The sequence below is a fragment of the Perissodus microlepis genome, chromosome 3, assembly GCF_051167445.1.
Source record: "Perissodus microlepis isolate ML-2025 ecotype Zambia chromosome 3, ASM5116744v1, whole genome shotgun sequence".
Lineage (NCBI taxonomy): Eukaryota > Metazoa > Chordata > Actinopteri > Cichliformes > Cichlidae > Perissodus > Perissodus microlepis.
The window spans coordinates 26674293-26817806 of NC_140463.1; the positions used below are offsets into that span (position 1 = coordinate 26674293).

At 41.3% G+C, this 143514-nt stretch overlaps 3 protein-coding genes and 1 long non-coding RNA gene across 6 annotated transcripts; 1 reads left to right on the forward strand and 3 right to left on the reverse strand.

The window, feature by feature from the left end:
* Positions 1–14224: 14224 nt before the first annotated feature.
* Positions 14225–69618, forward strand: LOC146390770 (uncharacterized). Of its 3 annotated transcripts, none has more exons than XR_014799858.1 (6): positions 14225–14852; positions 44766–44857; positions 57679–57848; positions 68481–68602; positions 68850–68987; positions 69530–69618. It is a non-coding gene; the product is annotated as an uncharacterized LOC146390770 (long non-coding RNA). The 3 variants fall into 3 exon arrangements; XR_014799857.1 differs by having other exon boundaries at positions 14225–14499; XR_014799859.1 differs by lacking the exon at positions 57679–57848 and having other exon boundaries at positions 14225–14499.
* znf219 (zinc finger protein 219) lies at positions 18497–40834 on the reverse strand. The gene is made up of 5 exons (XM_084923761.1): positions 40575–40834; positions 30686–30770; positions 28130–30452; positions 27821–27967; positions 18497–24892 (listed from the first exon to the last, which is right to left on the reverse strand). Exons 2-5 carry the CDS (start codon positions 30689–30691, stop codon positions 23718–23720), a joined length of 3651 nt encoding a protein of 1216 aa, XP_084779887.1. The 5' UTR covers positions 30692–30770; positions 40575–40834; the 3' UTR covers positions 18497–23717.
* On the reverse strand, positions 51928–99685 carry arhgef40 (Rho guanine nucleotide exchange factor (GEF) 40). Its single transcript, XM_084923760.1, has 27 exons — positions 99435–99685; positions 87894–87983; positions 85525–85632; positions 82364–82649; positions 80927–82067; positions 80480–80718; positions 80214–80387; positions 78753–78867; positions 78026–78119; positions 77823–77909; positions 76673–76789; positions 74965–75063; positions 74683–74834; positions 73192–73330; positions 72926–73045; positions 70640–70831; positions 69985–70512; positions 69474–69859; positions 68820–69069; positions 68499–68588; positions 66061–66267; positions 62885–63064; positions 62229–62409; positions 60171–60281; positions 57249–57358; positions 54112–54155; positions 51928–53914 (listed from the first exon to the last, which is right to left on the reverse strand). The coding sequence occupies exons 1-26, from the start codon at positions 99435–99437 to the stop codon at positions 54129–54131; spliced, it is 5226 nt and encodes a 1741-aa protein (XP_084779886.1). The 5' UTR covers positions 99438–99685; the 3' UTR covers positions 51928–53914; positions 54112–54128.
* Positions 99686–128854: 29169 nt separating this feature from the next.
* Positions 128855–139892, reverse strand: LOC146390773 (uncharacterized). The gene is made up of 11 exons (XM_084922250.1): positions 139862–139892; positions 139069–139360; positions 138830–138966; positions 136705–136999; positions 136350–136498; positions 136113–136262; positions 132398–132554; positions 132102–132247; positions 131571–131826; positions 129026–129204; positions 128855–128946 (listed from the first exon to the last, which is right to left on the reverse strand). Exons 1-11 carry the CDS (start codon positions 139890–139892, stop codon positions 128855–128857), a joined length of 1884 nt encoding a protein of 627 aa, XP_084778376.1.
* Positions 139893–143514: the final 3622 nt, after the last annotated feature.

Below are 143514 nucleotides of genomic sequence, written 5' to 3' on the forward strand. Positions count from 1 at the left end.
GAGGTTGTGGTGTTTAAGGGATGATAATTTGGTGCTAAGGAGCTCAAAGTGTGGCAACAAGATATCCGCCACACCACTACAACAAGAGTAGCAAAGTGAAAGATTGATACAATTCAGGATGGCTCTATGCTTTCATGTTCTTTTTACGCCAAATTCTGAGCCTCCATCTAAATATTGCAGCAGAAATTGAGACTTTTCAGACCAGGCAACATTTTTCCAGTCCTCTGTTCTGAGCCCATGCAAATTCTAGCCATAGGTTCCTGTTCATAGCTGACAGCAGTGGCAGCTGGTGTGGTCTTCTGCTTCAAGGTTGTCTCTTCAGAAATGCTCTTCTGCATACCTGGATTGTAATTAGTGTTTACTTAAATGACTGTTGCCTTCCTATTAGCTTGAAGCAGTGTAATCACTCACCTCCAACTTCCAGAATCAACCAGACATTCTCACCCATAGATCTGCTGCTTATTAGATATTTTCTTTGTTGCACCAAAAACCATGCCACTTAAATAATGTTTTTTTTCCCAATTTTGATGCTTGGCTTGAACTTTGGAAGCTTTTTTTTGACTATGTCTGAGCTTCTGAGCTTCATTTAGCTGCTCCCTTTTTTGCAAGGGCTTGCCACAGCAGATAAACTGACATGTTTGGCACAGATTTTGATGCTGGATGACCTTCCTGATGCAGCCAGGGCTCTTTGGCCACTCCACTGTAGAGCCCCCTCATCTTTAACATGCCTACGTGTCACTGCACTGTTGCTTCAGTGTGACTGACTGATTAGATATTTGGATTAATGAGCAGTCGAACAAGTGTACCTTATAAAATAGGCATGAGTGCTAGTATGTTTTCCATTAAGAGTTTCCCTTGCAAAGATGCTGGATCAAGCCTGCAGACCAGGACCACCCGACACAGGAACAGTTTCTTTCCCCTCGCCATCTCCCTTCTTAACAGTTGACCTGTCACACTGCTCCCACTGCCAGACTGCAGCTGCACCTTATGTACATTTTGTAGTATTCATTCCACCTCATTCATTTCTGTATTTTATGTATATAAGTTTAGATTCGTTATTTATAGTTGGTTTACAGAGCTTTGTGTATGTATGTGTAATGTGTATATATAGACACGTGTGTGTGTGTGTGTGTGTGTGTGTGTGTGTGTGTGTGTGTGTGTGTGTGTGTGTGTGTGTGTGTGTGTGTGTGATTTACATTGCTGTGCTTGAGAGCCACCATCTACCGGAACCAAATTCCCTGTATGTGTCTGCACATATACTTGGCCAATAAACACGATTCTGATTCTGATTCTGATTCTGATTTCTTGGAAATAAAAGTTGAAAAGCGTTGAATAAGAAGCTTGCTGAAAATCTTGGGGGAGTTCTAGTAGTTAATGTGAGGGAAAAGGTAGAGAAAGGGTAACTACAGGGAAAGTTGTTAATTCGTGTCACATACTTGCTGGGAAATCCCTGCTGAAAATGGCATGTGAGAAACACTTTCCCCCTGCACTTCCTCTATTAGTTTTGAAGGGCACTTAACTCCCTTTTGCTCCAGTGAAGCTTCTCTGTGACAACAGATTAGTGTTACTGAGCTGAGCAGCTTCCTGTAGGAAAGTAAGTGAATTAATATGAAGAAAAGCAACCTTTTTTTTTTTTTTTCATTTTTTGGCTTCTGTTTCAGCACTTTCCTCTACACCATCAAGCTTATGTTCCCAAGAGTGTCACAAATGAACTTTCTGAATGGGCTGAAACCAAATTAAAAGCAACCTTCCGACCTCGATACCCTCAGATAGTAACTCTCATGTCATCTGCTCGTCCCTTTATCCCACCCTTCTCCTCCTTCTTCTTCTCTTGTCCTTGTCTCCTACTCTCTCTAAATCACAAAAGAGTCGCCGGCTTTAATTCCCCCTTGAGATATGTCCTTATCACCCCCTCCACTTTCTGCTTTTAGTCAGGGATTTCCCTCTTTTACATGTAGTAGTTAGCATTGTGATTCATGAGCGCCGAGCCTCGGAGAACAGCCTGAGAGACAGAGAGGAAGGGAAAAGAGGGAGGGAGGGTAAGGATGGAAGACAGAGACAGATTGCAGCATTTAACAGGCTGCCCTGGGGAGCCACTGAAGGTGATAGAGAGAGAGAAAGACACATATGGAAGGAGAGGGACGCAAGAGAAAGGGAGAACGAGACACGCACTGTAGCAGGAGGGAGGCTAGAAAAAAACTTGAAAAAAAACGGGCTCCATGACAACAATTGGAACATACAGTGTCTATTCAGAAAGGATTCGGCCGGCCTAAACAGTGCAGATGGATGCACAGACTCATACTGTACACACATATACAGAAGCAAGACACACACACATTCACATACCCTCCTCTCCCAGATCTCTTCCTCTCACACAGTGCGATGCACTTCATTTACGGCACAGTTTTCCTTTGGGGAATACACCTCTCCAAGCTGTTTTCCTCACACTCCTGTCACATTTCTTTATCCGTTCCCAGCTGGTCCTTCTCTACCCTCTCCTGTTCTCAAAGACTAGTCTTCGTGGAATAAACACGATAAATATTAAATTACTTATATAAGGTCCTCGAGAGCTGCCTGCAATTGTCAGAGATGATTATAATCAAAAGCAGCCCACTGTTCCCATCTTCGTTCCAAGTGTTGTTTAATTTTGGGGGGGGGGGGGGGGGGGGGGGGGGGGGATTTGGGGCTTTGTGATTGCCTGTGTGTGTACATAGGATTTAGGGTTGTATCTAACAGTTACTTTTGATTGTTCACCCAATTAGCTGATTAATCATTTGTTCCATACAGGACTAGGTATCCAAGTCGGCAATGGTTTAGCTTGTTTTGGCCAGTGAAGAGTCCTGTATTCAAAGCTGTTCTGCTGCTTTCATTAGAAGAAAAAAAATAAGAGAAGCTGGAGCCAATTAATTCTGGACATTCTGAGAAATTTATTATCAAATGATGTGTTGGTTCATTTTGTGTTGATAGATTAATAAACTAAAACCTTTGTAGACCAAATGTTTTTTTGTTGGCAGCACTGAACAAAAAAAAAATCCATGATGAGATTTCATTGCCGCCTTCAAAGTGATCCGAGGAGGAAGTCAGCTCCTGCAATGAGACCTTACTCCCAGGGAAAAATCCTGGGAGAGTTGGGTCTGAGTCATGAGTGAAGTCAGGATTATTTATTTTTAGCCCATATAAACAACAACTATATGCCTGTGCTTGTACGGTGAGAGGGATGCTTATGTCAAGTTCTGGCAATTTTGTTTTTTTCCCCCTTTGTTCTCATAGACTGTATGGCAAAGATGGACAGAGCTTTCGTGTCTAAAAAGTCAAGGCCATTAGTGCCTTAGACCTGTGTTCTTTCTAATGGCCAGCAGGGGGAGACTTCTGTGGTTACAGATTTAAGGGGAAACAGGCCTAGTTTTATATTTTGTACATGGCTGAGGGTTTGCTTGGGTTCCAGTGAAATACATTTTATCATCGGACAGTGACTGCGAGGATCTGTGCGTACATCCACGTGCCTGACTGTGTTTTGTGACTGCGCTGACTCATCCGCAGAGAATTTACATTACAATGCACCAACTATCCATGTGCCCAGGGAGCGGACTTTGAAGAAGCATAACAGGAATAACCACTCGGCCGTCTAGTCTCCAGCTGGATCCGCAGTATAATCCAGGCTTTTTTCTCGGACCTCATTAAACACATTCCTGTTGAGAATATGATCTCAAGTATTAGTTTTAAGTAATGCTTAATACAACACAATATTTTGCAAATTATTTTTCATGTAAATAAAAAAAAGTGTCATTTCCTAGCAAACAATAATGAAACAAGCCCAGGCATGTTTGGATGTTTGAGAGTAGCTGTCTGCTGTTCTTGCTGTGATGAGCTCCTTCAATTGCCTCCAACAAAGCACAGTACTTTGTAAAATATGCAGGAAACTGAAGGTGGAAACAAACTTGTTTCACCACTTGACATAAAGTAGAACCAGGCTACGATGGAAGAGATGCCAGCAAAAACAAATAAAGGACTCAACCGAGTATTTCCGGAACATTCGATAGTTGCACTCCACATGACAGAAGAGCAAAATGATGGATGGAAATTACTGATGTTAAATGGTGGTTAAGAAGCTCGATCTAAGATACAAAGTATTATTATTTCAAATTTCCTTTAAATATCATGATAGAATTTTGGGGGTATATCAGTCACCACTGCTTCCCAGTTGATCAGCTCTTTAACAAATCACAACTGTGTTCACTGCCTTCATACTCGGGCTTCCTCCCACAGCCTAAAGACTTGCTTGTTATGCTATCTGGCGATTCCAGATCATCCATATACATGCATGTTATCATCACTATCACTGTTTTTGCTGTCTTGCTCTTAGACCGGTGGCCTGTCTGGAGTTCACCCTACCTCTCACCCTATGACACCTGGGATAGTCTCACTCCCACAGCCCTGAACTGGGTAAGTGGTAAGAGGATGGATGGATACATTGTATGTTTATTATGTAGTTTGTATTTTATTTTGCTTATCACCTAAGATGAAAAACTACAGCTGAAATGAGCTTACCTTATTAGCTTAAAATGTAGTCTTTTGAACTGTCCACAGGATCTGCTGATCAATTTGCAGACTGTAGAAAACCTTTACCTGTAGAAATAACTGCAAATCTTAAACTTCTTGATATCCTTAAAATTTGACATTACAATTTTGCAGCTGTAGCCTGTATAAAGATATGGAATAATATCTGAGTCTTCGTGTCATAGTTCTGGGGTATTTAATTTTAGAATAAAAAGTCAAGGGACTTGGGTGACAGTGGGTACTTAAAGCAAGTGAAGCGACTACCATAGAGAGAGAAGGATACCAATGATTGACATATGACAGGGCAGTGAATACAATAGAGGGTAACCAAGGCAACCAAAGCCTGGAATCGCTCCATGTAATCAACAGCAACAAAGCAATGCCCGATGAGCGACTCACCCCTGCGTTCAAGTTTGGCTTCCTGTTTGTATTTTCTTATTCTAGCGGTTGAAGTTTTGGATTCCTGATTTTATTGCTTTATTATTCTTTTAGTGAGGTGGATTTCTTTTGATATTGTTGAGATTTGTATTTCATTTTTCACCCCGTGGCTTTCTTAGTTACTGTTTTGCTAACCTTTGTGTTGTTTCATACTTCAGTTTTTGACTGTTTTATTTTGTTTCTATGGATAAGATAAGTTTTGCGTTTTATAGTATTTTAGTTCACAACTTGTCTACTATGTATAGTAGTGTCTGTAGTAATTGCCTTGCCTGTGTTTCTGCCTGTGCTTGCATTCAGGCCATATTATTTCAGAAATTAAGCAGTATATCAGCTTCTTAGGCTCTTCTGTTCAATTGAGTCAGAAATTTGGGTGTCAGTTCAATGTTGCTTGAGCATCACTCCAAACAACTACTTGAACTGTTTTTATCATCTAAGGCAGGAGTGGGGAACTCCAGGCCTCATGGGCCGGTGTCCTGGAGGTTTTAAATGCGTCCTTGATCCAACACAGCTGACTTAAATGGCTACATTACCTTCTCAACATATCTTGAAGTTCTCCAGAGGCCTGGTAATGAACTAGTCATTTGATTTAGGTGTGTTGACCCCAGGTGACATCTAACACCTACAGGACACTACCCCTTGAGGCCTGGAGTTCCACACCCCTGATCTAAGGAATATTTCTAAACTCAGATTATTGGTGACAAAGGCTAAACTTCCTGTTTGGATCACTGTAACAGTCTATTTACTTGTTTCAACAAATCAGCTTTGGATCGCGTTCAGACTAAACAGAATTCTTGAGCAACACTTTTACCTGGCACTAACAGGAGATCGCACATTACTTGAGTTTTGGCTTTTCTTCATTGTTGCCAGTAAATGTTCGGTTTCACATTCAAAATTTACTTTTTACTTTTAGGGGCCTACATGGTCAAGCTCCCCAGTTTATCTCTGACCTGCTGAAACTACATGCTTCCTTTGGTCTTCAGGTCAAGGGTCACTGCTGGCCCCATGTACTGTTTAGGACGTGGTACCAAGGCCGCTGTCTTTAAGTCGTATGTTGATTTTTAAAAAGCAGCTGAGGGCAGTTTTATACAGAGAAGCATTTAATTAATTTGCTGTTTTATATATGTTATTTTATTGTTTTACATTGTTATGGTATGTTATATTTTTATTTTTTATTTTATTGTGTTTTATTTACTTACATCTAGAGAGCTAGATTTCTGTTGTGTCTATTTTTGCTTGTCTGTTCTACTACCTCCTTTGTGTTCCTGTGACTCACCTTTGCTTATTCAGCCCGTTCTTTGACTTATGTACTTCATTTCCTTTGAACTCAGTTTGTCCAAGTGAAATATTTGCCGTCATGCCCAAGATTTGTGTACTCTCCTCGCCACTACCCAAGGCTGTTTAGCTAAAACTCTATATATTGTTGAGCTTGACATTAGCACTCGGCAAAGAATCACAACTACCAATCTAGGCATACCAACATCCAACCAATGTTATTGAATCCAATAAATCCAAAAGATTAATCCAGTAAACAAACACGGCTCCCGCCAATACCAACCAACAGCACTGAGCAGAATTATCATCACACATAAAATGATGAGAAAATCAGATTCAACTCTGACTTTAAGTCGACTCAAGACGGCCATTTGATTAAACGATCCAATATTTCTTTAGACAGTAGCGAGGATTTTAATTGCTGGGAGGAATACCTTCATGATGAACAAAAGGCTCCACTCTTGCTCTAACGAAACACCAGCAGGACAATAAAGAGGTTATGAAGTGGCTCAGCCTCGTGCTGGAGAACATATTGGTTCTATGTCGACATAATCAGAAAATTAAAACATTGTTGGAAAACCAACTGAAAAGATAAATGAGCCCCATAAAAGTGGTAACTAGTCCAGGAGGGATGCAATAATTATGCATCAAAATACTGGATTCATTACTACTCGGTCCAGAGGGAGGGTGCATCATCGGTAAGAGGCGACATTGTTAGTGACTTTTATTTCTTAATTGTGCCAAGGGAAAAAAAATAAAAGCAAAGCTGCATTTAAGCTGGGGCTTTCTTTGTCCAACTATCCATCTTTCGCTTTCCTGCCTCTTTTTTTTTTCTTTCCCTCTCCTCTTACATAACACATGCCATTTGGTGGGCTGTTTTTATCCATCTTATAGTTCTCCCATATGCTTACTTTAGCCTGGGTGAACTCATGCTCTCGCCTCCCTCTTTTTATCTCCTCTTCTGTCCTCTCCTGCACTCTACCCTTCAATTTTTACGCCCACCCGTTTGTTGTCTCCATCTCCTCTACCCTGTTGCCCCCTCAGTGTACTCCTCCTCCTCGTCCTCTCTCCATCCCTTCGCTGAGAACATTCGTCTAATGACCCGTGTTTTGGCCGGGTGGCCAGATGTGCGTTGGTGCTGAGTGTGTGATACTGTGCGAGCTCAACATCTGCTCAAAGCTGCTCTTACTGTACATTAAGTGGACGAAGCTGCTCATATCCCCAGATGCTTCAGCCTGTTCAAACCACTGCTTATAATTGCTGATCTTAATGGACTCTGATGGGCTTCAGGTTCTAATGAACTTTAGGCTCTAATACAATTACAGCTGGAGCTGAGCTTGGAGCTGTAACTGACTCTGACTCACAAACAGAACAGAGGTTTAATGGGTGCAACGATCACAAGATTATGTTCTTATTGTGGATGTACTGTTTATTAAATGTACAGGCCAGACATCATCAAGCTTAAGAGCTTAACCTGTCTGGAGTACACGTGCTTATAGTATGTATATGTAATCCGTCTGACCTGAGAGTAAACACTGTGCATCCAAGTAAACATAAACACGATTGTCAGGCTAATAAATAGTAATGCAACGTAAGCAATAAGAACATTTTAGACTTTTGGTGCATAAAACCGCTTAAATGTATTCAACCCTTTCTGTTGACTCTGTGACCACTTTTATTTTTAAAACCAGAGCCCAATCCTCCATCCATTAAATACTGCTGCTCAGCCACCCTCGGCCTCTGTTCTCGAGTCATAACAATCTCGTGCTTTAACACATTGTACCTGCCCACTAAAAATAGCAAAATGCCAGTTAATGGCTTTATATAAGTCAGTGGGTGGGGGTCTGTGCGGTGAGCGAGAGATTCAGAAATAGTTTGGATTCCTGGAGGTAGATGGGGTTAGTAAGTGTGTGAGAGGACATACTTGTATCCTCTCACATCCTGGTAACAATGAACCAGAGAAAAACAACAGAAGAAGATTAAGGTATGCATCTTTTACTGATACATAGTTTTATCTGGCTTTTTAAAATGAGTTGAAATATTGAATAATGAACATTTTTTGTGCTTATAACTAAAGCTACTAATATTAATGAAAAAAGCAAATATGTTTAACAATCTGACAAAAGGTATGGAGACTATCTGTAGAGTGACTTCTACAAGAGAATAACCAATAATCCTGGATTGTTGGACAATATAAAATCTTGTATAGTAAAAGATTTATAGCATTAGCTGTCAGTATATTTCTAGAGGGAAAGTCGTTAGGGCTTATCCCCTGAGAACCATGAGTGTATGTACAAAACTGCACAGCAATCAATCCTCAAGTTGTCGACATATTTCAGTCTGCACTAAGGAGATGAACTTATAAACCTTTAACCATTAAGTTTGTTTCAAATCCTTTAAATAACAAACAGAGCAGCGAAATCAGAACCATTACCATTACGGGCCTATCATGGCGACACCACAGGGAAACAGTGATGTCACCACAGTGCAGTAACCATTTACACCAGCACTGAGGGCGCAGGTACCCGCTGCAGTATTCTCATAAATAATAGGTGTCGTCACTCAGGCAAAACCTCTGCATCCGCAGTGCTGGTACATACAGGAGGAGGAGAAGTTGAACCTCCTCCAGACAGCTCATCTTCCGAAATGGTTGCAGTTCTCCCTTTGTATTATTTGAGAATCTCTGAACATCTGCACTGCTGCAAAACTGAAGTGGCAGTATAAACTGACACTATTTGGCAGACATGTCTTCAACCCAACCCGTGGCCCCCCCGTGAGAGGTTACAGAAAGTGACAGGTGTGGTGCGCACCCGGCCAAAATGACAGCAAAGCAAAACTCGAGCCAGCAGCTGTGACATCAGTGTTGGTGCACGCTGCTGTTTGCAGGACAACCACTTAAATGTCCACCCTTACAGGTGGACATTTAAGTGCTCCATAACATTACAGTACAGTAAAATGCAATCAAAAAACACCGGATCATCCGGATTTGTTTAACAGATCATCACTGTGCTAGCAACTGATTTAGATGTTACTAGTCGAGTACATATCACCAACAGGAGATCTCTAAGCATGTGGTTCTGGCTGGTACAATGGGCTCATTTCAGTTAGTGATAAATAAGACTAGCATTCATATCAACAGAGATGCACTAAACTACCAACCCTGACCAGTGACCAGCCAGTCAGCCTCACAAAGCATATTTCATGCATGCGCAGCATGTACACAACTGCAGGCACTCACAGCCACATGCTAACATGTTTTTAGCATGGCGCTCCTCAGAGTGATTGTAGACAAAAAATCTACCGAAGTAAATTGCGCGGAGAAATTGCGTTTTGTAACAATAAACCTAATAAGACACTTAAATCATCCTCACCCAGCTGAACACGAACATTTTAAAGAAGCTAGCTAAGGCAAAGAGGCTAAAGCTAGCAAGAGTGCAGAGCCAACCACAAGCTAGCAGCCTCGGTTTGAGCAAATAATAAAAGCAGTTAGAAGGAAAACTACGGAAATTGTTTATCTCTACATATAAAGTAGAGAGTGCATACACTCTAAAAGAGTGCGTTGTAGCCCCACTGAGTACTGTTAGTTTCTACACCTAACACTACGCAAACACTCAAACTCATGTCACAGCTGAGAAGCAGAATAGGTTAAGCTTTAATTTGAATTTGATTTCTCCACCCCCTCCAGCCTCCAAATATGGATTTTTATTGTTTATTGTTGCTTTTCATTTGGAAACATATGGCTTGTTGCTTCTATTTTACCATAAAGGCTTTCCACGAGGCTGGTAGCACTCAAAATGGGTGGTAGTGGAACCTTTCTAGGATCTCTGTGCACAGTAACTCTGCACTGTACCTCCGCCCTGATGGTGACAGTTTATATTCCCAAAGAGAGGCCGTGGTATATCACTGAAGAATGTCGACTCTTTCACCGCCACTCAAGTTTCAAATACAGCAGTGGCATATCATAATCGTAGTAAACTCCAAATCACGCCAGACATACTGACAGTCTTACTGCTTTTTTTTTTTTTTTCCAAACTACAAACATTAGAACAATACCTTAAACACATCTGCGTGGCTAAAAACACCTTTGGCTTCCCAGTTTTTTAAAAAGTGTGGGAGTTTACTGCTTTTCTCTTGCAAGACACATCCTTCACCTCTGTAGACAAGGGCTCAAGACACAGTTCACGAAAGGTAGATATTCCACACTATTCAACTATCCACGCATTCAAAGTAATTTGCCATTGAGCGTACGTATTTGCATTTCATCATTTGAGCCCGAGTCCCAGGAGAAATGGAGAAAGATGATTGGACAAGAAGAAGAAGAAAAAAAGATGGCTAAAAAGAAGGTACAACAGCCCAGAGACAGATGGCACATTTTTAGGTTTCCTTTAATAGAAGGACACATCTCTTACTGGTCCCTTCTCTCAGCCTGCGCTTGTCTCTGCTCAACTCTCAACAGTGTCTCCTTTGAAAAAAAAAAAAAAAACATAGAGTACATTTCTTAAGCCATACACACTGATGGGGCTTAGTGCTGCACTCCCTGTCAGAGAGGAGGGAAGGAAAAGGAGGCAGTGGAAAGCCTTTAAAAGCTCAGCAGAAATGTATTTATAGACAAAAATAAAAGGATTATACCTCCATGAAGGAGTAGGGGAAAGCCAGTGATTTCCAAACATGCCAGATGCAGCACAATCTGAGTTGAGGCGGGAGGGGGTGGTGGTTGGGGGGGGGGGGGGGGGGGGGCAGGAAGGAGTGGAAGTGAGGAAAAGGGACTGACAGATGGAGAGAGACACACTGACAAAGAGAAACAAAGATTGGCGCTTTCTCAGATTTACTTGACTAGCTTGAGATTGGCCTTGGAGCCGCATCAGACCCCGATAATTATCCCCTGCCAGCTTGCTAGGAAGAGGGTGGCTTTTAGGGAGGGGAGGCGAGGGAGGGTGAGTGGTTGTGCTGTGTGCTCAAGTGTTAATTATCAGCATAATGAGAAAGCTATACCTTCCTCTTGCGAGCGTGCGTGCATGCTCTGCTGAGCCCCTTTGGATTACGGGATTTCGTTTTCAAAGTATTAAAAAATAAAAATCTTGTTTTCTCCTCTTAATGCCGACCTGGTTTCGAGAGGGAGCGGGGATAAAAGGGAAAAGCCAGCAAACAGCTGTCAAAACTGGAAACGGAGCCAAACACGAATTGCGTAACATCCCCGAACTCGTTCCAATGGTCGCGTTTCCCATTCATATTCCCGCAAAATTTAAAACTGTCTGCCCCCCCACCCCCACCCCCATTTCCCGCCTCTCTCCCCCGCCGATTCTTCTCATTCTGACTCCTTCAGCGCCTCCTGCTGTGCAGATGTTGGCTCCCGGATGTGTGCGCGCAAGTGTTAATACCCTGCCTGAGTCCTCTTGCTGTTGCTAAGGAGAATACGGCGAAGCCTTTAACGAGGGGAGGAAAAGGCGAAGAGAGAGGGGGAGATGAATAGAAGCTCATAAAAAAAGAGACAGAGAGAGAGGGAAAGAGGAGGAAATGAGGCAGCGGGCGACAGGATTTCAGCTGCAGGAGACAGTTTGTCAAAGCAGTGAGAAGGTGCGCTACGATAGCTCATCAGCATTACTTCAGTGAGGCTGAGCGTAGCTCACACGCGCAGGCTGAACTCGCTGTAGAGTTAGCACACACGCCCTCATCTTCTTCCGCTACATTTAAAAAAAGGGGAAGTGCACATTAAGATAACGTATGTTCTTGTAGTCATTAACCAGTTGTTAAATGTGTGTTATGCAAGGCCCGCATATGTGCCTTACTCACACTTTTTTGTTATCAAGCTCAGTGTTTTGACGCTCAAACGTCAGAGAGGAAGTTTAAAGCTGAAATTTAAAAAAATTCAATTTAAAAACAGAAAAGAGAGAGAGCAAGAGAGAGAGAAATGCTTTTTACACCCTACTTAGCGCCTCATCCTCTGGGATTGCGCCATGACTGCAGCCTAATGCACAGGATCACGGGTTCAACTTGTATCAGTCCAAATGGGGTTAGAGGTGGGACGGCCGCCAGAGGTTATAGGCCAGTTACAAATAACACTGTGTTGGCTCTTTTCAGGCAGCTGCATTCATGTGGTGTGAGAAATGTAACATTTAAGGCCAAACGTGCTTCTGAGATGTCAGTTTGAACTTGAAGGACTAGAATATAAGCAGGAAAGTGAGCAGGTATCGGCTGTAGTCGAGCATCAGCCTCTTAAATTAAAAACAAAAAGAGGAAGTGCTAAAAACTCAATCGCCACAGAACCCTGTGTTCAAGGAATCAAGGATCAAGGAAATCACGAAAATCAAGGAAAGCAGAGGCTTTGCCCATTGTGGAGTTCACCAGGAATGGGAGAAGCAAGACAAGTGATCAAAGCTCAAAAGTATGCACAGTACAAACAGTGGCTGCAGTGGACACTTGCCACTGTTTCAGTTCAGCTCTTTGTATGTTAGAACTTTGCTCGTCACTGCGGCTTGGCTAGCTGACGGACTGCCTCCATCTGATGCTCTCTGCAGGTAGACGGACAGTCCGTACCTCCCTACAGTCTGCCAACGAAAAACATGGAGAACCTTAAGCTGAGTCCACACTGGAAGCAATTCGCTTATCGCACATCGCTTTAATTAGTCTCTGGGTGGCTAAATAACTCCAGTGTATTTACTATCAGCAGTGTCCTGCACTCTTATTGGTAATCACTTCAGTGGCTCATCTGGAAGTTAAGTTCAAATTCAAATTCAAAATTCAAATTTTATTTGTCACACACACACAACCATACACAGTATGACATGGGGGTGAAATGCTTGTAACTGTGCAATGCCCGACCATTAAATGACAGAAAAAAAGTTTTACAGTATTTACAATTTACAGGTTACTACAAAATTTACAAATTAACTTAGGAATTTACAGTAAAGAATGTGCAAATAGCAGAAAGAGATTATAAAGATTATAAAGATTGTAAATTATAGGAATTATAGGATTATAGGAAATGTGTGGTGGTGCGTGTGGTGATGTGATGTGTGTGGGAGAGTCCAGTCCTACACCTGGTTCAGGGCCCGAATAGCCTGGGGGAAGAAGCTCCTCCTCATTCTCTCTGTTTTGGCCTTAAGTTCTCACCCACTGCAGTTACTTCACCTTGAGTCACTGAAGCTCGCTGACTTTCTCTCTGGTTTCCACATCACTGTGAACTGCTTCCAGTGTGGACACTTTACACTCACTAATTCCAGTTACTAAAACTGGAACCTTCACCTGCTTCTGTAGCAATGTTGGCTTTGGGAGTATTTTAATATGTTTTATGGAAAACAATGTGGCTTGTGGTGCTATGAATATATTAGTACCATCTTTTGGGATGGTATTAGCGGACCATCCAACAAATAGCAGCAGGTATGTGGGTCTGTTATGAATGCATCTTGTTAATTAGCTAGTTAGCGTTAGCTGATAGCTTAGCATTCAACCTTTTTGTCAAAACATGTTCACTTGTTGTTAAAGACAACAACAAATATAATAATTTCAATTCTTTAAAATAGGAAGTCTTTATACCCAGTCTGACGTCAAGCACCATTTTATTTCCATCTTTTATATACAGTCTATTGTTGTAATGCAACTCTGTACATCTGTAATAAGACTATTAACTGTATCAATAAAAGTTATTGTTTTTTGTTTTTGTTTTTCTTACATTTTCTCTTGATTGGGATCATGATTGAAGCCCAGGTTCATTATCAGCTCAGGCCTTTTAGGCACTGTCTGTCTGTGCAGACAGATGGAAAAAAAGTGCATTTTTTCCATCAGCAGATGCACTTTTTAAAATCGAAATGGCTTCACAAAGGCAAACCTCCAGTTCTTCTTTCCTTTTTTCCCCATTTGTGACGCCACTAGCTTCAGCCCACAACTTTGCACACATGCAGGAGACAGGCTTCGGAAATCTAGTGATTTGCAGAGGTAACCGGCAGATGCTCTATCCTTCACTGTGTGTGTTTACATTTCAAATCCCCCCATGTGCAGCAGTGGCATCATCTGCTACGTATCAAAAGACAGTGACACGTCCCATCTGCCCCGGGCTGAAGAGTGAAATACATTACACATACAGAAGGAACAGTCCCACTGGACCATTGCTCCACTTCTGTGACAGAAGAGAGGAAATAATCGCTCCACAGGGAGGCTATTTTTATCTACGCTTGAAGTGATCGATTCAGTGACCATCTCAGCACCTCCTGACATGACACTCCACTGTACAAGCTGGTAAGTTACGTAACATGGCTATCTTTTAATCTGCCTGATTATCATTTCCATTCCACCGCCTATGGAAAGGGAAGTCACGATGACTCCACCTCAGATGAATATCTTAGAGATTATGCACAAGTAATTAATATGAGGTCTAAGGAGGGTGACTGTTCAAGACCCCTACAAGAGTAATACATCATTCCTTTCTACTTCTAAGTCAACTTCCAGCTTAAAGCTTTAAGGATTATTTCCCAGAAATAATGAAGAACTGACACGCGAGCTGCAAGTAGAACCCGCTCCGTCCATGAAAAACCACTGGGAGAGTGATGCATCTCAGCAATAAAGCTGGTGAGCTTATACCTACAGACAAGGTATGCATACTTTTAATGCTTCCATGTATTCTTCCCCAACACCACCACACACACACACTTCCACACCAGAAAACCACTTCATTACACAAAGGAGAAAAAGCAGCTTGAGAATGAATCACTGAGTGGTTCTGCAGTAAATATGGAACTTTATGTACTGCATGAATCCTTGAGATAAAGCCTGAAAGCCCTAGCTTTGGAAAGAACTGTACTGCAGAGCGGTTCATTTCACTCGCTAAATGAGAAATGATTCACATGCTGGAATTTCATCATTTGGATGTTATGAAATCCCTCCCTCCCTGCCTTCCACAAGCCCCGACATCCCGGTTTTGGGAAAACCCTTCTGCTCCATCACCATGTCCATAGTGCCCAATGTGAGCTGGTGCCACTGCTGCTGCTCTCATTGCAGCACTTCTGTCAGTCTCGGGATCAAAGCCAAGCAGGAGCAAAAAGCGCTGCGCTAAGACACGTTGTTCCGATTCTTAACCGCACCTCGCCGTAGCGGGATTTGGTGAGGGGGGGGTCTGGACAAACGACAAAAATACCAGCAGTTTGATCTGATCGGATGTAATGTACCCGTGCGTGCTCGCGGGGACGAGAGATAACACGGTTAATTCCACACAGGTGCAGATGCGGACACGCGCGGAGGAAATTACGGCTCAGCACGGAGGTAGAATGCGCGGACTGCAGCGCGTAATAAAACCAAGTCCAGGAACTGCACTTGTAGACCGTCCATCGCTAAAAACAGAAGAAAGTGATCGAGTCCCAAACACCGATCACGAGCTGTAGTTTGTAACATACTCACCTCACTCATGTTGGGAAGATGCGCGGAGGGAGTTCTGCAACTGAAGAAGAAGAAGTGGACTTGGGTCTTTCCTGCTCTCCGTGCTCAGTCCTTCAGCCAGAAGCGCGCGAGAGAGTGCTGCAGTGTGTGCTTCACAGACTCTGGGAAAAAATAAAAAATTAAAAGATGAAAGAGTGATGGAGGGGAGGGGGTGGTGGGCTGAGTGGACTGTGGATGCTCCGAGACCGAGTGAAGCAGGTAGGCTGACAGAGTGAGGAGATTCTCAGCTCTCCGGTGCAGATGATGGGAGGAAGCTTTAGTGACAGCAACGCTGCGGTTTATGGGCAACAGGAGCTCTCTCTCTCTCTCCCTCCCTCTCTCTCTTTCTGTCTCGCCCACTCAGTCTCAACCAGTCACCAGGGAGCACACTATTGCCCTGGTACAGACATGTAGGCTAATAGGCAGGTAATAAGAAGTATAACCCTGGAGCATTTAGATACGCCTTTTACATAAGCGTGGTAATTGATGTGTTATAGTTATGATTTTTTTTTCAGCTTTGAAATGACCATGAGCTGAAAACACGTGTAGCCTGCAAACACACGAATATACTGCAGTGACATCCTGTTCTAAACTTTTTATGTGGGGTGGGGGAGGCTTCACAATACAAGGATGCTATTTTCCACATCCCACTCAGAATAAATATCCGATTTCCTGTCCAGAGTTTCAAAATAAACCACGTTTGCAAAAGCAGAAAGTGTAAATTGTGTTTTTGCAGCATACTGCAAATATTGGTATCGATCTGAGACCAAGTTAAATGCAGAACCATTATTGCTGATACCAATGCCAATACTATTCACTTATAAAGGCCGTGTATACATGATAGAGCAGTCTGTCATTCATTTATAGATGAATCATCATGCATTTGCAATTCTGAACACATTTTAATGACCAGTGAATCACTGTGATGTTTATTTTCCCACAATAATTAATTCTGACAACAACACACACCTTTAAGCTCTTTGTGTGTTTTGAAACTGTGGGTTTTTTCCCTGTCTCTTAACCACTTTGGGTCAACTTCTGTTGTTTAAATGTGCTATCTATAGCCTATAGGCTAACACAATTCAGTGGGCTACACACTGAGAGAACAGAAACAAAGTATCAATCCAATACCAGTACCTTTAGTGTCAATACCATTGGTATTTCTGTCGATCTGCCTGGGGGTGGGTGGCGGGGGTTCTATTTAAACAATCTTAAACTTACAGTTATATGTGTTTAAATGTTAATTTGATGTAATGTCATGTCTGATCATGGCCACTTAACTTTAAAAAAGGGTGTTTAGAATTTCTGAATCTATTTTAAGAGCTACCTATTTTTTTTCTAAGGCTTGGAAGTAAGCAGACATAACTGGTTAGAGTCAGGGATAAGGGAAGAGGAAACACAGAAGGACAGAAAACAGATTCCCTTCTGCTCAGCCCTGCCAAGTGTCTCCACTTGATGGTGCTGTTGTCATTACGTATCTCATTTGATCCTAGCCTGCACCTGGCCTGGGGATTTCATGCCTGCTGTGAATAATAGAACCCTTTCTACATTCAAATAATACTATTAGAACACATTAGGTACTCAAAGACATTGACATAACTACAGCGGTCCTTGTTTTCCACATCCTCCTTCTGGAGGAAAATGTCAGCACCAGTTATGACCCACATGTGCAGTTCAAATGTGGGCCACACTCATCCTTGACTGACACCGCTGACTCACGGTGACTGCGGCTGTGTACACTCAGCCACAGGTCAACCCTTATTGGCCCAGATGTCAGGGGTGCCTTGACATTTGGGTCGCATGCAACCCACGCAACATTTAGAGTGCTGTAAGTAGGCCTTAAATGCCAAAAGGAGCCCAAATTAGAGGCTAACATGCAATCAAGGGAAAACGCAGCACAAGCACAGATGACAGAAAATGCACGATGCAAAAAATCTACCATAGATGCCAAAAACATCACAGTTTTGTAAAAGCTTCTTTCTGCCACTGGAAAAAATGTAAAAAAAACCAAAAACAAAACAAAAGCCCCCAACGTAAATCAAAATGTTGACTTATGAGAAAATAACCTGAAATTTCAAGTTAAGAAGTAAAAATTTTGAGATGATAATCCAGATTTTTTTTATTCATAGATGGCAAAAAATGTTTTGTTTTTTTTCAATAAGGGAAAAAACTTCCATAAAGATAAGCTTAATGAATAATAAAAATAAAAAAAAACGAACAGATCCTATATGTTCAGATTACTTTGCATTGCTGTCCTTTTGTGAATATACAGTAACATTTCTCATTTCCCAGCAGGACATGCCAGTACAGTGCTAACTGTGCAGCTTACAGGTTAAATAAATTAAAACCTTCTTAGTCGGGAAATAGGGAAAATTCAGTCTTAGCTGCTCCTGCTACTCAGTTTAAACAGGCAGAATTTGATTAGGAACCACTGCTGTAAAATACTAATTAAATCATAATTAATGGATATACATTTACAGATCTCTAACATTAGATTTGCTAAGTTATCAGAGTCTTTAAAGCAAACAACTCTCTGACCTGTAAGCAGAAATGAACATCAAGACTGAGGGAAGCCTGTTTAAATCCCCTCAATATCGGCCAGGAGGCCACAGGAGGGCTCCCTTTGCAACAAGCTCAAGCTTTCTGTATTTCACCCACTTCAACCAGATGCAGCATCTCAACATCTCAAATTCTGAAGTCACAAACACGTTCTTATAGAATGCAGATAAACATGCAAAATAAAGCTGTCTCACTGAGCGTTTTCACACTTTAAAGAGCAACTGCATCCTAAATGAACAGGTATAAAAAAGAGAGAGAGACAGGATTTGTTTTGTGTTTATTTATTTCTAATGTGTTTTATTTTTATTTATTTTTTTATCTGTCCACAAAGTTATATTAGTCACTACTATGTTAGGTCAGTTTTCCCTCACTGCAATGGCAGTAAACTACACAAGAGCCCAAACCCAGCGTGGTCCCCTCACCTCACAAAAGATTTGTCATATTACAAAAAAAAGAACAATACCCTTTGAAATGACAAATGTATCCTTTCTGGAGAATTTTCTGATTCACAATCAGGATATAAGGTGCCGTTTTCACATCTATTTGTAAATTACAAGCGAGCAAATTGAAAATTGTGCAAAAAATTTGCTGATTTTTTAACAATTGTTTGGCAAAAAACTTAACTGAAGTCAGACAAACACAAGCAATCTTCTTGGAAACATTTGAATACTTTGTTAAATTGTCAGCTGATTTTGTCTCTATTTCTAATTGTGAATTATTCTAAAAATTGGGAATGCACCTTAAAAATCTGACAATATTCTTAATAGCTATTACAGAATTACAGTTTACAACTATATAATTAAAAACAGAATTTGTAGTTGCTGCTGATACACAAAACATGATGTAATCTTATTTCTTCAGGGCAATAATCAACTTTGAGAACATTTTTTAAGCAACTAATGAATAAATACCAAACAAGGGTAAATACCACAAGAAAAGAGGGCAGACTCTACTCGGTAACAAGCAGTTTGAACTTAACAGTAAAGTTTAACTGTAACAATATAGACGAGCTAGCTAACACAGGATGTTATACACTCTTTTTGCTTCAATAATCTTTTGGCAAATAAACTGTTACATATTAAACATGTCAATCTGCTCTGATGTCTTAGTATCTCAAGACAAAGGTAGGACTGTTTGTAGTCTCCTATTTGGCTTTGTACTTTTAAATGTACTTTTAAATTTAGACTAAACAAGTTTAATAGAAGGAAAACCTGTAGCTACCATTAGCATTGCTAGCATGAGCAGTTTTCTTTCCTTGTGTTTACTACGTGTGGTTGTTCAGCACTCTGACAGTGATTATATAAATGACAGAGGACATATACAACCATATTTTTTATTTTCTAGATCAAAACACTGCCCAACAAGATGCCATTGTTGGTTTAAAATATCAAGGCATTACCCAGGGTCAGTTAGCATCCGTGGATAACGTCTTCCTCGATGCATTAATTATAACTGATTTCACTGAACAGCAGTACTATTTCTTACACAAACTAGGCACATATCTGATGACACAATAGCAGCTTAGCTTTTAGAAGTCTTTTTTTCTCTTTTACACCATATATAGCTTATTTATGTTTTGTTTAACATGATGTTAACTTGTGTGCTATTTCGGATGTGTGACACTGCAGGGTGACTAAGGCCCCAGACACACAGGTCTAGAGATGAGGCTGTGATCATCTGCCAACCACCAGTTGCTAGCAAAAAATGTTTATTCACTGACTAGTTGGTGAAAGCCTTTATTCCTAGAAAACTGCTGCAGTCGCCCACGGTTTACAAGGAACATGTTGACTTATCTGCACACACTTGCCAGCTACTGCCTTCAAAGCAAAAGCCACATCTTTTAAAATTACTTGGCTTTTACTTTGAAGGTGAACATTCTCTGTTTGTGTTGCAATTTTTTTTTCAAGGTTTAATGCCACTGATGAAGCAGTTTGCGAGTGTTTGCAAATAATTCACCAACTTGTGTAGAAACTACAGGCAACCACAGCAGTTTGTCAGTGGCCAAAGCAAGAACAACAAAATCTTCCTTGTACCACTCTCTTTGAGACCACTTTCAACTCGCAACCTCCAGCAACCACTTGCCAACCAGTCTGGGAACAGTAGCTACCAGTGGTTGTATCACATCCTATATGCAGACAACTTTCATGCAATGTGTGTATGACATCACGTGAAAAACTGCTACACCTCAATGAAACAGTAGGAAGGTGTTCAAAGTATGAAAAAATAGAAATTGCTAAACATGTTAGGTACACCAACTGTGCATCCTTGGAATGTAAATGTGCATTCATCAGTTTTCAGGTAAGCATATCCTGGTTTCCCTGTTATCAAGTCACTACAAAGCTGCGCGTGTGTTTGTCTTACTCCTACTAAACTACACCTTCAAAAGAGTAAAATGATTAGCTTAGGTACAAAGAGGATTTTTGTTTCTTTGCAATCAATTTGGAAATAATGAGGCCTTGGCTTCATTTTTACATTCAAATCGTTTGTTTCTTTTGAAAACATGCCACAGCTTTGTCATTAGACCTTTATGATGATTGGCAGTCCATTTTATTCCCATCTGCCAGTGGGAGGAGTTGGAGGGACCATTGCTCGGGTTTGTGCTCTCCTTAAAAAAACACAACATCTCTAATGCTATCTGTACAACATTCAACAACACATTTCTCTTGATTTTTTTTTTTAACCATAATGCTAAAACAATAATACTTATCATTATAAGAGCATTTTTCCATCTCAACGGCATTGAACAAACACCACACAAACTGAAATAAAAATCTAATAAAGGCCTCAATACCAGATAGTACACGTCACCTTCAAGTGGTGCTAGAGATAGACTGTTTACAGATGAGAGCAGGACATGGAGGGAGAGCAAGCATGACGAGGGGAAAAAGAGAGAGTAAAAGAAAAAAGGTGAATTATTTTGTTTCCTTTAGTGTATTTGATTTAGTGTCACATCAGACATGTTTTGGCACCTCATGAGATTAAACACAACGTATATGTGTCTTAGACTTGGGCTTTGGTTTACCAAGGGTTAGTATTATGACCCGAAGTTCTCTAACCCTACTTCTACAACAATTTTTACTTGTCTAAGGGTAGGTAGTTCATTCTTTTAAGAGTCTAGCCATGCTAGAACATAAGGCCTAGTGACCTTGTTTAACGCCCAATGGGCCTGAAAAAATGGCAAATAATAAAAACAAAAACACAAGAATAGAGGGATCAGGAGGTGAACACAGGAGAAGATGATCAAGAGAATGGGCTGATGTGTTGAAGGGGAATAGGAAAGAGGAAAGAGAGTGTGTCGATATAGGCTAAGTGCTTTTGGTGAGTTTTACAAAATATACCAGGAAGTGCTTGAAACAGAAGGCACGGTGGCATTGACAGTAGTTGTTAAAGGAGACACCACTAAGGGACTTTCACTACAAAACTCATAAGGTGCTCTAAAAAGGGAACTTAATCACATTAATGCACATTAAAGAGTGGTCACAATCATAAATTACCCCATCAATTTGAGCCTTAGCAGATAAATAGAGGCTGTTAACCAGTGTAAGAGAATATTAATGCCTCACATTCATAAATATACCTTCAAACTAGGATAAAGAAATGATTACTGGATGTTTCCACATAAAAAACAAAATGCACTTCATTTTTTTCCTAACCACCAGTTCAGTGGTCGAATATCTGATACACTGACAACCTAGCTGACTGATTTTGCTAATCGATGGGGTAAATCTACTGAAACCACACATTTACACACTTAAAAATGACAACCGAAAGTGACAACTGCCATTGAAAAAACGTTTGGTCTATTGATAAAGTCAAAATGAAAACAACTACTTTGGGAACTCAAAAAAAAAACTTGCACAGTGCTCTGTATAGACATTCCAACTAGTCTTAGCTCACAAACATTATAATCAATATCACCTATATTGATAACCTTTTTCTGTAAGCATCTTGAAAGGAAAATAAACAAAAGTCTGCTTTTTTTTTTTTTCGTCTTTACAAAAGCTACACATATTCTACTGGGATGCCTATGCGTTTGTTAGTGTTTTAATAATTACTCCTACCATTGTCTTTTCTTTTCTTATTAAAACAAAAAAAAGAAGAAGAAGAGAGGGAAACTACTCATCTAAAACACACCGTAACCCAAGAGTACAGTTTGTTTCTTAGATTTAGTCTTGTCTGGCAGCTAGACTGCTTTCTTTGTCGTTCTCTACCTTGTAAAAAGTTAAAATTTTCCTTTTTTTTGACACAGTCGTAGTCTCTTCAAAACAATGTGTCAGTTGATTGTATTCAGGAGCTCAAGCGTCGCCCCTTCAGCCCTCACACAGACTCTCGCTCTGTGTTCAGTTGGTGCCTTTGCATCCCCAACCAACAACCGCTACCATTGTAAACACTGAATGTTGAATTCTGACCTCCTTTTTAAGCGCTCAGCTTTTGACCTTTCCTCACATTATATCACATACTTTTTTTTGTTCTTTTCAAGCTGAGCCACAAACAGCTACAGTCTGTGTCAAGGACATTACACTATGATGTAGCATTTCTTTTACAACTGAACTATTCACAACACCCTAGAACCACTTTTAACAAATATATTGTACTTAAATCGTTTAAACTGTATATTCAGATAAAATGAACGATCTATCAGAGCCTCGATGGGCAAGGATACCAGAGACTCTCTCGACGACATACATGAACAGGCACTAACTGAAAACAAATGAACAAAAATATTACAAACTTTCTGTTTTTCTTTAGCACAGTCATCAAGAAACACTTTTCTGACAAACAAGGCAGTGATACATACTTGAAGGAAAGCACACGGCCTGTAACGGTTGCCTCATGCCTTAAATTAATAAAGAATAGCTTAGCCGAGGTTTGCAGCTTGAAACTTTTTTAGACTAAACTTTCCTCCGTGTCTGTTTGTTGTAGTTTGAGGAGGAACCTGAAGCTGTTCAGTGGTCAGTCCATCAGGAGAGCATCTAGTCGCAGCTGGCTCCAGCATGGTCAGTGTTGTAGTCTGGGATTTACCAGTCCATTATAAGTGTGGGATAAATGCATGACTCTAGAATGATGCAGGACCTTGCCCTAGATCTTTCGATTATCAAATTGGAGATCATCGTAAAAATCACCCATCTTTCGGTGAAGTCTGAAAAACAAATAGAAAATGTGGCAGACAAAATCCTGAAAAGATGCATCCATGCGGTTTCTTTTTACAGGAATTTTACCGTATTTTGTGGTGGACCACAAAGCCTAAAGTCAAGGAGACAAATAATGACAGAGGAAATACCATAGCTGTGGCTCTCCTCTTTGTCAAGACACCTCAGGACTGCCCAGAAATGAAGGTATGACAGGGCAAAACATCATTAACCATAAACAACTTCTCTCTATGTAATACTTTCTGCCCTTTCTTCAATTCTTTGTCAAAATTTGTTGGAAAACAATAAACCCAACATTCCAATTTAAGTGGTGTCATTGAAAACATTTCAATCTCCTTAGACTCTATCCTCCTCCCCTCCAACGTGGTTAGAGCTCAGGGCTGGTGAAAGAGCGAGGGACATCCTCAGGTCTTGGTCTTGTGAATCCTCCAGACTGCTATTCTCCAAATTCTCTTCAAATTCTTCATCTTGTTCATCTTTCTCTTCATCAATTTTGCCCTTGAGTTCTGGAACATCTGTTACATTCTTTGACACTGAGGACATGGAGTTTGGGTGTTCAAGAGCATTACCCAGATGTTCTGCTGCGTGCTCAGAGAGACCATTAAGAGTTTGGGACTGAGTTAAGGACCATTCTCCCATGGAGGCCTGGGACTCGGCCTCACTTACGTGCCTCCATATTGTCAGAGGGTCGAGGTCAGAGGGATCCATCCTTGGCCTTGTGGTCTTTGAGGTTCCATCATCATCCAAGATCACTGAAGAGCTTCTTTTGCGCCTGGACTTACTGGTGTGGTTGACCTGGAGATGCATGGCCATCAGCTCTGCTGATGATGTTCGAAAAGGACAAAACAAACACTCGCTCAGTTTGACCCCTGTTGAACTATCCTCTACGGCATCCTCACCACCTTCCCTTACACTCATGCCTCCATCCTCCTCCATCCCTCCAAGACCAGGTGAAGTGCGACGGGACAGATCCAGTGGTTCAAAACCACCCTCCTGAGTTGATGGCACGGGTACTTCCTTGTCACTTGATGCTTGAACCATTCGGCTTGTAGTAAGGGGCTTACGTCGTGACACCTTAGGTGCCTTTGGTGGAGGAGACTCCCTGATCCAGCCTCCTTCCATTCCACCTTGGTAAAGCGCGCCCATTACTCCAGACAGGTACCTGTACTGGGTCTCTAGGTCAACATCCCTTAGAGCTGCTAAGGCCTTTCGATGCTCCCGCTGGTCTGGAAGTCCCAGGAGCCAGGACTGCTGGCTGGGTCGAGAGGCGGGGTTGTCTGTTGGAGCCCGGTTGACCGGGCAGTGGTTGGGTTGAGATCGGCGCTGCTTGACCAATCCAGAGGTTCCAGAGGTCAGACTGTTGATAGTGGAGGTGAGACCAGAGGAGGAGGAATTTGAGGCAGCTGATAAGGCATTGCGTTGCTCCCTGTGGTGCCGCTGGAGATGGTACTTCAGAGAGCCAGATTGAGTACCCGCATAGTCACAGTGGGGGCATTTGTAGGGTCTTTCACCTAGAGAAAACACAACGAAGAAAGTTTATTTATAGAACAGTAAAAATAAAGCTAGAAAAATCTTTTAAAAGATGGGACTCATTAGATGCTCCAAAATGGGTGTTCACTGGGTAAGAAGGAAAAAAAAAATTATATTTTTAGTGAAATACCTTTGTGTTAGTATTAATGATATCATATACCATAAGCTATTTTATGGCATACACAATTTTGATTTCACATACAGGATGTTTTTTTTTTCTTCAGTAGAAACCTGATGGTACTCACCTTTGACCCTGAAAAACAGTTGCCTCTTATACACACATATACAGTCATGCAAAAAAGAAAGCTTTCACAGGTCCTTGAAGCCACATGATAAACTATGAATACTCTTGAGACTTCCATAGGAATTAAATACTTAAGTAGTACCCAGGTGCTGCTAATCAAATATGCTTGATTAAATGATCATCAGCAAGTCTGATCATTTCTATGAAAGCAGAATCTTTAGCAGTTTTCTGGTCTGGCAGGTTCAGGAGTGTGTTAATAAAATGACACAATCTTCCCAGGAGTGGACGTCTCTGCAAATTCACCCCAATTCGACACTGTCCAACAAACCGCAAAGGACCTAAGAGCTGCATCTCTGACTCTACAGGCCTTAGTTAGCATGTTAAATATTAAAGTTCATGACAGTACAATTAAAAAAAGATTGAACAAATATGGCTTATTTGGAAGAGTTACCAGGAGCAAGCCTCTTATTGCTAAGAAACACAAGCATACAAACTGTTGAGCACAGTTGTGAAACAGTGATCATTTGGGCTTGTTTTGCAATCACAGAACCTGGGCACCTTATAGTCATTGTGTCGACCATTAACTCCTCTGTATACCAAAGTAATCTAGAGTCAAATGTGAGACCATCTGTTTAATAGTCAAAGCTTGTTTCAAACTGGGCGATGCAACATGACAAAGATCCCAAGCACAGCAGCAAATCTACAACAGAAATGCTGAAAATAAAAATTCAAGGTGCTGCAGTGGCCTAATCAAAGTAAAGATCTCAACCTGACTGAAATGTTGTGGCGGGACCTTAAAAGAGCGGTTCATAAGCCAATAAACGAATCATGTTTTTTCACAGGAAAGCCAGTTTTGCAAATAAAACAAGGTCAGATTGATTTTTTCCAATATCAATATATACTTGTACTTTTTTTATGGCAGCTAAAATGAAATTTCCCTGCAAATAATTCTTATTTTTTAATCAGTTTCACTCACTCCTATTTACTGAGGACTATCTCATGGGTACACTCTGTGTGAAATGCAGACCTGAGGACAAATTTCAGCAGTCTAAATGGTTTCATGTGTAAAAGATACACAAAAAATGCAATCATTTTTAAAATAGGTTAAAAGTATTTTCACTATGCTTAAACACCACAGCACTTATTGCAAAATCGTAACATCGCAAATAAGTATGGCAAGCAAGTATTTTGCAAAATTGCAGCAAGTATAAGCTGCTCAAAGGTCATTTGAGCAGTTCTGGGTAAGAGGTGCAGTTACATGTTTTAAAGAGAGATGGCAGTATTCCATTACTCATTAAAAATTACACAGCTGGGAAAGATAAAGGGGATGATGTTGAACATTAACAGCAGGAAATGTTAAACATATGAAAAACGTAAATGATCTTATTCCCAAGAGTCAAAAAAGAAAAAACTGGTCACATAGGAGGAACGCAGGCGCACGTACAGATGCAGGGACAACTTGGTTGTGTTGGTGAAACAAACACTAAAGACGGGATAAAAACTCTCGATGGGAAACGAGATTCTGAAGAGAGCATTATCATAATTTGATGCATTTGCTTTAATTACTGACCATGTGATAATCACTTGATGGAACAGAGGCAGTAGTGTGTGAGAAAATGAGCAATGCATGATTGGGAAAAATATAAACGCGTTGAGATAAGTCCTTTCAGCTATAAAATGAGTAATGATGATGGCAACTCTTAAAAAGACTTCACACTGTGCATTTTTTGGCTGCTGTCTTTATGGGAAGTTCTCCAGTTAGTAGTGATAGGTGGCATCGCAAAAAATGAGAGATGGGTTTTAATTTTGATCAAATACATCACCTGAAGGCAAATAATGAAAGGTGATGATGACTCATGCTGATAAAGGCTTATGAATATGGATCATTAATTAATAGTATGAGTGTGAGTGGTGTTCGAGATTCTAACTTTCATTAAAGTCCAACTAGTTGGTTATCAGAAATCCTGTACTCAGTTTTTCCTCTTTTTTTTCTTTTTGTCCTAAAAAAGTTTATTAAAATGTTTTTTCTCTTTACAGTATTTAAGATGGATGTTAAAGATTTTTGTTACAGATTCTTGTTTCAAAGACAGAGAATTCTCTGCAACTTTTCATGCATTTAATTTGTGCATTATTTAATATTTTTATGTAATTGACAAGAAATAAGTATGTGTCCATAAAAATAAATAGATTATTAAAAAAAAAAAACATCAAACCACACCAGTTTCATTTAGCTAAATTTTGCATTATACAAATCGAAATAGAGACATGAGGATTACTGTTTAATTAGTGGAGAAGACATGAAAAGGTTTTCTTTTGTACCGTTTACTGGTAGCGATGTTAGAGGCCAGTAAGAGAAGTGAGCAATTTCCCTTTTTTAATCCCTGGAGTGGCTTGATTTTTTCCCCCCAGAAACTACTGTTAATATACGCTCAAGCAAGGCACTTAGACTTTTCTAAGCTGGAGTTGCTCCGGTGGAGCAGCTCAGTTGCCTGCAGTAGAGGGCTATGATTAGCGCTGGCCAGGCCTCTGGGGTAAAATCTTTTAAAAAAAGAAAAAGAAAAAACTGTAGTTCTAGAAAAGCAACGATGCTCAATGCAACCTTTCCAGGGATTTATAAAGGTTAAAAAAGTAAACACGGTTTGTTAAACTCACAGCAGTATCTCACCTGTGTGAACTCTGAGGTGCACTTTGAGATGGTGTGAAGAGCGAAAGGCTTTGCCACAGTAGGGGCAGTCTTTTATCCCTCTGCCACGCACTCGCTCCCTGGTGGGAACTGAAGGTATGGAGGAGACTGTCGTCAGCCCATTTTCTCCTGCAAGTAGGGAAGAAGGAAAAAAAGTGGAAAATGTAAAGATAGTAGCTAAGATTCTAATGACAATAGAAAGTTGAAAGTTGAAGTTGAAAAACAATGTATTCTTATATGCTAGCAAACAAACACAAACCAAAGAACTAGAAAAAAACACTCATGTCACACCTTTGAAGCTTGAGATGACAGAGTGAAACCCTGCAGCCCCTCCAGCTTGTTGTGATCCACCACCCATCAATTTTGATTCCTGTCTCAGTTCTGCCATTTGTTGGGATCCACCGCTGTGTAGCTGGGATTCTTGTCTCACTTCACCGCTGCCTCCACTTCCCAGCCCCACTCCTCTATGATGACTGCTCCCTTCCTCTTCGCTGCCACCTCCTTTTTGGGGCCTCTGAGTGTGAACTCGAGCATGAACTACCACCTGCTGTAGACTGCGGAACAGCTTTCCGCAATCTGGGCATTCCCATGGCCCTCCTGGTCCTCTGGTCTCTTCTCTAGGATCCAGGCCTCCAAGGTAGGCTCTGACTTGGTCGACCTCTGTAATCACTGAACTCCGCCCCGGGCCTCGTTGCCCTTGCTGCTGGCCTCGCTGATGAGGCCTTTGTTGCTGAGCTACCGCCAAGCTGCGAGCCACCAGCTGCCACCAAGTTGCCTGATCTCCTCCTTCTGAAACTGTTGCTGGAGTTTCCCCGGTTCCCCCTGCTCTAGTCGTTCTCCCTCCTCTTCCCGAGTCTGCTCCCCCTGCAGTACCACTGCCACCACCGTTTCCCATCTCTGCTACTTGAGCCACTGCTTGAAGTCTCTCCATGCAGCTAGCCCCACTGCCATCACTAGGCAAACCGAGATAGCCCAGGATGGCTGACTTACTCAAACCCATCCCAATTCTGCCTCCAGTTTCTCTCTCTGGTCTTCCCTGACCTCCTCTGGCACCACCTCCTCGCTGAGTCAGAAGGAGACTGGAGTAGAGGGCGTTGAGGGAGCTTTTAGACTGCTGCTCAGCACTTCCTGGTCCCCCAGGGTTTCCCAGTCCAGCCTTGAGGCCAAGTTTGTTGAGATGAACTTTCATGTGATTTTTGAGGAACCAAGGCTCCTTGAAGCCACGGCCACATACCTGGCACTTATGGTCCAAGGAGTCCTTGTGTTTTCGCATGTGTCCCTTCAGAAACCATGACTGCGTAAATCGCTGTCCACAAGTGTCACAGCGAAATGCTGGCAGTGGAGAGGACCCGCCCACTGCAGCAACTGATGTCAGCTGTGGATTGCTCGGGGTTGGGGCTGGCGTGTGGGTTGGCGTGGGTACTGGGGTGTCGGGGGTTGCGATGATGGGCCTCGAACTGTAAGCTGGTGGAAGAGCAGGTACATCGGGAGAAGGGTGGCACTCCTGTAAGTGGGACGCCAGGCTTTCTTCTTGGCTGGCAGAAAAGGGACAAAGAGTGCATTTGTATGGATTGTGGAGAATGCGTACATGCCGTGCCAACTCTGAAGCTGTTCGGAATTTTCCTTTGCAGGCATGGCAGCGAAATGTAGGCGTGATGGAAGCAGATACGCCCTCCCCGGTGGCTGAAGAATAGGGAGAGGTCACGGACACAGGGTCCTCTGTCAGCGGAGGGGTCAAGGGTGTGCTATCATCCAGTAAAAAACTGGGGTTCTGGTCTGTCTGTAGTCCATCATCGAGACCTTTGACCTCACCATTGACTTCATCGTCTTCTGTGAGATGCTGGATGAGAGCCCCAGGCAGTAAACGCTGGTTTGGGTGACTTCTGTGATTCGGAATTAGGTCTTTGTGGTTCTGCTGGATTTTGAGGTGCTGCTTTAGTGGAGCTGAAGGGAGCCCAGTCCTATACAGAGCTGAAGCTCGCCGGTCTCTGTCCAGACTGTGAGCTCGTGCATGAAGAGACAAAATACTTTGGAATCTGAATCTCTTTCCACATACATGACAGGGATACCTGAGTGCAGGCCCCGAAGAGGCCCCTCCAACTCCAGGTGTGGCCCTGGTAACAGTATCCTTCTGGAACAGCTGGAGGTCTAGTTCATCACTACAGTTCCCACTCTGTCCTGAAGACAGGGCCAGCTCCAGGGCACCACACCCGAGTAATGGTGCTGATGGTGTATCTGGCGGAGAGGAGTCCAAACAGGGGCTGCATCCAGCTTCTTGTCCCCCTCCTCCTGGGAACAAAGCCACTGCCGGCGTTGGGGATGGAGGTACTCCATCCAGCCCTTCCTCGTCATCTTCTTCATCAACATCATGGTGATTGCTGTTATTACCCTCGTGGAGGGGGAACGGAGAGAGGGGGAAATAAGGCGCAGTGTCCGGGCTCTGGGGGGAAGGTTCGGAGCTGTGAATGGGCAAGACAATAGGGCTATCGGGGAGAGAGAGCTGAGTGTGAGGAGAGGAGGTCTGGGGGCTGTGGTCTAGAGACGGCAGCGTTGGGGGCGACTGGGTCTGCTCACAAGAAAGAGACAACACACACTCCGGTGGAGAATCCATCCTCTATTAGTAAAAAACACAAAGAGAGGGAGAGAGACAGATAATGAGCGGCAACCAGCGACTTAAGAAGGAGTTAAAAGTTAAAAACCTCAAGAAAAGGTTAAATTTGCATGTTGTGCATAATTAGCTTTTGTAGCACGACCATGGCCAGATTTTAAAAACTGCACAAACTTCGAGGGTATGAGTCTGTATATGTGGATGCATGCGCATATAGGAAAATAGAAAAAAAGTCCTACCAGCATTGTGTGTGATGTTATGCCATTCTTTAGTGTCTCTGCTGAGGGGGGACACAGTCCTGTGGCAGTCTCCTCCTGTAATTGTCTGAGGACAAAAACAAGCATAGAAAGCTCAGAAAATTATTTGCAACCAAAAATCTAACAATTACTGCACTTGAAGTTGTTCCCAGCCTTTTTTTTAAAAGCATGTTAAGACAATTATCTAACTAAAGACTTTAGGTAAATTAGGAATAATAGTATCAGCGTAATGCTTTTGAAATATCCAGCGATGAACTGCAGGTAGCAGAGTTTTGCCGAGCAGGATTAAAAGCTATTTACACTAAGACCCTTTGAACAGATTCCACCCTAAATTCTGATTGCAAAGCACCAAATGCACACTCAACAACACATTTTAATGCACGTGCATGTTTACTACGAAGAAAATCTGTATTTGATCGTCACTTGCTCCTCAGCCTGCGTTGGTGTGCGCATTGAATGTGTAACAGGTGTGCACCTGTTCTGCCTCCTGCATGTGTTCAGCGTACATGCTGGCATACTGTTAGCACATATGGGATGATTATCTGAAGTGTGAACGTGCATTGGTGTGTGTGTGTGTGTTTAGGAGTTAAGGGCACCACCACAGGACACGGACTGTCCCAAACAGGATGGGCGCGCAATGTTTTGACTTCCCCACACACCCTTCCTGAACAGTCATACAGTAGCAGCTTTTTTTGCTTATATCAGGCCCGGACGCACTCACACTCACAAACACACACACACTCACATATGGTATGCATGCACCTAGCCAGAACAATAAATCTGCTGTTTGGGTGTGGTGGCATTCACCCATACATTGCTTAGTCATGCTTAATTGTTGAAGTCATTTATATATGTGAGCTTATTCTGCTGCTGCCGCCGCTGCTGCTGTTGTCTCGACTGTACTGCGACTGTCACCCCAGATAACAGAGTCAGCTGAAACGTGAAGTGTGATACTGCGCATTGAACACGCACAAGCATTTTGGCAGGGCACGCTCACACGCCCAAATATTTTGAGAGCGCAGCACTTCGCCTCACTTCCACCGAATTTGTGTGCGCCGTGGCTGGTTTTTGTCCATCATTTTTGCAGGAGTTGAGCACCCACAACACAACAAAAAGGTCATAAATCACTGTGGCAAAAACAATGGAACATCTGTGCTCGCAGGTGTGTCACCCACATTTTTGTTCACATGGCGGTATGGTCACATATGTGTTTATATGGATTTGAGTATTTGTGTGTGTGTGTGTGTGAGTTACTGAGGCTTGATGACAAAGAGATTCTCATGTAGCCAGTTGACATTTTAGCTCAGCTATGACTCACAGGGATATCACACCATATCAATCACATAAACACACACACTTACACACACACACACTCTCTTACACAGACACAGACAGTCCTTTCTTAATCCACCATTATTGTTCTTTCTCTCACCGTATTCCTTTCCCTTCTGTCTTTCTTTCTCTCCCTGATTCATACTTCTTCCCATCCCCCTCTCATTCTCTCGTTCCCTCCCTCCCTCCCTCCGTCTATTATTCACTAATTTTCTTTCATTCTCTCCCTCTCCCCTCTCTCTCTCTCCTCTCTTTTTTCTCTCCTGCAGTGTTGCCAGTTGGCAGAGTGCCAAGGAATGCTGATATCAGCTGGTAGATTGGGCCCTGCCAACATGGCGAAGAGCAAAGAAAAAAAATGAGAATGGAGGCAGACAGAGAGAAAGAAAGAGGGAGACACAGACAAATAGACAGAGCAGTTACAAACTGGGCAGCATTAAAAAAAAAAAAAGAAACAGTCTCAGAAGCCATGTGAACGAAAATGATTTAATTTGATTGGCAACATGGTGTTGAGGGTAAAAGCAAAGAAACCAAAAAAAGAGAAAGCGACATGCTAGAACAGAGAATAGCAGAGAAATCAGAGTAGTGGTAGTGGCAGGCTGGGGCATAACATGAAGAGAGAGCAACATTTAAAAACCATTTTGAAAGTCAACACAGAAATACACATGCAGACAGAGACGGGGGGTGCAGAAAGGGAGAAGGAATAAAAAGCAGGAAAAAGAGAGAGAGAGAGTGGCTATCTAAATGTATCTGCTGCAGTATTAAGTCTGATGACATTATCATATGAATATCACCATCACAATGCATTGTTCCACCGTGACGGTGGCTGTCGCCAACCACTGGCCCTGTCATGCCAATAAAGAAAATTTGGATAGATTGAGAGAGGGAGATAAGGTGCAGCAGAGGATGCATGGGAAAAGGGGGCTGGGGGTGACTCGGGGAGAGGGTGGAGTGGGGAAGAAATCATGCTGGAATCAGGTGGGGGAGAAACACATAAAAAGCAGGTGTAAATTAAGGAAGAAGCACACCAAAGACGACATTCTCACATCATCCACAAATGCTGCTCATTCCCAGTGTGTCCACGCACACACACACACAGCGAGCTATAAAATGGATTGGGGTAGGTACTCAAAGCAAGGGTGAGAGCAGCGTACAAAAATGTGACACCTACGTGTGTGTGTGGTGGGTGTTTTTAGTTTTGTAAGGGGAGGGGTAATAATCTGATTTTAAATGTGCGTCATGGTAATGAATATTTAATATTAGGTAATGTGATCCACATAGGAGATTCACAATGATATTACAGACCAGCCATTCCTAAAGTCAAGAGTGTTGTGGCCCACTTGCAAACCAGAAAATGGGGTCTCACCCAATCTTAAATCTTCACTCTTATCAAAATACAAGAGAAAGTGATGGATTTTCTTGAAACTTTCATTCAAACCACATGAACAACACGGCCTGTTGGCTATACACAATAATACATACTCATTTTAAACTGAGCTTCTGTTAATACTGCAGCCCACCTGCAGTACCTTTGCAGCCCAACAGGGGGCCCTGGCCCATACTTTGGGAATCAGTGCTATAGACTTTACAAAACAACTTTCTGGTTTGCTTTAGATAAACACAAAAACTGTATATAAACAATGGTCTGGAGCCATGAGTGTAGCATAATTTTTGTCTTTTACACTAGCACCTGCACGGCTCAACTAGACTACTCAACAAGGTTTTGGTCGTTTTCCATTACCACCTCAATGTGGGCGGGGTCGTTATAGCAAGGAAGCCCAAAAGTCCAGTGACGCTGTTTGCCTGCAATCCAAAGACAACACAACAATGGAGGAGGTCGAGGCGATGGTACACCTGCTTCACGCACTTTGGCTTTTTGTCAGACTCAGGGTAAAAGAAAGAGCCAAGTCGGTGTGAGGCCATTGCCCAGCAGCCGTTGCCGGGTTTGAGTCTTGCGAAAGAGTTGCTCTCATGACTCACTCAGTGACCTCATTTGTGGGCCAATCAGTGGCATGCGGTCTTCTGACATCACTTTTTCAACTTGACTCAGGTCACTTGGAAAACGGTCAGAGTAAGCGCTAATAAACTGCAGAGTACCCATAACTACCACCTAATGAAAAAACCCTAAAAACCAAGTTGAGTTTAGCTGAGCAGGTACTAGTGGAAAAGAGGCTTAAGAGCCACTGTAGACATACATGCTAGCAGCTTGTCAATCACAGGATAGCCACACACTTAATCAGGCCCTGATTTATCGCCTAAATGTGATCACAATTTACAAAATAGACATCATGACATCATCATTAAAAAGCAAACCGCTGAGACTCTAAATTGCTCAGGAAAGCGTTTGCTGAGATCACAAATGGAGTGAAACGCAGGGTTTCTGAGCAACCTGGTTTCCTGTCGCAGCCACGGCCTGCGGGCCGTTACAAAGACTCCACGTAAAACGCACTTAAGCATTTGTTCCACTTCTCAGGCCCGGAGCTATAGTTGACTGCTGATATGCAACACATAATGGATTTTCCCATCCCTTCGATACAAACTGGATTTTCCTGCACTTTCACTGGCTTTTCCTGTTTTTTCTCTTTCTTTTTTCCCCTGATCGTGAAATTTGCAGTGCATGAGCAGGAGTGTAATGACACAGTAATTCGCAAGATGACGCCAGCTTTAAAGCGTCCCGAAGTTGACAATCCAGCAATTGAAATGCAGCTTTGTGGGTCCTGAATTGCCTTGACTGGATATGAGGTTTTTTTATCATCAGGGTCACTATGTTTTGTTTTGTTTTTTTAAACTGCACTGTTTAAATACTGATAACTACTCCTTGACTCAGATCACAAGGAGTGCATAACGATACGGCTGAATCATACGTTACATCCCTGGTAAATACTGGCTGAGGGAAATTTGCACAATATGTTCAGACAAGTTTTTTGTTTTTTTTCTTTTAGGTGGGGGTGGGGATCGGGGGTGTCACTGTGGAAATATCCACCGAAGTGGCAGAGTTTTATTGTGAAGGCAGTCAGTGCAGGTTTGCACATGCACATGAGCGAAACATGTTGTAATTGTAAATATATATCAGGGTGTGAACACCTTTCACCTAGTGTTCATAATGGTACCTGTGTGTGTGGGATAGAAGCGTTATACAGCTTCATAATAAGTAGTGTTAATGTATCATAGGTTGTATATAAGGAGGGTTTGTGTATTGTGATTTGTAACCTCATGAAGCTAAACAGTACTTTGAATGCCTCGTCACAGTTTGTGTAATTAAGCCTGACTTACAATGATCCCTTCAATCATTTCCTATCAGCCTGTGGAGGTAAATGTCAAAAGATTTAGAATAAATCTGAGTGTATGCTCTGCTCTCCTTGACCCCTTGTGACCCCTTGGGGATCTCGCTCTCAGTTTGGGAACCAGTGATCTATAGCAACAGTGACCTTTGTGTTGTTTGAAAATTAAGTCCTCCTCCACGTACCTAAAAATAGACATCTTCAAGGTCTCAGGCACCGGCCTTAAGGCATAAAGTAAGGACTGTGCTCGTAGTCTGTGTGTATTTCTGTGAATCCCTACAAGTGCATCTTTCTTCCTGCTGCATTACTTGCACTCTCATGTGATGAAGCCAGCGCGAGGTGAGGTGTCCTTTGGGGATAAGTGGGTGTATGAGAGACTGACCACAAGGAAGGGGGGAAAAAAAACAAAGTGTGTGAAAAAGAGAAGATGAGAGCGAGAGGAAGTGAGGGGAGCCTGCTCCCTGTGCGGTACAGTATAATTTGGCCCTGTGGTTTTTATCGCGTGGTCACGTGGCGAACTTCCCCACAGCCGGTATTCATTTCCTTTACTTCACCTTTCCCTGAACCACCACTACCACCTCCTCCCTCCCCACCGCCGGCTTCGCTTCAACTTTGTCTGCCTCGCACTCTCGCTCTTCCCTCATCTTCAGCTTCAACAATGATAAGGGTGAACATCTCCCGCGCAGTCTCCGCCACCGACCGTTAAAGATGAGTGTTGCAGATTGCTTATACAGGGAAAAATGCTACTTCATGTGTATCGTTTTGATCGCAGAACGCAAGTGAAACGGCGATCTAATGGCTCGCATCTGTTACGCCATTGACCTTATTCGAAAGGTACTTTAGCAGAGTTGAAGAAAAAGTTACATTAAAAGGAAGCGTCCCAACTTTTACCGTCTTTCATCTGCGCAAAGTCCAGCTTGAGCCAGCATTTCCTGCCTCACTGATGTGTTTTATGTTCCACTTCTCACAACCTTACTCCTTTTTGCTTCTTCCTGTCTAACCTCTCCTCCTCTAATGCACCATACCCTCTCAAGCTCCTGCTTCTTCTCTTTTTGAATGAATTACTCCTCTAGCGAGAGAACACGAGCTGATGCTCGAACTGGGAGGCAACGTTGCAGTGCCAGACCCGAGCGGGCGAATCCCGAACACCGGAAAGCATCTCGGCAGAGAAAACAAGAGTCTCACTCCAACTCATACAGGCCGCGCCGTTCCTAAAACCAGTGAGTGGAGGGGGAAGGGGGGTGCTGAATGACTCGTCTGACTCGGGATTACGAGACTGACGCTTTAAAAGAAGAATTGGTTGGAGCATGTGTGTGGTTGTACGCATTCTTCCTAAAAGGCTTATGTGTGCACACCGAGGATCAGTTGCTAGGTTGGAGACAATCCTGCAGGTGAAACAAACATCCACCTGATCAATTTTCTCCCTACTGTCTGGGAAAAGGTTCAGAAACCTTTGAATGACACCCCTTCCACTTTAGTGTCCTTAAGCAACACACTACTTTCGACCCCCTCAGGGATGCTCACCACTCACTGTGACCTCCCTGGGGTATTTATGTATATATATCAGATACCTAAAACAGCTTTAGTGTGGGGGGGAAAAGGGTAAGTGTATAATAGTAATGGCTTCATTCTTTCTTCACCCTGGGGAAATTTGCAGAGCATGTGTTCTCTTTCTTAGGAACATCTTGTTTGAAACACACTCAGTTGCACCATATTTTATAAAGACACATATAAATGGGAGGTGCCAGTACTTAAATCAACACATCCTGGTGTAATTCTGGGTGACTGATTGCACTCAAGGGCTCCCTGACTCTATGTATAGGCTGGAATGTAACATTTTATTTCTATTTTTTTTTTTTTGCAGGGGATTTGAGCTGAAAAGTGAGGATGCACTCCAACAATGACTTTATGTCTTCTTCCCCACAGTCGCCGAGTACTTGCTCACTGGGGACTGCTGGGGTTCTCTCTCTATTGCACAGTCTTCAGGTTACAATATAAAGTGCTTTGATGCGGTGTCCAGAATGTTTTCAGACTAAATTGAGGCCAAAATAGTTCACACTTTCAGTTTTTCATCTGGGAAGGCATCTGTTGTGCTGCACTCAGCAGGTCAAATGAAATGCAACCAAAAAACACAAAAAGAGTTGTATTGTAACTTTAAAAAAGACTTGAGGGAGAAATTCAAATACTGCTTGCTATCATAACATCGCACACCTGGCTGAAAAGCGCAGACGTGGGACTGCCACTAATGGAAAGTTGGAAAAATGTTTTGCTTATCAAATCGTCGTGTTTGATTTTTTTGTTTTTTATTTGCACCATCTACCTGTACGCCTCTGCTGCAAACGCTGATTTCAGAGCTGGTCTTCCAAACTAAATGCGAGCGACAAAAAGTGGCAGACTATTTAAGTAAGACCCTAATGCTCTAAATACACTCTAATCCCGAGCAGCCTAGCAGAACTCTCAACAGTCTCAAAATGTCACAATGCAGTAGATTCTCCCTAACTGAGGGCAAGCAGGTGCCTCTCCCGCAGCGCACTAATGACCCAATTATATCAATCAGAAGCCTTGATTGGTGCTACACTCCTTTCCCTTTTACTCTCTCTCCCTCTGTCTCATTCTCCCCTCACATACAATCTCTTTCCCAAGAGCCACCTGGATGGGGTGGATGTGCCCCTTCAAGTACAGTACAGTATGTACAAAGATGGGAAGTAGGCGGCATTGAGGGTGACAGAGGAGGTGGAGGAGGAGGTGGATACTATTTGAACACAACAAGCAGACAGAGGTTTGAATGAAGCAAAAACCATTAGAGCCTTTTTAACATGGGGCCAGTGTTTTATATTCATTAGTACAGCTGGTTGCAGATGAGTATCTGCCAAGGGTTTGACATGAAATCAACGCCTTATATCTAATGGCAAACAACCTGTAGAGAGGCAGGGGAGGCTTTTTTTACTAACAGAGTAATAATTAAAAAAAAAAAAATGCTTGCGTTATTAGTTTTTGATCAAGCCCGGATAAGGAAAAGTAGCGTGTTGTTGCCAAAAGTCACTCTTGCAGGCGATGATCCAAAGAAAAACAGGGATTTGGAGTGAAGTCATTTCTTTTCTAATTGTCTCAGCTTTCTTTTCTTTTTTTCTTTTTCGTAGAGGGATTATGAAAGTTAATGTGCATAAAACCGTCTTGAAAAATGCCAAACCCTCCAAAAACATGCCTCATTTTAGGACACGCAAGCAATGTCAACCTACTTCCACTGTGCACAGGCTCTCAAGAGTGTGACATTTTGGGTAGATATGAAAAAAAAAAAATAGGGCATTTCAGGATCCCTAAACATATTCCATTGGATATAGAAAAAGGCGACGGGAGTGTCTTTGGTCAACCCAGATGACACGTCTGCGCCTTATCTCAAGAGGAATTTCCTCCTCGCCCCTGTGATGTGCGTCAATAACGTGCAACCATTTTCAGTACGCTTCTTTCCCCCCTCTCTCTTCTCTCTCGCGGCCATCTCAATTAGAGGCACATTAATGAAATAAATAACCATCAACAAACAATGCACTAATAAACACCCCCTCACACACACTAAAATCAAATTAACCCTGCCCGCAGATGGTGTCCGCGCACAATCCCGCTTCCAAATAGAAACAAGAACAACAACCAAAAGAAAAAATGCGATTAAAAATCATGAACACGGGGGATGCAGGGTAGTCGGAGAAGTCGGAGGGTGGCGTGTGTGTGTCATGTCAGCCTATCTATCGCTCTCTCTCCCCTGCTCCATTTTGTTCCTAAATTTTCTATACAAAAGATTAAGGGAGGGGAAAAAGACGAGTGAGCGAGCAAGGAGAGGACGGGAGGGGGGAAAAAGTGCCATCATGGATTTCATCTTGAATCCCTCTCTGCCAATCTACCACCGACATCAGTGCCCCCCTCACCCCCCTCAAAAAAAGAGCCATCGTGTCCAAAAACGCACATTTTTGGACGAAAACCGGTAACTTATCTTTACTGAACACAATCTGGCGACACGCGTTTTGCACGCACACGGCCCCAACATTGTATGTATTGCCACACTTGCTATGCTACTTTCTGAGCGCTGAGGTAACGTTAGGACAACTAAACGGGTTGTAGTAAACATTGTAGTAAAAGGTGGCCGAAAGTATAAGGTTTATAAAGCACCGTTAAACAGTCTTTTCTCTTTTTTTGCGCGTATCCCACACGAAAAGTGGCGGTGCTTATCTCGGAAACAACGCACAACACAATGCCTAATGTGTGTCCAACAAAAGAATTAGTCAAGCTAATCGCATCTACCTACAAATTACGCTTTGTAAATCAACTTGCTAACATGCAAAAATCCACTTTTACGCTTGGACAATATGTCCGCGGCTTATCGAAATCCTCCGTTACGCACAGAGAACTTGGTTCTTCTTTAAAAAAAAATACACATATATAATAAATAATAAAAAATATAACCTACTTAAAAAAGAAGAAGACGCCGTTCTTTTTCAGAGAGGTTAAAGAAGAGCTGCCAATTTACCAAACTGCTCGCGCGGATAAAAACAAAAATTAAGAGCTAGCTTGCACAACTACTTAGCTGAAGTTGTGTTCAATTTTTAAACAAAAATAAACCTCCGAGTGACTTTTCGTGCACTTGCGAGCATTTTTAAGTCGCATTTCATCTCGTGCTGACTGTTCGAGTCGACTTGGTTTAACTGTTACACCGAGTATTTCCTCAGTTATGAGGGAAAACAGTGCATTTCTCCGCTTTTTTTCTTTTCTTTTTTTTTGTCATGTCACGGCTTATAAGCGAAGCTCCGACTGCTACATGCTTGTCGGCCACGCGCGCACATACACCGGCTTACATACATGACACACACGTAAAGTGGTCCGGAGCGCGCGGTTACATGTATACATACATACGTACATGCATGCCTCGTGCCAATCACTCACATGCGAGCACGCGCGCACACACACACAGCCAAAGCTGCCAATGAAATAAATAAATAAATAAATGTGAAAAAGCGGAGTGAAATAAAACACATCAACAACTATGTTGGCCATTATCCCGCGTGTTGCCCGTGACAGAAGAAGAAGAAGAGAGAGAAAAAAGAGGCAACAACAGTCGCAGTAAATTAAACAATTTTGGAAATGTTTCGTCGCCGGTGTTTCGTGCCAGCACGCATAAAAGTGCATATATGTAAACATAGTGGTAAATAAAATGTAAGAAGATAAATGAAGATATAGGATATATGTTGAAAGTAAAGACTCAGTGTACTTACGGGAGAGGCGGCGAGGAGATTAATGACACGACACGTCATGATTACGTTTCACTTGAATTAAATACATTACGAGTTGGGAAAAAAATGGAAATCAGGGTTGTATACAAGCATACGCCGTTTCCCCCTCCCTCCTCCCTCCGTTTGGTCACCCTCTTCTCTCCCTCTCTCTCTCTCTCTCTCTCACACACACACACACACACACTCTCTATCTCTCTCCTCCTCCTTCTCCTCCTCCTCCATCTCCCTTTTCTTTTCCTTCTCTCCTTTCTTCTTGCATTTTTGCCCATTTATTACACAGGAGTGAGTGAATGGGGGGGAGTGGTGGGGGGAGCATAGGAGAAGTGGGAGGGAGAGTGATGTAGGTTGGAAATGTTAATTATAATCTCAGCACGGGCACCATTTTACAACGCTGTCATCTCTTCACATTTGTATCCTAAATATGGCATCTGGGGTGGCGGGTAGCTGACAGTTAAGAGACATTTTTTTGGGGTGGCAGGAGAAGAAGGAGAAAGTTTCACACCAACAGAAGTGAGATAAAAGTGATGACAGAGGCAAGAGGCAGCTAAAATGTTGTGGCGAGCCACCCCGGAAGCACATGGCCGCTATGAGGATGGGAAGAAACAAAGTGCACAAATTTTGATGTGTTGAGAAAGAGGAGGGGTTCCCAACATGAGGCTGGGTGACCAATAGGAGTCGCCCAGGGGTTTTCCAAAAGGTCCCAAACGAAAGTGTTGAAGTAAAGAGAAAGTGATGATAAAAGTACAGAATGAGTTTTAAAAAACTAAAAATGTGCTGTCGAAACTGAACTTGAGGTCAGGCAGAGTTTCATTTCTAGAAAATGTAACAAAAACATCAAAGGAAAAATAACAAGTTTGAGTCATTCTTTCTCTGTCTTTGAATGTTCTCCACATCCCCTAGCCAATGCACACTACTGTGTATTGCTGTACCCACTCTAATAGCTAAGCCGCAGCAGGTGCACCACGTCCACACCATGTACCAGCATCAATAGAGTTTGCATGAATAAGTCTCTGGAACACCCCATTTGTTTTGTCATAGACAGAAAGCAGTTTAGGGGTTTCTAATCATAGATCGCCTCTCCACCAAGTAACGCCAACTCCAGGCACAGTTTACATACACACATCATAAGCACTGATGGCATGATAATTTGGGACATTTAATGATTTATTTGAATTCTTTCCACTGTGAAATACGTGAACACATTTGAGTCTATTTCATTTTTTTTGGATCTAATCAAGATAGGCTCAAATAAATGTCTATTAGCAATGTACACCTTTTGGCATGAGTCTAGCTGACTTCTTTCATGGCAGAAATGGTAGATTTTAAAATGGTTTGTTTCCTGGGATGGACCCAGTCTTTAGGTTTTAGTCCACACATTTTCAGCAGGGTTGACATCTAAGCTTTGGGAAGGCCATTCCAGAAGCTTTAATGTGTATTTGCCAGAGATGGGCAGTAACGCGTTACAAGTAACGCGTTACTGTAATCCGATTACTTTTTTCAAGTAACGAGTAAAGTAAGGGATTACTATTGCAAAAACAGTAATTAGATTACCGTTACTTTCCCGTAGGAACGCTGCGTTACTATAACCGTGATTTTTTTTTGCGAGAATGTCTCATGACAGTGACATAAGCAAGTGCGACGTTGGTGACAACAGCTGTGTGCAGATCAACAATGGATCATATATCGAGTGCGGGAGAGAGTATGAGCTTGCAGCGTTTAAAGCGTGGAAGTACTGACCTTACTTTGAGTTTGATTCCATAAAAAGTGACAAAAACATTAGTGTCCGTTGTGCGTGGGAAGAAAACTTCTTTTTACAGCGAAAAAAAACCCTAAGCTTCCAAGCAAGCACCAAGTGCGCTATGACGTAATGGGAAACTCACAGAGAAACTCGCGGATTCTTCCACTGACCGCTGCGGCACACCTGCACCAGGGTAAACCTCCGCCTACCCTACTCCTGCTTTACAGGTGAAAATAGAGCAAAAGGGCCACTGAGTCTTTGACTTTATTTATTTTCTGCTGTGTTTTACTTGCATCTATTTGAAAGAGTGAGTGTAAACACACAAAAAAACAATTATTTTATGTGCTGGAATGTGCAGAAAATAGGTTTAAATATTAAACTAATTTCTTCCAGTCAGAGAATGTTGCATATAATTAAATTTTTGCTTGATGCATAAAGTTAAAAGATTAAAACTAATAAAACAAGTTTTAAAAAAGGAGACTTTTCCATTTGATTACATTTTGTATGATGGATTATGCAGAAAAAGTAGAATTGGGCTGAAAGATCTATCGCTTTATCACCTATTCAGGTTGTAAATCGTGTTTTTAAAAAGTAACTAAGTAATTAATTACTTTTGAAAATAAGTAATCAGTAAAGTAACAGGATTACTTTTTGGGGGAAGTAATCAGTAATTAGTTACTGATTACTTTTTTCAAGTAACTTGACCAACACTGGTATTTGCACACGATATCGAAGTTTCAGACATCTAGCTGTTGATTCGAGGTGAATTTGAATAATTTGAAGGCAGTCCTCCTCCTTCATCATTCCATGCAATGTACCAGAACAACTGGCAGCAAAACATCCTCCAAGCATGATGCCGCCGCCACCATGCTTGGCAGCTGGTACAGCGTTTATAAGTTTTACAGTCTCACCTTTACTCCTCCATCCTTTCGTCATTGTAGCCAGTTAACGCAGTTAACAATCTTTGTCTCGTTTGATCATAAAATGTTTCTCCAGAAGGCAAATCTAAGTTGAGTTTGAAGCTTTTGATTTTGGAGCAGGTGCTTCTTTCTTGGTCAGCACCCCGCTCCTTGGGTCTTCTTCTACACCTTGGCAACATGGTCACACATCATAATAACTTGTACTTACAAACAGTCATTTGAACTGATAATCTTGGAATCTGCAGTTGTTAAGAAATGGCTCAAAGAGAGCTTCCAAACTCATGTAAATCTACAGTTCTTCTACCTTGATCTTCACTGGATTCCTTGGACTTTTCCATTATTCTAAGTATTGGTCAATGCAATGAATGCTATCAAACAAATCTGTTTTATGCTGCAAGGAGAAACTACCAGTTGAAGTAAATCATGATCACTAACAAGAAGTTAACATCCCTTGGCCTAGTCAGGTTAAAGGAGATTCTAGAGCATTCAGAACCCCTTAGTAAAAGATTTCAGTGAGTTTTGAGACTTTTGACCCTGTGTATATTACAGAAAATACCAAATTAATACAAACTTGTGCACTCAATTCTTTAGATTAATTCCCGGTGTTGTTGTCTGTGTGGTCTTAAGGGAACAGTGACATTGACACTGAGCTTATGGTAGCCACATTAGCAACAAGAGCATTTTGTGTGATTTTGACCTTGACTTTCATATCTGCCATCACACAAACTTTAAACACGATATCCTGAAAACAGTGGATGCCAGACTACTGACAAACAAAAGCCCCTTTTTTCATTACTACCTAGTCAAATCGACTTGCCACAGTTTTCAGGGTTTTCCATTAGGTCATAGTACTCCGTACCAGGTACTAAAATAGTACCTGCTCGACCGTGGTTCCAAGTGATCCAAGCAGGTAGTAAAAAATGACGTCGTCAGACTCCATGCCACCGATTGCCTGGTCAGTGGCGTCACTCGATGAGTCATGCGAGCGCCCCATTCACGAAAATCAAAACTGTCATTTTTGAAACTAGACAACAAGGGATATAAAAATCAACCCCGTGGTCCCAGAGTCAACGAAAAGCCACAGACCAAGCAGCAGACATGCCTTCACTTTGACATTCACCTTTGTCACAGGACGCTTGGCCGCGTTGCTATGACGATGACCTAATGTGATTACATTAGGTGGTACTCTATTGTAATGGAAAACCAGTCGATCCGAGTCGAGTTGTGGTGAATCGATCTGAGTAGGTACTAATGGAAAAGGGGCTAAACAGAACCGATTACATACTAGAATAAATAACTCAAGACAAAGAAGTGGTTAAACACAACAAAAGAAACTCACACAGATTTATTTAATTAGGTTTTTTATTTACTTCAGCCTACAACACTGACCTTTATGACTTTGTAGGAGTGTAGGGTCACCACTGGAGACACAGAAAGCGGTTTTGTGAGCTCTTTAAAGCTCAATTTCTATCATTTAATCATTAGTTATTATTAATCTCTGGCTCTCTTCCACAGCGTGTCTTTGTCCTGTTTTTGACCCCTCATCCCCAACCGGTTGCAGCAGATGGCTGCTCCACCCAGAGGCCTGAGGTTTCTTCCTGTTAAAAGTAAGTTTTTCCTTCACACTGTCGCCAAAACGCTTGCTCAGTCATGTGGTTGCTGTAGTTTTCTCTGTATACTAGTATCTAGAGGCAACTGTTGCTGTGATTTGGTGCTATATAAATAAAATAGACTTGAATATCGAAAAGGTAATTGTTTGGATCCCTTTGAAACATTTAAAGAACGAGCACAACTATGCACAGCTTTTCATTCTGTCCAACAGAATCAAGGCTGATGATCTCTTGATGTACGCTGATACAGAGCAAGCGGGTTTTATTCAAGCTTCATTTAAACCCACAGTCCTCAAAGTGCAGCAGGCCAGCGGGGGCCTCTGTTAACAATTCATGCAGCCCTCTAACAACTCCAAAAGAATGCCCTTCTGTACATTTCATTCATCCGGTGCTGCTACATTATGTCAGACTGCAAAGTAGTTGCACTGACTGTGACCAAGGGAGCTTTCTCTTTACGTTTTAACTTTTCTCTGTCTTAAACCTACTTAACATTATCAAATAAAGCTGGGTTACTAAGCAGAAAAAATACAAACACTGAATATTTGCACAAGTTTAAAAACCCCTGATTTAAAGCATGGTGCTGCCATTCCACTGAGACTGAAATAGTAAGTGCTGCTAGCTGGCACACAACCTCCAAAATAAGCCAGAAAGACAGGCATTTTTGGCATTCTGTTCCCTTATAAAGTTAGGTTGTACACATACAGCAGCTACACCTTCACAACCTACAACCAACCACCACGAACAACCACATGAATTTAAACCCTTGAGACTGTTTATTCATAACTTTGAAACCCTTGTGTTTCAGTCTTTAAATATAAAGAAACAGCAGTTAAAGATGATTTACAGCTCATCATCTGCTGAACAAAGCACGTCTCCTACTTCACAGGACGACATATGCAGTGTATCTTTACTGGAGGTTTCCGGTCTAAACATCACAGCACTGTAAGCTGCATTCGGTTTCCATTCTTGTGATGTCACCAAATCCTGTTTGTGTTGAACTGAAGCAAAGAGAAACTTTTTCCCCTTCAGCAGATAAATGTGTCATACTGTGCACAAAGCTCGACATCATTCCACACAGTCAAACATCAAAGGGAAGCAACAAAAAAGCGAGACATCATTTGGAATCGAGGGGACTTTAAAAGTAAGACCGCTTCTTTGTTTCTTGGTGGGTTTAACACAAATGGCCGGTTTTAAATTAGTTGCAGTCTCTGGAATCTATGCTTTAAATATATATATATATATATATATATATATATATATATATATATATATATATATTCATTACACTCTCAGCCACTGTATGGGATGGAAAGGGTGCTGTATGCCATCAGTTTTAGAGCTATATCAACTTGCACTGAAAGAAAGATCCTATTATTGCTTGGCTGGAAATAAGAAGTTATTTGACAGGTCTTGATTTAGCTCAAATATTTTCAGGAGATCTTTGCCCTCAGCTTTATCTGCTCCGGCTGGGTCTGCATTTTAAGCTCCCAAATGCTGACTTAAACACAGACTTTGTTTTTTTGTTTTCGTTCTGCTGTGTGCTCTCATGTTCAGTTGCAAGCTGCACTGTGGCTTAGAGAGTGAACAGTTAAAGGGCAAATGACAACAACAACAACAACAAATAAGCCAGAGTCAAATCTACAGTACATGGGCCAGGGTGCATGCGGAGTGACAAAGCCCACGCGCCTCATCCGCGAGCTCTCAAAGAGAGTTCCAGAGCAAAATTCAAAATATATGACATTAACAAAAAAGCCACTTTGGGAAGTATTTCTCTTTACATTTCAGGTGCGTTCACATTCTTTCTTTTCAGCAAACAAGAGCTGTAGTATAAAAAGCATTTAGGCATAACCTCCGTTCCTAGTTTTCCGCATGACGTGCAGAAGAAAGCACAAGTGTGAATGTTTCTCAGCTCCAGTCCTTGGTTTTAACATTTTAAACGTGTTGTGCTCTGAAGGTAAATGTTGGCTGGGAAATTCAAATGTCTTTGCTGACGCAGAACATATCTCCTGGATCAGCCATTGTAAGCCCGCTATTGTGTATCTGAGAGTGACTGACTAAAGTCTGTGGCATATGTGCCGTGCATGCCTGCCTCAGTGTGTGCACATAGTAAATCACTTTGTGTATACGAGCGTGTGCATGAGCACGTTTTGCACGTCAGCAGGTTATATATGTGTATACAAGTGCATATAAGCTCCGTCTGCTGATGTCCCCACAACTGTACTCCGTGCATTTTGGCCTTGCGCGTGCATGTATGCGTGTTTGTGTGTATGAGTGTGTGCTCGTCTCCCCCTTTTTTCTCTATCTGTTTGTGTTTGTGTGTGTGTATGCACACTACATATGTGTATGTGTTTGCGGCTGCCACAATGGCATCATCACCCGCCCCTGACGCTTTGATTGTTTTCTCCGCCGCAGCAGAAATACACCAATTAATATGCAGAGAGTGAGTGAGACAGAGATGCACACACACACACACACACACACACACACACACACACACACACACACACATACAAAAACAAAACAAAACCAAAAAAAGAGAAACAGCCGTAGGGAGGGAGATGAGGAGGGAGGTGCAATGGAAAGAAGAGTGAGGAGGGGAGGTGGGGGGTGGGCAGAAGAGATGGCACAGAGAAGGAGAGAGAGGTAAAGAATAGGGGAGATGAAATGAAAGATGAGGAAAGTATATGTGTGTGTGTGAGAGAGCGAGGGAAAGGGAGAGAAACAGAGAGCAAAAGGGGGAGAGAGATGGAGTGAGATAAGGTGGCGAGGGTGGAGGGGATGATGGGGAGGGGGCGCATAGATGGTGGGGATGAAATCTGATAGATGTTTGAGTAAAAACAAGAGAAGGAGAGAAAGAGAAAAGAGTGAGGGATGGGGCTGAGGTGATGGAGGAGGAGGGGATCAATATGTACATATTCAGTGAGATATGTTGGCAAATCAATTGAAAGGAGGGGAGGAGGAATTGATCTGGGGGCTGGTGGAGGAGGAGGAGGTAGAGGTGGGAGAAGGCGGGGGGAGGGTGGGGGGGTCACAAGGAGGAAGGGAGGGAGGGAGAGAAGGAGGTGATGGAGGAGGAGTGCAGAGGTGGAGTGATATGTGGCTACGGCTGCTGTCCTTTTTGTCGCAGTGTCAGGGTATTGATACTGTAATACACCCCCCCACTTCACCCCAACACACACACACCATCTCACCCCCCCATCACAATGCTGCCGTGACAACGTCTGTCGCGGCGACGCCTACTGGCACAATGCAGCCACAATACTGAGGGCACTGAAGCATCTCACACACACACACACACACACACACTCAGAGAGAGAGCAGAGCAGGCCACAGAGAAAGAGAAAAAAAGGAGGGAGGGAATAAAAAGAAAAAAGGGGGAGGGAGGGGTGAGATATAAGGAGGGAGAGGAGGAGATTAAGAGGGAGGAAGATGGATGGATAAAAAAGGAGAGAGAAAAGGATGGAGATGGAGAGGAAAAGGGGGTGGGGGTGTGGATTGATGGAGAGACAGGAGCGAAGGGAGGGACGGAAGGAATGAAGGAGGGAGGTGGAGGAGAGATATGGTGGGATAATATTACATGTGTAAAATGCCGGAGGGTGTGTGCCCATAGAAACATGTTTAATGGCTTTTATGATTGCGGGGAAGGTTGTGTGAGGTGTGTTTTTTTTGGCAGAGTGATGTATGCGGCGTACGGGTGCGAACAACAAAGTGTTTTGTGACAAATGTGTGACGATGCCCACGTGTTTGCATGGACAGTGCACTGCGTACCTGTGTCTAGACGGCGTGGGTAAACACAACGCACAAAAGCCCGCACGTGCATATGCGGTTGTTGTTTTGGGATTTTAGGGCAATTTGTATCAATTTTAGACCTCTTGCATCCTAAATGCCTAAATGTTTCAGCAACATTTGAAAAAAAAAAAAAGAAGAAGCGTAATCTGTGAGACCAACTGGAAACATTTTCCAAAAAACTGCACATTTGTCCTCTTTAGTTGGCACGAATGCAACATGTTGTTGACTGTCGTGACATGTTTTGCCCATTTTGGACATGGTTTTTTGAAGAAGTGAGGGTGAGAATGGTTGAATTTCATGAGAAAATCCTAACAATAACAAAACCAAAACTGGCCGTTACACCTGAAATCATTTGTCAGGTTTTAAAGTTTCCTCCTCTGTGCTTGAAATCACTGGTGTCGAACTTCTACTCAGAGCAGAAAAATCAAAAGAAATAATTTATTTTTTTTAAAGAAAGAAAAAAACTGACTGCTTTGACCTCCCTTTGCCAAAATGTCTGCGCTGGCATATTACTGTATCTGCCCCCCCCTCAACATGCAATCTCATTTACAAAAGAAACGCTTGGCTGGCTGCCTATAAGTCAGTTTATCCGCGTGAGATGACCAACGTCCTTTTTTTCCCCTTTTTCCCCCCTAACACTATCTCATACAGTGTGTGTGTGTGTATGATCTATAGTCCCCCCACCCTTCTCCTACTTCCATCACCCTCTCCCCTCCTCCCTCCCTCACCCTAACCCTTCTTAATATGATGTAAAAAGCTAATCGCATGCAAATGTCTGTTGTCCCGGTAACCGGGCCTGAAAAATCCCTTTGATGTTTCCCCCGACTCATTCTCTTCACGTTCTCTTTGTTCGCCACAGTCTCGCTGCTTTGTCAACATCCCCCCTTTTACCCCGCTCACTCTCTCTCCTTCATCCTTCCTGCAGCTCTCTCGGCCCTCGCTCTTGGTTCTCTACATTAGGAAAGAAAGAAGAAGAAGAAGAAGGAGGAGGAGGGAAAAAAAGTTCTAACTCTACTTTGTGTCTCCCTCTTTCTATAAGCCCCCCTTTTCTATTCTTCCACTTCTTTTTTTCCCTCCCCCTGCCTGGTTACCCCCCCACCCGCTCTCGTGCTCCTGCTCTCCCCTTGACTGTGCCTCTCTGTCTGTCTGCCCCTTCGCCCTCGCTCATTTCCCATCATTCCCACCTACTGTCTCCTGTCCTTCTCTTCTGTCGATCCCTTTCTCTCGCTCTCTCAGTTCTGCCCCTTCCTGTCCCCCCCTCCTGCTCCTCCTTCTTCTTTACCCAGCCTTTATCTCTCATTCCTCTCTCTGTGTCCCTCACATGCACAGATGGACACACACTCATGCTCTCAAAGTGCACTCCCCTCCTTTCGAGAATTTGATCCCTGGAACTATTTGATATGGCGCTGCACTGTAGTTATCTAATCATTCGGGGTTTTGTGAGGCAGCAGCACAGCTGGCTTTCAGAGGAGACCCCGGCACTCATTACTGCAAGTTTTTTTTTTGGAGGGGGGGGGGGGGGGGGGGGGGGGTTACAAGGTTACAGGCCTCATTTTGAGGTTTACACCCTGCTGCAAAAGGTTCAAGCGCAACAAACCACCCACCCACCCAGCTCTTCAGATCCCCCTCTGTTGAGGCTGGGAACTTTAATTCAGTTTTATTTAAAAAAAAAAATCAAGTAAGTACAACATGCATGTCAAACAATCCACATTGCTTCCAAAAAAAATGTAAACATCAGGTAAAGTGTTTCATATAAAAAGAAAAAAAAATAAAGAGAGAAGTTTCTATACATTATTACTGCCTTACAAAGTGCCATACAAAAGTGAGAGATTCTGCATATGACAATTTATGCTGCAGTAGGAATGAAAGATGGTGTTCATTACATTGCTTCCAATATAATGCAATGTACCAAACAGCTAAAGGCTATGAAGTGTACAGACTTCTCCGAGCCAACAAATTACATATTGATTCAGAAACGGCTCAATAGCCATTTGCAATTTGTGAATTTGGATGCAGATATGAAACGTGCTAAATCTGATAACAGCGAAAAACCGCTGCTGCTGCTGTCTGCAGACATGAGCTTGACCTCCTGCTGCTGCCGGCTTTCGCTACCTGCCAGTCTCATATTGTACCTTAAGCATGGTATTGTCTGATACACATGCTACTCAATCAAAGCGGCGAGTGCATGTTTATTGGTTTTACTGCCTGAATGCTTGCCGTCATGAAATACGAACAACACAGTGAAATGCTGAAACCTTTCGGGGCAGTGTCATGAGATAAAATGGTATGTTTTGTGTATCTTGTGCATCTTTTTGCACATTTCCTTATAATTCATTTCAACTTCAGAGAATGAGGACATAACTTTCTGTGTATGGGCCCACCAACAACGAAGGAAGTGGAAGCTCGTCTAATCTTTTTCTTCTGTTAGTGTTGAGGTTTGATATCTCAAAGAAAAATGTGACATTCTAGAGAAAAAAACCTGTTTTTTTCATGGTATAAGTTAGATAAGAAAATTGACTTGAATCTCAATATTAAATATTAGGGATTTATGCAACTAGTCGACTAGACATAGCTGCCCTTTGCCACTAACCTGATAGCTGAATTCTTCTGTGTCCAAGTTTTAGGAAGCAAATGATCAATGTAAAACCACATTAAGGTTTGATCCACTCTCTGTGACATCACAGAGGCCTGAGTAGTCAAAACTGTCTCAAACTGAGTGTTTATTGGCAGTCTGAAGCCTAAACCTTTGTGCCATGCATGTACTGTGACCCCATTATTTGGCCACTGGTATTTGAACGCCTGCCTGGAAAAAACAAGGCTACTGTTGCTAGCACCGCTTGGATTAGCTAAACTCTGCAAACTCATTTGACGTTGTGTGTGTTTGCAATTTTATACACAGCGCACATTTCAGCAACATTTAAGACATGATTTGATTAACGAGGAACATGATTAGGTATTTATTGTATCTCCTAAGATGTAAATGAAATATTTGTTTAAAGTTTCATGCTAAACATTAGCCAAAGTAAAGAGTTTTAAATTATTTCTGAGGTTTTCTGTCTTTTATGCTAGTCGACTAGTTTCTATTTTCTTTCATTTAAAGAACTTGTAAAGTAGTTGCCTGGAAGATGCCTATTGAATACAAACTAGCAGTAGGTTAGCTGACATTAGCCTAAGCCTGCTGACAAAACTATGCTAGCTACTTTGTTTCCAGTCTTTATGCTAAAGTAATCACCTGACAGTCATTACCAGTAAGTGTTATAAGACAAAATCAAATAAAGCAATATTTTATCATGTATTTGATCATATTTTAACAGCATTAGCAAGAAAAAAAACCCCACCATGTCTTCTTTAAAACTTCCACATTCCCCCTCAGAAGTATATGAACACCATGATTTTGGAACTATGACTTGCAGATTTAAGAATTCTTAAAAAAAAATGCATGAACGTATATTTAAAAAAAAAAAAAAAAAAAAAAAAAAAAGCTTTAGCTGCGCTGTCAGCGTTTTAGGTATCTGTATTGAGTCTAGCTTTTCCTCCCATTTCTCATTTCTGTATACAGACAACATACCTCTAAAATTCAGGATAAAGAAATCAGGGTCCATACCATGTTCCCAGAGTCCTTTGTTCCCCAGCTTCACAGCATATAATAGGATCCCAAATTTGCTTAATATCATGTGGGTCTAACCCAAACACAACAGGAGGATTGATGTGTGTTAAAAGAGTATAGAATTGCCAAACATAAGACCCTGGGAACATAAATACAGTTCTGAGGAATCCCATGTCAACCAATCTGAACTAGACTTTCCAAATTCTAATTTTCTACTAGGGGTGGAGGGGGGGCAAACATGAAAATAATAGTTTTGGCATATTTTAGGAAAATGTCTTCCTTTAAGCAACAAGCTAAGAGATTAGATTAAATTAATTCTCTGAAAAGAATTAGATGTAGTTCATATCTTCTAGCCACAAGAATAAAAGCAGTAAAACCACAAATTAGCACAACAAACAGACCCACCTTTCTCCATTTTATGGAGACAGCATTCCAATGAGGAATGCCCGTACTAAATGTACAGAAATCATCATTGCACAGTCACCCATTTTATACCTTTGGCATATAGAATATGGCATTTTACACAGCAATGTTCTTCAGTACGCCGAAGAACATTTTTAAGGCACCAATATGTTGCTGATATAAGTTACACTTTAAAGAAGACTAAATACCATTTTGCCTTTAAATTGTGGCCACTGTTAATAAAGAAAAACAACACGTTAGCTTAAATGAAACACTCTAACACAATGTATAACAGTCTGATATGATGCTGTAAATCCTTCCTGGTCTTCATCAAGGCAAAGCTCACGGCATGCGTTTCAAATGTAACCTTGCCTGTCGTTGATGTAGTCACTGTACCAGGCTCGAAACTGGTCACAGCGAGTGTGCGGGCATGAGAATGTGAACAGTGCTCCACTGTCTTGTAACAATAAGAGTGACTGCATGTGTTGAGGGACATTGTGTGTTGTGTGTGTGAATGTGAGCGTGTGTATATGCTCACACCACCCTTGCTTAATTTACATAGATGCAATCGCACCTAGGCTATGCCACGCATTTTTACACAGGTAGGGAAAACGAAAAAAAGCGTACAGTACTCCATTCTGCGTTATGAAAATGATAAAGAACATAACACATTCTAAATCTGCAATCCAATGGTGGATTTACGCCCTGCATATTACTTCCCGTTTATTATCAGATTCTGGAGCATGTGATGCGTACAGTCAGCCAGCCGAGGCAGTCAGTGGTTCAGACCAAGTGGTTTGGCCTAGTGGGGAGTCGTGGGGCAGACAATGGCCACACTGTGTGGCTGAAGTGCCTTTGGTGTCAATGACTCTGCCAGCAACTGAGACTGGCAGATCCAAAATGGCGGAGCGCAGAGAGTCCCGCTGGTGCTTGTCATGATTTAAACAGGACAGTTTTGATCCTTTTTGGATGCAGATTTTCTTTGGTGGGGGGTCATATCAGAGCTGGGAGGTTTTAAAAGTGGAGAAAAGCAGTGCTGTGCTGCGCTGCTTAATCTGCTGGCACTTTATTTATTTTAAAGAGACGAACGGGTAAAGGGGAAGGAGAGAGAGCGTGTGGGAGAAGTTCAAAAGGGTGAGGGGGGCTCTTTCTCTCATTTTGTCTTCTTCCTCTTCAAAGTCCAGTTTGGCTCGCCCAGAGGTGAAACAGAGATGTTTAAAAACTTCAAAAAAATAAAAAAATCTGAGGTCCAGTTTCTGGTTGAAGTGACAGAAAGAGAGGAAGAAACAAAAGAAGAAGAAAATATTAATAGTGACACATGCAGAAATCCCCAGAATAAAGAATGAGTAAAATAAATGCGATCAGCGTGGGAATGCAGCGACATGAGCAGCGCATGTAAAGCGGCAGAGTGTAGAAAAAAAAAAGAAACGTGTGATAAACAGAGTAAACTTACACTTATTGAGATGACAGTCACACAGCTGTAGAGGGAGACTGGCTCTGAGGAGGAAGAAACAGTCGCATTTTTACATTCGGCGCTTAAGTGTGCGTACACACCAAAAATGTGCGTGCACCCGTGCGCAAGCGGCAAATCCTCCCTCTGTTGTTGAATATGTGCATATCGCTGTCTGCGTGTTTGCCCTATCTGTTTGGGCTGCGTGTGTCCGTCTGTCTGTCAATCTGTTCCCAGCGCTGTCTGTTTGCTAATCTGTCATATTCTGTTTGCTAGATAAGGAGATTGTGAGAATGTGTGTGAGTTTGTGTGTGTGCACACTGAGCAAATTCATTTAAACTCTACCATGGCGATGACAGGCAGGTATTGCTGTTTGCTTACAGCCAGATTCATGCAGTGTTTTCACTTTACAAACATAGAGAAATGCTTTGACTGGTTTAAAGGATGCCTTTTTAACACAGATCAGCTCAGTGTGAATGAATGACTTTCTTCACCATATCACCACTATGTTACATACAAATGATTCAAAGTACATAGTGCTGTGCAAAAGTCTTGAACCATGAAATAGGTGCGATGATTTACTGAAACGTGTAATCGTGCATGGAAATGCAGCATGTAAGGGTTTATGGAATCTAATGAGCTTGAAAGCCAAAATTTGGTACGACCACCTTTAGTCTTTAACACAGTCTGAGCACTCTTAGGCAGCTTTCTTGTCGTTTCTTTAAGTAGTCTTCAGGAATAGTTCTGCAGACATTCAAAGCTTTTATTCAGATGTTGGCTGTGTTTCGTTTCATTCTCTGTCAGTCTTTAATCCCACACTGCTTCAGTAATGTTGACGTCTGGGCTCTGTCATGGCTGGTAGAAAAATACACAGTGATGCACTATCGAGGTATTGGAAGGCATTGGAAGTGTGTTTGGGATCACTGTCATGCTGAAAAGTGAAGCTGTTGCCAGTCAGATGTTGTTCAGATGACATTGCATGGCAGATCAAAATCTGATGGTACTTTTCTGTGTTCATAATTCCATCTATTTTGTCACCACTCGCTGGAATGTGGCCTCAAGCCACGATCGAGCGTCCCCCTCATACATTTCTGTGAGGCTTCATTGAGCCCAGATGCATCTCTCAGGTGCTGTGTCAGGTCTTTAGTGCACATGACTTTCAAATAACTTTACTATTCATCTATTATAGATAGTTTATAGGTCTTTTTGTCTTTCATCCTCGACTTGTCCAGTAGGGGTGGGGGAAAAAAATCGATACTGTGTAGTATCGTGATATTTTGTTTGCTAATAATGTATCGATACAGGGACAGCAGAAATCGATATTTTGTTACAAAAAAAGTTTTTGTGGACTGGAACATGCTCTGACTTCAGAGCATGTTGATCCTTTTTCTGAGCAAGAATCCTGACATTCCTTCACTGTCCAAATGTGTTTAACTTTTTTTTTGGCAGCAATAAACATGACAGTTTACTAATTTTAATTTAAGACATGTTTTATTTTAATTAAGTTTAAAACTTTTTTATTTAATGTAAAATTATATTTTGTTTTAATTTACTTTCAAATTCTTCAGTTGCTGAATGGGCTGCATAGTTTTCATAAATTGCATAGTTCAGAATAGCTATAATTGTACCAGATGGTTGCATTCAGTTAAGTTGGACTAGACTGTAATACAAACCGTTCAAGTTTGTCAACAATAAAACTGACTGAAATGAGAGAAAGACTGAGTGTGAGACTTTGATATTAGATAAAATGAATATTGATAAAGTTTACCTTTATGTACAGAATCTGAATATTGCAAAATATTTTAAAAAATTGCAATAATATCGTATCGTGCGTTAAGTATTGTGATAATATCGTATCGTGGGATGTATGGTGATTCCCACCTCTACTGTCCAGTTACTTCAAATTTCTAAGCACATGCTGCACAAAAACAAGCTGAGATATGTCAGGGTTTCAGCTAATAGCTCTGTGGGAATCACCTTGTTGGTGCAAAGATTCTATATCCCTGGCATTTTTCATAGATTCGACTAAAGAAATTGGAATTTTTCTTTGTAACAGGCCACCAGTAAAAAGTCCCAAAAGATTTAAAATTGGCTCATTGCTTATTTATCTGTTATGTGTAGACACAAAACTGATTAGGTGCCTTTTTTTTTTTTTTTTTTTAAACGCTCGAATGAGTTATAGGTCAGTGTCCGGCTTCAAGATCACTTTAAAAGTTACAAGATAAGCGAGAAAATGGGAAGTAAAGTAAAGAGATGAAAGGTGGCTCAAGATTGTTGCAAAATCAATGTTTGTAGACTAATGTTTTAAAGCACTTAGCAAAACATAAAAAAAACAAAATCAGGTGTCACAAGCAAAGAGTAGTTTAGTGACCTGTCAATCACAAGAAGCCATACTCTGGTTTATCATCTTATAATCTAGAACTAATTTAGATAGTGAACATCATGGTTTATTAAATAAGACCGGAAACTAGCCATTCAGGCCACAAACCCATCCCATCCCACCCAATGACAAGATGGGTCATTTTCTCATGTTCTTCCACAGTCAGAGTTATTTCAGCTACCAGGAGTCGTCCATGCTTACCATTAGAAAGAAGGCAAATCTGCTGGCTATGTTCATCTTTTAAATACAGTCTCTTCTTCTATAGTGTCCTTTAAACACACCTCTGTGCTCTTCGCTAAATAATAAAAAAAAATGCTTAGAAATAAAAATGTTTGCTCTGGAGTAATTTGTATGTCTTCAGCCGGCAGTAGCCCACAGATTAAAGGAAATAAGGCAAAGAAACAGAACTCTGTGGGCGTTCATGGCTAACATCTTGATACTAATGACAAAGTCATGTTTGTAGGAGTTTAGAAGGGTTGCCTACAACCATATTTAGCTCTGCAAACTAAAGCCTGGGCTTTTAAAAAGGGACTTTTTCAGCAAAGCTCCCCTTCCTAAAAAGGTTCTAGAAAACCTAAGAACATCAAAAAAGACGCTTTCGTTGCCAGCGAGCAGAAAAGCACAGTTCTCACTTCACGTCTATATTAAAACACTGGTGAAGTGTTGAGTAATTACAGGATATAAAAATAGCTTTTATTCACCTTGGCGATCACATGTTATCTTTTGGGCTTGTTACACGTGTATACTTTTTTTAGCCCACCTGTGAGCAGCTTGTTGATCCAGAGCTTCTCCTGGGGTCCCTCCCAGACGCTGGAGATCCCCCCTCCTTCTGACTCCCGACAGAAGAAGTGTCTGAACAGCTACTGTGGACTGAAGGGGACAGGCAGAGAGAGTGGGGCTGTGTGACAGAGGTCTGTGCCAGACACAGTTAAAACAATCACATTTTGCCGGTGGAGGCACAAATAATAACGCCTTCCTGCGTTTTGAGTAAAATGCACATGCATGGAACAGCTGCGTTTTTAACCTTGTGCACGTTCGCGGTTTAACGGCGCTCGTGTTATAACGCTTTCCTGAAAGGAAAAAAGAGATGGAGCGCACGTACGCCAGAAACAAAGAGAGAGGAGTCAGAGTGAGATGGCATTTTTCCCATCCTGTTCAATGAATTTCTAACGCTGTATTCTGTCCCACAGGACAATTCATGCATTGAAATTCTGAACTGCTGCACTCAATGAGACACCTGGTGAGCAGTATGTGCATTACACTGGGCCATGAATGAGAAATCACTTTGGCTCTGAGACAACAACGGCTGATGGAGGCTGAATGATGGCCCTGGAATCTAAAGGACTGTACTTTAGATTAGGTACTGTGATTTTATTTATTTTTTATTGTTTTATGGAACTATGTGCCTGCACCCTTTTTGAAAAATGCAGTTTGACATGTGATACAATTACTAGTATCAGATTGCGTTGTTCATTCAGCAGCATGCTGTGAACCTGTTACTAACCACCCCATATGTATCCATTGTCTCTAAGGCTTTGTCCTCCATGCACTCGGGAGTCTCTAAATTTCTCTTACTGCTTAAACACTGAACAGCTTTTTCAAAGACCGATTAAAATCCACTGGAGTTCTTCCTCTGCTTGTGTTCTACCTCTCCGGCAAGTTTTCTGAAATTAAACCAGGTAACTTTTACACAGTCTTGCAGACCAATAAACACTCAATGTGGAGAGAGTTCATATTGGCCCTACAAGCAGGAAGGTGGCACGCTGTCATTAAGGGATGGACATGGACAGCGACAATACTCAGGTGGGCTGTGGAGTATAAATGATGCTCAGTTGGTACCAAGAGGCTCAAAGTGTGGCGACAAATCATGCTCCACAGCGTTGAACCGTTGACATGCTTTCATGTTGTTTAAGCCAAACTCTGACCCTACCATCTGAATACAGAAACGGAGACTCGGACAGCAGGCAACATTTTTATAGTCTTCTGTTGTGCAGACAGGAGTGGCACCTGGTGTGGTCTTCTACTGTTGTAGCCCATCTGCTTCAAGGTTTGATGTGTTTTGCATTCACAGATGCTCTTCTGCCTCTATTGTAATTTGTGTTTGTTTTTTTTGAGTTACTGCTGCCTTCCTAACAGCTCAAAGGAGTCTGGCCATTCTTCTCTGACCTTTGACATCAACAAAGAACTTTCACCCAGAGAACTGCTGCTCAATGTATATTCTCTCTTTTTTGGACCATTTTCTGTAAACCCTAGAGATGACTGTGTGGGAAAATCAGCAGTTTCTGAAACACTCAGAGCAGCCTGTCCGGCACCAACAACCATGCTATGTTCAAAGTCACCTTTCTTCCTCATTCTGATGCTCATTTTGACCTTTGGCAGGTTGTCTTGACCACGTCTACTCGCCTAAATACATTGAGCTGCTACCATCTGATCAGCCGATTAGATATTTATGTGTAACTAAACAGTGTAGTACCTAATGAAATGTTCAGTGAGTATATATGATAATATCACAGTATTGCTGAAAACTGGATGTATTCTTGTAGTGCTGATTAATTCGCAGGTAGTTTTAACTTGTTCTCAAAGTGGGATAGGATTACAAGGGGGCTCCTTTGGAAATAGTTCTTCCCTGTAAAGGATCTCTTCAATTAACAAAAAAAATATGCAGTTGTAGAAAAAGTACAATGACAAAATGTTTCTTATTAAATTCTTTACTTTTTAACACTAAGTGGAACTTTTACCTGAAGGAAAAACTGAATCTGGGACTTATATTATTATTTATAACTTGTTGTTTTTTTACTAAGCCTCAGCCGCACAATGACTTGAAATCCAGATCATTAAAGGATAATGTTGGAATTTTGCCCAGCTCAGTTAGTGATCAGGACAAATTGGCTACATGAACCTAGCCTAGCAGTTTCAATAACGCACCCATGCGAGCGCCAGGCTGCACATTTTGTTTATGGAAGTGAGACAGTTTGTGTCACCGCTTTGAAAACAGTTTAAGGCAGACACACAGCAGCGAGGGCTGTGATGGGATTTGATCATGGCACAAGTAAAACGTGTTTCCACAGTTGAGCTTTTTGACTGCGCCGTATATTCTCCGCAGGCATGTCACAGCTCTTCAAAATTTCTCAGTGTGAGACAAATATCAAAAATTCATAGAGAAGCCCAGGGGTGCACGATTGGAAAGAAAAAAAAAAAGAAAGAGAAAGAAAATAAGAAAAAAATAAAATGTGTACCATATTATTACCTTGTCACATGGGGAGATACACCCAGGACCCGTTTTCTTTCCTATCTGTAATCTCAGGGCCACATCACTTTCAGCTCAGAGAGCAAATTCGAACAATCCAGTAATCCAATCTGGTCACATAAAACTGGGCGAATTCCCGAGGACACAGGTTGTACTGAAAAATGGTTTCAGCTTCCTTTATCTGCGAGCCGAGATGTGGAACAGCGCGCCTCAAACTAAGGAGTGCACCTAACTCAAACATAACGTCCTCCGCCAGATCACATGCTCACTTTTTAACGCTCGAGATAAGCTCAGTTTCCACAACAACGATTTAACACAGCCGGGAAATCAAAATATGAGATCATATTACATTATCATTCCCAATTCTACATGCACCTTTTTTTGTTAAGTCCAAGGCGCCACAACATCTACAGGTTTGTTCCTTTTTAAACTTACTTCTGTCGCTGAGACTGTAGATAGAGTCCAACTCTGAGCCTGGAGTTCCTGTTGCATCCAACAGAAGCCTACTGGAAACTCCCATGCACAGTGACTCCTTCAAACACAACTCTGTGAGAGCAAAGGGACAAAAATAACTTCATGTTTACCTCATCTATTGCAAGCTCGTAGAATATTACCAGTTTTATTTTATTATTAGCTCAGAATATTGTGTTTGTGAGAACAATGCCATCTGAACAGAAGGTAACCACGCCTAAAAACGTGCCGAGCAACTTATTCAGCGTGATACTGCAATCTAAGCCGATGGCAGGAAGCAATGCTGAGGCGCAAGGCTTTATGGATAAAGGAAGGTAGAACGCCTTCATTCACGGCCGACACTTCCTTGTTTTTTGGAGAAATCAAAACAACAAACTGGGCCAGAGGGGATATTTTTACATGATCTCTACTTAAACATCTGCCACCAGATAGCTTGTACACATAACAAAGGTGATGACTCAGTCTGAAGGACTTTAACCAAGTGTCCAGAAAATGAAAGGAGATTGGAACAGTGTTATAGTCTGCTTATGATCTGACGACTTGGCACAATGTCCTGTTTAAGGATCCAAATCAATACAGGAGACCTAGAGATCAACAGTGCCGTTTGTCTTACATGTTTTCAGAGCATCAAACTATGTTTGAAGTTGGACAAAGATAACCAGAGGAAATGAAAAATGCAAGTTTTAATAATGATTTCGTTGATTAAGGAGAAAAAAGTTATCCAAACCTATACGACCCTGTATGGCAAAGTAAGTGCCCTCTAAACCTAATAACTGGTTGTTCCACCCTTGGTATCAAGAACTGCATTCAAGTCTTCGTGATAACTGGCAGCGAGACTTTCACATCACTGTGGAGGAGCTTTGGCACCTCTTCTTTGCAGGATTGTTTTAATACAGATACATTGGAGGACTTTTGAGCATTAACGGGCAGTTTGAGATGCTTCGACATGACCTTAATCACTCCAAAAAAATTACTTGAGCTTAGATGGTCACACGTTCTTGTTCAGGATTTTCTGGTAGAGAGCAGAATTATTGTTTCCATCAGTTACAACAAGTCGTCCTGAAGCAGCAAAGCAGCCCCGACCATCACACTACCACCACCATGTCTAACTGCTGGTATGATGGGGTTTTTAGGAATTGCTGTGTTAGTTTTGTGCAGATGTAACGGGACTCAAGCCTCGAAAAAGTTCACATTCTGTCTCGTCAGTCCACGGAATATTTTCCCAACAGTTTTGGGAATCATCAAAATGTTTTCTGTGTTCTTCTTGGTCTGCTGTGGTTTTCTCCTTGAACTCTCCCATGGACGCCATTTTCATCCAGTCTCTTTCTTATTGTCGAATCAGGAACTCTGACCTTATCTGAGGCAAGTGAAGCCTGTAGTTCTTTAATGTTCTTCTGGGGTTGTTTGTGACCTCCTGGATGAGTTTTTGATGTGATGTTGGAGTTACTTTGCTATACCATTTGTGAATAATGGCTCATATCGTGGTTCATAGAGTTCCAAAACCTTAAAAATGCTTTGTAACAGTTTCCAGACGGACATAATCAATGACTTTGTTTATCAGCCGTATCTTTTCGATCAGGACATGACGTGTTGCTTTTTGTGACCTTTTAGCCTGCTTCACTTCTATTGAAGTCATTTCTTGAGTCATCAGGCCTGGCTGTGGTTTTTGAAACTGAACTCAGCTTTCTAAGAAATGTGATTAAATACAGTTAATTCAAGACTTAACAAAGGAGGGCAATTATTTTTGCACAACAGGGCCAAGATAGATTTTGACAGCTTTTGCCCCCCTTAAGAAATAAAATCATCATTCAAAAAATACATATTACATCTACTCAGCTTATCTTTGTTGATTATTAAAAACTGTTTGATGATCTGAAACGGTGCAAAACAGCAAACAAAAAAATGAAAATTAGGAAAAAGGAAAATGTTTTCAGTTTTTGTAACAGCACTGTTAAAATATACATTGTTCCTAAGCTGCTGAAGGAATACTGAGCTGTTGCTTATCGAGTTAAAGGTCTTTACCTGTATTGTTGATGGCATGTGTCCACAGCAGATGGGCTATGTCGTGAGTCCAGGCCTCTCGGTCTTCCCTGTCGCGCGCTTGCAGGGTGATGCAGTCTCTGGTCCTCGGGGCCTGTCGGACCCACACCTCGAACTTCACTCCCTCCTCGCCGACGCTCTGAGTCAGACCCATCTCATTCGTCTGCATGGAGAAGTGTTAAAATCACACACAAACTCTATGACAGGAAGTCTGCTTCTGACACAATCCCACTGCTGGAAATGCTTCATTTGGTTTAGGTGAGGGGAAAGGCAGGACACGTGACTGGGAATTCACCAGAGATTTGCCTGCTCTGTTTTCACACGAGCACATCTGGACGTCACATTGGCCTTGTGCAAGGAATACGAGAGGTAAAAGGTTTCATGCCCCATCGGTATGCACTGGTCATCTGTGCTTGCACATCTCCATCAGGTGATGTTGTGATTCAAAAGAAAAATACAGAGTTAAAAAGAGTTTATGGAGGAAAGATGGGGGGGAGATAAAGCAGCGCCCAAAAAAACTTTAGAAACCTCAAATTTAGTTTGCTTTCAACAGAATCTAGACAGAAAGCAGATTTTACAGATAAGACAAAGTGCTGGAGATGGTGTGAAGGAGAAGTGTGTGTGTGAGAGCTGTTCACCTTGATGCTGTGTTTGTAACTGTAGGCGGTGCGTCCCGGGCTGGGATTCTTGTGTTTAGTGAAGATTACGACGTGTTGATAAAGGAAAACGTTCCTCACGCCCGCCCGCTTCCTCCGAGTTCCCCCGCTCACCGTCAGCTCACCCTGCCGCACCAGCTCGCCGCGCTCCGTCACAGGGATCTGAAAACACACACAAACACACGCGTTAGGACACACTTATATTGGCCTTAGGCCCAGGACCAACCCTCAGCAAAAGATACCATCTTCATTTCAATCTTAAGAGGAAATTCAGGCCTGAGCTTTAAAATCCTGTCTCTTTGCCAGGTTCCAATCTTGATTGAATTGGTTCATTAATTATCTTGAAAACAGATATAAAAATAAATAAATAAGCATCATTATCTGAGAATCTATAAAACACTAACAAAGTGAAATATTCTCACTTTTACAGATTCAATTTTTTCCCCCACTCACTCAGAGGAGAAAAACTCGGTTGATTCTGCTCATCTGTAGCACAAAAACTAGGAGTTACAAATTAAACGGTCGTTGTATTACAAAGTCTCAAACCCTCCCTCCTGCACCTACTCTAATTTTCTGTTTGGAGTTGCGAGACACTTTGACTACAAAGACTGAAAAGCTTTATTCTCTATTCAACTGCGAAGGACAAAGGAGCATTATTATTACAGTGCCTTGCATGGTGACATATTCTTCACATGGATGCTTCGTTCTGCTGGATCTTTGCTCTAATTGGCCAGCTGAATCACATCTTTTGTAATAATAAAAAAAAAAACGAGAAAAAAAAGTGACTTTTTTGTTCATGTCAATTACAGGGTTGCGACTTTGAGATGCTGTTGGAAGTCAAAGGCACACAGACACTCGTAATAGGCGAAAAAGAAATTACATAATTGTCAATGCTAGATATGCAAAAGCACAAAAGAGCAACAAACAAGGCAAATGCAAACGAAACAAAAGCGTGCGGACAATGAATTTAAAAAGGTCTGGAATTTTACAAGCGGCCACTGACATACAGTAGATTCTTATTTTTAAACCTCTAGAAATGAGTGGGTCATGATATAAGTGATGCTTCACACACTTTATGAACACCCACATCTACACCCACCCAAACACACACACACACAGCTGTACTTAAAATCATTTTTACTTGGAGAGGTGTTGCAGCGCAATTTTGAAGTAGCTCAGCGCAAGTGTTTGTGCTGCTGTAATCTTTCCCCTCGTTCAGAATGCACAGAGATGAGAGGTGCGTGTGTGAGTCAAACATTTGTCACGACTACCACTAAATATTACAGCTGTGTCAGAGTACAGTGGTGTAGGGCGCAGGGATGTTAGTGTTTTTGGACTTTTGATAAGTCTTTCGGTTTTTGTTTATTCCCAGTGGGAGAACACAGTCTTTCCTCCCACTTGCCACGTCCTTGTTGCAGCTCTCAGGACTAGGAAATAAGAAAGATTCAGCTTCATAGTTCAGGTTAAACTCAGTCTGGATTGAGATCAGATGATGACAACTGATCTCAGTGGAAAACCACATCAGCTGATAAGCTTCTAGGTTTACTAGACCCCAACTCACAAAGGATTTTTAAGACAGATAACGTTGCCAATATCCGATGACTTAAAAATCTGATACATCGGCTAATATTTTTTCTTTCATATACACTAAACTTAAACAGATTTCCCTGACATGTGTTATTTGTAGCTCAATATTTAATATTAAAACTGTTTTTAGTTCTCCAAACTTGTTGCCAACAGGAAACATACAGAGTGCCCCCTGGTGGACACACTATGAAACATCAGCCCTCAGAAAAAGATTGAGTGTTTCTCCCGTCTCTTTCTTACTTTTTTAAAATTTTGAAATCTTAATTGTCTTTATAATACCGATACTGATACATTTAAAAATAGCTACCATCGCACAGAAGAAAAACTTCCGACTCTGCTCACATCAGCAGCTTGTTGTGTTTTTGGTGTTTCAAACATGTGCTGCTAACGGGAAAGTTGCACAGTGCCATCTAGTGGACAAACTATGCAAAATCAATACTCCTAAAAGCACGTACCCTCTATATTGGTAAATGGCTAATATAAAAAAAATGATCAGGCAAAAAAAAAAAAAAACAATGAGGCGGTTCTGCTCAAATCAGCTGCTTGTTCCTTTTTTGGCATTCCCAAAAGCTCCAGATCGGCTTCTGGGTGGAGCAGATGGCTGCCCCTCTCTGATCCTGCTTCTGCCAGAGGTTTCTTCCTGAGAAAAAGGAGTTTTTCCTTCTTACTGTTGCCAAGTGCTTGTTCTTTACCTTAGAACATCTTCTGGCAACTGTTATATAAATAAAATTGAATTGAACTGGTGGAAAAACTGCGACACAAACACTCATAACACATTTATAGGGTCTTTCTCCTATTTCTTCTTCACTTTTTAAAATGTCATTTATCAACCATTGCAGACCAATATCAATATATTAGCAAATAAATATCATCGGCTTGAAGGAAAAAGTGGTCAGGCCCCTAACACTGACAAATCTCATACATAATGCAATGTTTGACTTGCTTTAGCCTGCCTGGAGTTGCAGCTGCCTCTGCAAGCTGCAGCCCACCTCTACCCCAATTCCTCCTCCTCATGCTGTGTTTGACTTCATCAGTGTCATGTCTGTTGTTACTGATGCCTGCTCCACTCTGTACCAGATATGCTGCTGCTGCTCCCACACCTTATGATCTCTGCATATCCAGATGGAAGATCTCCATTTAGCCAAAGTAATGCTGACGGATTTAGTCATAGTATGTGAGTTTAGATGCTCACACATTCACACACATTGTCCTGATTCTTTCTATAAATAGATGCCACAGACTGTAGTTCACAATAAATGGGCTTTTCCTTTTATGAGCAAAACCTCTTAACATCTTGTAGTAGTAAGAAAATGCAAATGAGCTTCTATTTATGTGCCTCCATGAATTCTTTAATGTGTTCTTCTTGAAACATGGCTAATGTAAGCCGTGTTTCTAGTGTTTCTGTGGAAAATAAACACCAATACATTTATTTGATTTATTTGGGGGTAAAAGAGAAATAAGTCACTTCCACTGGCCTGACCTGCTCAACAAGATTTTAGTTTCTTTCTCTCTAAGAAAAGAAAGTGGGACTTGACAGTTGCAGAGACATAAACTGGGACAAGCATTCTCACCGGGCATCCGACGATGAGGTCACTGGCCCTGAGGTCCTCGCCGTGCCGCTGGGCGTGTCTCAGGATGGAGAGGGCGGAGTCTGAGGCGGGGTTTATGCCCCCCAGCTCCTCCAGCGCCTCGCAGTACTGCTCCAGCCTCTGAATGGGAGCCTGCAGACAGTGAGGGAAGGCCAGAGGGGAGAGGGGGGAGGCTTGGGGAAGTTTTGACTGAAACAGGGGAGGGAAGGACAAATAAAAAGGTAACGTTAGCAAGTCTGCTGGTGTTTCCCCATCATGTTCAGCTGGGCTGTGTTCACTGTATTTTATTACACACTTCACTATAAGTTGTGTTCACCTTAAAACACAGTCAGAAGCTTCGCCCATGGATGTCACATGTCCTACCTTAGGCCCTCTGCCGGGACCCCCACCTCCTCCAACCAGAGCATTTTCGGAACACATCTAAAGCAACCGATTCCTGTTATGTCCTATATCTTAGAAAGGGCAGCTTCAGACAATGTCCTGACCTAAATGGCCCGAAAGGTGTCTGCGTTTTTTTACTTTGACTTTACTTAGTGGAAAATCAGTTAAATTTTTTTGTTTTTCTGACACTGAACAAGTTTTCTTTTTTAGAACATGTGGATTTTCCCACCCAAAAATAAGGACAACAACAGTGATTTTTGGTCTTTGTCAAAACAGATGATATAAAGAGACAGTAAAAGAGGCCAGCTCGTGTCTTACACCTCAAATTCTAACAGATGCGCCTATAAACCGGAACGTCAATGACACAGCAGCTCATCCGGCTTGTGGCCCATCACACTTCACAGGATTTGCCTGAAAAAAAAAAATCGGCAAAGGTGACATTGAGCTCAAGCACATTTTCGGCGAAGACCCATTAGGTGATCGTTGTGTCCACTGTGTGATTAAATTGTGAGCGATGCTGCAGGATGAGCAGCGATTCTTGTGAACCGTGGATGTAAGCACACTTTTAGCTCATCGCCCTTCAGCCCAACAAGCTTAATAATATATAAATCACATGCAACTAGTGAAGATTTGCCAGTTCGCTGGTCTAGAGATGGATATTGATATGATTTTAGTGATCTCTCTACGATTATTAAACATCCAGTTCTCTATTGATTTCCTCATTGATTCCTAATTCTGATTTTTGGTTGAAAAAAAGAAAAGCTTCCACAAGTTTTCAGCACCACTGCAACTATTTTATCATCTCCAAGTCTAAACAGCGCATAGAAAAGTATTTGATAACCTTTTCTCTAACAGGCAGCTGACAGAAAAACATAATAAATCTGAGCTGCTGAGCTTGGAGGCATGAGGCTCTGATGGATCGGACAAGTTGTAACCAGTTCTCAGCAGGAATCACTTTTTGATTTGGATCCCTTATAAAGGCACGCGCCCTATCTCGCTGCTTTAAAGAAAACGCTCAGGGTCTAAATAAAAAAAGTGTATGGGCTCTCCTTTGGTCCACGCTCAGCCTGCCCACCACATGCCATGAAGTCTTTGCTACCATCAGCTCTCAAACATGCTACATCAGGCTGAGCTGCTCCTCTGAGATAGTTACAGTCACAGTTAACACAACTCTCTGTGGATGATTGTGACATCATTTGGCATGTTTTGGCAAACGGTTCTTTTTTAGACACGTGTAATCAAGGTAACTATGGCTTTGCTCAACAAGTATGAAAGTTCCAACTCGTAGCTGCTGCTTTAATGTTTCTTCCATTTTCTTTTCATCCGCTGATCCCAGTAACCGTGAAGAAGCAGCTACGCAGCAGTAAAAATCATCAGCACCATCATCATTCAGAACGAACACCAGTTTAATGTCCCCTGCCATCATGATAGCCATATCCCTGTTATCAAGCTGCTTTACAGCTGCTGCTGCTGCTCAGTGTGACCTGAGCACGTGCTGCCTCCTGGTGGCGACTCGTTAGAAATGCTGGGTTTGAGCATCGCCTCAGAGGTTTTGAGCTCTTTGATCTCTCTGTATATAGTCCTCATAATAATCTCACGATGCTGTCGATGTATTAGTTTTTGTTAATTGTAGCTCAGGAGCTCCAATGACTTTCTCTGTAATCCGCCTTTAATTGGCTTTTCTAGTGTGCATTAAACTTGTAATTAACTTTACTGTATACAGCTCGTTCATAATTGCCGCCACCAACAAATAAAGCGGCTTTAATTGGCTTGAGCCTGTGATGTGTTAAAAAAAAATGACTCATAGCAACGCTCTTACAGTGTGTAACCAGTTTTCTAAAAAAAGAAAATAACCAAATAAAAAAATAAATAAGGGTTTATTGTTAAGAGACACTTTTATCGCTTTGAAATCATGTTTACTGAGATGAACTGGTTGAATAAGAGTTAAGACCGCAACTCTCTCAGTAAAATCTCTGCAGGAACAAGACTGGTTTTTACTTTTTTTTTTTTTTTTTTTTAAGAGGCACGATGAATCCTACCTTGAAAAAATCGGCTGCTTGTGTGACCAGTGGAGAATCCAGGTCTGGTTTGGTCCTGATGTACTGGGAATACTGCAGAAACTGGTCCCGCTGTTTGGTGACAGGTGAGAAAGTTGTGTGAAAGATAAAAAAAAGTTGATTTTAATCAGATTAATTACACAGAGAGGGATTTAATGGATATTTTTAAGCAAATTATGCTGACTTCTAACTAATCTGTGACATTTTCTATATGCAAACATAAAACAACCCCTCAGAGGTTTATGTAAAACTGAAGAGCAGTGCATGCAGTCATACAGCTTCACTTGGCATTTTGCAACTTACAAATTTACTGAAGCAGTCCTGTTGCAACAGGCTTTGCACAAGAGCGCCCTCCATGGCAGGGAGTAGGTCCTGCGAGTGAAAAGTGGTGAGGCTGGCCCAGTTGGGAAACAGCGAGTCTGCCTTCCCCCTGATGGAAGCTGGGGTGTCTGAGAGCTCCAGTAAGGGCAGGTACGTCTCTTCTACCCCCTTTAGCACAGTCACGTACTGCCTCTCTGAACTTAGCATCCTACACCAGAGCAGGTACAGCTTACTGCGGTGGAGATGGCAAAGGGTGGGGAGGGGAGGAAAGAAACAGAGCGTGCAATGCATGAGTACACTTATAAAGGGGAAACAAACATGGAAGCAAGTGGACAAGTGGGAGGTAAGGGGAAGCGAGAGCAAAGATAGCAACGGATTGAGATCAAAGACTCAGTAATGAAAAAATTATCTAAGATTGCATCCTGACTGATAAAATCAATGCGAAAGAGCCTTCAGTTGTACTTAAATTATCCCTAAAACTATGCATCGCTTTTTCTTTCATCTCAGCCTGTTCCATTCTTGCTGCGCCTTATTATGTTTGACTATCTCTGACTGATTTTCTTACGAGGAAAGTGGAGTACATGGAAAAAGGACAAAAGAAAAAAAAAAAAAAAAGCAAAGAGGGCCAACACACACCTCTGTGCAGTTGAACCGGCCCTATCCGTCCCTGTCTCCCTGTCTGTCCTCCCCAGCAGAACATGCTGGCGCGGTGACCCCGTGTGATCCACCACCTCCTTGCTGCTGACCTCCACTCCTCGGATCAACACTCCTCCGCCACTACTACCACCACCACCACCACCGCTCCATCCTGGAATAGCTGCAGCCATGCTAGTAGTAATGACTGGGTCGGCCAAAGCCCGTCGTCCCAGCCAGGACATGGGGGAGTTACGGCTCGCCCCAGCCACCGGCGACTCAGCGGGTTTGGGAGTGGCTGTACCTCGACGGGGGGCCAGGAGAGCCTGGAGGTCAAAGCTCGGGTGACGCTTCCGAGGTGGCTTGAAGGGAAGTGGAGCCTCTGTGGGCTGTAAGGGAATTGAACTGGTCATTGGTGTGACTGTGACACACTTCAGTTACAACAGTACAGTACTGTAATACACCTCAGATCATAAAACAGAAAACATTATCATAAAATAGAACTCAAACTCACGCTCTTCTTTGCAGGATTCAGAAGGTTCGATAGAAACTTCCCTCCCCCGGCCCCACCTCCTCCCACACCGCTTCCTCCTGCTGTTCCCTCTTTCTTATTCCCTTTCTCCTCTCCTATCTTCAGTGTGGAGCAGGTCTGCGGTCTGAACAGTGATGCCAGGGATCCCCAGGACTGCAATCCCCCTTCCCCTCCTCCAGCTCCCAGCCCCCAGGAGTCACCCTCTCCCTCGGGGCCCATCAGGTCCCAGAGGCTGCTGGCAGAGGGCGTTTTGGTTTTCCCCTGTCCCTGATTTTGCGTCCGGTCAGACTGGAGGAATCGGGGCTTGACCTGTGCTACTGTTCGCTGGTATCGCTCAACTGTCTGAGTCCAGAGATCCAGCAGTGCCCCGCCACCCAGCTCTATAGCTAAAGAGCGTGCGTCCTGGAAACGGGACGGGGGTATTGGAGGGAGGGAGGCGAGAGGGCAGGTAGAAGAAGAGGAAGAGGAGGAGGAGGAGGTGGAGGAGACTGCATCGCACCACTGGGTGGCCTGCACAAGAGACAGGAAAGTCAGGGAAGTCATTAGGACTTCCGCTCGGCATTAAAACACTTTGGAACGATGACTGTATGTTTATAACTTCCTGTGTGTGTGTTGCAGAGGTCTTCCCGTGCCGTACCTCGGTCAGAGTGGACAACAACCTCTGTGTGTTGTCCAGAGTGGTCCAGCAGTCAGACAGACAGTGGGACATGTCCCTGAGCTTCTCCCTGACCGGAGGGAGTCTGATCTGGACGTCGCTCAGGCCTGCCCAGTCCAGTTCACACCAGCCCTCCAAATCACTGAGCACTGACAGAGTCTCACTGTGCAGCTCCTGAAAGATGCAGGAAAATGGGCTGTCAAGAAGTATTTACTGTAGAAGACTGACAGGACACACTTGGGAAATCATGGATGGAAAAATATTGACTGCATCTCTTGGGAATATGCTGGGAAAACTTTTCATTAGCTCGTTTCCATGAGAATGACACAAATATGCCACTGAGTGGGCTTAAAGCACATCTATTCACAGTTTATAGTTTCAGTTATTGACTTCTCAAACCCTACAGTGGGTGATTCACAGTAACACATGTGTCTTAAGTACGACTAATAAGATTTCTTATCCCAGAGTTGACGTGACAGAAGGGATTTTTTTTGTGGGCGATGTTAAGATGCTTACATGTACTGTAGAAACAAAGTGAAAGCAAAAACTCTGAGGGCGGACGCTTAAACTGTATGTAAATATTCTCCATGTTGTTATCATGATGTGTGCTTACTTACCAAAAGTCATTTACATGCAGACAAAACTGGACACTCCCTTTGTACTTGAAGAAGGTCAGTCGGACCAAAACACTGTGATGTAAGTGTATTAGCGGTACATGAGACGGTGTGTGGGAGTCATATTTGACCGTTTTGTGAATATCGTGAATGAAATCTAACTGACCTTTAGAAGACCAATTAAATCAAAGTCTATATGAGTCACAGCTGCCAACACATAAGTACTGTCAAGAGATCAGGGCTAGACATCGCTGTAAGCATTAGAGAAAAGAGACAGCCTGTTACCAAAACCATTTTAAAGCCGCAATGTTTGCAGGAACTCTGTGTTTACAACTCCTTTGATTTTATACCTGATCTCCATCCATTCTCTACTGCTTATCTTTTTCAGGGTCGCGGGGGGGCTAGAGCCTATCCCAGCTGTCTTAGGCTATGTCCACACTAGCAAGGATAAATTTGAAAACGCTCCACGTCCACACTTTTTTCAGTCGTTTTCACAGAGTTGCGTGTCAAAAACGGACGAAAACACTTACGTTCCAGTACTGCGCATGCGTGAAGCGCAAGACGATTCGACCTGCCTCATTTCTGTCTGCCGTTTCTTTACTTTCCGGCTCTTTGAAACGTTGCGGCAAAATGTTGAGGAAAAGCACCGAGTTTTTTTAAATGGACTAACAATGAGGTGGAGTTGTTGCTGTGAGTAACACAAAGTACAAAGTTGCAAAAGCGAGTGAGAATTAAAGAATTTGAAGAAAAACTATCTGGAGCATGTACAGACTGATATTAATCTTTAATAGGGCTGTCAAAATTGAGAGCAAACAAAACAACAGCTGTATAATGCCCTCCGCTATCTTTGTTTAATTGGTCACATGACTGCATCGCATGACTAAAATGTGTCATCGTTTTAAAAAGTCTCCGTTTTTGTTGTCCACACTGCGACGCGAAAGCGTTTTCGAGAGCGTTTTCCTTGAGCAAAAATGGCGTCTCAGTGTGGACTGGAGGCCAAAATGGAGAGAACACGGTGCTTTTTCAAATGAAAACCTATGGGCGATTTAGAGTTTCCAATTAACCTATCCACACTAACTTACTAACACTAATATAAACTTGTATTTATATGTAATTTCAAAGAATTTCATTCAGATCACACACAGAGTCAATCCTTCTGAGTCTCAGTCATCGCCATCAGTGACTAATGCCGTTATGCAAATGAATAAATTACTCAGCCACAGCAAGAGTGTTGCTACTGTAAGATGATGTGAAAGAGGGAAATTTTCTAATCTACGTTGCATAGTTGTTTTTTATTTAGCGTCAACCTCTTAACGCCTAGTGTTTTACGTTTGATACACACAGTTTTGGTGAGTTTTAGAGACTTCTACAGCATCCATGTGATTAACCCCCACCGAAAAATGTCATTAGTAAATTACAAAGCGTATTTTTAATCAATAAATCGCCAAAAATGCCAGATGTGGTAAATATGATGCAATTAAGACTCATATATGCAATTTCATATTTTTGTTTTTTAGCTGTGGCAATTATTTAATCAGGGCTTTAAAGGGTTAAGACTGGCTCCATGACACTGAGCCCAGTGAACCTGCATACTTTAACATGACACGTGAAAATGTTTTCACACAAAAAGCACATTCATCTTTGCATTACTCACATTGGCCGTTTCTTTGAACGTCTTGAACCTCTGCTGTTTGAGCGAGAGTCTGCTGAGGGAGAGAGGAGGATCCTTGTAGTCCTCCAGCTGCGACTGAACCTGCTCAATCTCTTTATCGCACTGTGGATTAAAGGCGGAGGTTTGGGTGAGTGGAGGACTCTGTTACGCATAAGATGTGGAAAAACTGAAGATGATGAAGCAAAAAAGAAATACGCAGATTACAGAGTGTAGGTTATTTTAAAGTAAAGCAAATCTTCCTCAGATACCTTTTCCAGTTTGTCCACCAACCCCGCCAGACGCCCCAGCGCCTCCAGGTCACGACCTCTTTGGTTGGACACTCGGACAAGCCGATGGAGTGCATCGTCCACGCTGTCATAAAGTTTAGAAGTTACGGCAAGAGCAACTCTGAGAGGAGAAGAAAGAAATTTTGGTTTTCATTTAAATTCTTCAAAATCATGCTGACAGAAATGATCTAATTATAAAACAACGTCTCATGTACAGCACAGAAAAAAAACATCTTGTATTATTGCACAGCTTAAGCCAAAACTCATTACACAGTAAGAACAGAAGAGCTACAACAGTCTTCAGATCATCTGTAAGCTGCAGTCATGCACAAACAAGCTGCATCGCTCTGTTCTTTATTTGATGTGTTTTCTTCTCCAGCTGGTTTTCATTTTATGGCCAAAAAACAAACAACTCTGTTTTTGTCAGGAAGATTATTTTTAACCTAAAGCTCATCCTGACAAAATAACCCTTCAATCAAAATTTTAAAAAGCATGGGAAAGGAAAAGAGAAGAAGATTTAAAATATAGTCTTCAAGTCCTGTGCTTAATGTATATTAAAGCATCTTTGCAGAATCATAACATTGTGGGTTGTTAGGTTGTATTAAAAAAATAACTCAGGAATGCATAAAATGCCCACAGTACAGCTACTGGATGTTAGAAGGAAATAGCTTTCAGTTCACTGTTGGTAAAGTGTGGCAATAGGCTCCAAGCACAACTTTGGGGTGGCACGACACTCGGGTGGCAGGTCACCAGCTACTTTGTTACATATGTGTGCTCAGCTACCCATTAAAACAATAATTTAATCAGCCAATCACATGGCAGGAACCCAACAAAGTTCAAACTTAGGAAAAAGGCTGATTTTAGTGAACATGGCATGGTTGTTAATGCCAGACGGACTGATCTGAGAGTGTCAGAAACTAATGATATACTGGGATTTCCCCCACACAAACAGCTCTAAGATTTTACAGAGAATTAAACTCTGCAAGAAAACGTCTTGTTGATGTCAGAGGTCAGTGGAAAGTAGCCAGACTACTAATGAGCTGATAGGAAGGCAGAAGGCTTGGGTGTTTGTCCTGTCAGCAAAGAATAGGAAAATGAGGCTTCAGTTTATATGCAAATCCAATAGTTTCTGTAAGATGACAAGACATTGAACTAACACTGCTGGCAGAGCTCAGAGAAGGTGTGACCAATCAATGGTGGAGCCAAATCATGTTCAACATGATGGTGCTAACACTGACAGATGGCTAAAAATCACTATAATATCGTGGTTTAGCGTGTTAGCATATGCTGATTAGCACTAAATAACCGGGAGTGTTCGTTTTCCAGGGTTTTTGGCCCCAATATTTTTATTGGATTTTGTTACTTGATTTAAACAAAAAAAAAAAAAAAAAAAAGAAAGAAAGAAAAAAGTATAATCCATAAAATAAAAATTCAGTAGTCCTACAAATACTGGATGAATTAGGTGTATGGTACCTGCAGTCTGGTGACTTTTGTGCCAGTCCAGATGCCCTATTTGTCAATCCAGCAAGCCAGGCCCCGCCCTTCTGCTGCAGCTCAGTTAACCGTTGGTCAGCCAGGACGCTGGCCATGAGCTGCCTGTGTTTGTCAATGCTCAGAGGAACAGCCTGAAAAAGATAAGCATGTGTATTGTAGCTTTTGTGTGTGTTTTTATAGAGACTGGTAAGTTACTAAAACACACAAATATATCTGAGCGCACACAACGAGTAGAAAGAACATCATGTTAAAGTTACGGACCTTTATGTTGTCTGGCATTGGCTCAGCGTCCATAGACTGCAGTGCTTCTCCAAGCAGTGAGAGGGCGCTCTCACAGCGCTCTGTCAGACTCTCCAGACTCTAAACAGGACAAAAAGAAGTAGAAATCCACACAAACACATGAAATCTGTCTTTCATTCCACCTTTTTTGTAATCCACAGGAGAGGTCAGAAAAAGTACAGAGGATAGGAAAATGTTTTCAATTGTTTAGATAAAGCAACATAAACTGTTGGGGGAAAGCCATTAAGGGTCCTTGAGATTCTTACGGGCTGTGTTTTTTCTTCACCTAGTTCATCATGCCTGTCTGAAATAATCGACCACCAGCAGACGACCACTCTTTCCCAGACAACATCCTTTTATCTCGCCTCCCTCCCTCCTAGATGTTCTTTCTCCCACAATACTCCCTCAACTGTCAGAGGTCATATTTTACACTGGAGGTACCCAAAACTCGAAACAAGTTACGAGCTACAAGAACTCCGGACTTTGAGTGGTTTACTTGAGCTTGTTCATTCCAAGCTGTCTGTAAGAAGTTTAAAAATAATAACAATAAAAATACACTAAGGACTTTTTGCTTAAGAAAATTCCTCAGCTACATACAAAAATGGCATTTCCTGTGAATTAACAGAAACTTTCTGTTTTATAATTACAGAACAAAACCTCAAACAGTCGTGCCGACACATTTTTTTCATTTACTACGGCAGCATGTTTTAATAATGTGAAAATAACTGAGACATGCTATCGAAATTTCGTTATTTCCTGACAGAAAGGGTTAGGGTTAGGTCAGTGGTCCCACAGCTTAAGATCAAAGTGAGCTGTATGTGAAAAATGACTTTGACATCCCTGATGTACAAACACTGATGCACACGGGAGTAAAAATAGGACAGCAACCCTCTTGTGACTATAGAAAATCTGTGGCTGCCCAGTGATAGCTTTAATTTTTTGGATTATAAGTCATTGTGGCAACTAACTAGTCTCCAGGAGGCTGAGCATACAACACCCACAATCTCTGGGCGACAGCTTTTGATTACAAGGAGATGGCATGGGTCACATATAGGAGGAAACATGTCTCCAAACAACCACTCTCAGATGGATCGGTGAAGGTTTTGCAATCAAGGTGTAAGTTTTCTGTGACGTGTCTCTTTGCAAAATGGAGCTGGTTAGCTGTATTCTGGTTATATTCCTGTCTAAAAGAAAGGTTTTCCAGCTCTTATGTCAAGTAGCTGTTAAATTGTCACTCTGCAGCAACTACATCATGATTTGTGGAGGAATTTATGAATTTCTGTTTCAGATCTCTGAGTTTCTGGATGGACTCTGAATACAAGCCGTTAGTGTGAATTTCTGTTCATCGAGATGGCGACAGGTTTGAAATTTTCACTGATTCATGAGTTAATGACCGTATTATCACAAACAAAATTGCATTCAATTGCCATTTTGACCTGCTTCAATCACAAACTAATAGCAGACTCTGTCTAATTGTTATTATTGCTGCCCTGACACACCAAAGTCACTTTGAAGACTGCAGCTGACTGATTAATGTTCCTGTTTACACTGAAGTCTAAATTTCGTCATACCTCCACTCTGTGGATGAACCACTGAAAACACAAATGCTATAGTGGAGAATCAAATGTGAAAAGTTCAAGGATGTTTTTTCATGTTTGCATAATCGAACAGACAAAACAGAGCTCCTCACCAGTCTGAAGGCCAACCAGTCCGCGTGGCAGTGGATAAAGTCCCCGTCCACTTCTTTGGGCAGCTGTTGTTTGTCTACATACTGCTGAAGGACGCTCGTTCCTCGCACTGTGTGGACCTGCACAGGAGAGGAGAAACAGTAAGGGGCAGAGGAAGTGACTTTCTTATTGTATGTTTGAGAAGAATAAAAGCTTTTAAGGAAATTAGACCAAAAAAGAAAAGATAATAAATTAAATCACACTGAAGCCTGGAACATATAAACTCTTATCTGAATGTGTTAGTGTTGGTAATGTTTACTGAGTACAGACCAAGTGAAAAGCTCCAAGAGTTTAAAAACATTAACAAACCTGCTGTGCCAATCATAAGTTTTCAAAAATCACCTGTTTAAACCGTATTATCAGGGCATGTGGCCACTTTGAGTGAGAGAATAATGCTGACCTCTTTGTTATTTGCGATTCTATTAAATGGCAATTATGGCTAGAGGTTCTGAGAATGGGAGAGAATAAAAAAAAAACTAACTTGTATTATGATTTATTTTTTACTTTCTGAGCAGGTACATAACTGGTTACTGAAATTCAACATGCTTTAACTACAGCGTTCACATCTTCTTCTGGGAAGTATTTGTCGTCGACATCCAAAGTTTGAACACTGCCTGCTTGAAACACAAACCACGTGGCATGACCGATCCTCCCGTGCCTGTGCGCAAGACAGATTTCTGCTGATCGGTGCAAAGCAATATGCTGAATTAGTGGTAAAACCGAGTTATCTGAAAGCAGTAGATGTTCCAAACGTATGGAAATTGGGTGTAATAGATTCAAGCTCAATGTGAATGTGCACTCCAGCTTAAGCACTTCTGACACTGATCGCATTGCAACGAGGAACAGGGACAATTTATGGAACGTTATTTCCTCTCGCACAATTTGCATTTCCTATACGAACACTTTTTCCTGTTGACATTATAATAGGCAATAGAATTACAGGAACTTGCTTTCTGCTAATGTTTTCTCGTGCTATTTATCACTGAGCTTTTGACACGCTCTCATAACTTCACACTTATTCATTTTACGGATCTGCAAGTAAAAGAAGTATAACCGACTTAACCACGGGGAGCTTAGTAATACAGTCTAAACATGTGATATGCATGAGGTCACCTCTGCTCCTTCCAGGGAATGAGAAGGGGACTCCTGCTGCTCTTCCACCAACACCAGAAGGGATCCAAGACCACCGGGGACCGACCCCTGGCACGAACACAAAAACACATGTGCTCGAGCTACTATCGCATCTGCAGCCTAATTAAAGCGTGCATGCAAACATTTAGCACTTCCAGTTAACCAGCGTCCTTGTGCTGTCTCACCTGGAACAATTTAAGAGCAGAGAACAAGAGAGCGGAGGGTGGGGCACGCCTGCTGTCCATTAACACTGTTAAACCCTTTTCTTTGGCTGCAGGCCTGTTGAGGGTGGATGAAGAGAGAGACGTTAAAAATAAGTGTTTAGCTTTAAACCAGTGTAATAGCCATTTTTATTTAGGTATTTTCACCAAACGATGAAGTTGAAACAAACATTTGTTCTTAAACGAGAGTTTTTTGGTCATTTGCATAGAATCACATCATTTCTACCCAAAGCCGTTGAGAAGCTTTGGTTCTGACTTGCCACAAGTACTGATAAGCAGTTATTGTGCCAGGTAAACTGGCAAGCTCAGATGTGTTTGTGAAGCTGACATTGAGTCAGTTTGTTATGTTTGTCCTCCGTTTTCTGGCACACTCTGTGTTTCCCTCACACCACCTTATGTTGTATTTGGAAAAGTCAAGAAGCGAGTCGAGTCGAACATAATTATGAGGCGCTTTTCGATAAACAGGCTCGGTCTCGGTGGTATAACAGGAAACAAACCACACAAGCCTAAATATAAAAATGTGAACAAAAAAAGCCAGTTAAAGATTTTTAAACATACATTCAGAGAATCGGGGGAATCAGAGAGCCGAATGCTACATTTATTGGCAATATCCCCCTGTATTTAAAAGCCATAAATCTCTGGTGACAACGGACGACTAAAATAAACAATCAAAGGAGGAACACGCACTTACCGCGTGATTGTGTGGTAACAGGCCAAGACGCGGGCCATCTCCTCCCCAGAGAAACCCGCTTCTGATGCGTCGGCCTCTGTGAAAACCAGAACACGCCCCAGCCTGTCCACTGTACCTGTGGATGTGGTCAATGTGGTCAATTAAGCATCGAGTGGGGAAGCCAAGAGGACAAACTAATGCACCGAGGCTACAAGCACACAAATCCATTTGGTTTTTCTCTGTGTTGTAAGCTTGTTGGTGTTATTGATATCTACTACAGACACTATCTCTACTTTTAAGATTAGACCTCAAACTTTCCTTTTTGCTAAAGCATATAGTTAGGGCTGGATCAGGTGACCCTGAATCCTCCCTTAGTTATGCTGCAATAGGTATAGTAGGTATATGTTGGGGGATTCCCATGATGCATTGAGTATTTCTTTTTCACCTTTCTCACTCACTATATGTTAATAGACCTCTCTGCACTGAATCATACATGTTATTAATCTCTGTCTCTCTTCCACAGCATGTGTTTATCCTGTTTTCCTTCTCTTTCTCCAACCGGTTGCAGCAGATGGCCCCGCCCCTCCTTGAGCCTGGTTCTGCCAGAGGTTTCTTCCTGTTAAAAGGGAGTTTTTACCTCCCACTGTCACCAAAGTGCTTGCTCAATCACATGATTGTTGGCTTTTTCTCTGTATGTATTATTGTACGATCTACTGTACAATATAAAGCGCCTTGAGGCAACTGTTGTTGTGATTTGGCGCTGTATAAATAAAACTGAATTGAATTGAATTACTTAGGATAACCATGATGTAAACTTTGGAAATAAAGCAAGTTTTGTTTCAGTACCAGAAAAAATAAAACATTTCTTTTGATACTTGGTAAAGATACAAGCCAGCTATGCAGACTAGAAAGGCAAAAAAACAGAAAAAAGTTACTACTTTACAAAAGTAATTAGAAAGGCTTCACTGAAGCAATTTCACAAATAACACCCAGATAATGTTTGAAAACCCAGGGAGGACATGGTCCAAAGCTGACTTTTCTGATAAGTGTAAAAGTAGATTTTTAGCTCAGGAATCATCTGATTACTGGAAATACTTCTGGTTTTGGGGGCTGCCTGGGTGGAGTGTACAGACAGCTAACAGCAGACCATTTACTGGGAATACCACAGCCTGCAGTGTTCTCACATTGGCACTAATCAGTGCCATTGGACATAAATATTCTAACAGACATGCATCAAAACTGTCAAATAGTCCTTTTTGTTTTTCCCCAAAACTTAGAGTTGATGTTGTGGTAATCACCAACGATGACTTAGACATCTGTGTGTTAAAGGCTGTTGGTTATATGTTCTTGCTTAAATTGCCATTTGCATTCATATATGCATCTCTGTCAAATAAACCCTAGAAATGTCCAGTGCACATATCTAAACAAGCCCTTGTTAAAATGTTCTGAGCTGATTATGCAGAAGGCCCTAAAGAAGCTTGCCTGTCAACTTGAGCTTCCCTGACTGGAGAAGGTCTGCGTCCAGTTCCCTCAGCAGGGCGGGCTCTTTTGAAGCATCACCATTCTGTTTGTCAGGTGACGCAGCCTCCTCATTAGAGTGGTTAAAAAAAGATGTGCCCGACTGTCCGTTACACACAGGCAGAGATGATTCAGCTTCTGTGGAGGGACAGAAAAATATACAAAACAGTCTGAGGACATTTAAGCACACATGACCAAATGTTCGTGCACAAACACGGTTTTCTTCAGACCTGTGCTGCTTTTCACTGTGTTGTCTGTCGCCTCGCTATCTGCAGCAGAAGCACCTTCAGATTGGTCAGCCTGCTCTGCTTGCTCTGTTTGGCTCTCCTTGGCAGTCGGCAGCTTTGTTGAAGCAGTGCAGGTGGCTGGGCTTGGTTGAGGAGTTTTAACCTGCATTTTCAAGGCCTTCTCCTTTACACGACCCCCAGATTTAGCTTTCCCTTTGGCCCCCTTTCCCTTCCTTTTCCTCCTAAACACAAAGCAGAGGAAAATCTTAATGAGGCACAGCATAAAATTAATAGCTGCACTTACAGGCATGTGTCACGGTCATGCCACATTGCCTTTTTGAGGACTTTCTGTGTTCATAAGGTTGCACCTAAGTGTAATCAAGTTGTGTTTTAATAAAGAAGTGTCAAAAAGGAACACAAATAAGATGAAAGAGTACGATATTTCAGTACCTTGGTGCTCTGAATCCTGCCGTTTTAACCTCTTTTCCTCTGGGGCATACTCTGTCCTCCACTTTTCCTTCATCCTTTTCATCCATGGATTTTTGGTTTGACAAACTCTTCTTTTTAGACCCAGTGTTTGTAATTTCACCACTTTTTGAAACAGCAGCGAATGGTCTCTGTGGTGCATCTGATGTTGGGGTATTAGCCTCACTGTCTCCGCTCAGTGGTTTATCAGCATCCTCAAAAACAGAGTCCGAATGTGATCCGTGATCAGAGTGGCCCTCTACAACGTGTCCATCTTTGTGGTTTGTTAACTCATGGATTTCACCTGTGTCCAAGCTGTTGTTGCTCTTGGATTCTTTACTTTTGTGGTCATCTTTGCATAGCTGTGTGTGACCATTGCTATCTCTCTCCTTGCCCACTCCAGGTCTCCTTTCCTTGAATGGGCCATCAAAACAAAGGCGGCGGCTTTCCAGGCCTTCAGAGTCTCTGTTTGTTTTATCTCCTTCATCAGAGTCATGGACTGAGGAGGAGTAAGACCGCCTCCCTCGGCCAGGCTCGGCAACTCCTGGCACAGGCAGTGGCGGTAATGCTTCACCCTTGGCAGCCACAGCGTCTCCTTTGATGCCAAGAATAGCTCGAAAGCTTCCTGACCTTTCCGTTCGCCCATATCCCCATGCTTTTCCTCTGCGAACCTTGATAGCCTTTCCTCTCCTGCAAAGAGGTAGAGTCTTGGTCTTACAGATTCCATGCATCTCTTGGTACCGCTGCCTTGGATCGACTCCTCCATCAGGACCCCCCCTGGGTTCCAAAAGCTCGACATAATCCCCATCGAGCTGAGGTTGTCTCGATGTCCGCCCAAGGCCGTCTTCACTGCGCCTTCGTCGAGGAAGCACACAGTCAGAGTCCAAGCCATCCGGTTGCAAATCCTCATCTTCTTCTTCATCCCAGGACCAGGAGTCTAATTCCCCAGAGGATGAGCCACCCCAGCCTCCGAGGCTGCTACCCCCCTCGCTAGGCAGACGGTTGGACATTAGGCCCAACTCTTCAGAGGGGTCGTGGATAAATTTTGGGTAGACTACCTCCTTCCATGGAAGTCTAACCACACCATCGCATGTACTGACCAGACAGGTGTCAAGTCCTCCTCCAACTGTGTAAAGAAGAGAAAGGAATGCATTTATGAAGAAAAAGTACAGGGTAATTTAAAAAAATAAGAAAACACCAACATCAGCTTGACTTGACTAAAATGAGCTTTGTTGCATTTCTTTAGCTCTGCTGTTAAGTTCTTCCCATCTGCCATCATCACCCTTATATACGTAGCCTGCGTCTTTCTGTCCTTCCACCTGGTAAAAAATATGATTCTTCAAGCAACCCACCTGTACTACCCAATCTTCAGTTCCCCAATGATCTTTTCTAACGGTCAGATAAGAGGAATCTGTTCCTTACCTTCTCTCTTGTGACCTCGCTCTTTGTTGACGATGTGAAGCCACTCAGTGGTGAACACAAGGGGATGCTGTGACTCGGGCACCAAGATTTCCTGAACAGTCCGTCCCCCAGGAGCCAGGCATTTTAGTGCCAGCCTTGGGCAACGTGTAGAGAAGGGAACCACCTGTAGGTAGAAGTCATTACTGCGCAGAAGCCTCCAGTCCAAAGTGGAAAGTTGGACAACCACTTTTTCGCCCAGGCAGAGAGGCCAGCCAGAGTGAAGGAACAAGCAACCCAGGTACTGAGACTGACACAAGAAAAAAAAGAGAGAGTGTTAAATGTACGAACAGAAAATTAAACCTTCATTCAGATAATGTTAGATTTTGCTGAACAAGTCATCTTTCTGAACCCCTTTCGACTGTGTGATGCACTGACCTCCTTTTAGAACCATTAGAGTCCCCTCAGTGTGCACAATTGTGCTCTCCCATTCACAACCCACACTCACACTGGTGTCCGCCTGCATGGTTGTATCTGGCTTAGTTATTTAAATGAGCAGAAATTCTAGAACTGATACCACACGAGTCAACGGTTTTCACAAGCTGAACTGGCCAAAAGCCAGTGCCACATACAAATGTCAGACATGACGTGTGTCCTAAGTGTAAAACCGCTTAGTTAGCAGAGAGTCAATGAGTCAGACAGAAACTTGCAGATGACCAGCTCCTCGCAACAGGCAGCCACTACTAAAACAGAACTGTTTTAGTAGTAGAAAACACATCAGGTGGCTCTGTAAGAACGACAGAATCAATTTCAGTCAGTCCTAAATACAGAAAACCCTCAGTGAATAGTAAAAGAATTTAACTGCAAATTCTGTGATTTCGGGCACAGCAGTGTGGGCCTCTTGTGGGACCCTCTGCACGATTAATCAACTGATCTATTTAGGTAATACACCTTAATCCAAGCACTATTCCCACCTTAATCAGTGGTGTGTCCAATCTATATCCCCTTTCTTAAAGCCTTGAAGCCTAAAACTCATCCAGAGCCTCTCTCTGCTGTTCCCAGTCACGTCTAATCGACTGACACAGGCCTGCTCGCTCCTCTCTCTGTGCCCTCCAGACTCACGAGACGTGATCAAATTAAATTCCTTCCTCAGCCTCTCCTCCATCTCCCCTTATTCTACCTCTGTCCTTTATTCAATTTCTTCCCCTTAAGCCTCCCTTCTGTCTCTTTTCGTGCCTGTTCTGTCACTGTGGCAAGCTTTATGGAAGCAAGTATCTGATATCTGTCAGGGTGAATATTAGCATTAAAAAGCATGTGCAGCTTTTCCTCTCTTAAAAAGTTTGCCTATTTCGAGCCAGTCCGCAATCTGTAACTCTCTGTGTCCTCTGGCCCACCCCCTCCTTCTCCCTCAATATGCCCCAGTGTTTGCTCCTTCTTCCCCACCTCCCATTACTCAAAAATTCCTCAATCAGTCTACTATTGCCTGCTAAACTCCAGCATCGTCTCTGTTTTCTCACAGGCACAGTGAATGGGAGTCATGTTCATTCTCTCCTTCGACTCCCACCGCTTCTCTGTTACTCACTCTTTCTCTCGCAGCAAGTAACACACTCACATATGGAAGGCATTATTGTCATGACTCACAGTCTAACTCCCATCCCAGGCAGCTCCACTCAGCGACAATGAAAACATAGTTTGCTCACAAACGCTGTACGGGGGTGTGTATATGTGTGTGTGTGTATAAGTCTAGGAAAACTGTGGAGGGAAATATGAGAACGTTCTTAGCTACCAATCTTGCACTAAACACTGCAACTTGTTTACCTTTGTGTGTCTCAGAAAGTTAAATATAAAGAATGCTGTTCAATTAAACATCAGGGATTCGAGTTAAATAGACATCGCGCCTTATTTCTTTGTCTCGGTTTGGCTAAGTGTGGCAGAAACAGCAAGAGAGTGACACAAAGTGGAAGTTGCATGTTTGCACAAGGTTTGGACAGTGTATCCTGTATCATATTATTTATATGCGTTTGTGTTTATGTATGTGGGATCCTAAAGACATCACAACATAAACTATTTATTTACACAAGACTGCACTGCATGTCATTCACTTCTGGAGCTTCCGAGGCAGGAAAACCACCTCATTTGTTTGCGAATCTCAAATGTCACCAGAGACTTTCACAAATTTTACTGAGCAGCTAAAATTTAGGGGCAGACTCGAGCCTCCATAATGTAGTGAACAACTGGTATTGGGTTACGCGTATCAAACTCTACATGTTTTAAGTTCTGGAGTCTTCCTGTCACCAGCTACAGAGACACTACAGAACCCCCGGCATAAAACTTGGACTTGACTGTTGAGAATACAAGCCCAGTTTATATTGGAAACCACAGACTTTAAAGCCAGAATCTGTAGAAACCCCAAATAATAAAAAACAATCAGACAGGTTTTCCACTGTTCTGAAATGATTTAGTGAGAAATGTTAAAGACTAGACTGAGGCTTAATTTGTGCTGCATTCTGCCAACAAGATCAATACCAGCAGTTCTTTGTCTCCATCGAACTGCAAATAAATTTAGTCTTATTGGTTCCTTTAGTCGTTTGCTGTCTTTTAAAGTACTTTTTAATAACTTGTCTGTCAATTTTAAATGAATTTTAAAATTGACTTAGCTTAATTTGACCTTTATAACTTGGACTTTACTAAACTTCATGTTGAAATGAAATCAAGACAGTAAGCATCTCGTCATGCATCTGTGGCTAAAACTTCCACGGATGCCACACAGTTACAGCGCTGATAACAGAAGAGATCAAATAATTTGGTTTCTTATCATGGGTATGCTACATAATTGTAAATAGAAGTTATTGACTTACATTTATCGGCACTTTAGAACTTCTGTTTAAGAGATTTGGCGATGTCACATAAAGATGTGACATCGCCTAACAGGTTTGGGCTTATTCTGCATAGCTGAATTTGACAAGGCATTGCTCAGATTATGAACTACGGCTTGACTCCCTTAAATTGTCAGTTCCAGTAAGTAAGTTACCTGAGAAATGACCCAAGGACCATTTTAAAGGAATTAAGAAGCTAGCTGGTAAATTTCTCAGACTATACTTCTTGTGTGTGATGGCTGATTCTGTTTCTAAGTATTCAGCTTTGTATGTGTTCCATTCAAACAGTGTTTGCAGTTTAGAACTCACACAGGCATGCTGCTGGAGTTTGTGCAGGAGGTGCTTTGCAGGTACGAAGTAGTCCAGGAGATAGCGAAGGCTGTCGTGTTGATAGGTCGACTCCAGGACTGAGAAGACCTGGACAATGGATGCAAGACTCGGTAAAAACACTTTGGAGTGAATAGAAAATTAAGCTATTCTCTGAATATCAGATTCTTAGGCACTAAACAGCATTTACTTTAGCAACAACTTTTTTGTGTGTGTGTATTTTTTGTCTATCAGTGGATTTGTAGAGGGTTTAATTTCCCCTTGAGTGGAAGAATTTGCTCAACCCAGACAGCATATAATCAGTAGTTAAAGCAAGAAAATCACCAAGGCTGTTTAATTTGATCCCTCTTGTTGTATCAAACAGCTTTTTCCATAGCAAGAAAGAAAACTGATTGGAAGCTATGTGACAACTTGGAAAAAAAAAACTATTACAAAGTAAGTAGAGTAACTCAATGGATCAAGCCGTTGCTAAAAAAATCTGTTTGTATCCAGGATTTTAAGGAAACAAAGCACCGAAAGCTAAAGTAATGCTAGATATAGTTAGGGGTGCTATAATCTAAGAATATTTGGTTATAACTGACTAGATTTGCTTGTGTTATCGAAAAGTCAAGGTGTTCTTGTTGTAGGGTTTCAAAAAGGGTTTCTGGTAGAGCAAAAATATGGAAAACATGTGCTTAATGGCAATACTTGAGTAGCAGCATTGAATAAATCACAAGCTTGTGTTTTCAGTTAAGCTCACTGACAATTAGGTTTAACTTCGCACTTGGTTAGGTTTGGAAACTACAAACCTCGTTGGATAGTTAGTTAAGATTTTTTTGTTAGATTTAGGCATCAAAGTCTATTCTGTAAGACTTAAACACCAAAGACTATTTGGTTAGGTTTAGGTACTAAATACTTCTTGATTAGACTTCTTGGATAGATTTAGGAACTAAAACCTTCTCTGTGAAGTTTAGGTAACAAAGACTACTTGGTCCAATTTGAAAAAAGAAAAAATATATATCTAAGCTGGTTACTAAAAATACTAAAAACTAAAAATTTGAAAACTAGTTGGAAAGTCTGTGCTATCCATACAAACCCAACTGCAAAAACAACTCAAAATTTGGCAAATTTCATTTTATTCATAGAATATATAAAAACATTTAAAATGTTTAAAATGAGCAAAACATATTAGCTCATTTTGAATTCGATTACAGCAACACGTCTCAAAAAAAGTTGGGACACCGCCATGTTTACCACAATGTAAACCGAGCTGCTAGAATCGTGGGAGAGGAACATTGTCCTATACTTGTCTACTGGAGGATTCTAGCTGCTCAACAATCCTCGGGTTTCTTTGTTGTGTTTTTCATTTCATGATGCTCCAAATGTTTTCAGTTGGTGAAACGTCTGGACTGCAGGCAAGGCTCTTCAGCACCTGAACCCTTGTACTACAATGGCACACTATCTTTATAGATGCAGTTTGCTGCACTATGCAAGGCCATCCCTGAAAAAGAAGTAGTCCGGATGGGAGCATGTGTTGTTCTGAAACCTGTACATAAAGGCTTTTTCCCCCGCTAATACTGACTATAGACATTTCTGTGCATTTACAGAAGCTGTCTGTTTTGTAATTACATGACAGTACAGGCAATGGCCTACACATTTTACACTGTTATTTCCTACAATTTAAGAAACAGATGTCTTTCATTTACTACAACAGCATGTGGACAGAGATAAACTGTTGAAACTGCACTTCTTTTACTTGTATTAAGAAGAATAATATGTAGTTAAACCCGATTAAACTTCTTTTGCTGGCAAAAAGGAACGCGTTTGACATCCCTGCCATAGAAGACGGCAGCCTTTCTGGATCATGTTCACATATGGCTTCTTCTTTCGATAAAAGCACTTTAACGTACATTTGCAGACGGTGATTTCCACGACAGGCCCGAAGATGACAGCCATTCAATATGGATTTTTTATATTCTGACTCTCTAAAAGGCTCTTTTTATATCCAATCGTGTGACTGACCAGTAGGTAATTAACCTAATTAGTTGTAAATGTTCTGCCAGCTGTTTCTTTTCAGAACCAATTACTTTTACAACCCTTTGTTGACCCTGTCTCTGTGACCCTTTTTGAGGTGCTGCTGCAATCAAATTCAAAATGATGTCATATTTTCATGAAATAGTAAAATTTCTGTGTTCTACTGTGAATAAAATATAGCTTTAGGAGGTCATAGCATTCTGTTTTTATTTACGTTTTACACAGCCAACATTTTCAGAATTGGGTTTGTACATCACATTGTCTTTGTTTACACAACCCTTGTATATTTCCCTGAAGACGTGCACTGGGATGAAGTTGTGCGCACTAGAGAAATCTACCTGGGAGAGGAGGGGTGGGGCTGTGCTCTCAAAAGGAGGATAAAGCGATGAGAGCGCCCCCTGCACGCAGTCCTCCATTGCCTCTGAACCCTGCGAGAGATAAAGAAAGGGGTTTAATTCATAACCGGACACGGAATCAACTGTAATATCCGTTTGTGTTGAACAGCCGGCTCGTGTCTGTTTTTGCTGACGCCCACACGTACACATAAATATACACACATGGTCGGCTCTGAGCTTCCTGCTGTACGGCCTCCAGAGTGTCAAGCATTTCCTCCGAGGCCCAGTAAATGTAGAAACCCCCCAAAACAAAGGTGACTTCACTTCAGTGTGTTAACTCCCTAATACTTAGCTGCACACACACACACATCATAGCACCGGGCAGGTCAGTGAGTTGGAGGGTGACAGCATGGAGCACATAACACACTCGGTGTTTATTTTTGTTGGCATGGTAACCTGTAAACCGCCCCCCCCCCCTCTCCAACTTCTCTTTTTCGCTCTCTACTTTAACATTTCCTCACTGATCCTCCAGCAGCTTCTCTTCCTATTTTATTTTATTTTTTACATCATCTCTATTTTTTTTAACCCAACTTTCTTTCTTTCACCTCCCGCCGATTCTCTGAATGTCATCTGACAACAATTACATTGAGATTCTCTGCAACAGCCCGCATAGCGTGTTGAATATCTGCAAAAACCAAAGCAATAGACAGAAAGCAATAAGTAAAAAAAAAAAAAGGCTGAGGAGGGGAGAACAGAGTGTGTGGAAAAAAGTGGAGAGCGAGAGAGAGAGCCAGGAATGAATGAGCTGGTGGTGTTGTGGGGGCTTTTATGGAAGAAGACCTAGGTTGAACTGTATTTCAGTATTATTTTTTGGGCTTGTTTTTGTGTGCAGAGGAGAGCTGAGGTTTAGCCACAACGGAGGACAGAATGAGTCGTACAAGAAGGATACCATTTGAAATGTACCTCTTACACAACTTTTTGACTGAAATGCTCTCACAAAATGAAGCAATCAGTTTAAGAAAGATTAAAATATAAAGTCATATCTTATTTGCAACTGTTTTCGATCCAGATCTTGGGAAAAATAGTTGTGCTATTAACTAAAAGCAACAAGGAAAAGAAATGGTGTGGAAAGTGATTACTGTATCCTGCTTTTCAAATGCTGAAAATGAAAAACAAAGTGCATGTGAGATGGTCACAACAAGTTAACAGTATATCTGGGTGGAGTGCTGTTCTGCTGAGGTTATTCAGGGCCGCTCTGGACAGATGTTCGGTTCTGTTTCCTAACTAGTCTTTTGGCTAGAAAGCTCATTTCAGTCTGTTTAGTTGAACCCCTGTACAGAGTGGGTGAAAAACTCGACTCTGAAAACCAGAGAGAAGTCAGACACAGACTGCATACAAACATGGCTGTAGTCACTGCGATGTCATGCATGTTGGTGTTTTGAAACTGGATATGACAATCGAGGGGTGCACGTGACTGTTAAAATTAGGAATGCTGCAAGTTTATATAATAGCGTGTGGTACTTTGGGCTGCTCCTACTCCATTTCCCTGGGGGTCGCCACAGCGGATGGATAGCATGTTTGACTTGGCACAGATTTTGCACCAGATGCCCTTCCTGACACAATCTTCCCATTTATCTGGGCTTGGGACCAGCACTAGGAGTACACTAGCTTGTGACTCCCTCAGTTTGTGTTTCCTAATGGTCTCAAACCAAGGCGCAAATGTTAACCACTACACCACGGAGCCCTGTCAGCTGGGAGGTACACCCATCCTCAATTGTACAATTGAACAATATAATGTTCACTTTATAAAATGAACATTTATTGCTGTAAAAAGACTTAGAATTGGCACAGAAGCCCCCCCCCCCCGTAGGGTCTTCACCTACGGACCGGTCTTTAAGGTGTCGTGGTTAAATACAACAAAATAAAATGATACGACCAAGACAAAAACTGTGGCATTTGGTAAATATAATAATCAACGTGAATTCTCTGTGAAATTGTGTAACTTTATTAGCAGCGCCCTCCTGAAATGCGCCAACAACACTGAGAGTAACATCCTCCTCTCTGCCCCTTAATGCTCTCTGGTCGCTATAGTAATGCATAAATATTTCTTTTACAATAAGACACACAACTACAACACGGGAAAAGACACAGGGAAACAGAGTTAACGATAAAAGAAAAAAGAAACCCTGAAAACCATAAATTTTACGCCCGAGCCTCAACTCTCGTGTCGTCTCCGGTACCAAACGATTCACGGACCGGTACTGGGCCATAGCTTGGTATAAAGCACCTTGAGGTGACTGCAGTTGTGATTTTGCACAATTTAAATAAAAAGTAAAAGTAAAATGTGATGTTTTGCTGTAGATGTATTTATAGTGAGACCTCTTTGTGCAACCAGAGGCCAGTTGAAAAAAAGAAAAGCAGGTTTAAGGCACAGCTGTGCTGGCTTTACTTTTTCAAAACACAGCTTAGATTTCCACGGGCAGAGCGCTCAGAGGACATGTTTGTTCACTGATTTTCTTTGAATGAAACCACTAAATCACCAACAGACTGTCATTTTATATGTAGTTTCCAGAAAAGAAAATCTTAGTAGACTCAAGTGATATTTTCAGTCTTATTTGACTCAAAAAAAATGGAAAAGTGTCAGGTTATTAGAATTTCAAACTTTTTAGGCAAGTTAATGCAAGTCAAATAGTCTGTTTTATTACCTTAAACAACACTGAAGAATACACTCACTGGTACTAGGTACCCTTGTTCAAGCTTTTTATTTTATATTCAATTCAATTTATTTTCTTTATATAGCACCAAATCTCTACAGTCACCTCAAGGCATTTTATATTGTAAGACAAAGAACGCATAAAATATCTAATCAGCATAACCACATGTAGACAAGGTTCAGGATGGCCTGCTTAAGCTTAAACCAAATGTAAGAATGGTGGCTTTAAATGTGGTCTGAGTATTTCAGAAACTGGACAATTTTCCCACACAACCATGTCTCTGGTTTACAGAGAATGATTTGAAAAAAGAGAAAATATCCAGTGTGCAGCAGTTCTCTGGTTGAAGAATACCTTATTAATGCCAGAGGTCAGAGGGGAATAGCCTGGCAGATAGGAATGCAACAGTAACTCAGATAACTATTTGTTTCAACAAAGTATGCGGAAGAGCATCTCTGAACACAGTAACAGAAGACCACGCCAGGTGCCAGCAAAGAACAAGAAACTGAAGCTACAGATCACACAAGCTCACCAAAAATGGTCTGAAGAGGCTACACATGCTACTACAACATTCAGGTGGTAGGCACAGTGGTGTATAATAGTGTGTGGCACATTTTGGGCCACTTTGAAACAACATTTAAAAGTAGTGCTGTTATCGTTAATACCGTTAAAATGACGTTAACGCCATAACCGCATTAACGCGGCAAATCTCTGTTAATGAGTTACCGCAGATCACCACACTAACATGTTGATGCTGTGCAGCTGCACGCACGGGGTGATCTGCGGTAACTCGGAGATTTGCCGCGCTAATGCGGCTATGCCGTTAACATCATTTTAACGGGATTAACGATGACAGCACTATTTAAAAGCCACATCGTGCGTCTCCGTTCATGACCTCAGTGGACCCATCTTCTGATGGCTGCTTCCAGCAGAATTACACACCGTGTCACAAACCTCAAATCTTCTCGAACAGGTTTCTTGAGCATGATTGATGTTGATGTGACCACTTTACCTGCACTTTTTCAATGTTAAAATAAATAAATTATAAAAAATAATTTATTAATTGCAAAAAACACGGTACGACCAATTGTGTGCAGGATTTGTGCTGCCAAAATTGTCTTTGTATAACACAGGGTGTGTATTCGTTTGTTCACGATGGTCAACTGTGGACTGTACTGTTTTACGGAGCATGCTATAGTAGGTGTAACAGTAGTAAAAAAAATAAAGGTTCAGACAGCCTTCTGGCTCACTGACAGAACATATTGAGTCTAGTAAAAGCACAGCAGGTGGTTCAGAGGATTGCAAGGCAACCCAGCAGTAACTTCCTCTTAAACTGAAGCCCTTTTCAAACATCCCCACTAGACAATTCAACAAAACACTAAATTAAAGCAAAAACTAAAAGATGTCAGCTGAAAATCTTGAATGTTTTAATTCTTTTTTGTGTGCTTCCTGTAAGACACAAACATTTCAGTATCATTAGACTCACTGTAAATATTAGCCAGTAAGTGTGCTTAGTCTTTTCTTTGCAAAGCTTTTGTGCTTTGAAGACTCTCTAAAAGACGCAAATAGGAACAACTTAGCTATTTCAGTCCATCTGGTGCAATAGAGGCCTTTGGGGGACTTCTGCCAGATGAATCATCCACAGTGTGCATGCACCACTCATACTCTTTATTTAAATGTTGCTAAAAAAAATGACATATGAGCATCATATTACCTATTTGGGCATTAACTGATATTTAGTGGACAACCTGAATTCACTAGCTGACTTTGTGGCCGACTAGCTAGCCTACAATAATATTTAGTTTGAATGTGCCATGTGCAATTGTATACCACCAGCAACTTTTTTTTTTTTTTTTTTAAACAGGCTTGAATCTCTTTGTGTTCACAGGCCTGTGCAGACAGCTTTCAACAGGATATACCACTGTTAACATCCACAGAATGGAATTTCTGTCTGGAAGCACAATTATTAAAAATGCACAGTGGAAATGATGTCTAACAGAGGCAGGAAAAGAGCGGCGCTGCTTTTCCACTAAACTGAAAAAGTCCTCGTTAAAAAAATCAATACTGCTTATTTTCCAGTAGAATCACTGAAATGATGAGTGTTTCTGGGTAAAGGGTGAACACTCTTCTTTTTAACTTTAAAGCATCTATTTCAGTTAATAACTCTTTTGGTACACACAAAGCAAAGCAACAAGGATACGTTCGGTAAATCTGATTTCTTGCTGGAATCCAAGACAGTAGAAGACATTCATGTTAAACCTGCTGCCTCTGCTTTGAGGGACTTTAGCTATAATCCAATTACTCTTCAATTGGACAGACACTAACCTTGAAATACAGGTCTTATTTTATATAATGCTACGTTTTCAACAAATGCAGTCAACTTGCTGATGACTGTGCCCATGGCAAGTTATTACCAAACAAAGCAAACCAAAAATTGATGGAAAACAGAAAATGAAAATAGCTTTCATTTCAGAAGAGCATGAGTGGTCGTGCATATATTCGAACATGTACTGTATGTGCAGAAAGATTTTTGTGAGTCAGTTTTTTGAGGCTATATCGAGTAATGACTGCACTGTAAAGCCTGATGAATGCTATATATCCACCAATACTTGTGTTCATAAAGCACTACACTCACCAGCCATTTGGTACATGTTGCCAGTAGTGGGTTGGATCGTTTCCGTCTTCCTCTGAAGCCACATCTTTGTGGCAAACATTCCCCAGAGTTCCCCAAAGTGTCCCAGAAAATATCCCCCACATTACCCCATGACATTGTGTGAATTTTAGAATTAGTTTCCTTTTCGTAGCTAATTTAAGTGATAACTAGTGCGGTCTACTGCTGCTGTTCAGAGATGCTCTTCTGCATGCTCCGTTTTTAACAAGCAGGTATTTGAGTTACTGTTGCTTTTCTATCAGCCTGGCTATTCTCCACTGACCTCTGGCATCAACAAGTCCATTTCACCCAAAGAACTGCCCTCAGTGGATATTTTCTCCTTTTGGACCATCCTGTGTAAACCCCAGAGAGGGTTGTGTGGAAAAATCTGCAGTTTCTGAAATACTCAGACCAAGTCACTTTCAAAGTTATGCAACAGTAATTCTGATACTTGTATTGAACTTCAGTAGATTGTCATGCTCATGTCTCCAAAATGCTGCCATTTGATTGGCTGATCCAAGTTAACGAGCAGTTGAACAGCTGTACCTAATAAAGTGGCTGTGGAAATAGGAAATATGTAAGAGTACAGAAAAAAAAACTGAGGTTTGATAAATTACGAATGGCAATGTAGTGTATGCAGTTGGGGAAAAAAGCACTACAAAAATGGTCATGACCAGTCAGTGAATTTCTCTTTTTTTGTCAAAAACCAGCTTGTTTTGTGTTATTTCAAAATGCTTTCACTAGATGAACAGCAACCACAAACACAAATACCCCGTCTTCTAACTACAACTTACAAAATGATGGGTGACATATTGCTCACTTTGTTTTGGTATTTAGAGTCTGACATGGTTGAGTCATCTATAAAATCGTGTGCTTTTTCAAGGCAGGACAGTCTGTTTAGTGTGCATCTGTATCCTCATCTTTGTACGGCAAAAAGTGGACACTGTGCGAAATTGGGGTCTGTCATTCTTGAGTCAGACTTCCTGTCTTTCTCTCCCGTACGGCAACTTGTCTTCCACACCGATGACTGGCAAAGAGAGAACAATGGAGATATGCAGGAAGGGGTGTAGAAAAATGAGTGAGAACTCAAAAAAAATAAGCCTGAGAGAGAAAAATAAGAGCCTGAGAAGTGGTTTTGGAGCTTATGACTGAGCGAGTTGAGAAACAGACTGAAAGAGAGACATTGAGAAGACCAGACAGATTTGCAGTGAGTGGGGGTTCAGACAGAAAGTGAGGGAAAAAAAGAAAACAAAAAAAGGAGGCTGACCAGTGGGAGAGATCGATGGCAAACAAGAGCAGCAGCAACCATGATAGAAACCAGATGTACATGAAGGACAGAGAAAGAGAGGAAGACGATTGAACAGGGAGGGGGTTTTGGTGAATGGAGGAGAGATAGAAAGTGACATGATTAGGAAGAAAACATGAGAAAGATGCTGACAGGGAAAGAATGAGGAAAAAGAAAAAGTGAAGCGAAGCCAGCAAGGGAAAAAAGGCAGACAGACAAAAGGAGGATGAAGGGGGAAAGGGGGGAGGCCCAACATTGATTTGCTTTCTTAAATAAGCCTGTACAGCCAGATCTGATCTGACCTACTGTAGGTCAATTGGCTTCCAGGGATTTCTTATGGTTTGTTCTAGACTATTTAAGTGCTGAAGGAGTGTGGGCTGTTCTGAATTCATTAACTGCAACATAAAAAATCACAAATATAAATGATTAGAATGGGAGTTTCATACATTTTTTTAAATCATTAGACTTCCAGGAATGTAGAGAATCCCAGAGTTAACAGCTTATGAGCATAGTGATACTGCTGTCGAAAAAACCCTGCTTTTCATGCCTCTCCTCAATTTTGTATATGTTTGAGAAGTCTGCGCAGATGTCTGCTGAGCGAGAGGCAGGGGTTAGCACAAAGTTTGTTGAACTATGACTCTAGCCATCTCTGCAGGCACATGGGGTCACAGCTGACCAGTCTTTGAACTGAAAGATGGACAGAAAACTAATTGGCAGTCTTTTGTTTCTGAATTAACAAATTATATTAACAAATTAGCCAACATTTCAGGGATGTACGCATGTATCAGTCAAACAAATGTCCATCCATCCATTTTCTGCTGCTTATCTGGGTTCGAGCCACTGGGCAGCAGTATGAGCAGATAAGCCCAGACTTCCATCACCCTAGCCATCTCTTCTAGCTCATCCAGGCAGACACGCAGTCCTTCCAAAACCCGTCGAGACACATAAACTCTCCAGTGAGTCCTGGGTCTGCCCCAGGACCTGCCCTGGTAGGAATCACTGGAATACCTCACCTAGGAGGCATACAGGTGTCCTGATCAGATGCCTGAAGGAAGGAAATTTTGAAGGAAACTAATTTCCGCCGCTTGTATCTGTGACCCCATTCTGTCAGTCACTATCCAGAGCCTGTGACTTTAGGTGACGGTAGGAACAAAGACTGGCTGGTAAACTTTCATGCTCAGCTCTTTCTTCACCAGGGTCTCCCATGGCAAAGTGGAGGGGCCAGACAAGAAAGACTCAGGCAACCCTATCACTTCACTATATCTCTAATAACTAAGAGATCTTAATGATCTAATCGATTACAGATCTAATAAACTAGAGATCTAGCGAACCCTTGCGGGGCAGGGTTACTGGGCCCTCACCCTGTGGTAGAGCATCAGGGGAGAGTATTTGGTGGCTTCGCTTTAGCCGAAAGAAGCAACATTGATCCGTCCTTCTGTGCACCCACCATCCACTGGAGGGCTGTAGGGGTTCGGCTCTTTGGGGATTGGCCTAATTTGTGAATGATTGTAGGCTCTGCCATTTGAACTACAGCCGCCCAAAAGCAAATGCATCGAAATCAACAATGACTATCATCATTTAAAAATCACATGCTAAATGATTCATAGCTGCATGGACTGTGAATTTTCTCAAGCATAGTCATTTACTCTGAACAAATTCAGCACTGTTGTTAAGGTGGAAGCAGCACAGCAGTGCCAGCAGAGTGGAAGTGGTAAATACTATGTTGTCTAATGGTGAATGCTCTACACATATGGGATCAGAACGATGCCACCTTGAAATGAAACCGAAATGGGGTTTTTTTTCCGGTTTCGTTTCAAGGTGGCATCGTTCTGATCCCATATACACAAGGGTCCTTTTTTACCCAGTGCAACAGAATGACAGCTCACCAGCTTAACTGTCCTTCCACTGATGTACAAACAGGAGTTGCTGTGTCAGTGCTTTGTTATCATTTATTAACACTTAGAAAAAGAGTGAAAAGGAAAGGATGTTTGGCACGTTGGACAGAAAATATCAACTTTCCTATTTTTTTTTAAACTACTTTGTTTTAAATTCAGACTAAGAGCAAAATTAGATTAAAAAATGTGACACAAACTCTTATTAAGATAAAAATAGCTAGCTAGATATTATAGTAACAGCAATTTTCTGTTATTGGGAAAGTCTATAAATATATCGGCACTATTCTAATCCTTTGTAAAATGTGATGTCAGCCATGAACACTTTGGGGGATAATAAATGTTCAAAAAAAGAAACCTGTTAACATAAACACCCATTTACCTCTTTTTTTTTTCTTTCCACGTCCACATCAAAAATGCAAATCTGAGTCTCTTTAGCAGCTAAACACCATTTGGTTACCACCTAGTTAACATTTTGTCTGCCATTTGGTGCAGAAAGCATGCAGTGGGTTTTATTGGAGCATTCTGGTGTGGCTCTAGGTCCAAAAACAGAAAGAGTGAGCTGGACGTTTCTAAAATGCTCACTACAGGAAAACTGCAGACTTTTTAAGATTTGTACTCTATGTTCTTTGGTCTAATATTAATACATATTTAAGCAAAAGACCACAATTTTTATCATTTATATTATCGCGGAAAAAGCTAGATTTGTCATTATGAAGTTGGATAAAATGTTCAATAAAAATGGCCCAAACAGCAAGCTGCTGAGCTGAAAAGTAGCCATCCTCGGTCTGTATGCACTCTACGTGTCAGAAACTCTGAACAATCACAGGAAACTTTGTTTGCTGTGATTGACAACATGATTCTGTCCTGTCTGGCTCTTTCTAGTGCAGTTATCTCCACTGAACTGGCACTGCAAGCATGTTTAAACAAACACAGAAAATGGTTTGCTATAGCTTTCATAATACTGTACATATTTTTCTTTTTTTCCTTTTTTTGATGGATTGCCTTGCCAAACTCAAGGACTGGTACATCCCATTAGTTTCAAAATCAGAGCTTTCTGGGCAGAGGGAGTGGAATTTTCACAAGGGAGCCCTGCTGTATGTGTTTGAGTGTGTGTCACTTTGTGTTTGCTGATTTATGTTAGCGCCTATGTACATGTGTTTGTTAGCAGCCTTGTTTGCCCCTGAATGGGAATGTACACTCATTGGCCACCTTGTTAGGTATTCAACTGCTGGTCAGCGTAAATATTTTTAATAAGCCAAGCAAATGGTAGAAACTGACTTTGACAAGATGGAGTTTTAAAGTTTAAACTGAGCATCAGAATTGGGGAGAAAGGTGATTTAAGTATTTGAATGTTGATGTCAGACAGGCTGGTCAGAGTATTTTAGAAACTGCTGATGTACTGTTATTTTCCCACACAGCCTCTACAGAGAACAATCTGAAAAAGAGAAACTATCCAGTCAGTTCTCTGGGTGAAAATGTTTATGTCAGAAGTCAGAGGAAAATGGCCAGAATTCTTCATACTGTAACAGTAACTCAAATAACTACTGCATACTACAACAACAGTATGCAGAAGAGCATCTCTTCAGCAGCAGAAGAAGATTACGCCAGAAGCTACACCATGTCGAAAAGCTCAAAGCATCTCAAACTGGTTTCGTGAACATGAAAGTAAGTTCACTGTACTCAAATGGACTCCAGTCAGACACACAGAGTCAGACAGATCGCAATGCAGTAGAGCATCTTTGCGATGTGGTGGAATGGCAGCCACATCATGGAAGTGCAGCCAGCAAATCTGCAGCAACCATGTGATGCCGTCATGTCAACACAGACCAAACTCTGTAAGGAATGTTTCCAGCAACTTGTTGCACCAATTTAGAATTAAGGCAATTCTGGAAGCAAAAGCGGGTCCAACCCAGTGCTACAAAGATGCAACTGATAGAGTATCCAGTGAGTGTCCATGCACAATCACGTTTTTGGTGGGCTGTTTGTTACATAAACTCTTATGAGCACAGTACTGTGGGAAAAGTTTGATTTCTCTCCACGTAACACTTTACTGTGACTCTGTGTTTTCGTGTGTACATCTGTTACTGTTTTCCATTCTAAACTGTCCCAACTGGGGATTGAGGAGAACAAAACTGCACAGCACATGTTCGTCCTTCCCCGAGGTCCATGCCATCCCTTGTTCCTCCTTTCTTTGCTCCCTCCCCTTTTTCCCCTCTCTCCAGCTTTTTCTCCCAGGTCCAGTGTGGAAAATGCAGCATCACTGAAACCACCACTGCTGCTCTCCAAGTCTCCTAAAAATAAAAAAAAAGTAACCCTACCCTTCTCTTTTATTCTCTTCCTTCCCTGCACAGCGCTCCCTTTTTTTCTGCTCTCTCTCTTCCTCTCCCTGCCAAACTGCTCCACCCAACTCGCAGAAGTTGAAATACAGTCACAGACTTTCTTTGTTAACTTGGTATCCTCTTGATTTAACTTCTCATCAGACACATTTGCATGTGTTTGCCATCTCCCAGTCTGTCTGCCTCTGTATGTCACTGATCAGACCATAAGTGGGAGGAGATGGTTAGTCAAACTCCCAAGAGATGCAACAGAGGACTCTTTTCACTTTAGAGGCAGTCCCTTACTCCCTCCGCAAGTCGGCCACAAAAATCACCAACGTCACACATCTTAAATTGTATCATTATGATTTAGAGCCATTGGGATCCTTGCAGGCTCTAAGCTGAGCATTGTAACTGCTGACTAAACATCTTCTCAAATCAAGAGCAAGCCTTTGTCAGAGATGAATTAGGGATCCTTCTTCTTGTTCAGTTTAAAATGCACATGTGTGATCATCTATGCAACTAGTCATGCATTCAAGAAGTAAAACAAGATCATTTATATCCATGGGCATAAAAGTTACACAAACACATGGTGACAATGACGACTGGTCAATGCCAGTAAAGATTTCCACACAAAAATTAAAAAAACAAAACAAACAAACACACAAAAAAAAAACAGGGGACTTACCATGACTTCAGTCAGGAATTCCTACGTAGTCTTCAGGTCCTTTCCTGAATTCATTTCCTCTGCGCATTCTCCGCAAAACTTTCTCTTTGTCTCAGTTACAATAATCAAGCTGCAACTCCTTTACTTTATAGGTTCGTGTCCCCTTCAAAGCTCGCCTTCTGTAAGATTTCGGCGCTTGAGGAGCAGCTCTCCTCCCCTCTCTTTCCCTTCCACTTCCACACTGTCTCGCTGTATTTCCCAGCCTGGGAATGTCCGAGCTGCACTGCTTCCCCCACCCCTCCTCTCTCCTGCCCGGCAGTCCCACGCACCCCACACCTCCCTCTTCTCTTCCTCCTCTCACCTAACAAGAGCACTACAGTCCCTCTCTCTCCTCTCAAACTTTCCATTTCCCCCCAGTGGTAACTTAAATGAATGCACAATGAAAAACCGTTACCCCACCCAGCCACCAGCCACTAGAAACCTCTAATGTTTTATTGTGAGCTTCTATACTTCTAAGGGCAGATAAGCTAAGTGAGTCTGTGTGCAATCAAATGTAATCTCATGGAAAGTGTGGGCTTCTCATCGAAAACACTCAGATATTAAATGGAAGCGTACGCACATGTTCAGTGCATCACTGAGGGGAGAAATCCCACCCAGCTGCCCTCCCCTTGACACATAAGCAAATGCCAGTGCAATTTGATAAGTGAGTCAACAAATAATGAAAATTCCCAGGTAGCACACTGGCAGCTGAACCAAGTGGGCTCAGTTTAGGGCCCATCCTATGTACAGTTCAAACTTTTAGGGGGGCTCAGTCCCAGTCAATGTAGGTGTTTCACATTTGCAAACCTCAATTCATTTGGATAAACTTTACAATGCTACCTTCAGAAGCAAACTAATTAGTCAGATGGCCTATTGCAATGTCCAAGAATAATTCAGAGTGAATAATCAGGGATTTCAATACAATCCACCCGTTTTAAGGTGGAGCCTTTAATTATCAAACCCGAGGCAAAGGCTCAGAAGTTAAAGAAGTATTTGTGGAAAAGTGGATACGATGAGAAACATGTACAACATTATTTCAGTCTCTTAACCACAAACCCCATGATATACAACAGCATTATTCAAGTACTGACTGGAAAATCTCCCTGCCACTTCACAGACTTGCACACGAAGTAAAGTGGCAATAGAGTTGTTTTTAAATGAATAAAAAACCCTCAGTCTATGCACACTCAGCACAGAGCATCATGTAGCACATTTTCACGAGTGGAGAATACATTTGTAGCTCCTCTTCCTCTGTCTCTTCCTCACATCCTCCGTGAGGCCTTGTTAGTTGTTGGTACTTCTGTTCAGCTAACATGTCGTTAATTTGAGACACTTTGCTGCATCTATTTTTTAGTCTTTATTCTTTTCTCTCAGCCTTCTACCTCCAGCTTTTCACTACTTCCACCTAACTTTTTCTACAAGCTGCGAAGGTGCGGGAGGAACCGGTTTGCATTAAGAGATTTGATTGGGCAATCCAGAGTCAGTAATGAAAATGAACCAATAGGCTGCTGTATAGCCGGTGCACGTTGGCACACTGGGGAAAGGCCCCGTATGGCAGATAAGCAGCCCTGCCTGTAGACCAAACATTACCCACGTGGGCCCAGCCTACAGCACTTTGATAACCGAATAAGAGTTTAATTCAAATCATGCTGCATCTAAATTTAAAGTTCTCCCTAATACGAATCTCTCTATATAAACTTCTTGACTCAGAGTCATTCAGAACAAATAATGCTGGATATATAAACCACTATAGACCTGCTGGTGATTAATTAAGCCTATAAATCATAATGGGTTTATTTTTTATTTTTATTTTCCAAGTTTATTCACTTTGAGGATGAGCAGAATGAGCTAAATTAAAAGTCAGCTTTGTTTAAGGTTTGGATCACATTTTAGCTTTGAGATGACTCACAGTTTCTCATATGTTTTTACTGGATCTTTTCACTGAAAAAAGCACCGCACTGGTGGTTTTACTGTGCTTAATTTAACCGTAAGGGTTTGTGTTATAGATCGAGGAGGAACGATCTCAACCACTGCATCAGCGCCCCCCTGTGTTGTGTGTATGATATTGCAATTATGGAAAACCAGACAACGATGAGGAGCAAAGCGACACTGTACTGCCAAAGTATTCTCTCATGTGCCTTCACATGCACATGAACTTGAGTGACATCCCATTTTTAATCCATATTGTTTAATGTGAACATTTAATATTTGCAGCTAAAACACCACCAACTCTTCTGGAGAGGCTTTCCACCAGGTTACAAGTGTGTTTATGGGAATTTTAGATCATTCGAGCACGTTTGTGAGGTCAGACACGGATGTCGGGATGAAAAGTCCTGGCTGTGCTCTGATTAATCCCAAAGTTGCTTTCTTTTTTTCTTTTTTTAAGGCTCTCAAGTGTTCCACACCAAACTCACTCATCCATGTCTTTATGGACCGTTTCTTGCCCACTGCTGTGCAGTCATGTTGGAACAGCAGGGGGCCATCCCCAAACTGTTCTCACAAAGTTGGCTGGATGAAATTGTCCAAAATTGTGGACAATTTTAAGGAGCCGAGCCCAACTCCTTAAAAACAACCCCACACGTTGGTGACCTCTGTGTTCTACATGCCTCAGCAACTGCTGACTCCGCTCTGTGATTTTACGTGTCCTACCACTTCATGGCTGAGTTGCTGTTGTTCCCAGTTGCTTCCTCATTGTTATAATACCAATAACAGCTGACTGTGGAATATTTAGTAGCAAGAAAATTTCACATCTGAGCTTCTAAGAGCGATGCCGTTCTTTCACAGACGTTTGTAGAAACAGTCTGCATTTTGTACACCTGTGACCATTAAAGCAATTGGAACACCTGAATTCAATAATTTAGTAATTCTAACTAAAACTAAACTGAAATCTAAAACTTGATGTGAAAAAACTTGTTAGCTTATGAAAATAAATATAAATGAAACTAGACATTAAAAAGAGAAAAGAAAAACAAACTGGACTAGAAAACTAAAATAAAAAAAAAAAAAAAAAAAAGTGAGGAGATATTTTTAGTCTGTTTAATAACACACGTAATTGTGTTATGTGTGCAGGCCAGAAAGACTTTAATGATCCATAGATGAAATAATATTAATACTAATTATAATACTAATAACGATAATGATAACAATAGCAGCAATAATATAATGCACTATAAATTAGAGGAGTATCATTTCAGAACAGACAACTGGGATGTAACTGACCTGCATGCTTTCAGTTCAAATTCAACAAAAATCCTGATTTAACTGTTTGGGAATCACAGCCAGATTCCATTTGGTGCAGAAACATCCTACAGAACCTTCCACGGAATAATTTACACCATTACAGCAATGAAAGGCATCAAATTAAAACCTTGTTTAGTCTTAAAAACATGCATTTCAGTATACACAATACACACAATTGTTATGTGTGGCTGTGTGCAGACAGGAATAGGACCCAAGGTGCAGACTCCGGAGACAGTCGTGAACTCAAAACAGCTTTAATATAGAACTCAAAATATAACATAACTGGAAAAACTCAAAATCAACTTAAACCGGAGGACTGACAGAACACACAGCTAAGTAAACGGTAGATCGTGACCCAGACACAAAGAAACACAGGGCTTAAATACACAGAGGGAGCAATCAGGGAATGGGTAACAGGAGGGAAACATAGCTGGGGCAAATCAGAACTGACGAGACAAGGAAGCGTAAACTGAACACACTGAGATGAGACAGAGACCTTCAAAGTAAAACAGGAAACACAAAACACAGACTGAACAAAAGACAGACTCACAAACAAACCAAACAAGGAGCCAGAAACAAAACAAACAAACAAAAAAAAAAAAAAAAAAAAAAAAAAAGTGCAAACACCGGAGCCCGGAAAGCAACATAACAAAACACAGGCTCACGACAGGCGCAGGCGGCCAGGAAAAACAGTTCACACAAAGGTCAGGGGGCCGGCCCAGAGGCTGACGGCACGATAGTCCAAACCCGGGCAGTTCAGGGGGGCGGCCCGGAGGCTGACGGCCCAAGAGCCCAGAAAACAGTTCAGGGGGCCGGGCAGGCGGGAGGCACCGGCGACGACGGAGCAGATCAGGAGGCCGGCCGGGCGGGAGGCGCCGGCCGGGCGGGAGGCGCTGGTGGCGACGTAGTTCAGGGGGCCGTCCATGACGGCAATGACGTCCAGTCATCGGCCTGGAAAGCGGCCGAACGGGACGTGCAGGACGAGCAGGCCGGACGGGACGTGCAGGACGAGCAGGCCGGACGGGACGTGCAGGACGAGCAGGACGAGCAGGACCAGACAGCATGGGGACCTCAGGCGCAAACAAAGCTAGACGGAGCGAGGCAGGACCAGGCGCAGCTGAAGACCCGGAGGCTGGACCAGGCGCAGCTGAAGACCCGGAGGCTGGACCAGGCGCAGCTGAAGACCCGGAGGCTGGACCAGGCGAGGCGGAAGCAGATGCTGCAGGCGGCGTGGATGTTGAGGTTGCAGGCGGTGGAGCCGGTGGTGGCTGAATGGTCTCACCAGAACCGTCAGCAGACACTAGGATGTGCTGGCTGGGTCCTCCCGGACCCCCAGCTGATGAGGCAGGAGGCTGAACGGGCCCCTCGGACCCTCCAGCGGAGGCAGGAGGCTGAACGGGCCCCTCGGACCCTCCAGCGGAGGCAGGAGGCTGAAGCGGTTCCTCGGACCCCCCAGCGGGAACAGACGGTGGAGTAAACGACTGAGTTGGTAACTGAGCAGGTGACTGAGCCGATAGGTGAGCTAAAGTCTGAGCTATGGAGAGAAGTTTAATATGTATCGACTGTTGTAAAGATGGTAGTAATGGTGGGTAAGGTGGTGGATTAGCAGTAAGCTGAGCTAGTTCCCCTGAGCCTCCAGAACCTGAAGAAAACTGCTGGACGGGCTCACCTGAGCCTCCAGCGAGGACAGAAACCGGTGCAGGGGCCTGCTGGGCAGTAGCCGCTCCCACCTGCGGAATAGGCACGGGCGCAGAGACTAGCGGAGCCTCAGTTGGCCTGGAAACTGGAGCAGAGACAAACTGGGCCCTAGCCCCCCTCACCCGAGGAACTGATACAGGTGCAGGAGATGGCTGGACCGCAGCTGCCCTAGGCGGAGAAGCACCGGAAGGCAAAGGAGCAGGCTCACTGAAAACTGGCTCATCAAAAATAGGTGACGACCCTTTCCCACCACGTTTAACAGTCTGTACAGTCCTAGGTTTAGCAGTGTTCACAGTCTCAGAAAAAACAGACTCGGCAAACTCAGGTTTTAATTTGTTCCCACCCCAACGAGCAGACCTCGAACTAAAAATCTCAGACGAATGCTTATTGTGATGAACTAGCGCGGGAAGATTCAAACCAAAACTGGCCTCCCAATCCAAATCCTCGTCAAGAAAAGAAATCCCAAAAGTGTCTGAGGTGAGTTCATAGTCTTTACTGTTTAACGGCTCAGGTGGAGTTTGGAAAGTGTAGTCCTTTTGACTCACCACCGGAGGTTGCTCCGAAGTGTCCATATGACGGCGACGTGAGCGCCGTTTCCTTTGGGCAGAGGTAGCTGGCGGTGTGAGCAACTGAGCCTCTGGTGCAATGAACGGTGACGCTGAGGCCGGAGCGTGAGCGCCTGAAGCTACACGGAGGACTCCCAACTGAAGCGGCCGCATCTTGAGTGCCCGCGGAGCAATAGGTGGAGACCTCTGGCAGCTCCGGGGACTGCCGAGAGCCAGCCGAGTGCCATGGAAAATGCGCCCAACGTCAGGGGTAAGCCATGGCTTCCAGCGGAGTTCCTCCTCCAGCTGGGCAAAGGCTGTTCGGCGTCGCTCCTGAAGTTCAATGTCTGCTGGGTCCATGTTCTGGTCACGATCTTCTGTTATGTATGGCTGTGTGCAGACAGGAATAGGACCCAAGGTGCAGACTCCGGAGACAGTCGTGAACTCAAAACAGCTTTAATATAGAACTCAAAATATAACATAACTGGAAAAACTCAAAATCAACTTAAACCGGAGGACTGACAGAACACACACCTAAGTAAACGGTAGATCACAATCCAGACACAAAGAAACACAGGGCTTAAATACACAGAGGGAGCAATCAGGGAATGGGTAACAGGAGGGAAACATAGCTGGGGCAAATCAGAACTGACGAGACAAGGAAGCGTAAACTGAACACACTGAGATGAGACAGAGACCTTCAAAGTAAAACAGGAAACACAAAACACAGACTGAACAAAAGACAAAGACTCACATGCAGGCACTACAGAGGGAACAGAGACGTGGGACCAGGGCAAACACAGACACTGACTGGACACGGGGATATAGCAACTAAGGATACACAGAGACGTGAACTAGACAAGGGGATACAGCTGACAGGGGAGACAGAGCGACTAGAGAAGACAGAGACATAAACCAAAAGACAGAACTCTAACAAAGAAACCAAAGACTAGAATTTATAAATAATAATAAACTCAAAAAACCCTGGGTCAACGACCCAGGCATCCTAACAACAATAATTCATTGAGAACCACTCACTTCCTCTTAGGTATCTGTCGGACGGAGTAAAATATATAAACACAATGCTTATCATAGCCTATGAAGTTTAACCTGTTGTACTCAAGGACTTATTTATCATCTATGGGATGAGTTGTGTTTGCAACTTAAAGCATGTATTAATCTATTACACTAACTTTGTCATTGGTAGATGTATATTTTTTAGCTAAGAGGACAAAAAAATCTATTTATTTATGAAGGACATAGCAGTACACAGAAAATCCTGGTTTCCCCCCAGGATATAAATGCAGCACGAGTTTGTGGATGTGTGGTTTGAAAGTCTCAAACGTCGCTCATACCACAGTGAAGAAAAAACCACCAGCACAGTGCAATTTAAGCATTTAAGCATTTGACATAAGATAGCCTTTTATTTCACTATTTACAAAGACTTTATAATGTAGAACTCAGTTCGTCGTAGGGTGAAGAGGAGGCAAGCAGAGGGCCGAGGTGGCATCCGGCTGGAGGTTAAGATCCGATCCAATCCCCGCACGACAACTTCTTTAAACAAGTCAATAAGCCGTCTTCACCTGTCTCAAGAGCCAACACACACACACACACACACACACGCACACACACACACACACACACGCACCAAATGTGCACCAGGAATTAACTGTAATTAACCACATTTTTAAAAAAGCTAAGTTCAGTTTCAATAGCCACACCCACATCTGGTTACTGTCACATCTACTGAATCAGGACTTTATTTAGAGTCTGTCTGACAAAGTGAAGCAGGCTAAAGTAGAACATCATGACACAATCTAAAGAAACAGGTGAAAAACAAAGTTATTGACAGCTATCAGTCTCGAAACGGTTACAAAACCTTTCTCAAATTGTGGGACCGTCTAAACCACAGTGAGAGCTTTTATCCACAAACGAAGAAAACCTGGAACAGTGGTGAAGCTTCCCAGGAATGACCGAACTACCAAATGAGTCATCCAGGAGGTCACAAAAGACCCCAGAACCGCATCTAAAAAATTGCAGGCCTCACGTGCCTCGGTTTAGGTCAGAGTTCATGATTCAACAATAAGAAAGAGACTGGACATAAATGCTGTCTATGGGAGAGCTCAAGGACAAAACCACAGCTGAGCCAGAAAAACACAAAGGCTCGTCTCACATTTGACAAAAAACATCTTAATGAAGCGCGTGGATTTTGGGTAAAGTTCTGTGGACTGATGAGACATGGAATGATTGCTCTTGTCAGATTACCTAGCCCGAATACTACAGAAACTGCTGATCTACTGATTTTCCACACAAAAATCTCAATGGTTTACAGAGAATAGTCGGAAAAAGATCAAATATCCAGTGAACATCAGTTCTTTAATGAGAATGCCTGGTTGATGTGCTACTTTGAGCTGACAGGAAGGCAACAGGAACTCAAATAACCATTTTTTTTGTTTGATTTTATAACAAATGTATGCAGAAGAGCATCTCTGAACCACTAACATGTCATAACTTTGAAGCAGATTGACTACAGCAGCAGGAGACCACAGTCAGCGCTGCTCCTATCAGCTATGAGAAAACCATTACTTACAATGACGTCAGTCAGGAATTCCTACAAAATCTTCCTCTCCTTTCCTGGATTTGCTGCCTCTACACAATCGCCACAAAACTTTCTCGACCTACATCTAATCAAGCTGCAAATCCTTTATTTATTTAGTACGATTTCAGCGCTCCTCTCTTCCACACTCTCCTGCTGGATTTCTTAGCCTGGAAACGTCTGAGCTGAACATTTTCCCTCCTCTGCCCAGCAGCCCCCCTCTCCCCTTCTCACCTAACAAAAACACCACAGTCCCCTCACAAACTTTCCCCCAAGTGCTGTGAGGTTCTTTAACCTCAGTGGCAGATGCGCTAACAGGTAAATCAAAAGTCAGCCTTGCCTAAAGTTTTGGATCACTTTTTAGCTTTGAGATGACTCACAGTTTCTTATATTTTTTATTGGTTCATTTCACTGAAAATAGCACCGCAATAGTGGCTTTGCAGCTGCTAAATTTAACTTTAAGTTTTGATGTTTAAAACCGAGTGAGGAGAAACGCTTTGATCTGAAACACTACAACAGCGCCCCCCATGTGCTTGCAATTATTATAATACAAAGAATGGAAGGCAGACGATGCCAAGGAGCGGGGTTACTAAAACTAGCTGTGAACCCTCCCCCCAGACACAGACACAAAAAAACCCAAACTTAAAAACATTAAAAACATCTATGGCTGCATCAGCGCCAGAGATGCTGGCAGGATCAGCACAGGGCTGGATCATCACTGGTCAGAATCTATCCTCCCATAGATTCTTCTATGGGATTCTTCTGCCATATTATTGTTCTATATAAACAGTTTAGACATTAAATAAGAATTAATTTAACAGCAGAAATAAAACAATGCACAGTTTGATACACAAGTATAGTTTCAAACGAGTGACTCAGCCTGCACCAGACACGAGACAAGAAGGACAAGTTAGACCAGGTGAATCATAACTCAACTTTACACTGATTCAACCTGTCCTCATTTTTTTGGGTGTGTCTGTCCTTACTTGGTTTATATTAGAACTTGTCAACGTGCTTCAGTTAACACATTACTCAGATATGGGAGTTGCATGCTCCCTGAAACTACAGGATTGTGCCACACCTAAAGAAATGTAACAGAAACACGTGCCCTGTTGATCTACAATCACAATGTTCCCTTTGTGTAATTGTGTCCTTTTAGAACAAGTCAACGCGTCACACAAGAACCAGTCATCAGAAAACAGATCAATCATCCAGGGTACCACAGCTCATTGCTGTTTCTCTGCAGAATGGATATTTTGCTTTTAAACATCGATATGTCCCATAGTGCTGTTCTCACAGTTGGCTGCAGAAAAAAATATTGTGCTGGGAAAAAACAAGGTTGCAGGTTTAGATTGTGAAAAACTGCTTTACTTAGAATTTAAATATGTTTTCCAACCCTGAAAATTTAACGTGTCTTGCTCCTGTTCATATAAAATTCTGAGGCTCAAACAGGCAAGAAAATACTTTGATTTAAAAAAACAAAAAACAAAGCTTTGGCTTGCCCGTTTTCACTTTGAGGCTTGTAACGCTGAACATATTCACAGTACAAAGACAAAACTTCCCATGACTTCATTTAAAGCACTAAAACTGTTATAGAAAATATTCTAATGTGAGCAAGTGGAAGTCGCTGATTTATTTACCCAGATGTTCCCTTAATGAGTATGAATATGAGTATTAAACCAAGCACTCACAAGAGAAAGCGTGTGCCCTACATGTGTGCTATTTTAATATTTTAGCATATTAAGAGTCTCAATATTTTTTCCTCAAGGTCAATATTAAAATACGCAAACGTGTCTGTTGGTTTAATGAGAATTTTATTGCTTTCATGAATTTGTACATCAGTTCTGAATTGTTGAAGTGTGATCTGCATTTCATTGCTTTGGTCTTGACATAATACAGAACAAAGTTTAGCTTCCAACACATTTGTGTCCATAAATGCTTACACAATGAGACAATTCCTGTAAGTCTGCCTCTGCACTTTAAATCAGACAATCAAGATGTACCAGAGTTGATGTCTGTCAGCTCACATTCAGGGGTTCTAACAGAAGTATTGCATTAACAGCTTTAGTCATGTTTTTAAAGTCAAATTCCCTTTCGTGCACACATTTCTTATGGAGCCTCAGCAAAGGACAGATTAAGAAATAAAGTTTCTAATTAAATCTATCTCTAACTTAAAAATATACATTTCAGCATACATGATGATGTTCACCTTTACTGTGAACGTGTGGCAATCGCGGTGCTGTCGAAGTAAACTCTTGAGCACCTAAAGGGTTATGAGTTACAGTTAAATTAAGGCAATGCCCAGTAAATGCACGCATGCAACATTGTGGTGTGGCTGGGGAGAGGGAGGTCTGGGCTTCTCTGCTTAGGCTGCTGCCTCCGCAACCCGGCCCCGGATAAAGCGGATGAAGATGGATGGATGGATGGATGTTTTAATCCAAACTTTATTACCACATTTCATCATTACAGTCTTTGCCATAACTTTAGAGACATTATTATAGTCATTTATTGCTTTATATAATGCAGAGGAACAACCTCACGTGTTTTGTATAAATACAATTGCTATGATTGCTATGAGCATTACTACAAACTAGACAGGAAAGATTTTAAAGACAAATCATTTATTCATGACTGTAACTCATGAAAAAGAAAACGTGATGTTTTATGCGATTACTGAATTTTTCTAAGAATGGTTTAAAGGAGTGTAAAACAAATTCAAATGAAAACTATTTCTAACAAAAAAAACATGCATCACAGTTTATACAGTGTCATCGATTTTCCTATGGACTTGTTGGATCCTTGGTGCTGGAGAAATAAACTCTCTGCACGCCATCGTCAGCACCTGAAAGAACATGAGGAAAAGTTCAACTAAAGCAATGCACAATAAAAGCACACAAGCCTTAACGTGGTGTAAGTAAAACCTGATTGGCAGATGAAGTTGAGGTTCTCCTCACAGGGCTGGTCCTGCCACAGGAGGTGCTCTGTGCTGGTCATGCCCCCACAGGTGCTGGAGTAACAGTCTGGAACAAAATCCTGTGGCCAATTCAAGAAATTCATGGACTGTCCAGACATCCAGAACCACTCGTCTCCTCTGAGGGATCTGTTGGACAGAACAGATGAACAGATCTGAACAGATTTACATTTATCGAGATGTTGCTCTTTATGGAGCATATGGGCGTTTAAAAGCTGCTTGTTGAATTTCACATAAGCTGGATGATCCATATTTATCTTCTTGATGTTGTGTAGGCCTAAAAGAACAATGACAATCATTTAAAAAAAAAGAAACACACCTTGGTACAGCAGGTTTGTTGTGTTTACAGTGAAAGCTGTTTGCAAAGTGGCCTATTATTGCAGCAATGGCAGAAATGCAAATGAGAAAATGGAAGGACGCACAACGCAATGCAAAGATCTACATCTGCATAATTTGATTTGCAAAGTTTGCAAATTGTCACAGACATCATGCATCATAAGAGTACAGGGTAGTGCATCTGGCCTCTTAGTATTGTGCAGGAACCTTGAACATAGATCACAAACCTTATTCATTAATTAGGAAAAAAAAACACAACAAAATTGGTAGTTTTTGTGCAATTATACAGCACTTTTCCATTTGTTTGTTATTTTGTTTGTTTTAGAAGACATTTGCATCTTATCGCATCCAAACATACTTATGTTGTAGACCATCAGGACCAATTTGGGGGAACTGAATAGTTTGCGGACTACTGCAATAACTACTGTATCAGTACCTGCGCAGTCCCATCCAGACGTGGTCTGTGAGGGAGAAAAGAACGAGGCCCAGCAGCTGCTCCAACTCGCTTTGCTCCTGTTGGCTGTGAAGGCTGAGCAGGTCCCAGTAATAACGTCTACAGTACATCAGAGCATCAGACCAGCAGAGCCTCTCTCCCACCACCGTCACGTTCCTGCCACCAAGCTGCAGGCTCACAGGCGGAGGAGGAGTGGGGGGACGTGGAGGTGTCGGTGAAGGAATGATAACTTCTGGCACTGTAGTGATTTTTTTCTTTTAGTATTCGGTTTGTTTAAGCCATATTTGGTGGTTATTATTTTCCTTTTATTTCCCTTTTATTTGAACATGTTCCAATATTCTGTAGTAAAATTGGACACTGAAAGCTAAAAGTGCATGCAGTTAATTTGGTCCTATGTGCCATGAGAAAAAGGAAAACAAAAGTAAAAATCCTACAATAATAATTCAAGGACACAAAACCTCCACAAGTTCTAGAAATAATATCCCAAGACCCTACCAGATAGGGAAGCAAGACCTCCACTTCACACAGGGTCATATATCTCTTAGTTCCTGGTATGATCACAATGATGTAGCGTCCTTCCATTTCATTACACTGGAATGTGTATGTTGGTGTACCATCTAATGATTTGATCATGCCACAACTGATGGATGTAGAGAAACAAAAAAAACAATGACAGATTAGATTTTTAATCTATGTTTAAACATTAGTTTGTCATTTTTTAAATAAGGAAAAAATATTTGAATTAATGTTTATGGAGATATTTTCTATTTATCAGAAATCAGATCTCACCTGGGGTTTTGGTTACCATTTTGATCCAGCGAGTTCCCGATCAGGATCTGTGCCCCAAGAATCCTTTCTGTAACAGCATCCTGTCTGTTGATGATGGTGACAGCAGTGACTTTATAGACAGCCAACAAGTCTACTCTCCACCAGGGACCCAGATCTTCTGAAGTATGTGTACAGCATCCTGAGTCCAAGTTTCCATTTCTGCATCCATCGACGCCTTTTGAAGGCCCATACCTATTTGATGACTGTGCTGTTTGTCTGCCTAAGGCCACGTTTGGAAGCGGTTCAACTAAAGTGTTAAAAAGAACAAACAGGCACCAATCAGTATCAGGCAGATGTGTTTCAGTAGATCAGATCCAGTCACTTAAAGCTCTACCTGCTGGGGCAGCATACACCTCCACTTCACACAGGGTGAGCGTCTTCTTCTGTCCAGGAAGAAACACGTTCACAAAGTGACCCTCCATGCTGCCTCCATCACACCGGTATGTGTAGGCTTTACCCGCTTTGATATTTGAGATGGAAGCACACCTGACAGCAGAAAGTGTGGGGGCAGCATTATGTTAGTATTGTGGACTTCATGTTAAGGAGGTAGCATGGAGTCCTGAACTAGAAAAGCAATAGAATTAAGAATTAACTTGATGTTTATGGAGAAATGTTGTATTAGTCGGAAATCAGATCTCACCTGGGGTTTTGGTTTCCATTTTGTTCCAGCGAGTTCCCGATCAGGATCTGTGCCCCAAGAATCCTAGGAATATAACCATCCTGTCTGTTGATGATGGTGACAGCACTGACTTTATAGACAGCCAACAAGTCTACTCTCCACCAGGGACCCAGATCTTGATCATTGTGTGTACAGCACACACCTGATGCTTTCAGGGTCACTGATTGCTGTAGAATTTCCGATCCAGATTTCGGCACCATCCAGCCCATTTTCCAATTCCTGTCTATTGGTTATCATTACAGTCCCAATTGTATACACATTTACCAGGTCTACCCTCCACCAGGGATCAGATTCTACATTGGTAAGTGTGCAAGACCCACTTTGATAGTTTGCGTCTCTGTTTCCATCAACTGCCTTACCAGCAATACCCACAGTGCCACTGGTTGAAGATTGGACAGCTTTTTGTTTCAGTGCCAGGTTGTAAAGAAGTTGACCTAAATGATTACAAAATATGTAAGAATTAATAAAAACAGAGAGGGCCATATTCATATTTTCACTGGGATTGAGCAAAAATAATAATAATAAATAAATCAGAATCTTATTGATCTCAGCTGTTCCTGATAGAAACCCATGTTAAGTCTTTACTTTTGTTTAATTATGTAACTGTTCCACCATTGGATCTGCTTGTTTTTTTTATCTTTATTTTTAAAATTTCTTTCTAACCGACATGTGGTAGTTTGCACAAGTTTGCACTTAGTAAATGTCAAATCTGTTGATCGCAGAAGAAAAATTACCTGCCAGTGTTCCAGATGTTAATGTTAACATGATGGAAATGCCTGTTAACATATATTTACAAGATGAAAAAACAGAATTATGTGTGAATGATGTGTACATACATGCCATCATCTTCATTTTAACTTTTTTGTTTAAGAGTTTAAGATACTTTAACTCACCAATGAAGCTCCAACTATGAGTCCCACTCTTGGCTTTAGAAAGTATCCAAATCAAATCTATAATGGCATTAATTAAAACGCAGTAATTACTGATACACCAACTGGCAGGTGGACTGACTCTCTGTTGTTTTCTTCTAAGCACTACCCATCTTATACTATACTCCTCTATTGGTTTTGATATCCAAGAATATGCAAATTTTTAGTCAGTGATGTTTGCATGAATCAAAACACACCCAAACAGAAATCTTCTTCGGACCAAAACTTTCACCTGCATGTTTCTGTCACACAGTGGGAATTTGTATTTATCTTGTATATTGTTTTTATTCTGATTTTGTCGTTTGTCATTTTATTTGCATGGTTTTATTCTGTTTCTATTGCATGGTTTTTAGTGTTTTATGTGACATAGTTTTTAATCTACTGTGGATTACACATAATCTACTGTGGACTACACATGGGACAAATTAGAATAGAATAGAATAGAATTCAACTTTATTGTCATTGCACATGCACAGGTACAGGGCAACGAAATGCAGTTTGCATCCATCCAGAAGTGCTTTAGTGATATAGATATATTACAATATATATTAGCAATAATATAGATATGTAAGTATATTACAGAAATGGGTCTATTATGGTATGTTATAATGTACACGGTATGAAGTATGTTGTGAATATTCTATAACTATAGGTATGTACAGGCTGTAGTGAGTACAAGCTATGTACAGGCTATGAACAGGATATAAATATGAAAAACTATACAGAATATGAAATAAATAACTTTACAGAAATCTGAGATATACAGTTATACAGAAATGGGAACTATGCAAGTTGTAAACAGTTGTAGGGTTAAAAATTATCGTATGTACAGAATGATTATTTACAGAGCTATACAGTAGTGCAGTTAAGATAAATTAGATATGTGGATAATTTCTACAGTATCTATATAAAGTGCTAGTGGTTGTGAGTGGTGGTTCAGTCCATGTTATTATTGTGTGTTTGAGGGTACAGTTGTCCATTGTGGGTGTGTGTATTAAATTAGCTGATAGGGACCACCTGCTGAGGCATGGGTGTATCCAGAGGTGGCCTATCAGCTGTGCTTATAAAAGCAGGCTAGCTGAGCACTGAAGGAAAGAGGCCCCAGACTGGAAGGTTAATGCTAGATGGCCAGCGTGACACGTCGACCCAGTCCTGACTTCATGGAACGGCAATAGTAGGAGACAACGCGTGTGATTGGCAGCAGGGCAGAGGTTTACCTCTGCCTGCATTTGTGAGTAGGGTCTCTACTGTTGTTTACTGGGTGCAGCTGGGTTGGGAGAAGGTCGCCATGGCCATGAGCCAGGGCCACTTCTGGGACCATTGTTCTGGCCCCTATTTGTTACTTTACAGGACACCGATGCAAGGGGAGCTGTGGCGGTGGTCGCATGATGGATTCGGGTGCAGATCGCAAGCTGGGCTGGGATGTGATGGGCCAGTGGAAGGACAAGAAGATGGGAGGCTCTTCCTTGTCTGTCCAAAATGAGGCTGGCGTGGACTCTGCTCTAAACAAGGAATTCCTGGCCTGCTGATGGACCCATAATGAACATGTGGCATAATTATAGCAGGGGGGGGGTTAGTTTTAGAATTGTTTTATTTAGTTTTAGTAGATTGACAACATTTTATTACGTACATTTTAAGGGTGTTTTTATTTGTGTTCCCTGGCCTAGTAATAAACTGTTTCTGACCAGACCTGCTTCATCTCTGTGCCTGTGGTATCTGACTCGCTTGCCCCCCCTTGTATTTTAAAGAATCTTTCTTTTTAGTATGACATTCTGGCGCGACCGCTTTATTGTCCCCGTTTGTTACAATTCAATGTTCAAATATTTATTCATTTTTAAAATATTTTTCCACTCGCCTTTTTACACATTTTAATTGCTAATATCACTACTTTCAAAGACACATAAGCTAAAAAACTACTGGGCTTGGCTTCTCTCCTATTGAATTATACATGCACAGGAGAGATAAGAACATTGATGGCCAAGGTGTGCTCATTCTCTTCTTAACCCCTCTCTCAACAAAGGCACATAAGCTTCACACACAACCTTCCTCTGTGTTTGACAGTTGATGTCACACACTGTGAAACTGTCCTTTCACTAGTTGACATCGTACAAAGATCCTGTATGATGAACCAAAGATTTCAAATTTTGATTCATCAGTCCATAATACCTTCTTCCAGTCTTCAGAAGTCCACTGGTGGCATTTCATGGCCCAGGGAAGCCTCTTTGCCTCTTCCTGTCAGTTGGCCCCAGTTTCTGAGTGCCGTTTGATGGTGAAGGAAACTGTATTCACTGACACCTTGACTAGTAGTCGAACCTCAGATACAGGAGGAACAATGCGGTTTTCGTCCTGGTCGCGGAACACTGGACCAGCTCTTTATACTCTCAAGGATACTTGAGGGTGCATGGGAGTTTGCCCAACCAGTCTACATGTGTTTTGTGGACTTGGAGAAGGCATTCGACCGTGTCCCTCGGGGTCTCCTGTGGGAGGTGCTGCGGGAGTATGGGGTGTCTGGCCCATTGCTACGAGCCATTCGATCCCTATACAACCGTTGCAAGAGCTTGGTTCGCATTGCCGGCAATAAGTCGGACTCGTTCCCGGTGGGTGATGGGCTCCGCCAGGGCTGCCCTTTGTCACCGGTTCTGTTCATAATTTTTATGGACAGGATTTCTAGGCGCAGCCAAGTGGCGGAGGGCTTTCACTTTGGTGGCCTCAGAATCTCATCACTGCTTTTCGCGGATGATGTGGTTCTGTTGGTTTCATCGGGTGAAGGCCTCCAGCTCGCACTGGAGCGGTTCGCAGCCCAGTGTGAAGCAGCAGGAATGAGGATCAGCACCTCCAAATCTGAGGCCATGGTTCTCAGCCGGAAAAGGGTGGAGTGTCCACTCCGGGTCGGGGATGAGTTCCTGCCCCAAGTGGAGGAGGCCCCCTTGCAGACCCAGGAAACGCTGGAGAGATTATATCTCTCGGCTGGCCTGGGAACGCCTTGGTGTTCCCCCGGATAAGCTGGAGGAGGTGGCTGGGGAGAGGGAGGTCTGGGCTTCTCTGCTTAGGCTGCTGCCTCCGCGACCCGGCCCCGGATAAAGCGGATGAAGATGGATGGATGGATGTTTTAATCCAAACTTTATTACCACATTTCATCATTACAGTCTTTGCCATAACTTTAGAGACATTATTATAGTCATTTATTGCTTTATATAATGCAGAGGAACAACCTCACGTGTTTTGTATAAATACAATTGCTATGATTGCTATGAGCATTACTACAAACTAGACAGGAAAGATTTTAAAGACAAATCATTTATTCATGACTGTAACTTATGAAAAAGAAAACGTGATGTTTTATGCGATTACTGAATTTTTCTAAGAATGGTTTAAAGGAGTGTAAAACAAATTCAAATGAAAACTATTTCTAACAAAAAAAACATGCATCACAGTTTATACAGTGTCATCGATTTTCCTATGGACTTGTTGGATCCTTGGGTGCTGGAGAAATAAACTCTCTGCACGCCATTGTCAGCACCTGAAAGAACATGAGGAAAAGTTCAACTAAAGCAATGCACAATAAAAGCACACAAGCCTTAACGTGGTGTAAGTAAAACCTGATTGGCAGATGAAGTTGAGGTTCTCCTCACAGGGCTGGTCCTGCCAGAGGAAGTGGTCCATGCTGGCCACGCCTCCACAGGTGCTGGAGTAGCTGTCAGGAAAAAAATCTTGTGGAAAATATAAGAAATTCATGGAATATCCAGACATCCAGAACCACTCGTCTCCTCTGAGGGATCTGTTGAAGAGAAAGTATAACGAACAGATGTAAAGTGATTGGAAAATTCAGCTATTGACATTTAACATAAGCTCAATGATTGATAGTTATCTTAAAAATAACAAAATATGTTAAAATTTACTGGAAAATATTTGAATTTTATCATTTTCCTTAAGTGAACAGAAAATCCAAATGTAGTTTAGATTTTTGTCTTTTTGGATTAAACAATGTGGATTAAATGTACTGCCCCCTTCATGAGGCAGCAGGTTTGTTTTTGCCCAGCAAACACAGCAATGCAAATGAGAAAACACAACAACACAAAGCATCTAACTTAAAGATCTGCATCTTCCAAGAATATTTCCTGAATTCAGATCATTAAGAGGCGGGGCATCTGACATGTTGCAGCAGTTTAAATTTACATAATATGCCTTCTTTATTGACTGTGAAAACCTGTATCCCCTATGACACACATTTGTATAAATGATCAGAAAACAAGTAAATATTTTCTTGATTGGATTTTTTCTTTTTCGGGGTCATTGTGTTGACAGAAGTTTTTTCTTCTTTGAACCATTTGTAGTTATTTTCATTCACTTTGTACATTGTTTGCATTTCTTTCTGGCTTTTGTTGTTGTGTCTTTCTCCATTTATTTGGTTGTTTCTTCTGTTTCTTTGTTCTCATTTGATATTTATGTCTAGTTCTTTAATAAATTTTTCCATTTCACTTGTGATTGGAGAGAAGCACCATCTCATTTATATTATGTTATCCTGATTTATTGATCTGTAGATGTACATCAACTAAATGTATTTAAAGCTTTCAGTACCTGCGCAGTCCCAGCCAGACGTGGTCTGTGAGGGAGAAAGGAACGAGGCCCAGCAGCTGCTCCAACTCGCTTTGCTCCTGTTGGCTGTGAAGGCTGAGCAGGTCCCAGTAATAACGTCTACAGTACATCAGAGCATCGGACCAGCAGAGCCTCTCTCCCACCACCGTCACGTTCCTGCCACCAAGCTGCAGGCTCACAGGTGGAGGAGGAGGTGGAGGAGTTGGTGAAGGAGTAACAGCTTCTGGAACTACAGTGAAGTACTTTGTTTTAGGATTCTGTTTGTTTAAGCCATATTTGGTTGTTATTGTTTTCCTTTCATTTTAACATGTTCCATTCAAATATTCTGTAGTTTAATGGTAAATACAAGAAAAACAAATCAAAACAACAGTATAAATCTTACAATACTAATTTAAGCACACAAAACCACAACAATTTCTAAAAAATAGCACAACAAGACCCTACCAGATAGAGAAGCAAACACCTCCACTTCACACAGGGTTGTGTAAGTCTTTTTTCCTGGTATGATCACAATGATGTAGCGTCCTTCCATTTCATTACACTGGAATGTGTATGTTGGTGTACCATCTAATGATTTGATCATGCCACAACTGATGGATGTAGAGAAAATTTTAAAAAGTTTCAGTGTAACTCTTTTAAATATAATGTTCAGTTTTTTAATAAGGAAAAAATGTTTATGGAGAAATGCATATTTATCAGAAATCAAATCTCACCTGGGGTTGTGGTTACCATTTTGATCCAGCGAGTTCCCGATCAGGATCTGTGCCCCAAGAATCCTTTCAGGACAACAGTCCTGTCTGTTGATGATGGTGACAGCAGTGACTTTATAGACAGCCAACAAGTCTACTCTCCACCAGGGATCCAGATCTTCTGAAGTATGTGTACAGCATCCTGAGTTCAAGTTTCCATTTCTGCATCCATCAGCACCCTTTGAGGGCCCAAACACTGGCCCATACCAAGTTGATGACTGTACTGTTTGTTTGTTTAAGGCCACGTTTGGAAGCGGTTCAACTAAATTGTTGAAAAGAAGAAACAAGTATGAATCAGTATCAGGCAGATGTGTTTCAGTAGATCAGATCCAGTCACTTAAAGCTCTACCTGCTGGGGCAGCATACACCTCCACTTCACACAGGGTGAGAGTCTTCTTCTGTCCAGGAAGAAACACGTTCACAAAGCGACCCTCCATGCTGCCTCCATCACACCGGTATGTGTAGGTTTTACTCGCATTGATATGTGAGATGGAAGCACACCTGACAGCAGAAATTGTGTTATACCTCTCTGACCTGTCTTCCCCATGTGATGCTGTGTAATGTATGTACGGTCGGAAGGGTAAGATGGCGCTGGCAAAAGGTCGGCAGCCTTAACCCAATTTCCTTCGGGGTCAACCTTCAGTATCAATATTGACAAGCAGAGAGAGGAATGTGTTGCGAGACTTGTGTGCAGTTTACGCTGTAAAGGTGGGCGTGTTACCTGCTTGTCTATGGAGCAGTGATGAAAATGATATTAGATAAGTGTCACAGTGTGTTAATACAGGTGGCTACGGACCTTGATCAACCTTCCACCATGAGCACAGCAGCCGGAGCAAATTGATAGATAAACATAATGGGAACCACACCCAGCAACAATCAGCAGCTGTGAAATGTACAGCAGCAAGGACAGAAATGAAGGTTTTAAGAGCACATAAAATTGTGTTGAAATTTGGGGCCAACTGACTTGTGGAGGTTGGGAAAGTGTCTGGAACATCGCAACAAACAAAAACACGCACAGAGGCTTTGCTGGATCTGCAGCTCCACTGAACACACATAGAATTAACCCGCCTACTAATGCACACATGCAATGAAAATCAGCTTACACTCATTAACACGTGAATTTCAGCAAGGTTAACTTAAAAAAAAGAAAAAAAGAAAGACTGGTATGACCAACCAGTGATGAAACAATAAATTTAGATAAGATAGTCAAATTGTGAGATGGTTTCTGCTTATTGAACAACACAAATGACCTACTGAAGGAAAGAAATTCTCTTTTGTGAGTTTAAACACGATCTTAAGAATTTAAATATGTACATGTACATGTGAGTTAATTATATCATTAAGGGGGGGCTGACACAGGGCCTGGCCCGGCGTTTCCCCCCTCTCCGTGTAACACAGCAAACAGAACATAATTTTCCTGTTCGTACACTCCTGCCTGTTTTTTGATTGGTTTTTGTTTTTTCTGTTTGTGCTTGATACAGAGCCAGGATGGACAGGACTGAGCAGCAGCAGCAATGGTCGCAAACAGACTGAAAAGGAAGCGAGCAGGACCCCAGGGCACACTTCACACACACACACACACACACACACACACACACACACACACACACACACTAAATCATTTTACACATTTAAATGTGTAAAAGGAGGGAAAATGTTAGGATTGAGAATGTTTTATAATTATTTTCATGCACACATTGCAAACGTGCTCATGAGAGTTGGAACTCAGTCTTCTGAAGGTCATAAGCTTTGTTCGGCGTGACTGATATATTGTGGGAAATGACTTAGAGTGCAGAGGGGTCATTGCATACATGCTTACACACATAGGTTATGTTTAGAATAAGTCTGTGGGTCATAAAGTAACGAACATGTTATACTAAACCAACTTTGAATCACTAGAAGAACATTATTTTTCTTGCATCTAAATTTCCCAAACACAGCAGTTATCCCACATATGGTCCACCTATTAAAGGGGGACAGAGGGTTGAGAGAGAGAAAAGAAGCATGACAACTAAGAGAAGTGACACCTAGTGGGTAAAAAGAGAGTGTGTGTGTGTGTAATGTTTGGAGAGATGTGCTGCACTTTCATTCCCAACAACATAGCCCAAGATGGTTCTGTAACTAGAGCGTCTTGTCCACGGACACAACGACCAGGACAGAGAGCGCGGGGACTGAACCGGCGACCTTCTGTTTACAGATGCGCTTCCCAACCCCCAGCGCCACGGTCGCCCCACATGTGATCTGTTTTTAAGAAGAGCTCAAAGGGGAAATTGTGAGATTATTACAGTGTCTTATGTTACATTATACCTCTGATTTAAGCTTATGAAATCATTATATAGTTTTAGGTTGCATTATACTCCTGAGTTAGAAGGTGAAATTATTATATTGATTAGACTGATTTGTATTACATTAGACTGCTGATTTACTGTGAATGAATTACACTGTTCTATGGTACTTCATACTGCTGATTTATAAAGAAAATACTGTTTGCGGAGAATCATGGCCTTGTTTTTCTGATTGTAGGAAGAACAAAACATACTGCACAGGAAGCCAAGGTCGTAACTTAGGCTCACTGAGAGAGAAAGAATGTGGATGCTTAGTTTGGAAGAATGTGAGAAATGGTCAGACACTTCGAGATTTTGCCGGACACCCTCCAGTGCACATCTCCTGTTCGGACGTTTGAAATGCTCAAAGTGTTGTATGGAATAAAGAGAATTGTGTTGATTAAAGTAATTGTTGATTGAGCATTTATGCATCGAGTGTTATTCTTCCTTCAGCCCAAAGATCAAAGAGTTGGGATATTTAACAGGGCAGTATTATGTTAATGTTGTGGAGTTCCAGTTCAGGAGGAAGTAACATGAAGTCCTGAACTAGTCCTGTGGTGGATAATATATAAATATTGCAATCTCTGAAATATTGCTGTTGAAATTATTTTAAGATGAAACAAACAAAGAAAAAATCACAATGAACATTGACTGGTATGAAGTCATCATTACCTGGGATTATTGTTTCCATTGTTCTCCAGTGAGTTTCCTATTCTGATCTCAGCTCCATCCAGTCTTTCAGCACAGCAGTCTCCTCTGTTGGTGACTTTTACAGCAGTGATTGTAAAGCTTCGCTGCAGGTCCACCCTCCACCAGGGGTTGGTCTCGTCTTCAGCCGTGTGGCTACAGAAGCCATTGCTATAGAACGAGTTCCGTCTGCCATCGATGGCTTTGGACGCAGTGGCAAAGGAGAGTGTAGATGACTGGGCAGCTTCTCCTTTGAGTGCCACATTGGGTAATGGGTATCCTTGAAGGAAAACCAAGAAAACAATAATTTCTTTTGGTTGGCCTGTTATTTGGTAAATAAAAAAAATAAAGAATCATAATAATATTTTTAGAAATTAAAAACACCCTGACATGAAAGCCTTCATTGTCCTTTGACTCAGTAAATTACAGTCTTATGTATCAATATAATAATTAAAGGTGTTTACCGTAGTACACTTCAACCTCACAGAGACTCAGGACCTTTGCACTTCCTGGTAGAAACACAGTGACGTAGCGTCCCTTCACAGAGTTACATGGAAAATAAAACGCTTGTCCGCTGGGAATGTGAGAGATGACAGCACACCTGTATATAACAGATTCAAAAAGAAAAAGTATAAAAATAAAAAATAAATAAGTCCCACTGATATAATGATAACTGACTTATGGGTATATATCGCATTCTTTCACCTGTTACTTTCAGGGTCACTGATTGTTGTAGAATTTCCGATCCAGATTTCAGCACCATCCAGCCTGTTTCCCAATTCATCTCTATTGGTTATCATTACAGTCCCAATTGTATACACATTTTCCAGGTCTACTCTCCACCAGGGATTAGATTGTTCACTGGTAAGTGTGCAAGACCCTCTTTGATAGCTTGCATCTCTGTTTCCATCAACTGCCTTACCAGCAGTACCCACAGTGCCACTGGTTGAAGATTGGACAGCTGTTTTTTTCAGTGCCAGGTTGTTAAGAAGTTGACCTAAATAATTTAAAAAATGCATTATTAATCAAAACAGCTAGTACTGAGCAGAACCAAACCTTTGAATATATGTTGCAACTCTTCACTGATTGCTCACCTTGAATGTTTAGAGTCAAACATAATATACAGTGCTCTGAAAGGCATTTGTCCCCTTCTTGATTTCTTTTTTTCTGTATACTTAACACAGTTACATGTTTCATGTCATCAAACAAATTTGAATAATAGACAAGATAACGAGTAAATACAAAAAAAAAAAAAAGTTTATTTAGGTAAGAGTTCATTTATAAGAGAAAAAAACTATCCAATCTACCAAATGGAGACAACTTGGAAAAGTCGGGAACCTTCCTGGGATTTTCAACCAAAATTACTGCAAGAGTGCATTGATGACTCAACCAGAGGTCACACAAGAACCCAGAACAGCATCCAAAGAACTACAAGATTTACTTGCTTCAGTTAATGTCAGAGTTCATGATACAAAAAATAAGAAAGAGATTAAGTAAAAATGTCATCCATAAGAGAGATCCAAGGAAAAAGACACTGCTGACCAAAATCCCCCCTCACAAAACATGTTGATGATCCCCAAGACACAGCCCATTGTTTGCCAGCGATGCCGGTTTCAGTCATTATGCAAATGTAGTGTTTTTAAGGTTGAGGAAACCTGCAGTCAGCTGAGACTGAAGAAGTCACTTGGATGAGTGACAAAACATTTCTTCCACTGAAAACGCTACATCCAGATTTGACGGATTTGATCTAAGCATTGATTCTGTTCTATACCATAAAATCCTGAAGAAAAAACAAAACAAAACTAAACAAAAAAAACCCAAACCCAAACCAAATAACAGTTCTGGAGTGGCCTAATCAAAGGTCAAACTTTTAATCACATTGAGATGATTTGGTGTAACGGGTGTATCAAAAAATAATTTATATTTCACCAAAGATCCATCCTGCAGTGTTATCTTGCTTTGTCAGTATTGGTTATGTATATGTGTTTATTTATATATGTTTATTTTCTGTATTTATATTTTGGGAGCTTTTATTTTGTTTGTGTGACCTTTGACTTCCCACGAAGTCACTTCCTGTAGCTGCGCGCTATTTTCCTCAGTCGCGTAGAGGCCCCGCTGAGGAGAGGTGTTCATGCAGAAGTCCAGTAAAGTGAAGTTGCTGTACTGTTTTGTTTTTATTTTAAACAGTTCTGGGAGAATAAATCCACCCAGCTGGCAAAGTGAGAGCTGACTCCTCTGGTCATTCGCACAACACAACGCAGAGAACTAACGGCAATAAGAGTTTAAGGCCAGACCGGCTACATTGGCATAACCTGCACTTCGGTGAAAGATCAATTGTTTGATGAACATGACACTTCCATGCTCAAAAATCCTCCAATGTAGCTTAATTAACACAATTCTGCTGAGAAGATTGGGCCAACATTACTCCACAGTGATGTCAAAGACTTATTGCCAGTTATCACTAATGCTTGAGTGCAGTTTGTGCTGCCAAAAAGTGGCACGACCAGTTATCAGGTTCGGGGGATTAATTAATAATAATGTATACTTTATTGATCCCCGTGGGGAAATTACTTGTTTTTCTCTACATTTGCCCCGTTCATTCAGTGAAGCAGTGGGCAGCCACTAAGCAGGCACCTGGGGAGCAGTGTGTAGGGACGGTACCTTGCTCAGGTGTACTTCAGGGGAGCCGTTCAGTGAATTCGAACCCCCGACCTTCCGATCATGGGGCGACCAATGTACCTACTGAGCTATCCCTGCTCCGCAAGAAACGTTGCCATGAGCAGGATTAGAACCTGGCCCTCCTGGTCTCAAGGCGGCTACTTACTAATTTCTTACTGTAAGGGAGTGAGCTGGTTAGACAGGAGGAAACAGAGGTTAAATGAATATAACTTAACTTAAGCAGATTTTGCAACTTAGCATAGCTCCAAACTAACTTCTACCTCCTTTTGGAAAAAAAAAATCTAAAGTAGCACACTACAAATAAAAATAATGTATTTCAAGAATCTCGGTTACCAACTTCACAGTTGTTTGAATGCTCAGTTACATAGTTTTGGATAGCATTTTTCCCTTTATGAATTAAATCATTTAAAATTGCAATTTGTACTTATTGTGGCTATCTTTGTCTAATAATAAAATTTGTTTGAGGATTTGAAAAATGCAAGTGTGACAAATGTGCAAAAAAAAAAAAAAATTAAAGAAGAGTCAAATACTTTTTCACATATATACATATACATATATATATTTATATGTATATATATATATATATATATATATATATATATATATATATATATATATACTGTGCAGCTTATTGATCTCGGCTATCACCTGCACTAAGGCGGTTTCAGTTTAGTTTGAAGATAACTTGCTTCAATATCGGCTGTGATTTTTCTTTATTTGACTTTTTTGCATTTTCTTTGTTCCGTCACCATCATGTGCTATTCTGCACAAGATTGCACTTTGTGGACCAGAATATGTTTGTTCGTAGAAGAAAAGTTTACCTGCCAGTGTTCCAGATGTTAATGTTAACATGATGGAAATGCCTGTTAACATACAGACATTTAAACGATATTTTTTTAAAAAATGAGTTATTCTTTTGAATGATCTCACTGATGTGTACATTAAATTCCATCATCTTCATTTTAACTTTATTTTTTCTTAAAGAAAGTTTAAGATACTTTAACTTACCAATGAAGCTCCAACTATGAGTCCCACTCATGGCTTAAGAAAGTATCCAAGTCAAATGTATTGTGGCATTAATAAAACGCAGTAATTGGCAGGTAGACTGACTTACTGTCTCTGTAGTTTTCTTCTAAGCACTACCAATCTCATACTATTCTCCCCTGTTTGTTTTGATATCCAAGAATATGCAAATTTTTAGTCAGTAATGTTTGCATGAATGACAACACACCCAAACTCATATCTGGATCTTCAGACCAAACCTTTCCAATGCATGTTTCTACAATTTAATGTTTAAATATTCTATTTTATTTTTTTTACATTTTTCACTTGCCGTATTACACATTTTTATTCATTTCACTGATCATTACTTTCAAAGGCACCTGCTTACCTCAAAGTCTATCAGCCAGATTCACACACAACTATATGTGCCGTTTTATTGTAAACTTTATTACTTTGATGAAGATGATGACACTTGCATTTCTCAAGTGTAATATTTAATTTCAATGCTAATGTCTCTGACACAAACAGAGATACCTGTGCAGTTACAGTTTTCCACAGGATAGTTTACATCAGGGGTGTGAAATAAAAGTCCTGGGGGCCAGCATTGACCCGACAGAGACTCCAATCTGGTCTGCTGGATGGTTTTGGAAAATGTGCAGGGCATGTATTTATGGACTTCTTATAGGTGTACAACTTTTCCTGCTGATAAAAAGCTCCCCAAAAGCCATTTATACTACACCAAAGTAGTTAGGTATTAGATAAACAGTTAAATGACAGAAAAAACCTTTTTAATGTGTACAACAGAAATTCGAGTAAAAAAATGAAAGTTTTCATCAGTCAAATAAAAATATGAGGTTTTATAAGTACATGACATCTGGGCAGTGAGCTACCAGAGATTTATCTGTAGTTTTACACACTTGTCATGTAGAAAAACTGAAATGTGCTGTTGAAATTGCACTTTTACAATATTTGCATACATGTGTTTAACATGATATAAGCCCAGCCAGATCAGCAGATGATGTTTAGGTTCACCCCACAGTGGGCAAAATCCAATTTAAGAATTTAAAATAAAAACATCAAAATAGATTTAAACTGAATGAAAATGTTGCCATTGATGTAGTACTGGCACCACCTGCTTATACTGAGTTTCATATATGCTACATGGTTAATAATTAGCTTTAAAATAATAATATGTATTACTATTTTTTAATAATTTGGTCAGAAAAACACTGAAAAGACATCTTTCTAACTCTGAAAGCTGAAGGTTGGCTTTTCCAAATGAATTGTTCAGTCCAAACTGAGTTTAAAAAAAAAGAAAAGAAAAGAAAAATTTCACTACAAAAAATGGGATTTTATCATTTTTGCTTATTTGAACAAAAGTCTGAATGAAATTTCTTTCACGTTCATCTTTGTGGATTAAATGATGTAGATAAAATACCTGCCCCGCTAATGTCACAGCAAGTTTGTTGTGTTTTCAGTCAAAACTAAAAAACAAACACGCCTGTCTGGAGAAGGCAGCAATGCAAACGGGAAAACACAACAACACCTGACTTAAGATCTGCATCTTCTGAGAATATTTGCTAAATTCAAATCATTAAGAGGCATCTGACCTCTCAGTATTTTGCATCTGTTCAAAATTACGTCAAAAGCAGTTTGCCTTTTACACTGACTTTAAATTAATAATATTTGGAAAATAATATTTGTTAAACGTTTTTTTTAGTTCATGTAGTGAAATGGGTTCATATAAAAATGTTTTTGTTATTATTAAATATTTTGCAAGATTTTACAGTTTTACCCCCGGAGTCACCTCAGTATACATAAGGAAAACTGTTTGCATCACGTCTAGTCATGCCTGTCTGGAAATGCTAGCAATGCAAATGAAAGAAAAAACAAGGACACAGCCTGTGACTTAAAGACTATATCTTTTGAGAAATTTTCATTTGCAAAATTCAAATCGTCATTCAAATTGTGCATGAAATGAGAGCAGAGAAAGGCCTCTTAGTATTTTGAAAAGCAAGAATGGCGTCATATATGAAGTGGTGCATATATAGTACATGAGAACACAAACTTTATTTCAGCCTAAATTTTAATTCTAGTGAATATGTTTGGCTTGAAACATGATCATAGGAAAAGAAGGGGGCTTTAAAAAACAACAACAAGATAACAAAACAGGAAAATTAGTATGGAAGACGCTATAGTGGGATTCAGCAGGTGAGGGAATCTTAAAATCAGTTGTAGTGGCTCAGCATGCGGAAAAGTATCATAACTCATAATAATTTCTATTATGAGTTCCAGTAGATTTTTTTATTGTACAGGCTGTGATCAGGTGACCTGTGCTGTGCTCTGAGGTTTAATGCTCTTTGTTGATTTACTGTCTCATACTGATTATTCTGCTTTATTCAGCTTTATTTGAAATTGTATCTTAAATTGTTACTTTGCGACTGATTTTGGTACATTTTACATTGTTGCAGGACTGAATATGAAAATGCCACCAAATCCCTGGAAATCCTTCTGACAATCTTTCTAATTAATTTGTTTAAAGACAAAACTTATTTATACTGTCAGACAGCAGGTCTGCAATGATTTTTTTAATATAGTGTCAGAGAGAATTTAGTAATTACAGACATGTGTGTTGTATGCTATATTGTCCACAAATGAAAAATAACATTTTCACACTTTGCTGTGCGTTCTTCTGTTCTTCTGCACAAATAAAAACCAAACTGTTTGATATTGTTATATTTTATAATATACCACTGTCTTTGTTTATTAATCCAAACTTTATTACCACATTTCATCATTACAGTCTTTCCCATAACTTTAGAGGCACTATTATAGGCACTTATTGCTTTATATAATGCAGAGGAACAAGCTCACGTGTTTTGTATAAATACAATTGCTATGATTGCTATGAGCATTACTACAAACTAGACAGGAAATTATTTAAAGACAAATCGTTTATTCATGACTTTAACTTATGAAAAAGATAAACGTGGTGTTTTATGCAATTACTGAATTTTTCTAAGAATGGTTTAAAGGAGTGCAAAACATATTCAGATATAAACTATTTCTAACAAAAAAAAAACTATGCATCACAGTTTATACAGTGTCATCGATTTTCCTATGGACTTGTTGGATCCTTGGGTGCTGGAGAAATAAACTCTCTGCACGCCATCGTCAGCACCTGAAAGAACATGAGGAAAAGTTCAACTAAAGCAATACACAATAAAAGCACACAAGCCTTAATGTGGTGTAAGTAAAACCTGATTGGCAGATGAAGTTGAGGTTCTCCTCACAGGGCTGGTCCTGCCAGAGGAAGTGGTCCGTGCTGGCCACGCCTCCACAGGTGCTGGAGTAGCTGTCAGGAACAAAATCTTGTGGCCAATTTAAGAAATTCATGGAATATCCAGACATCCAGAACCACTCGTCTGCTCTGAGGGATCTGTTGTAGAGAAAGTATAACGAACAGATGTAAACTGATTGTAAAATGCAGCTATTGACATTTAACATAAGCTCAATGATTGATAGTTATCTTAAAAATAACAAAATATGTTAAATATACTGGAAAAATTTCACTGGGAAACAATTTGAATTTTATCATTTTATGCATAATTTTGCTTAAGTGAATAGAAAATCCAAATGTAATTTTGACACAGCAATGCAAATACGAAAACACAACAACACAAAGCATCTAACTTAAAGATCTGTGTTGGGTCTGCGTTTCTGTGTGACTACCTGCTCACAAAAGGGTTATCTCCATCAACCTGTATATGGCGTAACCCCTCTAATGGTCTCACCATACACAAGCACAGGTAAGGTCATAAATGCAGGAAGTAAACATCCTCGCTAAATAAGAAAACAGAACCCTCACATAGGATGTGCCTTCAGTTACACTGTAGCCCCCCTCACCATTCAACAGGCTGGGGAGGACAACAGAAACAAAGGAATGTCTTTGATGATACAGTTTGAACTGAGACTTACAAATTTAAGTACACAATGACAACATTTAAGATAAGATGAGAATCTTTATTAGTACCACATCTGGAAAATTTGTTTTGTCACAGCAGTGCAAAGTTATATAGCAAAAATTAAAGAACACAGGAAAACAATAAGAATAATATACTGTACGCAACTGTACAGAATAGAATAGAATAAAAAAAAAATACTATATATAGAATGGAATAAAATAAAATAAAATATACAATAGGATAAAAATTTAATACATATACAACTGAGTAAAAATACAACTTTGGCAGAGTATTTAACATTTTGACTCTAACAATCTGCATCTTCTGGGAATATTTCCTCAGAAGAGGCGGGGCATCTGACCTCTTAGTATGTTGCAGCAGTTTAAATTTACATAATATGCCTTCTTTATTGTCTGTGAAAAAATGTATCCCCTATGACTAGGGATGGGTATCGTTTAGGTTTTATCCGATACCGGTGCCAAACCGGTATTTTTGAAACGGTGCCGGTGCTTAAACGGTGCTCGAACCGGTGCTTAAAGAATGGAGAACACAAAATTGGTCCAAAAACCTCTCATGTTCAGCTGTTTTTTTGTAAAAAGATAACAATGTTAGCCTTTTCTGCAGCTATGGGGCATATATGGTATCACTCTTGGCTGGAAGCAGTGCTTAAACAATGGAAAAAACACAATTTTTGTCCAAAAACCTCTCATGTTTAACTGTTTTCCACTTTTTCTTTGGTCATTTTAGCCTTTTTGGCCAGGGTGAAGGGAGTATCTGCCATCAAACAAGAAGACAGCCGCATGTAACCATGATGATGTTTGCTAGTTCACCTTACATGCATTAATGTAATAACGTGGTTAGCCTACTCAACGTAAATTACACACGAACAACATTAAGCTACTGACCCAGAGAAGAACGGTTGCTGCTGCCATCATCATCCGTCATCATTTCTGCTACACTGGCAGGGCTAGGGGCCAGGACTCTCCTCTTTGGGTTTTTGGGGGATGTTGCTCCGGGTCCGATAACAGGCAACCCACCCGCAGTAGATGTGCACGGTGTGAGGTCTCGCAGCAAGCTATCAAATACGGCGCATTTCTCGGCTTTTAAAAAAAACGCTATGCGTCGCCAGGTGTTTCATCGGATTTGAGGTGTTACCTCCTTTGCACAGTATCAGCTTAAAGCACTTGTTGCAGGCTGCTGAGTTTGCATATTTTGCTGTGAAGTACAGCCAGACTTTTGACCGCTTTGCCTTGGGCATTTTTAATCTGTAGCTCTGCTCTAAAAGAACGTACGTACCTGGCCCCGCCTACTATCCTCAGAAACGTAAAATGATTGGCTAGAATCTAAAGTGTATCACAGCTCAGGAAAAAAAAGCACCAAAATAAAGCACCGAAATGTGCGCTGCTTTTCGGTCTGGTTACTACCGTTTATGTCAGAACCGGTGCCATCATGGCACCGGATACCGGTACCCATCCCTACCTATGACACACAATTGGATAAATAATCAGAAAACAAGTAAATATTTTCTTGATTGGATTTTTTCTTTTTCGGGGTCATTGTGTTGTCAGAAGTTTTTTCTTCTTTGAACCATTTGTAGTTATTTTCATCCACTTTGTACATTGTTTGCATTTCTTTCTGGCTTTTGTTGTTGTGTCTTTCTCCATTTATTTGGTTGTTTCTTCTGTTTCTTTGTTGTCATTTGATATTTATGTCTAGTTCTTTAACAGATTTTTCCATTTCACTTGTGATTGGAGAGAAGCACCATCTCATTTATATTATGTCCGGCTCATTATTTAATCTGTGATGTACATCAGCTAAATGTATCTATAGCTATCAGTACCTGCGCAGTCCCAGCCAGATGTGGTCTGTGAGGGAGAAAGGAATGAGGCCCAGCAGCTGCTCCAACTCGCTTTGCTCCTGTTGGCTGTGAAGGCTGAGCAGGTCCCAGTAATAACGTCTACAGTACATCAGAGCATCAGACCAGCAGAGCCTCTCTCCCACCACCGTCACGTTCCTGCCACCAAGCTGCAGGCTCACAGGTGGAGGAGGGCTGGGAGGAGGTGGAAGAGTTGGTGAAGGAGTGACAGCTTCTGGAACTACAGGGAAGTACTTTAGGATTTAGGATTCTTTTTGTTTAAGCCAGTTTGGTTGTTATTGTTTTCCTTTCATTTTAACATGTTCCATTGAAATACTCTGTAGTTTAATTGGACACTGAAAGCTAAAAGTTCAGCAAAGTGCATAATGTTCATTTGGTCCTATGAACAATGGTAAATACAAGAAAAAAAACAAAACAACAGAAAAAATCTTACAATAATAATTTAAGCACACAAAACCACAACAATTTCTAAAATATAGCACAACAAGACCCTACCAGATAGAGAAGCAAACACCTCCACTTCACACAGGGTTGTGTAAGTCTTTTTTCCTGGTATGATCACAATGATGTAGCGACCTTCCATTTCATTACACTGGAATGTGTATGTTGGTGTACCATCTAATGATCTGATCATGCCACAACTGATGGATGTAGAGAAACAACAAAGAAAATGATAGATTAGAATTTAAAACTATGTTCCGACATTAGTTTTTCTTTGTTTAAATAAACAAAAAAATATTGAATTTAATGTTAATGGAGAAAAGTTACATTTATCAGAAATCAGATCTCACCTGGGGTTGTGGTTACCATTTTGATCCAGCGAGTTCCCGATCAGGATCTGTGCCCCAAGAATCCTTTCAGGACAACAGTCCTGTCTGTTGATGATGGTGACAGCACTGACTTTATAGACAGCCAACAAGTCTACTCCCCACCAGGGATCCAGCTGTTCTACAGTGCAAGTAAGTAAGTAAGTAAGTAAAATTTTATTTATATATCCCATTTCTAGATAGAAATCACAAAGTGCTTTACAAGATATAACAGATTATAAAAAGAAAAAAAAAAACAAACAAGATACAAACAAAGTTAGCAAAAGGCAATTTTAAAAAGATGTGTTTTTAGCTGTTTTTTTAAAAATAATCAATGAATCAGCGGATCGTAAGTCCTGAGGAAGGGAATTCCACAGTCTGGCAGCCACAGTAGCAAAAGCTCTATCACCCCTAGTTTTCAGTCTCGTATACTGAGTGACAAGTAGGCCCTGACTACTCGACCTCAGAGACCTACTAGGGGCATAGGGCTGTAAAAGTTCAATAATATATGGTGGTGCTTGTTGTTGAAGAGCCTTAAAAGTTAAAACCAAAATCTTAAAATGGACTCTAAATTCGACAGGAAGCCAATGTAACTGCATAAGCAACGGTGTTATATGTGAAAATTTAGAAGCTTTCGTCAAAAGTCTTGCTGCAGCATTCTGAACGATCTGCAGACGCTCCAAAGAACCTTTGTTTAAACAAGTAAACAGGGAATTGCAATAGTCCAGTCGTGATGAGATAAAAGCATGAATAACAATCTCCAGTTCGGTATAGGATATTATAGAGCTCAATTTAGAAATATTTCTTAAATGATAAAAGCAAGACCGAACAAGAGATTTAACATGACTATCTAACGTAAGAGCAGGATCAAGGATAATCCCTAAGTTCCTGACAGATGGTTTTACAAACGTTGAAAGAGGACCAAGAGCATTTATTATACTGGGTATATGTCTATCTGGGGCACATAAGAGGACTTCGGTTTTATTTTCATTTAGTTGGAGGAAGTTTTCAGCCATCCAGCCTTTAATGGTTTCCAAGCACACATTTAAAAGCCGCAGCTTAGAAGCCTCTTCCGGTTTAAAAGATATATAGAGTTGGATATCGTCCGCATAACAATGGTAACAAATATCCTCAAAAGGGCTCAAAATGTGCTGGAGAGGGAGTAAATAAACTAGAAACAATAAAGGCCCCAGCACAGAGCCTTGTGGCACACCAAAAGACAAGGACGCAGAAGATGATCTATACTTAGAAACTGCCACAGAAGAATATCGTTCAGAGAGATAAGAGGAGAACCATTTCAATGCAGTCCCAGAGACACCAACCCAGTATTTCAGCCTGTTAAGTAAAATATAGTGGTCAACAGTATCAAAGGCCGACGTAAGATCCAACATTAAGAGAACAGAACATTTACCTGCATCGCTTTGTAACAAAATGTCATTAGAAACTCTAAGAAGGGCTGTTTCAGTGGAATGAACTTTACGAAAGCCAGATTGAAATTTGTCGAAAATACTATATTTATCTAAAACTGCTGTAAGCTGCTTAGCCACGATCTTCTCTAGAATCTTAGCAATTAACGGAATTTTTGAGATCGGTCTATAATTGCTAGTGAGAGATGGGTCCAGCATAGGCTTTTTTAACAAGGGATGTATAACAGCAGTTCTAAAATAGGCAGGGACTATGCCCGAGGCCAAGGAGGTATTAATTATAGTAAGAATACAGGGACCAGTAGAGTAAAAGACATTTTTGAATAATGATGCAGGTAAGAAATCAAGAGAGCAAGAGGATAATTTTGTTGCACTAACTATTTTTCCCAGCTCTGGTAGTGAAACAGGTGAAAAACCTTCTAAAACAACAGGCCGAGCTGGAGTGGGAACTGACAGCGCAGACGCTGAAAAAGACAAGTTTTTCCTTATGTTACTAATTTTTTCTAAAAAGAAAGCAAGAAAAGTTTCACAATCTTCAACAGAAGAAATAATGGCAGCAGGTGGAGCAGGAGTAATAATATTAGTAATAGTATCAAATAAAACTTTAGGATTACCTCTGCTCTTTGCAACCAACTGAGAAAAGTAAGCAGCCCTCGCAACTCTAATAGCATTGTTAAAGGAGGCTAAAAGATCCTTTAAATAAAGGAGATGAACATTTAAGTGGGTTTTCCTCCATAACCGCTCAGCTTTACGACAATTACGTTTTATAAGACGAATGTTGTCATTTAACCAGGGTACAGACTTGGAAACAGGCACAGGTCTCATTTTAATCGGACAGATTTCATCTAAGATCGAAAGACAATGATAATTGAATAGATCTATAGAAAAATCAACATTGTTTTGTGGGGATAATGTTAAATTAAAAGCATCAGAGAACTTCTGTGCTGAGGAGGAGTTTAAGGTGCGGGAAATAACTGTCCGATGAACAGGAGACATAGGCTCATAAAAAGACATATTAAAAAAGACACAATAATGGTCAGAAATAAAAATGTCCTTAGAACAAATATAATCAATATTCAGACCCAAAGAAAAAACAAGGTCCAGTGTATGGCCTTTGTTATGTGTGGGGCCAGATACATGTTGGATAAAATGAAAAGAGTCCATGATGCTGGTAAAACCCTTAGCAAAGAGGTCGGACTGATCATCAACATGTATATTAAAATCTCCCACAAGAAGCAATTTAGACAACCTCATAGTAGAGGACAAAAAATCACTAAACTCAGCTAAAAACGAGCTGTTTGGGCCAGGAGGGCGATAAACCAACGCACAGTAAAAAGGATCCTTCTTTCCGATTTTGATAAGCTGCAGTTCAAAAGACAGAAAGTGTCCAACTTTCACTGAACGGCAGTTAAACCGGCTCCGAAATGCCACCGCGAGGCCTCCTCCACGACCAGATCCTCGAGGCTGGCAAATGACAGAGAAGCCATTTGGGCACATTTCAATAGTAGACAAATAATCCGAACCCCGTTGCCAGGTCTCAGTCAAGAGCAGGAAGTCCAGATTTTTAGAAACAATAAAATTGTTAAGCACAAACGATTTATTCGTCAAAGATCGGGCATTAAAGAGCGCCATAGACAGCGGGGTGAAAACATTGTTGTTGGAAGAAGCTCGAGTTTCTCGAATTAAAGGGCGTAAATTCTCGGGATCAGAGCCTTCACGTTCATATATTCCACTCACCGAGGGGATGAAAGGCCAGTCGGCAGGAGAGTCTGGATAAACCCTTCTGAGACAACACGGCCTCGGAGAGCCGGGCCCCCTATATCCAAGTAGGGCCTTGGGAGACAGATTTCTCTCCGTATAGCTGTCATGTGCGTAGGCAACAGAAAACGCCCGACATCACTTTCCAATCAGCCCCCGCCGCCAGAGGAACCTAAGCTTCACCTGGATGCCCGATCTCTTTCCTCTTCTTCTCCGTAGTCTACGGGGAACGCCGAAAGCGCTGGCCGAAGATCCAGTAACAGGCAGAGGGTGGAAGGTACCAAAGGAGTGCGGGGGAAAGTGTGGAGAATGGAAAGTCCCACAAAAGGAAGAAGAAAAAACATCTTTGGCCGTCATTGACGAACGGATGGATAACAGCGTCAGACGATCGTAAACCAAGGCAGCCAGTACATCATTAAAACAGTTAAAAAACAGCAGAGTAGAAAGAAAAAACACAACAATAGAGCGAGACCAACTACACCCGGCAGCAGCGAAGCCAAACACAGGCGCCATCTTGCCAAATGTTGTTTTTTTGAAAGAACAGCATCTTATATTGAAGTTTCCATTTTTGCACCCATCGACACCTTTTGAGGGCCCAAACACTGGCCCATACCAAGTTGATGACTGTACTGTTTGTTTGTTTAAGGCCACGTTTGGAAGCGGTTCAACTAAATTGTTAAAAAGAACAAACAGGCACCAATCAGTATCAGGCAGATGTGTTTCAGTAGATCAGATCCAGTCACTTACAGGTCTACCTGCTGGGGCAGCATACACCTCCACTTCACACAGGGTGAGAGTCTTCTGTCCAGGAAGAAACACGTTCACAAAGCGACCCTCCATGCTGCCTCCATCACACTGGTATGTGTAGGTTTTACCCGCATTGATATGTGAGATGGAAGCACACCTGACAGCAGAGAGTGTGGGGGCAGTATTATGTTATTATTATGGACTTCCAGTCAAGGAGAAAGTAACATCAAGTAATTAACTAGTCCTGTGGTCGATAATATGTATATTGTAATTGCTGAAACATTGCTGTTCAAGTTATTCTAAAATAAAACAAACAAAGAAAAAAATCATAATGAACGTTGACTGATATAAATTCGTCATTACCTGGGATTATTGTTTCCATTGTTCTCCAGTGAGTTTCCTATTCTGATCTCAGCTCCATCCAGTCTTTCAGCACAGCAGTCTCCTCTGTTGGTGACTTTTACAGCAGTGATTGTAAAGCTTCGCTGCAGGTCCACCCTCCACCAGGGGTTGGTCTCGTCTTCAGCCGTGTGGCTACAGAAGCCATTGCTATAGAACGAGTTCCGTCTGCCATCGATGGCTTTGGACGCAGTGGCAAAGGAGAGTGTAGATGACTGGGCAGCTTCTCCTTTGAGTGCCACATTGGGTAATGGGTATCCTTGAAGGAAAACCAAGAAAACAATTTCTTTTGTTTGGGCTCTCACAACCCTTACTGATTTATATAATAAAAACACAAAGAATAATTGCATGTCACAGTCCTGGGTCATTTTGACCCAGCGTTCTTAGGTTTCTTGTGTTTTTCTACTTTTTTAGTTCATGATTTATTCCATGGTTCCTAGGTTGTTTATTTTATTTTACTGGATTCTGCCTTGTGTCTCTGCCTTCTGTCTCCCCATGTGTCTGTGTTATATTGTTGTGTGAGTTCTCGTGCTGTGGTTCGTGTTTCATTCTGTTATGTTTTCCATGTTTACCCAGCGTGTCATGTCTGCACACTCCCTTGTGTTTCTCAGTGTTCCCTCCAGTCTGCATCTCTGTATATTTCCTGTTTTACTCTGAAGGTCTGTGTCTCATGTTAGTCTATTCTGTTTTGCTTCCTTGTCTCGTTGTGCCCAATCAGTTCCACCGGGGTTGCCACCTGTTCCTTGTTCCCTCAAGTTCCTGTCTGTGTATTTATATTGGCTGTGTCCCAATTCAGGGTCTGCACGCTTGAAGTACGCATTTTAAGTGCGATTACGTCACCGCCACGCGACGACGGCTGTCCCAATTCGAAGTGTACTTCAAATGCATACTCCAAATGCGCCGTCGATTTCCCCAAATATCAAGTGTGGTCCGGTGCATGCTTCGTGGTCCCATATATCCCACAATTCATAGCGCTGCGGTGGGTGTGGATAATTTTGCCGCAAAACACGGCAGAAGGGAGCGGCCGAAGAGTGAACTGTCAAAAGTAAGTACTGAATATGATGTCACTTATTTATGTGCGAATGTTTAATAACGAAGAACATTAAAACATTACTGTTGGCCACATGTCGGCAAAGTTGTGTGACATTAGTGATGTTTGTACTTTCAGCATTAACTTGGTTTTAAAGCATATATATATCGATAGATAGATAGATAGATAGATAGATAGATAGATAGATAGATAGATAGAGATATATCTCATAATAATCTGACAATACTATAATATTGGCCATATTATATTTACATTACCACAGTGAGATGATTTTAGTCTCATGAACAACATTAGCTAATTGTTATTTACTAACTAATCTTGAAATGACTGTTCAGTACAGAAGTGAAGCCCAACAATCATGTTTTACAGTCCTGTGGTCTCAGCCTCAGATACTCAACTAATCAAAGTGATGTCATGACAAAAATGAATGACCAAAAAAACATTTTTTTTCTCCTTCATTTATGTCAAACAAAGCTGTATGAAACATTTCTCGCGGTTAGTATCATGGTTGCTAGGCAACCTGAACAGCGTGACGAAGGCTAGACCGTCCCATTTCACAAGCCTCTCACTTCCGCACTTCTCGTACTTATAGTACGCACCGTACGTAGTACGCGTAGTGCACGTACTTCAAGCGTGCAGACCCTGAATTGGGACACAGCCATTGTGTGTCATCTCGTCCTCGTTGCTGGTTCGTCTGTGTTTTTTCCCTGCCTCATTCTGTGTCATCTTCCCGCGTCTCCCTGCATCCCGGTTTCAGTTCAGTGTTTTGTTTGTTTCTCCCAGTATAAATTTCTTTGCTTCTGTTTCTCGCCTGCTAAGTTTTTGTTTGTTTCACTTACTAGTTTAATAAAGCTCACCTGCATCTGAAACTGCCTGCGTCTTGCGTCCTAACTTTCAACCTCCACTCATCTGCCATGGCAGACGTGACATTGTAATGTTGTTAGAAATTAAAAACACCCTGACATGAAAGCTGTCATTTGTTTTTTGACTCAGTAAATTGCAGTTTTATGTATCAGCATCAGAATTAAAGGTATTTACCGTAATACACTTCAACTTCACAGAGACTTAGGACCTTTGCACTTCCTGTTAGAAACACAGTGACGTAGCGTCCCTTCACAGAGTTACATGGAAAATAAAACGCTTGTCCCTTGGGAATGTGAGAGATGACGGCACACCTGTGTATGAAACATTCAAAAAGAAAAAGTAAAGAATAAATATAAATAAGTCCTATTGATATGATAAATAATGACTTACGGTTATAACTCAAGCTCTGTCACCTGTTACTTTCAGGGTCACTGATTTTTATTGAATTTCCGATCCAGATTTCGGCACCATCCAGCCCATTTTCCAATTCCTGTCTATTGGTTATCATTACAGTCCCAATTGTATACACATTTACCAGGTCTACCCTCCACCAGGGATCAGATTCTACATTGGTAAGTGTGCAAGACCCACTTTGATCATTTGCATCTCTGTTTCCATCAACTGCCTTACCAGCAATACCCACAGTGCCACTGGTTGAAGATTGGACAGCTGTTTTTTTCAGTGCCAGGTTGTACAGGAGTTGACCTAAATGATTAAAAAAATATTATCAATGAAAACATAGAGGGCTATTTTTACATTTTTGCTCGGAATAAGCAATATGCATATAAAGATATAGATACAGATGAATCAAGGTCCAGTGTCAAATTAGTAGTTATTATATTTGTATTTGCCTGCACTGAGACGGATTCATTTTATTAAGAATGAAACTTTGCTCAATTATTGGCTGTGCTTTCTAAATAAAAATCTTTATTTTTTTAATTTTTGCAAACTTGTGATAGTTTGCACTTAATAAATGTGGACGAGAATGTTCTGATTGCAGAAGAAAAGTTTACCTGCCAGTGTTCCAGATGTTAATGTTAACATGATGGAAATGCCTGTTAACATACCGACATTTGAAAGATTTTTTTTTTTTTTTAAAAAAGGAGTTATTTTTTTCAATGATCTCACTGATGTGTACATTAAATTCCATCATCTTCATTTTAACTTTATTTTTTCTTAAAGAAAGTTTAAGATACTTTAACTTACCAATGAAGCTCCAACTATGAGTCCCACTCATGGCTTAAGAAAGTATCCAAGTCAAATGTATTGTGGCATTAATAAAACACAGTAATTTGCAGGTAGACTGACTTACTGTCTCAGTAGTTTTCTTCTAATCACTACCAGTCTCATACTTTTACATTTGTTTCAGTATCCAAGAATATATAAATTTTTAGTCAGTAATGTTTGCATGAATGACCACACACTCAAACTCATATCTTAATCTTCAGACCAAACCTTTCCACTGCATGTTTCTACAATTTAATGTTTAAACATTTTATTTTTCTACATTTTCACTTGCCTTATTACACATTTTTATTCATTTCACTGATCATTACATTCAAAGGCACATAAGCTTACCTCAAAATCAATCAGCCAGACTGAAGATGATGACACTTACATTTCTCAAGTGTAATATTTAATTTCAACACTAAGGGCTCTGACACAAACAGAGATACCTTTTATACATTTAATATATTGCTGAATTTACAACAAAAAAAAATGTGGAGGGATATATAATAAAGTAATAAGCACACATAGTGTATAAAACTTAAGTTACTATGACCATGAGTAATGAACCAATCAGCAGCATTTTAAACAGGGATCAGAAGTACAGCTGTATATGAGTCCAACTCAGTGTATAATCAGAACAGGGGTTTTAAAAAGTGACAACCTGTTTTTTTCTGCAGTTACAGTTTTCCACAGCATCGTTTACATCAGGGGTGTCAAACATAAGTCCTGGGGGCCAGAACTGACCCGACAGAGACTCCAATCTGGTCTGCTGGATGGTTTTGGAAAGTGTGCATGGCATACATTTGTGGACTTCTTATAGGTGTTTTCCTGCTGATAAAAAGCTCCTCAAGAGCCATTTATACTACACCAAAGTAGTTAGGTATTAGATAAAAAGTAACATGACAGAAAAACCCTTTTACTGTGTACAACAGAAATTCCAGTAAAAAAATGAAAGTTTTCATCAGTCAAATAAAGATATAAGGTTTCATACATACAGGAGATCTGGGCAGTGAGCTACAAGAGATTTTTCTGTACTTTTACACACTTGTCATGTAGAAAAACTGAAATGTGCTGTTGAAATTGCATTTTTACAATATTTAAATATGTATAATAATAATATACATGCGTTTAACATTATATAAGCCCAGTCAGATCACAAGAGGATGTTTAGGTTCACTTCACAGGGAACACAATCTTGTGGCCTATTTAAGAATTTAAAATAAAAACATCAAAATAGATTTAAACTGAATGAAAATGTTGCCATTGATGTACTACTGGCTTTACTGAGTTTCATATATGCTACATGGTTAATAATTAGCTTTAAAATAATATTAGATGTTACTGTTTTTTAATAATTTGCTCAGAAAGACACTGAAAAGACATCTTTCTAACTCTGAAAGCTGAAGGTTGGCTTTTCCAAATGAATCGTTCAGTCCAAACTGAGTTAAAAAAAAAAGAAAAGAAAAGAAAAATTTCACTACAAAAAATGGGATTTTATCATTTTTGCTTATTTGAACAAAAATCTGAATGAAATTTCTTTCACGTTCATCTTTGTGGATTAAATGATGTAGATAAAATACCTGCCCCGCTAATGTCACAGCAAGTTTGTTGTGTTTTCAGTCAAAACTAAAAAACAAACACGCCTGTCTGGAGAAGGCAGCAATGCAAATGAGAAAACACAACAACACCTGACTTAAGATCTGCATCTTCTGAGAATATTTGCTAAATTCAAATCATTAAGAGGCATCTGACCTCTCAGTATTTTGCATCTGTTCAAAATTACGTCAAAATCAATTTGCCTTTTACACTGACTTTAAATTAATATATTAATAATAATAATATAAGTTTTATTTAAATATTTTGAAAGATTTTACAGTTTTACCCCCGGAGTCACCTCAGTATACATAAGAAAAACTGTTTGCATCACGTCTAGTCATGCCTGTCTGGAAATGCTAGCAATGCAAATGAAAGAAAAAACAAGGACACAGCCTGTGACTTAAAGACTATATCTTTTGAGAAAATTTTCATTTGCAAAATTCAAATCATCACTGTGTGTGAAATGAGAGCAGGGAAGGGCCTCTTTCTATTTTGCATAAACATAAACTGAGTAAATGAGCCTTCTTTATGAAGTAGTACATGGGAACACAAACTTTATTTCAGCCTAAATTTTAATTCTAATGAATATGTTTGGCTTGAAACACGATCAAAGAAAAAGAAGGAGACTTTAAAAAACAACAACAAAACAAAACTATTATAAATTCCAGTAGATTTTCTTAGTGTACAGGCTGTGATCAAATGACCTGTGCTGTGCTCTGACATTTAAGCATTAAATGTCAGAGCACAGCACAGGTCATTTGTTAATTTATAAAACTAAATTCAACAAGATGCAACCTGATGTCTTGGCTAATATCCATCCTGTATACTCACAGTACATTCATACTAGACTGTTTAAAGTTGATGTAAAGGTGGAATTCAGTGAATGAGTCTAATCATTGTCAGCTAAAATTAATATTAAATCCATCACAGTACAGCAAACTAACCTGTTTATTCTGCACTAAACTGCAGAGTATTTTCATGCAACCTTTAAATAACACAATACGTTAGTACATTGTTAGTATGGTTTGTTTTGCTGGACATTTTACAATACCTGACTTAAAATTGAGGAGTTAAATGTAGGCTTTAAATTTCCACTTTCCAGTTGTGTGACAAATGCACACAAACAGTTTGTGTTTTTGTTGATGTTTGTAGAGTTGAACAGAATTGAACTCAAAATTACCCGCCACTTAAAAAAACATTACTCCCTTTATTCTCACTCCTCTTCTATAGGGCTAGCTAGATTCTGAAGTAGCACAACGAATAGACATCTGCGGTTGTTCTGGTGTTGTGCCATAAAAATCAAAAATAAAACAAAACAGAACAAGCAAACAACAACAACAACAACAACAACAACAAAAAACAACCCAAACCCCACCGGCCCATTTTCACCCCTGTATGACTATGGTACTATAAATTATTCAGAAGTTACATGGTTGTGCCTCTTTCTTCTCTTCGTATGCAATAAGCACTGGTGGCTCAAACCAATTCCCACATAGCAAAATTGGTATGGTCTGGATCTGGCCCACACAATGTGCTCACACATGGCCCACATACCGCAAAGAATGATGGCCCTTTGGTGGCCCAGATCTGGTTTGCCAGAGGTGCGCAAGCACAAGGCCAGTTGCAGACACACTGGTGGTCCTGTGCTGGCCCATGTGTGGACCTCTGGCAAACCTGATCTGGGCCATCAAAGGGCCGTCATTCTTTATGGTATGTGGGCCATGTGCAAGTTGTGTGCAGCCACGGGCCAGTTGCTGACACACTGCTGGCCGAGAACAGTTTCAGCTTTTGCCCAGATGTCAGCCTAATGTGTACCTTAATCAAGCTATGTAATAGAAACATGTGCCAGAACATAATAGTGCAAACGTAACAAGATGATACTCTGTCCGGACAGTGAATGGCCTGATTACAGCAAATGCTTTCCTAATCACACACTTTTTCTAGACTGGAGGAGCCAGGAATCAAACCACTAACCTTCCAATCACTAGGTGACCTGCTCTACCTCCTGAGCTACAGCTACCCGGTGGAAAAAA

Excerpts from the sequence above, each read along its gene's own strand:
- znf219 (XM_084923761.1), bottom strand. Across the intron at positions 27,968-28,129 it reads TGTCATCTCAAGCTTCAAAG|GAGAAAATGGGCTGACGACA; the intron begins GTGTGACATGAG and ends CCCTACTTGCAG. Across the intron at positions 24,893-27,820 it reads GCACCTCAGAGTTCACACAG|GTGAAAGACCCTACAAATGC; the intron begins GTGAGATACTGC and ends TGTTTTCTCTAG.
- arhgef40 (XM_084923760.1), bottom strand. Across the intron at positions 80,388-80,479 it reads CACAGTGAAAAGCAGCACAG|AAGCTGAATCATCTCTGCCT; the intron begins GTCTGAAGAAAA and ends GTCCCTCCACAG. Across the intron at positions 68,589-68,819 it reads AGGACTGCTTCAGTAAATTT|CGGGACCAGTTTCTGCAGTA; the intron begins GTAAGTTGCAAA and ends GTCACCAAACAG.
- LOC146390773 (XM_084922250.1), bottom strand. The coding sequence starts at position 139,892 with ATGAGTGGGACTCATAGTTGGAGCTTCATTG. Across the intron at positions 138,967-139,068 it reads AGTGACCCTGAAAGTAACAG|GTGTGCCGTCATCTCTCACA; the intron begins GTGACAGAGCTT and ends TTTCATACACAG. Across the intron at positions 132,555-136,112 it reads TTTCAAAAAAACAACATTTG|AACAGCTGGATCCCTGGTGG; the intron begins GCAAGATGGCGC and ends CTTGCACTGTAG.